This window comes from Aquarana catesbeiana, linkage group LG12, assembly GCF_042186555.1.
Source record: "Aquarana catesbeiana isolate 2022-GZ linkage group LG12, ASM4218655v1, whole genome shotgun sequence".
NCBI classification, from domain to species: domain Eukaryota; kingdom Metazoa; phylum Chordata; class Amphibia; order Anura; family Ranidae; genus Aquarana; species Aquarana catesbeiana.
The window spans coordinates 27346534-27481018 of NC_133335.1; the positions used below are offsets into that span (position 1 = coordinate 27346534).

Sequence of the window (134485 nt, forward strand, 5' to 3'; positions counted from 1 at the left end):
AGCTCCGTGAGTCGGGTCGCGGGTCCCGCGGACTCGATCGCCGCAGGGATACCCGCGATCGCCTCACGGGGAGGAAGAACGGGGAGATGCTAATGTAAACAAGCATCTCCCCGTTCTGACTAGACACAGTGTCACTGATCTCTGCTCCCTGTCATCGGAGCAGAGATCAGTGACGTGTCACACACAGCCCATCCCCCCCACAGTTAGAAACACGCCCCTAGGACACACTTAACCCCTCCCCACCACCTAGTGGTTAACCCCTTCACTGCCAGTGTCATTTACACAGGAATCAGTGCATTTGTATAGCACTGATTGCTGTATAAAGGACAATGGACCCAAAAATGTGTCAAAAATGTCCGCCATAATGTCGCAGTCACAATAAAAATCGCTGATTGCCGCCATTTAAAAATATATATATATATTAATAAAAATGCCATAAAACTATCCCCGATTCTGTAAACACTATAACTTTTGCACAAAGCGATCAATAATCGCTTATTATTATTATTGATTTTTTGTTACCAAAACTATGTAGAAGAATACGTATCGGCCTAAACTGAGGAAAAAAAATGTTTTTTTATATATTTTTGGGGGATATTTATTATAGCAAAAAGTAAAAATCAATGCGTTTTTTTCAAAATTGTCACTCTTTTTTTGTTTATAGCGCAAAAAATAAAAAGCGCAGGTGATCAAATACCACCAAAAGAAAGCTCTATTTGTGGGAAAAAAAAGGACATCAATTGTTTGGGAGTCACGTCACACGGCCACGCAATTGTCAGTTAAAGCGACGCAGTACCGAATCGCAAAAAGTGCTCTGGTCAGGAAGGGGGTAAATTCTTCTGGGGCTGAAGTGGTTAAAGGGGAAATATACAAAAAAAAACAACAAAAAAAAACGATCAGTTAAACTCACATTTTTTTTTTTTTTAACCACTACTATTCCTTTATATTGGCTTTTGGAATTTACAAATGCAGCAATTTAGAAATTGAATGAAAGGTTTAGCACTGGGAAACACTTTTTGATAGATAAATAGTGCATTTTATACACAACTATATACAGGCATACCCCGCTTTTAAGTACACAATGGGGTAGATCAGAGCAAAATGAGGAGGAAAGAGGAGCAAATCGGGGACAGTCCCTCAAAATCAGGGACAGTTGGGAGCTATGTGTTAGGACAGTGGTTCTCAACTCCTGTCCTCAGGACCCACTAGAGTTGCCCCCTCATCCCTTTAATCCCGAACACATATGAATTACACGGGTTCTGAGGCTAATTTAATGCAGATAAGGCACCAAGTGAGTTTAATTACCACCTTAATCATCCACAGAACCTGTGTAATTAATATGTCTTTGGGTTTAAAGGGATGAGGTGGCAACCATAGGGCCCACTAACAGGCCAGGTTTGCAAGATAACTGAAATACATGACAGGTGATCTCATTTGCTGCTCAGTGATTGCAGTATTCTAGTCTGCATCTCCCCCAAGGTAATACATAAAATCTGGCCTGTTAGTGGGTCCTGAGGACAGGAGTTGAGAACCACTGCGATGCTTTAAATTTTTTTTACAGTTACCAGGTTAGAGTTACAGAGGAGGTCTAGTGCTAGAATTATTGCTCTTGCTCTGACTATCGCGGCGATACACATGTGTGATTTGAACACCGTTTACATATGTGGGCGCGACTTCCGTATGCAATTTCTTTGCTGCGTGAGCTCGCAGGGACAGGGGCGCTTTAAAAATTTTTTTTTCTTATTTATTTGATTTATTTTTATATTAATAAATTGTGTTTTAGAAAAAAAATAACTATTTGATCACTTTTATTGCTGTCACAAGGAATGTAAACATCCCTTGTGACAGTAATAAGTGGTGACAGGTACTCTTTATGGAGGGAAAGACCTCCAATCCCTCCTTTGCACTTCAAAGTACTCAGATCGCTGTTCTCTGCGACTCTGAATACTGTATATTTTTTTATATTTTTTTAAGTATTCACCCCCCTTTGCTTTTTACCTAAATTGTTACATTACAGCCTTTAGTTCAATGTTTTTTTAATCTGAATGATATGTGATGGATCAGAACACAATAGTCTAATGCCCCGTACACAAAACTGGACTTTCCGCCAACAAAACCGTGGAATTTTGTCCGAGGGGCATTGGCTCCAACTTGTCTTGCATGCACACGGCCACGACGTAGTATGAGCCGATAAAAAGGAAGTTCACTAGTCATGCGCCACCCTTTGGGCTCCTTCTGCTAATCTTGTGTTAGTAGAAGTTTGGTGAGTGTCGATTCGTGCTTTTCAGCCTCGTGCTTGTCAGTTCGTTTCTGTTTTTCAGTGCGTTCTTTTTGGTTCACTTCTGATTTTCAGTGCGTGCTTGTCAGGTCCTTTCTGATTTTCAGTGCATTCTGTCAGTTCGTTCTGAACGGCTGTTCGTCAACTAGCCATGTGGCGTTCTCGTCGTAGAAACTATTGTTGGGCTTGGTGTTATTGCTTTGACCCAAGTCCAGGAACAGGGGGAGGAGGAGTTCTTGGACCAAGAATTGGCTGCCTAATCGTGACCAATTCTGTCACATGCCTTTGTTGCGGGAGCTCCAGGAGAATAATCCTGATGATTTCAGGAATTATCTCCGGATGACGGACCCCTGCTTTCATTTTCTATTGGCTTTCATGTCCCCCTATATTAGTAAGCAGGACACATGTATGCGGCAAGCCATCACTCCTGAACAAAGGCTCGTCGCCACCTTGCAGTACTTGGCGACGGAGAGAACTCTCCAGGATCTGAAGGAGGAGATCATTGGTGGACGGCTGACTGCTCTATGCGCTGGTATATCAGATTGATCCAAGTGAGTGCATCCAGTTTATCACCAAGAGAATAGTTAAAAGTACATTGCGCAATGAATGTTTCTCTGTTTTTGATTGCATGATCGAAATACATTACCGGAGACGATTAACAGCGGATTACCAACATAAACAGTGAGCTGACAGAGAATGCAATCGTGACACATGTTGAACTCCATTTTAAAGGAGATATATTTCTTCAACCTGAGTTTCCTTTGACTTATCTGTATCCCACACCACACTTGTTTTAACATTTCATAATGCAGTATGTGGACCTGTCATTTTCCTAGGACTAATGCAAGGTTGTTTCTATGGACTATATTTGCTATGATTTATTCACGATAAGTTTATCGTTTAAGTAATTATAGCACAACCATATAATTTAATTAATTTTGTGGCACTATTGCAGCAGCGTATTTGGCGCACTTTTTAATCACACACAAAAAAAATGTTTTACTAGTGGTATCAGAGCACTAAATAAAGGTGCAGCTTTATACACAATATTTTATTTTATTTGTGCATGTGAAAGCATATTTTAGTGTAATATTAGCACATATTATTTGGACTGAGGAATTTTAAATCACCATATAAATGCACATTTTTCACAATTTTTTAATTATTTCACTAATAGAATCCATAAAGCGCTTTAGTTTTATTATCACTAATTAAGTTTTATCCTTTAACATCACATTCTATGTATTTAATGTTTGCTAATGTATTGTATTCATTTCTTCATTCCATAATTACCATTATTGGCGGTACCGCGAAGCAACTCTAGCAAGCCTATACGCACCTAACGCCCACCAAGACCTTTTTATCACGAAAATCCTAAATTCATTAATGAAGATCTCAAGAGGTCAATTGATACTTGGAGGCGATTTTAACACCCCGCTAATCCCATCCGAGAACACCTCTTCAGGTCTCTCCTCAATACTCCCTAGCTCCCGGAAACGAATCGCTCGATCCTTACACAAAACACAATTGATAGATGCCTGGCGCCTTCTTCATCCCTCTGAAAGGGATTACACTTTCTACTCCCCGCCACATAAACAATACTCCAGAATTGACTACTTTCTCATCCCCCACTCCCAACTGCAAGCTGTCCGTGACGCCTCGATCGGCCTTATTATATGATCAGACCTTGCCCTGATCTTATTGTCCTACGCACTAACCAATTACCTCACCTCCAAGACGAGAACTTGGAGGTTAAATGAAAGCCTCCTACAAGATGAAGTAGTGCTCAAAGACATGACCAGAGAACTGGATTACTATTTCCAGACTAAGGACACCCTAGACAGTAACACGGGCATGGTGTGGGAAGCGCACAAGGCACTAATCCGCTGAGTATTCATTAAACATGGGTCCCGCATTAAAAAACAATGCTCCTCTCAGCTGTCCTTCCTACTCATCAAATTAAACATGGTAGAAGCCCGACACAAACACGCCCAAACCCCTTCCCTGGAGACGAAAATCCTGATCCTATGTAAAAAAATAGCGGACCTAATGCTTTTTAAAGCCAAAAGCAAAAATACAGATTTGCCGGAGAATATCCTACGAATCCGGCAATAAATGCGGAAAATTCCTGGCCAAAGCCCTGAGAGAACAAATGCTTGGGAACTACATACCACACATAACGTTGCCAGACGGTCAGAAAGTTTCCCTCCCCAAAAACATTGGGAGAGAATTCCAAAGATACTATACATCTCTGTATAATCTTCAGAAGGGCTCTCCTTCAACGGCCCAGACGGAAGAATATTTAGATAACTCCCACATGCCCAAGCTACCCCTGGAGGTAAGCAAACCTTCACACTGGAGGAGACCCAAAGTGCTATAGGATCAAACTGAGGAAGGCTCCAGGCCCAGATGGCTTTACCATATCATACTACAAGACCCTACTGCCATCTCTTGGTAAGTTTATACACAAGTTCTTTAACGCCTTAAGATCCGACACGACATTCCCCCACGATACACTCACGACACACATAGCAGTGATAGCCAAGGAGGGAAAAGACCCCCACCTCATGCGGCAGCTATAGGCCGATTTCGCTGCTCAACACCGACCTAAAAATCTTTGCGAAAGTCCTGGCCATCAGAATCCAAGAGCACCCCCCAACCCTGATCCACTTAGATCAGGTTGGATTCGTACCCACTGGTGAAGCCAGAGACAACACGATCAAAGTTCTCAACCTCTTACAAGTGGTCAATAAAAATTGCACGCCTTGCGTATTCCTGGGGACCGACGCGGAGAAGGACTTCGACAGGGTAAATTGCCAATTTACGGCTTCGGTGCTGAGACATGTGGAATTCAGTGACGTCATGTTCAACCGCATAAATACACTATACTCTGAACCCACAGCTCGAGTTAGAGCCAATGGGGTACTCTCCGAGCCTTTCATGATTAAGAACGGTACGAGACAAGGCTGCCCCCTATCGCCACTCCTCTTTGCCCTGTCACTGGAACCTTTTCTGTGCACTATCCAGCTAAACCTGGACATAGGAGGAGTGACGATTGGGGACACCAAGCAGAAAGTATCCGCGTACGCGGACGACATGTTGTTCTCGCTTACAAACCCCTCGATCTCCTTGCCGAACCTCCACCATGAATTCCACAGATATGGCACCCTGGCAAACTTGAAGATTAACTTCAACAAGTCTGAGGTGATGGGAGTAGGCATAATGCAGCCCCTGCTTACACAGCTCCAGACAAGCTTCAAATTCAAATACTACTACACTACACTACTGAAAACCACCTGTGCACTACTCAACAAGTGGCACACGGGAGTCCACTCATGGTTCGGTAGGTGCAACATCCTCAAAATGAGCGTTCTCCCCAAATTTTTGTACCTTCTCCAGGCTCTACCGATCCACATCCTCTTAAATTACTTCGACCAGGTCGGGACAATGTTCTCAGACTTTATCTGGGCTCACAAATGACCGAGATTGAACAGACGACAGCTCTCATTACCCAAACCTTTTGGTGGACTAGCGGTGCCTGACCTACGGAAATACCAACAGGCAACTCATCTTACCAGACTTATTGACTGGAACCGCCATCAAACAACCAAATTGTGGCCGCGTTTGGAACAGTCTCAAAAGTAACATCCCACTAACTAGGGCACCTTGGTGCTACCCACTATTACCAAGTGACATAAAGAATCATACGCTGGTGAGGCTGACTATACTGATCTACTTGCCCCATTTCATTAAGTTTCCTCTTACCTCAACCCACTCTCCACTCTGGCAAACCCTATATTCCCCCCAGGGTTACAGGACTGTCTTCCACTCCCTGAGACACTGTGGCCACTGTCAAGCATCTCACTTTCTCACCCACAGCAATTGGCCATCCCTATCAGAACTCATGGATCCAGCGGGCCCCTTCAGGATAGACCACTGGAGAGCCCTCCAGTTGAACCACTTTTTCCGGGCTTTGCCCTCTCCAGACAAATTCTGCCAAAATCTCACCACCTTTGAGACCTATTGTTCAGAAGATGGCACCATGCCTCATACTCAGCTGCCTACCAGCTACTGATCACGCCACCTGACGACTATCATCTGCCATGCCTTAGTGTATGGGAGACAAATATCAGACAGATATCAGGTATAAGCTTTCGGCTCGTCAACGGCTAAACATTCTCCATTTCACTTTTAAGTCCTCCATATGCACCAAGATACAGGAGACAAATTTTAAAATTGTCACCAGATGTTACAACACTCCCGCAAAATTGCAAAAGATCTACCCCTCCTCCTCAGACCGTTGCTGGAGATGCCAAGAAGACAGGGGAACAATCCTCCACATCTTCTGGTCCTGTCCAAAATTAGAACAGTTCTGGAAGACAATCCAACAAGTAGCACAAAAATTTACAGAATGTCCTATCCCGAACGATCCGGCCTTCCTCTTGCTCTATGCCTCTATCATGCCAAGCAAAACCTATAAAAAAATCCATTCTCCTCCATCTTTTTGATGCAGCCAAGGTGTGCATCACCTTATGCTGGAAATCCACACAAGCTCCATCCATAGGCCTGTGGCTCAAAAAAGTAGAGGAAATCAACAAAATGGAGGATCTCATCTCACAGCACACCAACAACATGAAAGATACACCAAGACATGGACACTTTGGAATGTGTTCATCTTCTCTGATGAGGGACGACCCTTTTTGAAAGCGACACGGCAGACTAATCTAACTCTATATGGTCACACAGCGGACTGCTGCGGATATTCACCGGCCATCCCTGATTATAGAGAGACCCAGGAGGTGCACATTCGCCACCCTACCCCCCCCCCCACCCGGAGTCCCCCCCCCCCCCCCCAGTCCCAGTTCCTCCTTCCAATTCCCTGCGCAGCTTTCTCTTCACATAGTTACAATGTGCATCATAGTGCGCCGTCACTATGGTTAGAGTGCATCGAGCACCATTTGGTTCCGACGCGCCTTAAAGTGGAACTAAAGTTCCGCTGCTATTCACTGGGAACAGGCAGGTTTTTTTTATTGCAGAAGAGACATGCAATGTCTCTTCTGTAATCAAAGTTAACCTACCTGCCTTCTCTAAGCGACTGCAGTATAGTTTACAGCGGGCGGCCCAATCCCTGAGTGCCAGCCTCCTGCTCCGGCCAATGAAGATGGCCAAAAACCAGCACACAGAAGAAGGTGTCGGGGGCCAGGGAGGGTTGGGCCCATTGGAGGGGAAAGATGACTACCTTCTGCCTTCAGTTCAGGCTTTAAGCCTCTTCCAGGTATCAGAAGGAGACTGCAGCAGTTCCAATGAATGAGTTGTGAGGTGTCACACAGCACAGAGCTGCCTCTCCGATCATTATCTGCTTAGACGCTGGATACAGGCCTCCTTCAATGCCAGGCGGGGGATATAACCCAGGGACCATTCCTGTAACCCAGGGAGCATTCCTGTAACGGGCACACCATTGCCACTCTGCATATCACACTGGGGCAGCCAGTAAATGGCAGTACCCAATGTGGACCACAATATGTGAAGTGAGTGTCAGTGGGCCTCATCCCCCTTGGGGCCCCTTGTGCATTGCACCATAGGTGTGCACAGCCTATTGCTTTAGGGTGTGCACCTCAAAGCTCAAACATATGTGTGTGTGTGCATGTGTATGTGTATATATACACACACTGACAGGGTCAGCAGTTTTTATTTTTTTATTATTTTTTAGGAGCCCCATTAGGAGGCTTTGGTAAAATATCAGGGGTTTAAACAGGGGGAATCTGCGCCACACACAGGGTGATTAGGGTATGCCCAGGCACACACCTATGCATTGCACACATTATCGCTACACCAATACACCAAATTTCTTTCTGCTGCAGTCAAGTAATGCTTACAGGTCGTGTCTCTCCCCCAGACTGAGACTGAACAATGAAAAAAGAAGCAACGGCATCATGAGCTCATCTGTCACTCAGCTCTATCCCACCAGCATGTTCCTCATCAGCACATGAGCACTGTAGCATAAGTGATGGGCTGCTTGTGCTCCGTCTCCTTGTCCTCCTGGTCTGAGCTTTGCTGTACAGGGAGTGAAAGTTATCGTTTTAAAAAAAAGATTTACAAACATGTTATGCTTACCTCCTCTGTGCAAGGGTTTTGCACAGAGTGGCCCCGATCCTCCTTTTCTGGGGTCTCCTGGAGGTGCTCCTGGCTGCTCCTATTCTCGAGTGCCCCCACATAGAGCCACTTTCCACGGGGGCACTCGTGCGGGAGCATGCTCCCAAGTCCTGCTGCCGGCTCCCGTTTCACTGCATTTGATCGACAGCAACGGGAGCCAATGACTTCTGCTGCTATCAATATATCCAATGAGGGCCAGAGACAGCAGATGGAACGATCGGGCTCAGGTAAGGAAAAGGGGGAGGGGTGGGGGGGGTTCTGCAGCATAGAAGGTTTTTCACCTTAATGCATAGAATGTAGGACCGAAACAACTAATCGATTAATCGGCCAGTAACATAATGGGGTTAAAAAAACTAGAAATTAGCCTTTATAGTACAAAAAGAGCAAGTAATCGCTACTGTAAATATTACTTTCCCTGTTCCACAGTTAAAAAAAAAAAAATTAACCCCTTACAGTAGCGATTTGCTCTTTTTGTACTATAAAGCGTTAATTTTAGTTTTAACCCCATTATTTTACTAAATTTCTTAGGCCTGGTTCACACCTATGTGTTTTTTTTGCAGAAACACACTACAGTTCATTTAACATGGTTTCCTATGGGACACGTTCACATCTATGCTTTTTTTTCCAGCCGTTGCGTATTTGGAAAGGGTCAAGGACATTTTTCAACGCAAAACGGTGCTTTTTTGGTTCAGTATACTTTAATGGAGAAGCTGCAGAAAAGCATGTAATGTGTTTTTGTAGCAATTTATGTTTTTTTTTAATCTGCCCAACAACAAATTGGCCCAAAAAAAGCATTAAAAAAAATGCAAAACCGCAAAATCGCAGCAAAATCACGTTCGCAAAAATCAAAACACACAGCAAAAAGCACTGCAGAAACAGATCAAAAGCAAACTGTATAGGTGTGCACCGAGCCTTATGCTGGCCACACGGATCAATTTTCAGATGAGAATATTCATACAAAAAAAAAATCTTTGTACATTCGCTGTTTGAAAATTTTGCTTGCTTTTAACATTGTGTTTTAAAATGAATGTAATTTCTGAACAAAAACCGCATACACTGTCTAAAAATTCCTTTGACCAAGAAGTTTGCTATTATTTCCAAATTTTCCTTTCACTGTGGTTGAAAACAAACGTTGATTTGAGCCCCACTAACGATTAGAAAATCGAACGAACATTCTTAAAATTACTTTTTTTTTTTGAAGGAAGACATTGTTTTTGTATGGCCGGCATATAGCTTGTTTATTTATATTTACCACTGCATAGAGATAAGAATAAATTGCCTTTTTTTTAAAAAAAAACTTTACATATACCACACTTTTAAGGTTATTAACCGATTAATCGAAACAATAATCGGCCAACTAATCGATTATGAAAATAATCATTAGTTGCATCCCTAATAGAATGCATTAAAGCGGAGTTCCACCCAAAAATGGAACTTCCGCTTTTACGGTTCCTCCCCCCTCAGGTGTCACATTTGGCCCCCATAAGGGGGGAGGGGGGGGGAGCAGATACCTGTCTAATACAGGTATTTTGCTCCCACTTCAGGGCATAGATACCCGAGCCACCCGCGGGTATCTACGCCACTCCCCCCCTCCCCCCGGGACACACACGAGTCCCAGAACACAGCAGGGACCAGTGGGGTAGCACAGCTCAAGTCGCGGATGTGCAGTAGGAAACCAGGAAGTGAATCAGTTCACTTCCTGATTCCCTTACCGAAGATGGCGGCCGCAGCACCCGAGAGCCGAGGGACTGATCAGCTTCGGGTGCTGACATCGCAGGCGCCCTGGACAGGTAAGTGTCCTTATTTTAAAAGTCAGCAGCTGAAGTATCTGTAGCTGCTGACTTTAAAAAAAAAACTAAAAAAAAAAAAACGGCGGAACTCCGCTTTAAGGTGAAAAACCTTGAAACTTTACAACCGCTTTAAGTCTTCCTATGCATTGTCACTGGGCAAGGTCCCTTCCCTACCTGGGTTTTTGTTTGTTGCTTTTATGATTAGACGATCTGGCAGATGGAGATTAATTACAATCCACTTCACAAGTGGTTTTCGTTTTCAATGCTTTTAACTGTTGCAGGTAAGTGGCCTTTATTGAAGGTACATATGAACATTAGAGGATCGCAGTGTGACTGCAAACACAGCAAAGGAAACACACAAACAAAACCAGTCTGGAAAAGCCAATAACGGATGCAACAACAAAAAAATGTATTCATTATTTTGGTTATGATTGGAAGCAATATTTTTACGCTGTGATGTTACTTTTTCCTCGATATTCTAGGGTTTATTTTGCTTCTTCCTGACATTTCCACTGTTTTTTCATCTCCAATTCTATGTTCCCCATGTCCAACATCCACTTGTCTTTACATTCCTATGTTCCTTCTCATCATCTTGACCATTTTCCTTCTTGATTTCTGGAGGTCTCGTCTCATCTTCTTTATGGTTTTCTCCCCTATGTTCTTCTCTGCTGTCACAGTTTCGTGTTTTGTGTCTGTTCAGCTCTACTTGATCATCTCTTAGCAAGTCTATTGGTCCCCAGACAAACTCGCACTGCGGTTCGTAGTGTTTCCAGGCAAAGCGCACCAAACCTTGACGTTTTCTCTTGTCCTTTATGGAGAACGTGAAATAGTCCAACACGCTCCTTTTTACTTTCTTTAATTGGCCTCGACACAGGGTTTCCTCCAAGAAAAACTGGACCAGAGGAGCTTGAAAGCGTTCAAACCCCAGTTCCCCCAAGCACTTCAAGATTCGGGTGATTCGCAGGTTATTATGAGTGTGACTATAAAAAAAGAAAGAGAAAATAAAATAAAATGCTGAAATACAATGGAAGAGTGTCCACAGGACTTTACCTTCTCCCCCCCCCCCCACCCCCACCCCTTCATGACCAGGTTATTTTTTGTGATACGGCACTATGTTACTTTAACTGACAATTGCGCAGTCGTGCAACGCTGTACCCAAATAAAATTGACGTCCTTTTTTCCCCAACAAATAGAGCTTTCTTTTGGTGGTATTTGATCACCATTGCAGTTTTCATTCTTTTGCACTATGAAACAAAAACAAATAAATAAAAATAAATAAATATAAAACATATCCAAAAACAAAATAAAAAAATAAAATAAAATAAATTCTTTTAGGCCAATATATATTATGCTACATGTTTTTGGTAAAAAAAAAAAAAAATCCCAATAAGCATATATTGATTGACTTGCGCAAAAGTTATGGCGTCTACAAACTATGGAAAAGATTTATGGAATTTTTTTTTTTTTTTACTAGTAATGGCGGAGATCGGTGACTTATAGCGGGACACTAGCAGACAAATCAGACACTAAGTGACACTTTTTGGGGACCAGTGACACTATTACAACGATCAGTGCTAAAAATATGCACGGTCACTTTACTAATGACACTGGCTGGCAATGGGTTAACATCAGGGGCGATCAAAGGGTTAAAGGTGTTTCTAGGGAGTGCTTGGTAACTGTGTGGGGGAGGTGGTTGTACTGTGGGAAGACAGAGATCCGTGCTCCTGCTTAGCAGAAACACAGAATCACTACCTTCCCCTCTCCAGTGTTAATTTAGTCGACTAAAACATTTTAGTGAACTAAATGAATACTATTTTAGTCGACTAAAATACAACTAAAACTAAAACAATTGAGATGACTAAAATAGGACTAAAACTAAAATGTGATTTTAGTCAAAAGACTAAGACTAAAACTAAATTGAAATTTGACTTCAAAATGAACACTGTTCTGTGCGTGTTCATACCTCAATACCACAAATAATAACATATTAGATTTTTCACTCCAGCAGTATATCATGAGTTTGGAAATTGTAGAGAAATGTTTAACTAATGCATTACAATTTAATTATACTCATTAGATTTTAGACGACTAAAATTAGTTTTAGTTGACTAAAATGTACTGGAGATTTAGTCGACTTAATATGACTAAAACAATTGCAGAAGACTAAAATGGGACTAAAACTAAAATGCCATATTAGTCCTAAGACTAATGCCGCGTACACACGAGTGGACTTTTCGATGGACTAGGTCCGGCATTTTTTCCGATGGACTTTGCAGTGTAGGTCCACCGGACTCTCAAACGAATGGACTTGCCTACACACGATCACACCAAAGTCCGACGGATTCGTACGTGATGACGTACAACTGGACTAAAATAAGGAAGTTGATAGCCAGTAGCCAATAGCTGCTCTAGCGTCGGTTTTTGTCCGTCGGACTAGCATACTGACGAGCTGATTTTTCGACCGGACTCGAGTCCGTCGGAAAGATTTGAAACATGTTTTATCTCTAGGTCCGTCTGACTTTTGGGGGAAAAAAGTCCGCTGGAGCCCACACACGATCGAATTGTCCGACGGAGTCCGGTCCGCCGGACCAAGTCTGCCGGAAAGTCCGCTCGTGTGTATGCGGCATTAGACTAAAACTAAAATCAAAATTTGCTGCCAAAATTAACACTGCCCCTCTCACAGGACAGCGATCTGCCTTGTTTACATAGACCACTGTTCTGCCTCTCTCGGGAACCATCAGCGGGGCATGGTGGACATCGCGTCCGCTGGACCCGCTGATTGGCTCTCGCTGTGTCCAATCGCCGGCAGAGCACGTGTGGGCCGCAGACCAGGTACATGACCCTGCGCAGAGGAGCCGCTTTGCCACCGTATATGTACAGTATACGATCGGCAAGCGGTTAAGAGACATAAACCAAATTTTTATTCAAAAACAATTTCTAGAAGATTTACTCACATTAAAAAGTCTTAAGACACATTTTCCAGATATATGCCGATAAGATTTCCAGAATTACATGAATCATGACAGAACTGGTGATCCAGACAACAGAGGTCTATTTAGTCTATTTAATCTCAACGCGTTTCACAAGATATTTCTCCTGAGAGAGCAAGTGCTATCTAAAAGCACAGACCAGGTTGTTAGAAGAGAAAAAAAAAAACACAAATAACCCAACCACACTTGTTTGGAAAGGCAAAGTGCAAAAATACTTACAATTCAAACAAAAGATTCAGTTTGGATCTGTACTTGGTGAAAAGGTTTTTTTTCTGTGTGGGGTCATTTTGTAGCATAACCCTCACAAGCGTGCCTAAGAACTTATCAAAAACAGGGGAAATTTCTACGCTTGTGCTATAAAATTACCACACACAGAAAACACTTTTTGACTAAGTACAGATCCAAACTGAATATTTTGTCTTCAATAGTATTTTTGCACTTTGCCTGTCCAAACAAGTGTGGTTGGATTATTGTTTATTTCTTTTTTTTGTTATATTTCTTCTCTAACAACCTAGTCTTTGCTTTTAGATATTTAAATATATTTCTTCTGGACGAAGCGAGTGCTATCTCACGAAAAACACATTGATCAAATTTATAGACATCTGTTCCCTGGATAACCAGTCATGTGATGATTCATGTATTTCTGAATATCTTACAGGCATATATCTGGAAAATGTGTCTTAAGCCTCGTACACACACAATACGAAAATCAGAAGGGAAAAGTCGTACTAAGTATGACTCAGAAGGGAAAAGTCGTACGAAGTTCCACTCAGAAGAGAAAAGTCGTACAAAGTACCACTCAGAAGGGAAAAGTCGTACGAAGTATGAATCAGAAGGGAAAAGTCGTGCGAAGTATGAATCAGAAGGGAAAAGTCGTGCGAAGTATGAATCAGAAGGGAAAAGTCGTACGAAGTATGAATCAGAAGGGAAAAGTCGTGCGAAGTATGAATCAGAAGGGAAAAGTCGTACGAAGTATGAATCAGAAGGGAAAAGTCGTGCGAAGTATGAATCAGAAGGGAAAAGTCGTGCGAAGTATGAATCAGAAGGGAAAAGTCGTGCGAAGTATGACTCAGAAGGGAAAAGTCGTGCGAAGTATGACTCAGAAGGGAAAAGTCGTGCGAAGTACGACTCAGAAGGGAAAAGTCGTACGAAGAAAGACTCAGAAGGGAAAAGTCGTACGAAGTACGATTTAGAAGGGAAAAGTCGTAAAAGTCGTACAAACAGTGTGCAGCAGAGAAGCAAGCTCAACACCAGGCTACATAAAACATTGAATCTTGTCACAAAGAGGAACTGTAAAAATTAAGACTTTTCCTTTGCTGCTGGTCCTGCTGCTTGTGGATTTGTGGCATTGACGCTTGCTATTTGGAGATCACATTTTAACCCCCATTGAGTGTGGGTTGAGGCGAGTTATGCCGAACACGAGAGTGGGAGGCAATTATAGCTGGCGAGTGCAAATCTTGGGAGTGGAAGCACAAGCACTGAGGTGTGGTGGAAGATCACAAAGACTAACAAAGAGTATACTTTTTTTTTAGACCATTCATCGAAAAGTTTTCAATTTAAGAACTTTATGTCAACACTTTATTTATCATTTCACATCTGTCACTGGGTGTGCTGTTGTGTTTAGTATGTGATATGATGTGTTTGTTCACATTGTTTTCTATTATTATTTGTGCTAGATCACATTCACATTGTGACTGATATTCAATAAGGTTATTATTGTTAAGTACTCACATTCATATATAGTTTCACTACTTTTTCTGGTTCATCATTTTTTTTATTAGCACGTATTTTATTTGAGCGCTACTATTTATTCCACTTATTTTATTAGCAGCCCTGTTTAGTACCAGGGTACTACATAGTGTGCTATAACATAATAATTGATTATTTATCTATACTGTAAAATTACTGGTTGGAAGTTATAACTGCAGTAATTTGTCCATTAAGCCATCTGCTTGAGTACAGTTTTTGAAAATATAGTAAATTACCTTAAAAAAATATATAATTACAGTATTTGTATATTACTTATGGCAATTAACCCCTTGCCACCCAGGCCAATTCTGACACTTCTCTCCTACATGTAAATATCATAATTTATTTGCTAGAAAATTACTCAGACCCCCATACATACTATATATATCTATATCTATATCTAGATATAGATATAGATATATATCTATATATATCTATATCTATATCTAGATATAGATATATATAGATATCTATAGATAGATATATCTATAGATATATATCTATATATATTTATTTATTTATTTTTTCCTAGCAGACACCCTAGGGCAGTGGTCATCAACCCTGTCCTCAGGACCCACTAACAGGCCAGGTTTTATGTATTACCTCGGGGAGATGCAGACTAGAATACTGCAATCACTGAGCAGCAAATGATATCACCTGTGATGTATTTCAGTTATCTTGCAAACCTGGCCTGTTGGTGGGCCCTGAGGACAGGGTTGATTACCACTGCCCTAGGGAATAAAATGGTGGTTGTTGCAACTCTTTAAGTTACTTGGTATTTGCCCAGCAATTTTTTAAACATTTTTTTTTGGAAAGAAACGGTTTCGTGAATTAAAAAAAACCTACTAAAGTGAACCCAATTTTTTTGTATACTACGAAAGATGATGTTACGCCGAGTAAGTAGATACCAAACATGTCACGCCTTAAAATTGTGCACACTTGTGGAATGGCGCCAAACTTCAGTACTTAAAAATCTCCATTGGCGAACTTTTACATTTTTTTTTTAACAGGTTACATGTTTAGAGTTAGAGGAGGTCTAGTGCTAGACTTTTTGCTCTCGCTCTAGCGTTCGTGGCGTATGTAACCTGTGTGTATCTGGCTTTGATACTAGCCAGTGCCTCACCATCCACTGAGCTAGCTGTACGTTCCTGGTAGAATACAGGCTGAGAAAGGAAAGGAAAGAAGGAAAGGAGGAAAGGAAGAAAGAAGGAAAGAAAGAAAAGCTCATTGGTGTTCAAGCTGGATTTGCTTTGTAAATCACAGAATTTTATGGCAAGCAAAGCAACTGACTTATATGCATTTCCATTGTCTGGGTTTAAATGGTAAAACAGCCCAAGTTGTCTAAATTATTAAAGGTCAAGCCCAAAAAGTTATTTTATCACTATGACCTAATGAGGTGCGAATCTCTTGGGTTCAATTTAAAGCTAGCAATCTACTACTGCTCATCTTGTTGTCAAAACCGTAAAGAAAGCAGCTCACTTGTTCAAATTCGTATATCTTTCTTCCCAATTGCTCGCTCTGCGGACTTCTCCAGTCGCCTCATTTTCTAGATGCAGACCGTAGAATCCTAACATGAGCTTATATGCCTCAAGGAAATTCCTCGTGACTCTTCCGTCTTTCTTCATTTCCTAGGAGACAGTCATTTGTTACAACAAACAGTAATGTAATGTTAAAAAAAAAAAATAAAAAAATCAGGACAAAGAGGAACTGCACCAAACTTGGCTCCCCCCTCCTATAATGCCCCTGTACAGTACGTCCTATCATGCTTTTTTTCTTTTACCCAATTCCTGTAATGAGTAATAGCTTTTTTCACTTTGAGACATCATCACCAGGCTTGTACATTTCTTGCAAGGGAAACTGCTGTTAGAAGGGATCAGCAAGGTGCCCTAGTTTAGTTCCTATTGATGTGGGTGTAGCGCTCATCCCCGAAGTGGCCGCTTAGAATATGCCCAGGTTCTCCCAAATAGTACAGAGGCTGCCAGTCACACAAGCTCAGTCCCACACACTGACACTTCAGGCTCAGTCTAGGGGATGTCTTTTTCATATTTATTGCTAAAGATCTTTAACAGGAGAGGGGTTTTAGACCACAGGATACTCCAAAATGATCAGGAAGTGAGGTGCTTAGTGGGTTTCTGACAGGATCAACGGATTTTCTTACCTGCTGTATTTTTAATGGGATAAAACATGGGAAGTGTGCATACGTGGCAGGGATGCACTGAATATTGTTTCCTATTTTGCCCAAATATACAATAAACCTGCAACTACAGTAGTTAAAGCATTTGTTACCCAAACACTTCTTATTCCTGATATGTACCTGCTGTACCATGTACTTGTATGAGAAAGTCTCCTGTTCTTTGTTTTTCTTCCTTTATGTGAAATCCCTGGTGTTCCTGCTAGTTTCCTTGCTTTCCTATTAAAAACTGACCATGCCAAGCATGAGAGCACACCATGCTCAGTTCTCTAGCTATGCTGAGAATTCAGCCTGCTGTCCTCCAATGATCAGACTTGTCCTGACATGCCTCCCCTGCACAGCCATTCACTGGAAAGTACAATATGGTGCTGCTTCTCCCCCCCTTTGCTCTTATGCAGCTGATAACAGAGAGAATGTGATCATTTATAAGAGGGAGGGAAAAAAGGTATTTATATATTTTTTTAATCTTTACAAAAATGTTTTGCCTTTCATTTCTATCTTAAACTGAATGGGTCGATTTACATGGTGATCATTTACAATCACTTTAAATAGAGTTGCCCGAGAGTACTTTTATTCATTTTCCAGGAAACCCCAAACTCTGGGGCAACCCCACAAGTCAGCTGGTAGATCTTTAAATCAGTATTCCGAGCCCCATCTACCCACATCCTTAGTATTGGCCACTCAATGCTCAATTGGCCTCTCAATGCGATTTTTTACCTCACTGACCAGAAAGATCTCAGCAAGAGGTTTCATTATATAGATTTAATATATTTACTAACTAATTAAACATTTTTTTTTCCACAGTGAAGTTAATAACTGCATAGGATATTAAATTGCAGATACAACCATAGCCAATGTTCCAGCAAAATAAAGAAATGCATTGATTCAAGTTAACTGACTGCACGCTCCCTGCTGTGCTACACTGAATTGTCAAAAGTATTGGGACACACATGAACTTTAATGGCATCCCAGTTTTAGTCCCTAGGGTTCAATATTGAGTTGGCCCACCTTGCTCACTGCACTGGTGTGCCTTCATGATGGAACAGGAAAGGGCCATCCCCAAACTACTCCCACAAAGTTTGGAGCATGAAATGGTCCAAAATGTCTTGGTATGCTGACGCCTTAAGAGTTCCCTTCACTGGAACTAAGGGGCCAAGCCCAACCCCTGAAAAACAACCCCACACCATAATCCCCCCTCCACCATATGATTTGGACCAATGCACAAAGCAAGGTCCATAAGGACATGGATGACATAGGGTGGAGGAACTTGACTGGCCTGCAAAGAGTCCTGACCTCAACCCCATAGAACACCTTTGGGATGAATTATAGCAGAGACTGCGAACCAGGCCTTTTCATCCAGCATCAGTGCCTGACCTCACAAATACGCTTCTGGAAGAATGGTCAAATATTCCCATAGACACACTCCTAAACCTTGTGGACAGCCTTCCCAGAAGAGTTGAAGCCATTATAGCTACAAAGGGTGGGCAAACACAATATTGAACCCTATGGACCAAGACTGTATATACAGTTAGATCAGTGTTTCTCCAGTCCTCAAGGCGCCCCAACAGGTCATGTTTTCAGGCTTTCCATTATTTTGCACAGGTGATTTGATCAGTTTCACTGCCTTAGTAATTACCACAGCTGTTTCATCTGAGGGAAATCCTGAAAACATGACCTGTTGGGGCGCCTTGAGGACTGGAGTTGAGAAACACTGAGTTAGATAGAGTTCCTCTTTGATTCATGGATTCACCTGAATCTCTTTTTTGTGTAGAGGAGTGGCATGTGGGTTAACACCAGGTTCTTGAAGTGGAAAGAGCCTGAAACAAAAGAGGATTATATCTGTTAGAGATATAACCAAATTTTTTTAAAAAATAAATAAATAAAACTTACACACTTTATAAAGAGTCGCACAGGAATTTTTTTTTTCCTGGATACAGTGAAGATGCCACTATCAGATTTTGAATGCTTTCTGTGTCCCCACTGGGAAAGTTTACCATCCCTTCCTGTGGTGTCTTCGGGACAGGAAGTGGTGGGAAATCTTCCCAACAGGAAGCTTCTCCTTCAAGACCCAGAAAACAGAAGAGTTTGTATTCCAAGGGGATTAGATAGTGGTAGATCAGAAACATTGTTACACTTACCATTGGATGTAGTTTTGGTTGTGCTCTAGCATATTATAATCATCTTTCCCTTTATTAAGGAAGTCTTCAATGTGATAACCTGAGAATGATACAGAATTAGGTTATTACTTCCACTCCAATTAAATAACATACTTCATAGGGACATCTCTTTTAGCTATTGGTGGAGCATGCGGGCAGAGAGATCCTTCTGGCACAATTCTCTATGTCTAGGAGTTTTAGAAGTCAGATGGTCAATACGGTTCTAACATTTGGATCTGTATTCCTAGAGCTTACAGATGAACATCAGACAAACAGCAAAATACAGCAACAAATGAAATGCATATATATCAGTATGGTTTTACCTGCCAAAGGATTTGTATTTTTCTGCCATCCGGTTGTGAAATTTAGAAAACCCTTTTAGACAGCACAGGCAGACAGGTGACCCCACCTTCCTGGGACAGCTGTAGAAGGAATAGAGTGGTGTCCTGTCTTCACCCCCTAGCCTGCAGATTATACAGTGAATAAGCAGCAGCAAGCTGATTAGGTCATTCCTTTGCTTACTCTGCTAGCTCTGCCTATCAGAATGGTCCTTGTCAGCATATTTGCATGCACGCCTGATTGGCTCCAAGTTCTTCCCTTCCCTCTCCCACTCCATTTGAATCCCCTCTACAGCAGAACCCAGACTGATACCAAGTTAAATTTGTGCCGTTCATATCTTCTTAGGAAGATTTACATTTTGTAACTGAACCAGAAACCTGACAGAGTCTCTACTCTTTGCTCGCTCCGAAGAAATAAAAAAAAAAAAAAAAAAAGTTGTCTAGATTTGGGTTTTAAAAGGAAAATAATTTAAAACAGTCAAAGTATTTCAACAAGCAATAAGTCAGAAGTGTGCCACAATACAATGTATTAAAGTAGGCAAAACTCACCTCTAAATGCCTGTTGCTAGGTGGTCCCTCGTAGTCTGCCTCTTTCAGTGCCTGGGCTGGTGACATCACTTCCGTCTCGGCACAGGAAGGGCTCGGCTCTGCTCCCTCCCTCCTGTCAATCATCTGGGACCCATTACAGGTCCCAGGTGACTGAGCGGCTAATCACGCAGTGGGTGCCAGGCTGTGAAGCCACAGCCCGGCGCCCACAGTTGCAATGCCGGCGCCGCCGAACGGAGGGGGAGACGAGCGGGGCTTCGATCCCCCGCATCACTGGACCCAGGGACAGGTAAGTGTCCAATTAAAAGTCAGCAGCTGCAGTATTTGTAGCTGCTGACTTTTATTTTTTTTTTTTTTAGTGGCCCTCCTCTTTAAGCCTTGTTGACTGCTTGTATATGAGAGGTGTGTAGAGTAAGCTTTTGCAGAAGTTTTGGCAGGCCTTTTGGAAAACCTTTAAAAACACATTTTAGCTCCCGTTTTGGAATGTTGATGGAGGAAGAGGTAAAAAAGCAGAGCTTCCCCTTTTGGGTAAAGTTCCGATTTAACAGCAGTGTTCATTGTCACTTTTTTTTTTGTTTACAAACGATTTTTATTATAGTAAAAGGTCATAGTACAATATACTCATGTTAAAAGACATAAATGGTGATGTTCCAAAGTTCAAGTACACATATGGGTGGAGTCAAGTAGTAGAAAGAAACCAACGGTTCAATAGTATAAAAATAATGTGTATAATATTTAGAATTTTACTGTATCATAAGAATATTCTGTCAACAGGAGAGATATTATATAACCTTGTTAAGGCGTTGTGGGTATATGGAGGAACATGCAAAACATAGAAGGTGAAATAGGTGGAATATGTGAAAAAAATATATATATATATATAAGAAAAGACATTGTTAAAGTACCGATATGTCCCAGGATGTCCATATTTTTTTTTAAAGAGGTGCATGGTTTTAAAAAGTGTATGATGGATGCGCTCTGAAAGTTTGATTTGTTCCATTATGTTTATAACCTAAGGCCAAGGGGATAGAGGTAGAGCGCCGGTTTATTGCTATAGTCCAATGGATGGAGCTAAATAAGATATGAATAAGTCTAGTGCAGGAGATAGGTATATCTGGTATGGGTGTCAACGAGAGAGACATCTGCGGAGTTAAAGAAAATTGTTCTACCCGTTAAGTGTTCCATTTTGTTCTTTGTTGCCATTTGGGTTTAAGACGTTTGCAGTTCCAAAAAAGATGTAAAAAAGTACCTTGATCAGAGCAGCCCCTAAAACAGGGGGGGGGGGGGGGGGGGGGCGGGGATGTTGATGGGTAGACAGAATTAATTTTGTCAGGGGTTAGATACCACCTAGTGTGAAGCTTAATAGCCAATTCCCTAACGGATATTGTTCTGGTATATTTTTGTAAGTTTTGAATCATAATATCCCATTCCTCTTGTGAAAAAGATTAGTCCTAGTCAGTTTCCCATTGGAGCATAGGTTTGGATTTTTCTGACAGGGAAAACTCATTTAGACATCAATATATCCAAGAGATCAATCCCCTAGCCTTGCGGATTGTGCGGTCTCTGAGGCCGGCGGAGCTTCTATGGAAAACTGCTGTCCTGCCTCGCACCGCGTGGCCCCCCCGCCCCCCCGGTTCATTGTCACTTTAAACAAGCTGCTGCAGGCTTCAGTACGATTCATCACGATTTAAAGCTTGTTGGAAGTTTGCTAGCAGTTTGCTTAAAGTGACAGCCAGCATTCCCATCAAGATCTGTGTTTACTAGACATGTGCGCCGTCAATAAATTTGTTTAGTTTTGTTCCGTTCCGTATAAAAGTTAATTCGTAATACGTAATTCGTGTCCGAAATTCAATTCGGATTCGTACGAAATACGAATTTCCGTTAGGTTCGTAAAATTTTCGTAACAATAACGAAAGTTCGTTATGATAAATTTATCATTATGAGGGGCTCCCACCATCCCTGTACTGTGCTGACTTCCTGGGTTTTTAACTTTTAGTTTCGTTAACTTTTCGTAACAATAACGAAAGTTCGTTATGATAAATTTATCCAAAGTTCGTAAATGAAATTTCGTAATTCGTACAAAATTCGTATGCATAAAAGTTCGTATTTCGGATCCTTACGAATGTACGCATTTTCCGAAATTCGAACGAAACTAATCGCACATGTCTAGTGGACCTGAAATTCTTTAAAGGCATCTACAAAACTACTGGAAGTTTGCCAAAAGCTTTGCAAAAGCCCTTACACAAGCCGAAGCCTGTGCGAACAAGGCCTAAAAGTAAACTAGGCTTACATATACCTATACTGTCCAAGTTGAAATAAAAAGAGTGATCCAGGCCTTAAAGAGTAGTTCCACCCTTACACCAAAACATTAAATACTTATTTCCAATAACCTCCACTCCTCGCTGCACTTATTTGATGATAATTCTACGTTGCCCACGTCTTCCAGTGTCCTGATCTGTGCACTTTTAAACTCCTTACATAGCTCCACAAGTATAGTCTGGTACACTGGCAGACATGGGCGGCCAAAGTCTAACGGAACAGCAGATAAGTACGGTGAAGACCGGAGGAGTGGGGAGGTTATTGGGAATTCATCTTTATTGTCTTGGTGTATAGGTGGAATTACCCTTTAAGGCCTGGTTCACTCAGGTTTCAGCTTATACAAGAGCAGCGTATACAGCAAGCCATTTGTGAAGGTGAAAACCACATTTGAAAATAAATCAGTAGATCCACAGATCACTGCTGAAATAGAATCCAAAGTATGAGTTCTAAAAAAAAAAAGTTAAACTTCAACTCCTAAGCTTTTCCATTGATAGTTTAATGTGACAGGTGGTGTTTGGGAAGTGTAAGGAGTGGGTCCAAATTAAAAATTTTTTAGCAAAAGTTGAGACTTGCATATCATTTTAGCTTGCTATATTTAGTAATCTGTTGATCTTATGCCAAATTTAAAATTACATTAAGAAAACAAACCTCTCATCTTGGTACTTACCACTAGGTTTAAACGCCATTTCATTTCTGTAAAAACATAGATTGGGCATTTTTTTCTACAAGAGAAATAAGCCAAAAAGGGTTATTTAAAGCAGTGCATCAGTTTACATTTCCTAGTTAGTGTCTGGTAAAAGCAATCTATGGATGTTTCATATTCGGGAAAAAGGTTGCTAGGGGTCCCATGAGCAAAAAACAACTTCTGCCTCTCAGACGAGTAACCACTTACAATGAGATTTTTAGCTATCTATAAGAGGGGGAAGGGGGTTCTTCCTTCTGTCCCTAAATGTAAGGAGCATTCTCTCTTTTGATAATCACACATGAGCTGTAGATATAGTCATTATCAATATGGGTTCCCTGAAAATTTCCTTGAGGAGAATATACTAAAACTGGAGCAGCTATGCATTATCAGCTTCTAGCTTTAAATTTGGAAATCTTATCTGAACAAGCTGACTAACCAACTTTTATCTTCAGCTTGTTCAGTTAAGCTTTGCAAATGAAAGCTAGAAGCTGATTAAGTGCCATGAACTACTGCTCCAGTTTTGGTAAATTCCTTCCATTATTTTTTTTTGTAATTCCTTTATTTTCCATAAGTTGCAATTCACAGTCAAACAGAGGAGAAATGAAGAAACGCAGCACAGTCAGATACCAATGCAAACTCTGAATAACACATGCTGACCGGAAAAGCATAACATTGTATAAATGGTCAAATAAAGCAAAGGAATATGAAAATGGCCGCACAGTACACAGCCGTTTGGCAGATAAAGTAAGAGAAACCAGTAACAGACTCATGTGCTTGAAGCCATGCAACTATATTTAATCAAAATGAGACATTTGTACTGTGAGGTATGCCTCCCGGTAGCCAATTGGACCCAGAATGAGGGCAGAGGGATTAGGCCAATGCATAACAGGATATTTACATATCTGTAGGAAAAATAGTGCCTCGAACAGAGTCAGGAAAATGGGGTGGGAAGTGGAGAGGAAAGGGAGGGGGGGGGAAAGGAGGTAGTCATGAAGGGTACAAGTAGTGGATCAAACGTGGATCAAACGTCCTTTGTACAAAAGGAGAACAACAGGTTTTAAAGAGAGACAGATATGGCCTCTTGCCCAGGGAAGAGGATTAAGTCCAGGAGGTCAGCCAGGTTGCAAGACCTCTTGAAGATAAGCATCCGTGTACACAAAGTGTTGCCACAGTCTCCAGGTGTCATGGAAGGTCTCCTCTCGGTTGTGCAAAGTAGCTGTGAGGTCCTCAATGTCCCCAAGTTCATTCACTTTGGAAAACCACAAGAATTTTGACGGTGGGTTCTCAAATCTCCAGCACAGGGGGATGCAAACCTTGGCCGCATTCAGTAGCTGAATAGTGAGGGAAGCCTCATATTTCTTAATAGGACGTTGAGAGGTTCAACAGGCAGGCCACAGGGTTCCCTACCAGGTCAACATTGGCCAGGTGTTTGACAGTAATCAATCACCCCCTGCCAAAAGGGCCTAAGTTTGGGACAAGCCCAAAAGATATGGAGCATCGTTCCCTCCATAGTGCCACACCGCCAACATGAACTAGAGAGCTAGGGAAAAAAGCGGTGTAGAGTAGTGCCACCCTGTACCATCGGGTTAAAATTTTGTAGCCGGTCTCTTGGATTCTAGTGGCCAAAGAAGACTTCTGGGCAAAGTGAAGAATCTTCTCCCTCTGCGCGTCCGTGAATTGGGTTTCCAAGATCCAATTCCCATTTATAAAGGAACCCGGGAATATGCCCTGTCTCCGGTTGGATCAGGGAGGCGTAAATCAGCGAGAGACAGTGACGGGTCAGCTCCTGCCTGTGGCAAATGTGCTCTATTTCTGTGAACTGGCGAGAAATGCCTGATGATCGTAGGCACCTACAGAGAAAATTGCGCAGCTGAAGACCATTCCATTAAACAAAGAGCTTTTACAAAATAAAAAAACAACAGTTTTTGTTAAACCAGTTCAAATTTAGTGACTGAAAGTGTTAAAGCAGAAGAGTCAACACAACAGACAGGCTGCTAGGAGACTCAGAAAGAAAGACTGGCATCAGCAGGCTGCAGGTTTTAGGTCATGGTTTTTTCAACCTGTGGCCCTCAGCCCGTTGCCGAAATACTAGTCCCACCATGCCTCTACCTTTGAGAATTTTGCTTGTAACTGTCAGCCTTGCAATGCCTCATGGGACTTCCAGTTCCGCAATAGCTGGAGGGCCACAAGTACCCATGTTTTATGTCATGACAGGTTCTCTTTTCACACCAATTTTATTTCATAGCAGAAAGACAGAAAGTTTTGGAAAAGCTTACCAGGTCAATGTGGTAACTGGGATCTGAATACCGGTACCCATGTCTGTAGTTTTGCATATCCCGTGCAGCTGAAGAATACATATATGAGTACTATAAAGAAGGGGAAAAACAGTTAAAGAGGGATTCTGCTTTGTCAATATAATATTCCAATCCCCAGTCAAGTTTCCATGTCATCACTGATGCGAATTCCCCCTCAACAGATTAGAATGCGTTTGAAGTAATCCTCACGGCACCAATTTAACCACTTGCCAACTGCCGCTATACGTCGGCACAATGGCAGCGGTGGGCAAATGGACATACCTGTATGTCCCCTTTAAATTTGCGGGGCTAGAGGGTGCGCCCCCGCGTACTGCATGACCACGGACTCGATGTCCGCCGGTGTCCCGCGATCGTGTCACGGAGCGGCAGAACGGGTAAATTCCTATGTTAACAAGGCATTCCCCTGTTCTGCTTGGCAACATGACAGATCTACTGCTCCCTGTCATCAGGAACAGTGATCTCTGTCAAGTTGTAGTGAGCCCATCCCCCCACAGTTAGAATCACTCCCTAGGACACACCTAACCCCTTGATCGCCCCCTAGTGTTTAACTCCTTCCCTGCCAGTGTCATTTACACAGTAATCAGTGCATTTTTATAGCACTGATCGCTGTATAAATGACAATGGTCCCAAAATAGTGTCAAAAGTGTCCGCCATAATGTCACAGTCACAATAAAAAAAAATAAAAAAAATAAAATAAAAATGCCATAAATCTATCCCCTATTTTGTAGACCAAGGTATTTGATAGAAAGATCTGGATGCCGCACACTGGATACATCCAATCTTATCCAGTGTGCGGCATCCAGATCTTTCTATCAAATACCTTGCTCTATTCAGCATTTAGCCAGCACCTGGGACTCTTTAACTCTGAAGGCTTCACATTAACTTTACACCTGGGTCTGGATCCACCTGAGCGGTGAAACACTCTCCCTGCTACAACTGCATCTAAGGATATATGCCTATTTTGTAGACGCTATAACTTTTGCACAAACCAATCAATATATGCGTATTGCAATTTTTTTTACCAAAAATATGTAGAAGAATGCATATCGGCCTAAACTGGGGATATTTATTATAGCAAAAAGTTTTAAAAAATTGCTTTTTTTTGTTTATAGTGCAAAAAATAAAAACCAGAGGTGATCAAATACCACCAAAAGAAAGCTTTATTTGTGGGGAAAAAAAGGGACTTCAATTTTGTTTTGGTGTAACGTTGCACGACCGCGCAATTGTCAGTTAAAGCGACGCAGTGCCGAATCGCAAAAAGTGCTCTGGTCAAGAAGGGGGTAAATCCTTCTGGGGCTGAAGTGGTTAAAGATCTTGCTCAGAAGACTCTCACCTGAGCAGTATGACAGCTAACCATTATATTGGATACCCTTGGCCATTACAGAAAGGATGGTGTCATACCATACAAGACCAGTTCACCCAAGTCAGCATGGCAATGTCTATGGACACAAAGTCTTCTTCTGCCACCCCTCAGCCCAATCCTATTGTCCCACATTAGCCCAGAACAGTGGACAAACTACTACTATAGGGTCAGGCCCAAAAGCAAGAAGGACGTGGGGTGGATCACCAGCGCTGCTCTCTGTGCTGCCCTAGTTAAAGTACCTAAAACTTGGCTTTCCCCAGTTAGGACATCAAATTACCTCATATCTGGATTTTACAGTTTTTCCATTTTGCGGCCTTCTGGCTGTCAAAGGTGTATAAAGACAACAGATTTGTTGCAAATATTGCTAAACACAAAGGCAAGAGCAAGCGGCTCATCAAAAAACTGCACATAGGACAGACAATATACATTGTCTGTCCTATATAAAAATTCCACAAAATAAAATTTCACAATGTAGTGAATGGGTGATATAAAAATGTAACGATGATAAATATGGGGAATATTTAAATAAATAAGGATACCAACAATAGCCAATTTAGCTGCAATACAGATCTATACCCAATTTACCCGTACACAGTTTCAACATATAACAGACTATGTAGGAAAACTTTCGTAAATAAGTTGCCCTGCACAATGTAAATACAAGCAGTAAAAATAGGATATTTTTTCCTAATAAGTAAAATCCTTTTCTTTGAGTACATCACAGAGCACAGAGTGAGGCTAATATTAATTACCTACTGGGTTATACTTCATCTCCAGGTGAATGGACACAGGTAGACCAAAGGTCTTTAGACAGAAAGTGATCCCCTGTATAACCCCCTTCCATACAGGAAGCCCTTCATCCTCAAAAAGAGGGGAGGGATCTCTGTGTCCCGTAATGTACTCAAAGAAAAGGATTTTACAGATAAGTATAACGAAAAAATCCTATTTTCTTTATCATACATCATGGGATAGTGAGGCTATTATTCATTACCTACTGAGATGTCCCAGAGCAATAGCCTTGAGGGGAGGGAGACACCCTGCCAAACAATAGCCATCAGACCTTATACGGCAGCCCGCAGTACAGTGCGTCCGAAAGCCGAATCCTCGGCTGCTCGACCATCTACTTGATAAAATTTTGTGAACATATGCACTGAAGACCAGGTAGCAGTCTTACAATTCTGAGCCACAGATACCTGATGGCAAAAAGCCCAGGAGGTTCCTACACCCCTGGTAGAATGAGCTTTCATGCTGAAGGGAGGAGCTTTACGTTTAAGACCGTAGGCCTGAATGACCAATTGACGGATCCAATGGGCAATGGAAGCTCTGAAAGCTGCCTGCCCCTTCTTGGGTCATTCTGGTAAAACAAAAAAGGAGTCTGATCCTTGGATCTCCGCAGATCTAGACAAATAAATTCTGACTGCTCGCACTACATCCAAGGATTGCAGTCGTTTCTCTTCCGCCGAACGAGGCTGAGAGAAAAAAGAAGGCAAAACAATGCCCTGATTCAAATGAAAAGCCGACACCACTTTTGGCAAAACATGGAACAGGTCGTAACTAGACCCTGTCATGGTGAAGGATCAAGTATGGTTCCCTGCACAAAAGGGCCACCAACTCTGACACCCTTCTAGCCAAGGTGATGACCATTAGGAAGGCTAGCTTATGTGACAGCAAGACTAATGGAATTTCCTTGATAGGCTCAAATGGTTGTTTATATAACACAGACAGCACCAAATTTAAGTCCCAAGGACACATAGGTGACCTAATGGGGGGAAGCAAGAGAGTTGCCCCCTGTATAAAGGCTTGGACCAGCGAATAGGAGGCTAAAGGCCTTTGGAAGAATACTGACAGGGCCGAAATCTGACCTCTGATTGTACTCAAAGCCAATCTGATTTCCACATCCGACTGTAGAAAAGAGAGAGTTCTCCCAAACACGTATGTTAGAGGATGCCATTTTCTGGCTTCACACCAAGCAATATAGGCTTTCCAGATCCTATAATAGATCTTCCTAGTGACCGTTTTTCTGGCAGTCACTTGGGTAGACACCACTGGTCCTGAGATGCCGCCATCCTTTAACACCCTGGCTTCAATAGCCATGCCGTCAAATTTAGAGACTGTAAATTGGGGTGGAATATGAAAGACCTTGAGACAGTAGATTGGGGTGGCGCAGAAGCGTCTATGGCCTGTCTATTGCCAATCTCATGATCTCTGGGAGCCAGGGCCTTCTGGGCCAGGCTGGTGCCACCAGGATGACTGGAACCCCCTCTCTCCGAAACCTGCGCAACAAATGTGGAAGGAGAGGGATCGGGGGAAAAGCAAAAACCAGGGAGAACTGGTTCCATGGAACTACTAGAGCATCTGCTCCGATTGCTAGGGGATCCCTTGTTTGGGACACAAACTGCTGTAGCTTGTTGTTGAACCTGGATGCCAATAGATCAACCTCTACCCATCCCGAACACTGGCAGATTTCCAGAAACATGTTCGGGTGTAGGGACCATTCCCCAGAGGAGATCTGCTGGCGGCTGAGTTGAACGGCTCCTGATACCACCCTGGTGGTTGATATAGGCCACTGCAGTGGCATTGTCAGGCTGAACCCTGATAGGGCAGTCCTGAACCTCCACCGTCCAGAACCGTAGGGCCAGACATACGGCCCATAACTCCAGGATGTTCATAGGCAGGCTCTGCCCTTGACCATCTCCCCTGAGCCCCTCTAGGGTCACTCCCCAGCCCAAAAGACTGGTGTCTGTGGTCAGTACTCTCCAAGACACCAGGGAGGAAGGATCTTCCCTTTTGCAGGTTCTGATCCTGCAACCACCAGCTTAGGCTTAAGCGTGCCCAGGAAGATAAAGACATGGGGTAATCCAGGGCTTGTGCTCTCCTGTTTCAAGCCAACAAGATGTCTTGTTGTATAGGCCTGGAATGGAATTGAGCGTAGGGAACTACCTCGAAGAAGGACACCATCCTTCCCAGAAGACTCATACAGAGCCGAATAAAGGGTTGCCTCTTACCTGATGCACTTCATCCTTCAGGGCACAGATTTTTACAGGTGGCAGAAATACCTTTACCTGGACTGTATCTGGGATCAGACCTAGATACTTGAGACTGTGAGCTGGTCTCAAGGATGACTTTTCTGTATTTATGACCCAGCCCAGGTTTTCTAAATACCGCACTGTGCAGGCTACACTGTGTTCTAGTGAGTGATCTCTGAGCAGGAGGTCATTCAAGTATCCAAGCACCAAGATCCTCTGGGCCCTTAAAAGACCCAGTACGGGTGCTAGGATCTTTGTTAACATCCGGGGTGCTGTGGCAAGCCTGAAAGGCAGTGCCACAAACTGGAAATTACATTCCTCTACTGCAAATTACAGGAACATCTGATGAGGCTGAAAGATTGGTACGTGTAAATACGCTTCCTTGATATCGATGGAGGCTAAGTCTCCCATCTGGAGTGAGGCTACTACCAAGTGGAAGGACTCCATCCTGAAAGATTGGATTAACAGATGTTGGTTCGGGGATTTTAGGTCCAAGATTGGCCTTATGTCCCCATTTGGTTTTAGAACCGTGAACAGGTTTGAATAAAACCCTGAGCCTCTTTCGGACACTGGAACCTGTATGATCACTCCCTGATGCACTAACTGCTCTAGTGCCAAATTGAAGCAGCCTTCCCCCCACCCAATTGAGTGCGGTCATCCCCTCAAAAGGAGGGCTTGGTGCTGGGTTTAGAAAAGTTCTGGACCCAGGGTTTTTTCTGGCCCTGCGGCTTGCCCCTGGCTCTAGCGCTCTGTTGGCGGCAGAACTGCCTTGGCGCTGAAATACCTTAGGAAGTCCCTGAGGCTTTAAATGAGGGACGCCTGGTCCTTCTTTTTACAGGAAGTAAAGAACTTTTTCCTCTGGAAATCTTTTGGGTATATTTATCCAGATCATCACCAAACAAACGTTTCCCATGGAATGGGAACCCTGCCAATAACTTCTTACAGGGAAGCTCAGCTGACCAGTTCTTAAGCCAAGTCTGCGTATGTGTACAGACAGGAGAGCCAAACAAGAAACCTGCTGTATAGAATCCTTTAAGGCATCTACAGCAAAACACAGTACCCAAGGAATATCTGCTCTGTTTTCAGCAAGATCATCCTCCTGGTTAGGCCTGTCAGGCCGTCTGACCTGATCCTTTAAGGTCTGGCAGACTCCAATTGCTGCGACAGCTGGCTGAATAGCTGAACTGGCCAAAGAAAAGGAAGCCTTTAATAATGACTCCAGTTTCTTGTCAACAGGGTCTTTCAAGCCCTGTGCGTTATCCACTGGACAAGTTCTTGTTCAACCTCCCTGGCGGTAATCCCGAGTGTGGCTCGGGGTGAAGTTTCATTGGTTTGGGGTTACTGCTTTTGGTAATGAAAATTCACCCTGAGCCACACTCGGGATTGCATTGAAGGATCCAGGCAAAGTTACTTACCTTGTCCCCAGGATCCTGCGGGCTGTGTACTACACTCGATCACTGTGTGGGGCTCTGTTCCCTGTGAGCGTCACATGGGGACGGAGCCCGGCGGCAACCTCAAAATAGTGAAAAATACTCTGTAAGATTACATTACTGTATCAAATTATTTCACCTCCCTTTTGTCCCTAGTGCTTTGTTTTAGACTAGTGACAGTAAATAAGAACACAGAATTGAGCAATAGTGATTTGTGGGAAAATTCATCAAACACTGAAAGTGACAACAGCGACAATTCTGCAACTGAGCAAATTTCAGTGTTTTTGACTTGATTACATTATTGAATGAAATGTATTATATATATTTTTTTATATTTATAGTTATTTATTATAATTTCGCGTATTAAAATTTATCATACTGGGGAAGTGTACTAGACTCTTGTTTGGACATATTTAAGTGAGTTATTCCTAAGAATTAGAGGCCTACAATATAAAACGCCAAATTTCCATGCGAAAAAATGTACCACTTTGAGCTTCAAAAATTTGAGATAATCATACCGCCAGGGAGGTTAAGGAAGAGACTTCCGCATCTATGGCTGGCATGCTCCATTTCTTAACAAACTTTTCCTCCATGGGATATAAAAGGGAAAACCTGGAGGAACGAAAATCCTGTCAGGATGTTCCCAATCTGCATACACAGCCTGTTCCAGCAGCGGGTGCAAGGGGAAAGCCTGTGCAGCCTGAGGAGGCTTCAGTGACCCCCAAAGAGGACAAGGGAGGCTCAGGAACCTCTGCAGGAGGTAACAAAAGCAGAACGAACCATCTCGGTAAGAGTCTGGATCAAAAGCCTTTGCGACTGAGAGGCTGATACCAACTGGACATCTTCTGGCCCAGATTCCTCAGAAGCAGACTCATCTGCCGGGCCATCTCCTAAGTCCTTGGCATCTAGCTCTTACCCTTCATACCTGCTCCAAATTAGAGGGTGAGGAGAGGGAGTTCTGTCATGCTTCTTGCCACCCTGTGGGATGAGGCAATACATGCCAGCAATCCCGTGCTCTAACCCGGCTAGGGCTGAGGACAGTTCATCCCTGGTGATAAAGGGTGAAGCAGCAGCGTTGACTGTGGACACAATACCATACAGGTGCAGTAGCTCAGATTGCCTGGAAGCCTCTGGTCTCTCAGGGGATACAACACAAGGGTTTCGACAAGGCTCCTGAGGAGCTACTGACGACATAGGTGTGCCCTTTCCTGTAGTGTTAGCTCTGCTCCTCTTTTTTGAAGACATTGCAAGCCACAAAAAGGGAGTACCTGGGTATAGTATTTTACCCCAGAAGGGAGACCCTTTAATAGGGCTCACCAAACCCCTATGCAACACTCCTGTTAAGCTCTTTAGCTTGCCAACCAACACCTGGTGATGCACGTGACCCAGGTAAGGAGGAATGAACTGCTGAAGCGAAAGGTTTTCAGAGCCTGCTCTGTGTCCCACAGCTGTCCCCTGGAAGCGTCGCATGTCAGACACTCTCAGCTTAAATAAGATGGCTATGCCCATGGTGGACGTGATTAGCCTAGCTCTGAGGAAGGGGGTGCGCCCCCGAAACGCGTCAGATGTACCCCGCGTTGTGTTCCTGTGCATGTCCATACACTTTGTATTTTTATGGCTCATTGACAGTTGCACTTTGTGAGTACCCTCTTTTATGAAAAAAGATTTACTATTAAATTATCATTGGTAATGCACTAGTTGTGCGCGCCTTCCATTTTGATTTTCTTAGGGTTTAATTAACTAACTATCTTGGAGATTTATGGTTTTTAGTTCAATCTTTCGTATGGAGCTGTGATATCCTAACCTAGATCTTCCTTAATCAAATACTTTTATTTACTGACCTCAAACATCAGGTCCTCCCAGCATTGTCAACTGGGGTTGAATAGTTACGCAAACCTGAAACCACATTTGTACTGATTAAGTTTGGTTAACATAATTGTCTGAAGAACCAGTCCCTCAAGGCCTTTTCTCCTGTCCTTGTATTAAATGATTCATGAGAAGGGCCGATTCAGTTATTGCAAAATCATAGTTCATTCATTTTTGTAATTTTATGTATCCATGCCATGATAACAACACTTAGTTTTACCATCCACCTAACCTGCAGATGTCTTTCCTGTCAAAACCCTTCCCTATCTGAAGATGTAATGGCACCAACCCATCTGAAGGGTGATTGTGGAAAAGATGGCCAGTTTGGTCACCTACCTTCCCCTAGCCTGCTTACAGGATAACAGAGGAGCAACGGTACATTGGTGGATCCGTCCATGTCCTACTATAGACCTGTCCTAGGTGACAAGAAGTCAGCAAGATTGAAAAAAAAAAATGAAGAAAGAAGATATTGAAGGAGGAACTGTGTTGGTCCACAGCTGCTTAACACGGAATTCTATAGAGTAACTTTACATATCTGGGTATTTTTCCTGACCTTGACGTTATTTGTAGAACATTCTTGCTCCACACTATCATCCTCCTCATCTTCCTCCCAGGTTGAGTCATAAGAGGTCCTATCCATTCTATCACAACAGCCAGGTTAAAAAGGGCCGGTAAACCTAAAACACAAAAAGAGTAAACTTTTCACATAAGAGCTGCTAAGCATTCCTACATCTGTACAGAAAGGGCAATATATGTCATGTGTGTGCCCCTTTGCTGTCAACCCACTGCGTAAAACAAATCCAATCACTAAAATCTCATATGAAGTGATTTCAGATGTGATTTTCAATACTATTTGGAATGCGGCTCTCAGTTAGGCCCCTTTCACATGGGCGGACCTGAACGGACGCTCCATACAGGTCTATGGAGCGACAGATGTCAGCGGTGACATGTCCGCTGACATCCAACCCGCTCCGATCCGCTAAAGTGTGACGGATGGAAACCCTATTTTTCCATCTGTCTGGCGGATCGGATCGGATGAAAACAGACTCTACGGTCTGTCTTCATCCGATCCCCCATAGAGAAGAGCAGTGCTCTGACAGGACCGTCCCTGCACACTGTGCAGGGACGGACCTGTCATCTGCCTGCTCAGTGGGGATTGACGGAGCGATCCCTGTTGAGCAAAGCGGAGCCCGTACACGGACACGTCCGTGTGAAAGGGCCCTAAAGCTGCATTCCAGCTATGGCTTTTATGGCTAGTTGGACAGCCGCTTTCGGACTTCTGTATAACATGGCAGCCCATTTCCTAAAATTTGGGCCAAACCCCATAACCTCTAAGACCTTAAACATAAACCTCCAATCTACAGAGTCAAAGGCCTTTTCAAAACCAATAGAGACCACAACTCTGGAGTTAGCATTCCTCGACTGCAATTGTAAATGGGTGAAAAGTCTTCTTAAATTTGTGTCAGTTGATTTCCCCGGCATAAAACCTGTTTGGTCGATGTTTACAATAGAGGGGAGTACCGTAGTCAGTCTAAGGGCCAAAATCTTAGTCAGAATTTTCAAGTCCGTATTTAGTAAAGCTATAGGTCGGTATGACGCACAATCCTTCGGGTGTTTCCCTGGTTTCAAAAGAAGAACCATATATGCCTCTAACATAGAGTCAGGTAGAGTATCGTGTTCATGGCAATAATCTAGGAGTAGGTTAATTCTAGGAGCCAAAACTTCAACATTAGCCTTATAAAAATCGGCAGGGAAACCGTCAGGTCCAGGAGCTTTGTTGGGGGGGAAAGAGAATATCGCTTTCTCAATTTCTTTGATTGTGATTTTCCCTTCAAGGTTATTTATGTCATCGTCCGAGAGTCTAGGTATAGGTAAGTCAACTAAAAGGGAGTCCAAGTCTGCAGTTTCATAAGAAGGAATTGGGGAGTAAAGAGCAAAAAAACTGACAAATTCCTGCATAATACGCTTGGGTTCACTAATTAGGTCTCCTCTCTGATTTCTAATAATTGGGATATTTGTAAGTGGGTGGTAGTCAGCAACTAACACGGCCAATAGTTTGCCATTTTTGTCTCCCTCTGTAAAAACAGTCTGAGCCCTTTTTGTCATGTCTGTACGTGCTTGACCTGTGAAAAAAAAAATAGATAAGGAGCGTCTCGCCTCCAGCAAGGCTTCATACGAGGCCCCAGTAGGGTTCTCTGCATGAGCTCTCGCACATTCCCGTTCTCTATGTTGTAGAAGCTCAGTCTCTTCTCTGTCATGTTTCCGTGCCGTTTTTATTGCCGATATGCATTCCCCCCGGGTCACTGCCTTGAAGGCGTCCCATATCAGTAGAGGGTCTGCTGAATCAACGTTAAACGACCAATATGACTGCATGGCTCCTGTCAGCTGAACAGCAACTTGTTCATTTTGTAGCCAACCAGGTGACAGGCGCCATATTCCCCTCCCTGTTTTTCCTGGCACAAAGGTCAGAATTATCTCAAGAGGGTTGTGATCGGTCAGGCCTCCGGGTAGATATGATATGTCTTTCACAAAAGGTAACATTAGGTTGTTTCCAAATGCTAGGTCAATCCTAGCCGAGGATCTGTGGGTTGTCGACACATGTGAAAAGCTAGTGGCAGTTGGATGTTTCCAGTGCCACAGTTCCGTGAGGTCCGCTACCGACTTCCAGCCATTAAGATCAACAGAGCTTCGCCTAGCTGGGTTGGAAGTGTCCAACGCCGCATCAAGAACTGCGTTGAAGTCCCCCAACAACACCATAGGGAGATGAGCAAATGGTGCTATTTTACTTAAAAGATCATATAACAGTTTGGCCTAAAATGGAGGAGGTACATAAATATTCACCAGCACAATGGTTTTTTGACATAGATCCAAAACAACCGCCACATATCTTCCTCCCGTATCAGAGATCACCTGGTGAATCGTGCAAGGTATAGTTCTACTGATTAAAATAGACACCCCTCTTGCAAAGGTGGAATAAGTCGAATGAAAGGCCCTTTGGATCCACGGTTTTCGCAGTGAAAGTATTCTACTGCCATCCAGGTGCGTCTCCTGTAGGAGTACAACATGCGGGCGGGTGTGCTTAAGGTATTGGAATACTGAGGCCCTCTTTAACTTGTGATTAAGGCCTCGAACATTCCAAGACACAATCCTGATATCATTAGCCATTATTCTTTATATATTTAAATTTAAACCATCTGTTCTTCTGTAGTGAGTAATCAACCCTATAAATTATGCATATTTTAGCTACTGCAATAACAGTTACGATATTAAGCTGTGGTTCCAGAAATTCCCACCCTTGCCTTCATACCAAAAACAAACAAAAAACGATCGGTATGTAGCTTCATCCCAAAACAGAAAAACAAAAAAATTGCGGTGAATTCCCGCCGCTGTAATCTAAAGTTCGGCAGTTCCTTGTATCTTCTTTTCACCTCCATTTGCTCCAGTGCAAAAAAAAAAAGACTGTGGAGCTTCACATGACCTGTTAAAGAGAGCTGCACCATCAGTTATCTCTGAAAGGGCGGAATCAAAATAACAGGGGCCTGTAACCTTAAAATAAGTACAGGGAAGACCTGCTCCTGCCCCTCAAAGAACATTGTAGAGTGTCGGTAGGTAATAAACAATAAAAAAAAAACCTTATCCAAGAAAGAAAAAAGAATTGAGAACCCGAAGCAGGAAAAACTGTCAGGGTGATATCCCTAACCTACTGCAGCACATGCTTATGGTATTAGAGAAGCTCATCAGAGATAAAATGAAAAAAAGATAAAAACAGGAAAAAAGGAAAAATAAAGTATACCAGCTTCAAGTACGGATCTGTAGACATGTTGTAGAATCTCAAAGTTCCTTATCCATCCAGTCACACGCTTCTTCTGGGTGCTCAAAAAACTTTACCATCCCTTTGTGTTGAACCCGAAGCTTGCTGGGGTAAAGCATGCTGTACTTTACTTCTTTTTCTCTAAGTCGCCTTCGGACTTCATTAAACGATCGACTTTTCTGTTGCGTAGCTGCTGAAAAATCAGGAAATAACATCACCCTTGTGTTTTCATGTCGCAGATCCTGTAGTTTCCTGGCCTGTGTCAGGAGCATGTCTCGGTCGCGGAAGTTCAGAAATCTGACCAGGAAAGGCAGAGGAAAGGCACCTGGGGGTCTGTTACCAGTAGAAACCCTGTGGGCTCGTTCCACAACGTATGTGGGGGGCATTTCTTGTATGGACAGCAGTTGTTTGAAGAAAAGTTCAGCGAATTGAGCAGGCTTGTCTCCTTCAGATCCTTCCGGAAGGCCCACCACTCTAATGGTTGTTCCGTCTCTGACGGTCTTCAGCATCTGTGGCTTTATGTTGCAGTGCCCTGACCTGATCTCTCAGTTCAGCAAGCTGTGCACCATGATCTTGGGACGTGTCTTCTACATCTGAGACATGCGTCTCCACTGTTGTCAGGCGGCCCCGAATCTTATCCAAATCATGTCTTATTAAATTGCACTCAGAGGATAGATGATTTATTCTCCCCATGAGTTCTGCCTTGCTAGTGCTGATTGCCTCCAGGATCGGTCGGGTGATCGATTCTGTGTCCACTGCAGGGTTCAGATTGGGTGCCGGAGCTGTCTCCTATGCTGTTTTAGCCTGTGTCATCTTATCTGCTGCGGCTTTAGCACGTTGTTTCTGTGAGGAAGAAGCCAAGATGGCGGGGGCGGGGCCAGGAGATGTGTCCTTTACGGAGCGGGTCTGTCTTTGGTCCGTGGGGGGCTTAGCTGACTTTTTAGAAGCGGACAATGGCATAACTGGGTTCAGCGCACCTTCCCCTGTGTAGCTGTGGTAGTTTTGTGCAGCTCAGGCCGGTAAAAAGTGCTCCAAAGTCCCGGAGATTAGTCAGGAGTAACGGAGCTGTGGAGGGAGGTGTGCTGCCCTGATCACATCCGGCCGGAAGTCGCCGGTTTTTTATTTAAAATTTAGCGTGGAGTTCCCCCTCAAGATTCATACCAAACACAGTGCCTGGTATTGGCGGGGATCCAAGTCAGATCCCCGTTCATTGAAAGTCCGACGTATATGGGCTTCTAGTCGCAGGGCAAAGTCGGATCCAAAGTAGGACAGCTGTCGTGTCGTACCAGTGTGAACCCAGCCTTAGGCTGAATTCACACCGACTTGCAGTAAAATTCAGGGAAAATAGATGTACATTTAGCCCAGGTTCACACCGATGCGGGTTTGAAATCGAGCGAGTTCCCGTGCTTTTTCCTGGTGTGAACCGGCTCTCGTATATGTTTTGTAACATCTTTGTAGAAAAAAAAAATTAAATGTACGCGTATTAACAAAATATATCTAAAGCCAAAACATTTTGTTTAAAGCCGAACTACAGCTTTGATGAAAAATGTCCCAAAAGAAAAGTGAATCAGTGTACACCATAAATTCTCCAAGTACTCCACCGCCTGTATGTGCAATAAAAACTCTTACCGGAGTTGGTGGACTCTTGAAGCTCCGTTCACACATGCTGCGGCCGCGGCTCACAGCATGGGGTCCGGTGCGTCCCTGTTTACCGATTCAGGTGTGAATCAGGTCCGAATTTTTCGCCTAAATTCGCAGCTTTATCGGAGCCAAAGACTCACAGGATCCTTTTTAAGTGCGGACTGTGGACGCCCCGGAGATGTGTGAACCGGTCACAGTCTCCTGTCATGCAAACTGGATGCAGGAAAAACCTTCGCATAAGTGTGAACCCAGCCTTAAAGCGTAACTCCACTTTTGTTGAGATAAAAAACATTCCCCTCCGGGTGATCTATGTACATTGCGAGGATTTTAACAACCTTTGTTGCAGATTCCTACCTTTTGTTATTCTGAAGAAAGCCCTGTGTGTTTGTCTGTGCCTCTGTACTGAGTACTGAGTGAGTCTAATGGGAGGGGTTTCATAATTAACTGTCAGGTGTGTAGCTGCAGGGCGATAATGAGGATATCTACTGGGCCTGCATCCCTTTAGACGTGTTCCTATTGAAAGTATCTCTTCAAAAATGACATTTTTGTTGCAGGGGATGCCTGAAATCTGACTTGTATCTTAGGCACAATTCTGGGAAAATTGGCGAGCCAATCACACAAGCAGGAAATGATGTTTCTGGGGAGTGGTCAGTACATTCTGTGTACAGGACAACTCCAGGTAGCCATATTGCAATGCATTCTCAGAAAATTACAGTGGCTGCAGATTGAAAAGGAAATGTCATTTTTAATAACATTCAATTACAATATGATTAGTGTCACAATTATATGTGCTATATTATTTTTCTTTTTCAATAGTGTTTATTGAAATTAGCAGATAGAAAAATACAGTATACATTTCATAAGTTTTAGGAAATAGAAACATATCTCGGCCAACGTGGCCTGCGGGAATTATACAAATAGGTGATATCATCTCCACTATCTCTGCATGAGGTGGACAAGGCTGTCCGGTTACTCTCTTCCAATTCTGACCACTTCCACTCACATACAGATTTACGTAAAATATAGTGTCATACATTTGGAGATGTAGCTGTCCATCTATATATATTCGTTGTTCCTAGAATAATCTCCACATCACTTATTGGAGAGAAGGTAAAGGGCCAGGGTCCCACCCAGCCACCCCCTTTGGGATCTCACTGTGGATGGAAGGACCCCAAATGTACCCCTCACCGCCTTAAAACTAATAAACCTTATGCCATACCTTGGACTTTCTCATAAAGTACTAGGATAACAACATTAAACAATAGACAGGAAATCCTGCAATGAAAAGGAAAGGAAAAGAGAGAAGATAAGAGAGAGATAGAAGGGGGAGGGTGTGTGTGGGGGGGGGGTTGAGTGTACCCCTGTAGATCTTCATTAGGATCTATTAACTACTCATTATCCCGTAGACATATAGGTCAGCCACGGTTCCCAAATCTTGTGGAAAGCTGGCTGTTTGTCCAATAGGATCACTGAGAGGCGTTCATTAATCATGATCCACGTTAGCTTCGCTTTCACTAAGTCGAAGGGGATCAAGGGCTTTCTCCAAGACCTAGCAACCGCAATCCCAGATGCTGTAAAAATGAAAGAAATGAGTTTCTTTGTGTGCCCAGGTAACTCCTTCCACTTGGCCCCCCAATAACGCCTGTTGTAGAGATTTGGTTAGATTTACTATATTTTTTCTTTATTTGCTATTTTTTTTCCCCACGAAAGTGGAGTTGCCCTTTAATCATAAAAAGATTAATACAAGGCATGTGATTTTTAATGGTCCCTGTTAGCACCCCCATATCCTCATACGCGCCTCATCAGCAAACAGCAATATATCATTTATATGGATTGTTCTGCCAGCAGCTTATACGCTTTTCAGCACAATTTCACCTTTAAATTTATTTAAACTACAGCTTTACCTTTGGTCTTGCTCAGTTGTACAGAAAGTTCTTAGGCCTCTTTCAGATGGGTATTTTATGGTTCAGCTGCCCACCCGAACCATAAAATAACAGCCAGACCGGGCTGTACACATGCCGTGGCCACAATGTCTCCAGCCATGGCATTTTTAACTCAGGGCGTCGATTTTGACAGGTGTCAAAATGGGAAATTTCTTTCATCTTTCCTCTTATTTCCTGTTATTTCTCTGGGACAGGAAGTGAAGGGGAGGTGAAGGCGAAACACATAGCAAAAAAAAAAAAAAAAAATCCTATCTCAGCTCTGCAAGTGCTGTAGTTTTGGAAAAAAAGTCTGTTTTTTTTCTGTGTTTTAGTGCACTGGAAGGCCACTGGCTGGCAAGAGGTATTAATGGCTGATATTTCTATCTCCTCCAAAACAAAAGGTCAAAAATGCAATGAAAATGAGGATCAATGCATGTCAATAACTCATATCAACGCACAAAGTAAATGCACGTTGACACATGACAATGCACCTTCCTAAGGCTGGATTCACCTCTATGCATTTTTAGTGCCTTTTGCATTTTGCAGATTTGCACTACAGAACGTGTTCCATGGGAAACCATGTTAAATGGACTGTAGTGCAAATCTGCAAAATGCAAAAAGCACTAAAAATGCATAGAAGTGAATCCAGCCTAACACTACAAAAAAATGCACCTTCATGCGCATACATAAATGGGCCCTCAGTAAAAATACTGTAAAGAGGGGGTAGCAGAAGGGTCGTCACATAAATACATTACTGCTCCATCGTTGTCCAATCACAAGCTGGGGTGGGTCTAGGACCAGCCTACATTACCTACGAATGTAATAAATATATTAAAAACTTATTTCTGTCTGTCCGTATCCCAATGTCCTGGTGACCACTGTGACTGGGACAGAAAGTGATGGGGAATTCCAACTTTTTTCAGTTGTCATCAGAACAGGAATAGAGGAGGGATCTTCCAATAAGGACACCTGTTTTGGTGACCGCTGTCTAAAGGGGAATTTCCCCTTACTCTGAAGAGATTTGATTTTACTTCCTGTTGTTTCTCCAGGACAGGAAGTGAAATCTTCCCAGCAGGACACAGACTGCAGTACAAATAAAAACCCAAAGGCCTTTTACCAGTATCAAATGTAATGAATGTACAAGGAATAGTTTTAATTGCAAGAATAGAATCATTTATATTCCTTTGTCATTAGAATGGGAGTTTGCAAAAGAACACACATATGTCAAGTTAGGGATTTATGTTGTTTTATTGTCATTTTTATTATATAAAATAATCTATTAGTAAATAAAATATTTTTCTTGACATACAGTGTTTTACTTGATTGTAGGTGGAGGGAATTGTATGTTCTCTACCTTCTCACATATGCTTGAGTCTTTATATTGTCATATGTGTGTGGTTTAAACATTTCTGGTTCTCCAGGAACTTTCAACAACAGAGCTTGCTCTGGTTTATTTTCCACCGTTGATTCTCTTAATTTCCTGTTTATTCTCTTAATTGTAGATCTCACTCTGCACTATTTTTCCATCTACTGACTTCATTCCTTCCTCATTTTCCGACGTTAAATACATATCTGCTCTGTTATGGCAAACTCTTTCAACCTACTATGATTTTTCATTCTTAGGCATTAGGCTTTATGATTTGTGCCTCAATATTCTCTCCATCATTGTCCCCTGACCCCTGGACCAATGCCCCTCTACTGTCTTCTATCTTACTAATGTTTGGGATCTCATCTTCATCTCCTTCTTCACCAAACTGTGGTATTAGTTTCACATTGGCTGCTTCTTCATCCTTGGTGTCCCCATCATCTCTTTCAAATTGGTTTGTTTTGTCTGTCTCAGGCAATGTGTTTTGTGCTTCAATCTTCCCACCATCATTGTCCCCTGACCCCAGAACCAGTGTCCTTCTATTGTCTTCTATTTTATGAATCCCTGGGTTTTTATCTTCACCCCCTTCTTCACCCAACTGTGGTGATAGTTTCACATTGGCTGCTTCTTCATACTTGGTCTTTCCATCATCTCTGTCAACTTGGTCTGTTTTGTCTTTCTCAGGCAATGTGTTTTGTCCCCCAATATTCCCTCCATCACTGTCCCCTGACCCCAGAACCAATGTTCCTCTGTTGTCTTCTATTTTATTAATCCCTGGGTCCTCATCCTCATCTCCTTCTTTACCTAAATGTGGTGATAGTTTCACATTGGCTGCTTCTTCATCCTTGGTTTCCCCATCATCTCTTTCAAATTGGTTTGTTTTGTCTATCTCAGGCAATGTGTTTTGTGCTCCAGTATTCCCCCCATCATTGTCAACTGACCCCACAACCAATGTTCCTCTTTTGTCTTCTACATTATTAGTCCCTGGGTTTTTATCTTCACCTCCTTCTTCACCAAACTGTGGTGATAGTTTCACAATGGCTGCTCCTTCATCCTTGGTCTTCCCATCTCTGTCAACTTGTTCTGTTTTGTCTGTCTCAAGCAGTGTATTTTGTGCCCCAATATTCCCTCCATCATTGTCCCCTGACTCCAGAACCAATGTTCCTCTACTGTCTTCTATTTTACTAATCCCTAGGTTCTCATCATCTCCTACTTCACCAAGCTGTGGTGATAGCTTCACATTGGCTGCTTCTTCAACCTCGGTTTTATCATTATCTCTTTCAACCTGGTCTGTTTTGTCTGTCTGAGGCAATGTGTTTTGGGTCCCAATATTCCCTCCATCATTGTCCCCTGACCACACAGTTGATGTCTCTCTTTGGTCTTCTATCATAATAATCTTTGCCTTCTCAGCATCATCCCCCCCTCCACTGAACAGTGGAACAAGCTTCACTTTGGATGCATCTTCATGTTCACTATTGCCATTGTATATATTTTTTTCCTCTGTTTGGTTCCCTGCATTAGCTATATGTTTCCCATCATGCTCTCGGCCCCCACCGTGGTTGTATGATTCACTGTCTTTTGCATCATTATCTTCTTTTACACTACCTTCTTCAGCCCCTTCTAATCGATCATTTTCTGAAGTCTGGCCCTCCGCTAATTTTATGACATGTTTGCCCTTTGTAAAATTCCTTGAGTCATCTTCATTTTCTGTATGGTTATCATCTTCTTTGGCCTGTCTATTTTCTGGCATTTCGATGCTGACCAAGGCTTTTTTATCTGCCGATCCCATGGCATCTTCTGAAATACTTTCACACTTGCTGCCATTGCCCTCTGTTTCTAGTTTGGCTTCCGTTTTACTCTCATCCATACTGTTATCAGTTCTCACATCAGCACTTACATTCAGCTCTTTAGGTTCTGTTTTGTGTCTTTTTTGCCTTTCAGGATCTTTTAATAAACGCTCTGATTTTGTGAAACCTTGTGATCTACCTTTATATTCTTGTGACATGTTTACAGTTGCCATGTCTGCAGCCGTTGTTTTTTCAGTCTTAGTGCCTTCTGTTTTCACACTGATTTGGTCTTCATTTGATCTGTCTTCATTTCTTGCCTCTCCTCTAAACCAGAAGATGCCACCTATGTATCTGAAAGGCCAAAATGATGTGAAAAAATACAGAAAAGAGCTAAAAAATCTGAACAGAATATGCGTTGATACATAATGCACAGTTCTCCTAACTAAGCCACGTTCTCTCTTATTCTCTGGCTCACTTCTTGCAACTTCACGGTCTTCTACATAGTAACCCTCTGAGCGGTCATTCATTGAGGGTATCATCGGTATATTTAACTCTTCTAAAGTGTCAACTTCACCATCTTGTTCCCAATTTTCTGGAGGAGGATTAAACTTCTGGAGTTTCTCCACAGGCCCCCAGATAAACCTATTTTGCGGTTTGTAGTGCACCCAAGCAAAGTGCACCAGGCTTCGGCGTTGTTTCTTGTCCTTCACGGTGAACATAAAATAGTCCAAAGCACTTTGTTTCACACTTTGTAGTTGGCCATTACACAGGGTCTCCCTCAGGAAAAACCTCACCAGTGGTGCCTGGAATCTTTCGTAGCCCATCTCCCCCAAACACTTTAATATTCTTGTGATCCGCAAGTTGTTGTGTGTGTTACTGTGGGGAACAAAACATGCATCTATTAGCAACACAGGTATTGCTTGGAATCAATTCAGGATCACAGCCTATATTTAAATGATATCCTTTTCTGTGCAGCCAGTCTGTGGTTCTATCAGTGATACCCATGATCCATATCGGAAAACTTTTTTTAGTAACTTTTTTTTGTTTCCCAGTGTTGTAACCCTGTCTAATAACACACACTTAACCTAATACAGTGATAATACTAATTCTAACAAAACACTATTCCTACCATCCCAGAGCCTGAAATGTGGAACTGTCAGAGCCAGTGTGTATGAATGAGAGAAGATCACCTAAATATTCCCTGTGCATTGCTGATCCAGAATGTGGAGTGCAGAGCATGTGTCTGGGTCAGGCTGACATTAGCGAGGCATGACCACACTGGTGGATCTAGGTAGTTAGAAGGTACAAATAGGAATGAGCGGTCTGTGCAAAGTGAATCTTCCTGTGTGAATCTTGAGATACAGTTGTGACATGATCCTCCAACATGGAGAATAGAGGGCCATGCAGCAATCGTCAGCCTTGACCAGGGGCGTTTCTACAGGGGTCGTAATTGCGACCCACCCCGATGCTCCAGGGGGCCCGTACAACTTCCTTGTACACCTGGATAGGAGGGGTGGTGGGGGTGGCGGCATATAGAGGATCCGATGCCCTCGATTTTCCTCCTGCAGCCGCTGAAAGTCTGCTTCTCCTGCTCTCCCTCCCGCAGGCAGGTTGCAGGAGGAAAATGGAGGGGATCAGTTCTTCTATATGTTGCCCTGCCCCCCCCCCCCCCTTCTCCCACTGGCTGCTACGAGGGATGTGTCAGGATGGAGAGCATGGGAAGTGGCTAGTAAACATGTCATTTACCGGCCCCTTTCTTTTTCTGAATGGACAGAGTCAGTGATTTGTACCAATCACTGACTCTGTTCATTCATAATAAAAGCTTACTGTTTACTGTGTTTACTATGCTTCAGTTTGTGAATGATCGGGAAGCTCTGTATAGAGCTTATCCTGTCCATTCATTCTGTGCTGCTGAGGCTGCAGAGATGTAGATTGTGTCCTCAATCTCCTTTCTGTCTCAAAGGTGGAACATCAGAGGTCTGTTTAGACCCCCTGATATTTCACCAAAGCCGCCCAGCGGGGCTCCTAAGAGATTGTAAAAAATAATACAAAATAAAATAGTAAAAAGTGGGGGGCCCACTGCAGAACATGTGAAAGGGTCCTGCTGCAGGACTGTAATATAGGGTCCCATGACGGGAGTAATAGGCCCTGGAATCAGTGGGAAGGGCCCCCGGTCAGGGGGGGCCCTTCATGGATTCTTGCACTGGGACCCTGAAGGTTCTAGTTACGCCTCTGGTTTTGGCGCTAAGTTAAACACTGCAGTGAGGGGTGATGGAAAGTAATTTGGGAGGATTAGTTGATAATCTAAAATTCTGTGCCAACAGAACTGCATTAGCTAACTAAAGTGAACCTGTCGCATGTATAACATGAACAAACTAGCCAGTCTTGGCTACCCTGATTTCACCCTGAAACCCATGGCCCCTTTTCAGGAAGTGAAAAACCGTTTGAGGGCTATGATGGTCAATGAACAAATGTCTAGTATTCTTAAAGGCACACATGCTAAGTTCCTTAAAGTCTGGGAGCCATGGTTGACGTACGTCTTCCCTAAACTCCCTCTGACTAGTGTGGGTCAGTGCTGACTGGTATCCTGGGTGATCCCGGGTACCCTTCTCCTCCATCTCTACCTTCCCCTTTTGACTTTTCTTACCATTTTCTTCTCTCTCTTTCAGGGGCTTTTAGCCCTCTTTAGTTATTGATGGATGCCCAAGACTAATTCAAGGCTGAGTTACTAGATATTTGTCCTGGTTACTCTTGCACTCTATGGGGTTTTCCCCAAATATACAAATGTTGCATTCAGGTTTTCTGTGATTGTTCAATTAGGAGGCTTCCCTCCTCTGTTTATGTTGTACGTTCCATGTTTTCTACGTGCCACTTCTAGCCCCTGCGTGGGCAACCTAAGTGCCTCCAACATTATTCTATTTTTCAATGCTATATCTGCAATAACAATTATTGAACCAGAAAAAATACCATTCCCTAGTGAGATCTAGATGCCCTAGTGCAGGGGTCTCCAAACTTTTTAAATAAAAAGGACAGTTTAATTTTATAAAGTTTAGGCTTTAGGAGGGCCAAACTGGCCAGTGGCAATAGAAAATGTTCTAGCATCAGTGGGAGTAGACAATGTTCCAGGTTTGGTTGCCAGTGGGAGTAAAAAGCATTATATACAGTACCTTGAAAAAGTATTCATACCCCTTGAAATGTTCCACATTTTGTCATGTTACAAGCAAAAACCTAAATGTATTTTATTGGGATTTTATGCGATAGACCAACACAAAGTGGCACATAATTGTGAAGTGGAAGGAAAATGATAAATGGTTTTCCAAATTTTTTACAAATAAATATGTGAAAAGTGTGGTGTGCATTTGTATTTAGCCCCCTTTACTCTGATACCCCTAACTAAAATCTAGTGGAACCAATTGCTTTCAGAAGTCACCTATTAAACCTAGTTTTGAGTCCACCTGTGTGTGGTTTAATCTCAGTGTAAATACAGCTGTTCTATGAAGCCCTAAGGGGTTTGTTAGAGAACCTTAGTGAACAAACAGCATCATGAAGGCCAAAGAACACACCGGACAGGTCAGGGATAAGGTTGCAGAGAAGTTTAAAGCAGGCTTGGATTATAAAAAAATATCCCAAGCTTTGAACATCTCACGGAGCACTGTTCAATCCATCATCCAAAAATGTAAAGAGTATGGCACAACTGCAAACCTACCAAGACATGGCCGTCCACCTAAACTGACAGGCCGGGCAAGGAGAGCACAAATCAGGGAAGCAGCCAAGAGGCCCATGGTAACTCTGGAGGAGCTGCAGAGATCCACAGCTCAGGTAGGAGAATCTGTCCACAGGACAACTATTAGTCGTGCTCTCCACAAATCTGACCTTTATGGAAGAGTGACAAGAAGAAAGACATTGTTGAAAGAAAGCCATAAGAATTCCTGTTTGCAAAAAGCCATGTGGGGGACACAGCAAACATGTGGAAGAAGGTGCTCTGGTCAGATGAGACCAACATTTAACTTTTTGGCCTAAAAGCAAAATGCTATGTGTGGCAGAAAACTGACACTGCACATCACCCTGAACACACCATCCCCACCGTGAAACATGGTGGTGGCAGCATCATAATGTGGGGATGCTTTTCTTCAGCAGGGACAGGAAAGCTGGTCAGAGTTGATGAGAAGATGGATGGAGCCAAAAACAGGACAATCTTAGAAGAAAACCTGTTAGAGTCTGCAAAGGACTTGAGACTGGGGCGGAAGTTCACCTTCCAGCAGGACAACGACCCTAAACATATAGCCAGAGCTACAATTGATGGTTTAGATCCAAGCATATTCATGTGTTAGAATGGCCCAGTCAAAGTCCAGCGCTAAATCTGAGAATCTGGGGTAAGACTTAAAAATTGCTGTCCCCAGATGCTCTCCATCCAATCTGAAAGAGCTTAACCACTTCAGCCCCGGAAGGATTTACCCCCTTCCTGACCAGAGCACTTTTTACAATTTGGCACTGCGTCGCTTTAACTGCTAATTGCGCGGTCATGCAATGCTGTACCCAAACGAAATTTGCGTCCTTTTCTTCCCACAAATAGAGCTTTCTTTTGATGGTATTTGATCACCTCTGCCGTTTTTATTTTTTGCGCTATACACGGAAAAAGACCGAAAATTTTGAAAAAAATTGATATTTTCTACTTTTTGTTCTAAAAAAAATCCAACAAACTCAATTTTAGTCATACATTTAGGCCAAAATGTATTCGGCCACATGTCTTTGGTAAAAAAAATGTCAATAAGTGTATATTTATTGGTTTGCGCAAAAGTTATTGCGCCTACAAACTAGGGTACATTTTCTGGAATTTACACAGCCTTTAATTTATGACTGCCTATGTCGTTTCTTGAGGTGCTAAAATGACAGGGCAGTACAAAACCCCCACAAATGACCCCATTTTGGAAAGTAGACACCCCAAGGAAATTGCTGAGAGGCATGTTGAGCCCATTGAATATTAATTTTTTTTGTCATTGAATAATGACAAAAAAAAAAAAAAATTACAAAAAGTTGTCACTAAATGATATATTGCTCACACAGGCCATGGGCATATGTGGAATTGCACCCCAAAATACATTTAGCTGCTTCTCCTGAGTATGGGGATACCACATGTGTGGGACTTTTTAGGAGCCTAGCCGCGTACGGGGCCCCGAAAACCAATCACTGCCTTCAGGATTTCTAAGGGCGTACATTTTTGATTTTACTCCTCACTACCTATCACAGTTTTGAATGCCATAAAATGCCCAGATGGCATAACCCCCCCCCAAATGACCCCATTTTGGAAAGTAGACACCCCAAGCTATTTGCTTTGAGGCATGTTGAGTCCATGGAATATTTTATATTTTGACGCAAGTTGCGGGAAAGTGACAAATTTTTTTTTTTTTTTTTTTTTTTTTGCACAAAGTTGTCACTTAATGATATATTGCTCACACAGGCCATGGGCATATGTGGAATTGCACCCCAAAATACATTTAGCTGCTTCTCCTGAGTATGGGGATACCACATGTGTGGGACTTTTTAGGAGCCTAGCCGCGTACGGGGCCCCGAAAACCAATCACCGCCTTCAGGATTTCTAAGGGCGTGAATTTTTGATTTCACTCTTCACTGCCTATCACAGTTTCGGAGGCCATGGAATGCCCAGGTGGCACAAACCCCCCCCAAATGACCCCATTTTGGAAAGTAGACACCCCAAGCTATTTGCTGAGAGGCATGGTGAGTATTTTGCAGCTCTCATTTGTTTTTGAAAATAAAGAAAGACAAGAAAAAAAATTTTTTTTTTCTTTTTTCAATTTTCAAAACTTTGTGACAAAAAGTGAGGTCTGCAAAATACTCACTATACCGCTCAGCAAATAGCTTGGGATGTCTACTTTCCAAAATGGGGTCATTTGGGGTTTTTTTTGCCACCTGGGCATTCCATGGCCTCCGAAACTGTGATAGGCAGTGAAGAGTGAAATCAAAAATTTACGCCCTTAGAAAGCCTGAAGGCGGTGCTTGGTTTTCGGGGTCCCGTACGCGGCTAGGCTCCCAAAAAGTCCCACACATGTGGTATCCCCGTACTCAGGAGAAGCAGCAGAATGTATTTTGGGGTGTAATTTCACATATTCCCATGGCATGTTTGAGCAATATATCATTTAGTGACAGCTTTGTGCAAAAAAAAAAAAAAAATTGTCTCTTTCCCGCAATTTGTGTCACAATATAAAATATTCCATGGACTCGACATGCCTCTCAGCAAATAGCTTGGGGTGTCTACTTTCCAAAATGGGGTCATTTGGGGGGGGGTTTGAACTGTCCTGGCATTTTATGCACAACATTTAGAAGCTTATGTCACACATAACCCACTCTTCTAACCACTTGAAGACAAAGCCCTTTCTGACACTTTTTGATTACATGAAAAAATTATTTTTTTTTGCAAGAAAATTACTTTGAACCCCCACACATTATATATTTTTTTAAAGCAAATGCCCTACAGATTAAAATGGTGGGTGTTTCATTTTTTTTTTCACACAGTATTTGCGCAGCGATTTTTCAAACGCATTTTTTGGGGAAAAAACACACTTTTTTAAATTTTAATGCACTAAAACACACTATATTGCCCAAATGTTTGATGAAATAAAAAAGATGATCTTAGGCCGAGTACATGGATACCAAACATGACATGCTTTAAAATTGCGCACAAGCGTGCAGTGGCGTAAAACTAAATACATTTTTAAAAGCCTTTAAAAGCCTTTACAGGTTACCACTTTAGATTTACAGAGGAGGTCTACTGCTAAAATTACTGACCTCGATCTGACCTTCGCGGTGATACCTCACATGCATGGTGCAATTGCTGTTTACATTTGACGCCAGACCGTCGCTTGCGTTCGCCTTAGCGCGAGAGCAGGGGGGACAGGGGTGCTTTTTTTTTTTTTTTTTTTTTTTGCTTTTTTATCTTATTTTTAAACTGTTCCTTTCATATATTTTTTTTTTAAATCATTTTTATTGTTATCTCAGGGAATGTAAATATCCCCTATCATAGCAATAGGTGGTGACAGGTACTCTTTTTTGAAAAAATTGGGGTCTATTAGACCCTAGATTTCTCCTCTGCCCTCAAAGCATCTGACCACACCAAGATCGGTGTGATAAAATGCTTTCCCAATTTCCCAATGGCGCTGTTTACATCCGGCAAATCTAAGTCATAAAATGCTCGTAGCTTCCGGTTTCTTAGGCCATAGAGATGTTTGGAGCCACTCTGGTCTCTGATCAGCTCTATGGTCAGCTGGCTGAATCACCGGCTGCATTTTCAGGTTCCCTGTTGAGACAGGAGAGCCAGAGAAAAACACGGAAGACGGTGGGGGCATTCCCTCCCACTGCTTGTAAAAGCAGTCTAATTAGCCGCTAGGATTGCTTTTACATGAAAGCCGACCGCTGGCTGAAAAGAATGATACCAAGATGATACCTAAACCTGCAGGCATCATTCTGGTATAACCACTCAAAGTCGTGAATGGCGTACCTGAAGACAAAAAAATGGTTAACAATAAAGCACAGTAAACGGTAAGGTATAAAAAATTGCAGACCTGAAAAACAAACATGATAAAACATAATAACAATAAAACATTGCAGAATAGAATACAGTAAAAAAGAGCAGAACAATAGAGAGAGAATAGAGAGAGAGAGAGAATAAAACGACAACTATTTTTTTTTTATTTTATATTTTTGTATGTGTTTTTTTGTTTTGTTTTTTTTTTTTTTACACTTTTTTTTGTAACTAACTTTTATAACTGTAACCGGTTCCAGGTTCGGGTCTCTCAAAATGCGATGGCATCTTGGGAGACCCTGTGAAAGTGTGCCTAGTCTGTGCAATGCTGTACCCTACGCTAATAATCAACTAGTGAATGGTAGCGTTCAAAACATTCACCAATGCAAAGACCAGGATTGTCAGGACAGGAGGGACAATAATAGGGGGTGTCACGCCTATATCCGCGCTTGCTGCAGACACAACATCTTTTTTGGGGGGGTTCGCTGGGTAGGGGTACTCGGGAGGACATAAAGAAAATGCCTCTCATGCAGCCGACTGCATTTGGTTGGGGATGTGAATGGGGGAAGTACGGGCGCTGCAGAAGTGGTGGGTTTCCAATTAGGATTGGCGAATGCAGCAGGAAGGGCACTATGGGCACGACGGGCCTGTGTTTGTCTTTTTGGTGGCAGCGGGACACTATTTGTGCTTGCCACCTCACCAGCTTGAACTGCACTTATGGGACTCGCCACGTCACCAAGTGTTACTGCAGTGCTGGTTTGACTACGACCGGGGTGTACTAGGCCGCTGGTGCTTGCCAGTTCACCAAAACGCTACCAAAAAAACTGTTAGCGATCGCAGGGATCAGGCCTGACTCTGCGTACGCTGCAGTTATGCGTTTAGTGTTTTGTAAGTGACAGTGATCGATCGATACTGCACTTGGGTGGGCTGGGCCGGGCTGGGCGGAGGGGCAAAACGCAGGTGCTAGCAGGTATCTGGGCTGATCCCGCTAACACTGCGTTTTTGGGAACCCTAAACTGCTGGGGACGCTAGTATAGATCTGATCAGATCAGGTATTGATCTGATCAGATACTATACCACTAAGGGAGGTGTACGGTGCGTGCGTGGGTGTTAGCGGTACTGGCGCTAACCTGACGCTGCCTGGGGCTGGTGCTTGCCAGTTCACCAAAACGCTACCAAAAAAACTGTTAGCGATCGCAGGGATCAGGCCTGACTCTGTGAACGCTGCAGTTATGTGTTTAGTGTTTTGTAAGTGACAGTGATCGATCGATACTGCACTTGGGTGGGCTGGGCTGGGCCGGGCGGAGGGGCAAAACGCAGGTGCTAGCAGGTATCTGGGCTGATCCCGCTAACACTGCGTTTTTGGGAACCCTAAACTGCTGGGGACGCTAGTATAGATCTGATCGGATCAGATATTGATCAGATCAGATACTATACCACTAAGGAAGGTGTACGGTGCGTGCGTGGGTTTTAGCGGTACTGGCGCTAATCTGACGCTGCCTGGGGCGACGCATATCACCGCCGGGCGATCAGGGGGCTAAACCTTTATTCGGTAATAAACGGCGGGTGCCCTGACACTATGAAAAATAAACCAACTAACCAGCGTCACCCGTAACGGTTATACGGTAATCAGTGGTGAAAGGGTTAACTAGGGGGCAATCAAGGGGTTAAAACATTTATTCGGTAGTATATGGGGGTCCCTGTCGCTATAAAATGCTGACGGCGAACCTAAATATTTACGTTCCTAACTAGCGTCACCAGTGACACTAATACAGCGATCAGAAAAATGATCGCTTAGTGACACTGGTGACAGGGGGTGTTAGGGGGTTAGGGGGGTACCCTAGACCTAAAGGGGGGTAATACTCACTGTCCTACCACACTAACTGTCACTAACTGACACCATGCAGTAATCAGAAAAAAAAAAAAAAATACTGCTTGGTGTCAGTGTTACAGGGAGGAGGGAGGGGTGATCGGGGGGCGATCGGGGGGGGATCGGGGGTGTTTTGTGTGCCTGGCATGTTCTACTGTGTGTGTGTGTGTTGGTGCACTTACATGTCTTCTCTCCTCGGCGCTAGAACGGAAACTGCCGAGCCGAGGAGAGATGACATCACATCCTCTGCCTGTGTGTACTATACACAGGCAGGGGATGTTCCTCATTGGCTGGGAGCGATCGCGAGGGGGGGGCCACGATCGGATGGTCTCCCCCTCGTCTCTCATCGCTCCTAGCCAAATGCCGACCGCCGCTGGCACCGGGGGGGGTCCGATCGGACCCCCCGCCCGCGGGAAGGCAATCACGTATGGGTACGTGATTTTGCCTGCCCGTGCCATTCTGCTCACGTATATATGCGTGAGGCAGTCGGCAAGTGGTTAAAGCGGAACTTCAGTCAATTTTTCATCTTTCCATCTATTAAATCTTCTGCCCTTGTTGTTGTTTTAACTTTGGATAGTAAAACATTTTTTTTTCTGCCAGTAAATACCTTATACAACCCACTTCCTATTTCTTGTCTGGTCATTAGCCTAGGCTTATGACATTATGCACAGCTCTTTATCTCACTTTCGTGAGAGTTTGCCAGGAAGGGAGGGGGGATGAGTCATAAGAGGGCCAATGAGACCTGCAGGGTGTGCCTCTGTGTGTCTGTGTAAATCCAGGAAGTGAACAAGCAGCAGCTTCAGCTCCCTACAGTTAAAATGATTGCAGCCAGACTCAGTGGAGGGAGATTTCTACAGCATGTTTGGCAAGTACAGAAACACAGTATATATAAAATAATATGCAAAGTGCTTGGAGGGAAGCTTCAGAATAGCAAAGATGTTTTTATTACAAATTATGTGAGCAGACTGCAGTTCCTCTTCAAGCTATTTTGCACAGAAGAATGGGCAAAAATTTCCCTCTCTAGATGTGCAAAGCTGGTAGAGACATCCCCAAAAAGACTTGCAGCTGTAATTGCAGTGAAAGGCGGTTCTACAAAGTATTGACTCCGGGGGGCTGAATACAAATGTACCCCACACTTTTCACATATTTATTTGTAGAAAAATTTGAAAACCATTTATCATTTTCCTTCCACTTCACAATTATGTGCCACTTTGTGTTGGTCTATCACATAAAATATAATGCATTTACGTTTTTGGCTGTAACATGAGAAAATGTGGAAAATTTGAAGGGGTATGAATAATTTTTCAAGGTACTGTAAACCATGTGGTCAGTAGGGGGAGTAATAGTGTTCCATTGTTAGTTTCAGTGGGAGGAATAGTGCCCCATCTTTTGTAAAGTGAAAGGAATAGTGTCCCATCATTGGTATTAGTGGGAAGAATAGTGTCCCATTGTTGGTATCAGTGGAAGGAATAGTGTCCCATTGTTGGTTTCAGTGGCAGGAATATTGCCCCATCTTTGGTGAAGTGGAAGGAATAGTGCCCCACTGGTGATATCAGTGGGAGGGATATTGCCTTGTATCAGTGCGAGGTATAGTGCCCCGAGGGCCGGATAAAGGAACGCAAAGGGCCACATCTGGCCCACAGGATGCAGTTTGGAGACGACTGCCCTAGTGGAAGCTCATATTCAAAACTCTGTCACTTACTCGTTTAAGTTTTGAAATCTGTTCTTCCAATTTTCTTTTGCCCGGGCAACCTTCCCAGTGTCTGGGTCCAGTAATACAATCCCATAAAATCCCAGCATGAGTTTGTATGACTCAAGAAGCCTTTTCATGACCTCTTCATCACTCTTCATTAACTAAAAGAGATGTAGCGTTAATAAAATGCTCATCATCCTAGCAATTGGTTGCAAAGTCATTTTTTTGTGCATATGCCGGTACCTGAATCTCGCTCCAAGTGAGGGGAGTGGCACAATAGTTCACACCACGCTCCTGAAGTGGAAACAGCCTGGAATCAGATAAGAATATCACAAATTAAGTGTCAATTTTATATAAAGAAGAAATTACAGAGAAATAAACTGGGCTGTGCTTTGAGGGCCACAACATGCAAATAGGCATGCCAATGTCAAATAACAGAGCCCTGTAGTTGATTATTGAATGGGCTGTTACTCGTTTTATTGTGCACACTTAGGACCTGAGAGACGTGGGCGATATCAAGCAATAGGTCTATGGGAAACCTTTGGCTCCAAAATAGCCAGAGGAGCAAATATAAATCATTCGTAAGTGAATCTGTACAGTTAAAATATTTTACTTTATTAATCTTAATTATTATTAGTCATTTTAGACTATTAAAACTTTAAACTGATATTTCAATCAACAAAACTTAATTTCATCGCGGGTATTGTCTGTTATAAGCCTACTTAGCATCGGCGTAACAGCAGAAGACCTTCCCTTCACCCAGAAAACACATCCTAAAGAACGTGACACAAACTTACCACTGGATGAAGTTATGGTTATGCTCTAGCATGTCATAATCATTGTGCCAACATTTATGTATCTTGTCTATGTATTCTCCTGTGTTTGATAAAAAAGAATTGGTTACATTTTCTGACATATAAAGATGGAATACAGAGATCACATATGACTGTTGTCTACAGAACCACTGTGGTGAAGACCTCTGTTGGCTAGCCCTGCAGTAATATGGGACACTCTTATCAACTGCTCAAAACCAGACGGCTTGCACACGAAGACTACGGAGATTTCAAAGGAAAATCATAATGGAATGATTTTTGTGAATTCTGCCTTTGTGAATTCAGAGTCACTCTTCTCAGAGCTTACACAGGGCTAAGGACTGTATATTACAGTGTTTGTGTCAGGACCTGAATCTGAACCTGCAACCTCACCACTGCTGTGACTGGCAGTATCTCTTCCACCTGAGATGCGGGACAGCTCCCTGGACAATTCCTTGGACAAGCCTGTCTTGAACCTCGTTTCTGCTAAACGTTGAACTTTTTGCTCCTCCCATGAACTTCCTATTTAAGCCATGCCTTTGCACTTCCCGTTTGCCAGATTATTGTGTTCTGTACAGCCAATATCTTGGCCATCGCTCGTTACTGAGTGGTTGGCTTGTTCCTCGACTATGCTTCTGCTTGATCCCAACCTGCAACCACTTGTTACCAACCTTTTGGCTTGTTTACTGACTACGCTTCTGCTGGATCCCTACATGCTATATCTTCTACTGGACCCCGGCTTGTTCACCACTTGGTGGGGTGATCCAGAGGACAGTGACCTGGTATTAACATACAGCAAAAACCATCTCCACCATCAGGGGATCTGGTTTTTACCAGTTAGTGCTTAGACCTCGCACCTTGGGTGAGCCCACATCATCCACCAGGGTGACCTGCTTGTATACATATCCTGCTGGTCATCGGGAGCCTCTCTATGGCTATACCTACTGGTCTCCAAGCCTGACCCCTGACCGTGACAGCTAGGTCAATCACCATAGGCCATTGCCATCACATGAGAGGAAAGGGGGTAAATCACATGCTCCTCCCTACCCAAACATTCCCAGTTAGGTATGTACTGCAAGGGAAGGGGCATAAAAGTGATCCCGTTGCTCTGCCCCTCATAGGAGATACAGACTTGCATTACAGCTAAGCAGGAAGCTCAACCTGCATATGTAATGAGCAAATATGGCTGCTGCTAAATACTTGTATATTTACAGTCTATATTCAACAGAGACACTATTCCTAAAACATCAATAGCATTAAGGTTTTTTTTTTCTTATATTGATCACATTTTACATGTACATCCAGAAAATTGAACGAACTCCATTTAACCTGGGTTTTTTATTGTCTAAAAGAAAGTGATATTTGTATCATGTAAATCCTAGTGTGTTTAAAAAAACACATTTTTTACAGTTTTTTTATTATAAATACTTCCAGAAACAAATTTACCATCAACTGTACAAGGCCATCAACTGTACAAGGATCAAAGTGCTACGTGCAACCAATATGAATTCTATTTACCAGTTCTAGGTAGATCCTTACTGATTGCAGTTGACGTGGCTCCTTGCATGCAATGTTTTACTGAATAGGTATGTAGAAAACAGACAAAAGTCTGAGGCCCCTGTCACACAAATTTTTCCGATCGGGTCCGCCTGTCCGTTTTTCAAGCGAGGCAGTCCTGATCGGAACCTCCATTTATTCACTTCTATGGTGCGGCGAGTGTAAATGGGCATATGGCCTACATCTAATCCAACAAAAACAAATGGAAGGGGGATCTGTTCCCCTCTATCTGGCCAGATCAGATCAGATTGCAGTTGAGTGTAAACAGACAGCCGGCTCGTTTACATTCGCCTGCCCATAAAGAAGAGAGGGCTGTGTCCATGACGCCTGACGAAGGATTACACATGCTCCAAACGCGAGCGCTCAAGCCATGCCCCCAGTTCTCAAGCACCTGACGACTCCTGCCGACGTGCCTGCTGTGTGAACTTCCAGCCTCGGAGCCACGGATGCCACTGGAGCAACCGAGTACTGAACCCTCACTGCAGCCCAGCTTAGACCGAGGGATCATCCAGGACTGCCTAAAGAACCATTCATGCCTGAAAAATACTGCTCAAATGTGAGTTTAACTTTGAAGCAATTTAAAGCCTTTTAATTAATTTATTACACTTAGAGCGGCGCTGCTCTTCCTTCTTTTTCTGTGTCCATGTCCGCCCAGCATAAGCAAGCCGGAACAGACCTGTCACCTGCCTGTTCAGTGGGGATCAATGAACAGATCCCCTGCTGAGCAAGCGGATCGTAGCCGGAGTCTGCCCCGCGTGAAAGGGGCCTAATGAAGAGAGGTGATATTTTTCATACTGACCGTTGGGCTCGAATGGTATCTTGTTTTGGTAGAACAAAAGGTTTGGTTTGGGTGATGCGTCCTATGAAGAAGAAAAAAAAAAAACAAATTCATTTTTTTTGGTTTTTTTTAACCATACTAATTCCCGCACGCTCCGATGCATCTGAGCTGCCCTGTTACAACCACTATGGTTAAAAGTTGCTTTACAATGTGTTAGTGTGCAATCACTAGCAGGATGGTCACAAGAGAGGATTATGTTGAATGGGTTGGGAAAAGCTTTCTCAGCTCACTTCTGGGCTGTAGTGCTGTACAAAATGGGGTAAGCTTAGATACCTCCTTGCTGTTTTACGGCTACTGGTGTGGCTTGTTCAGGTTGTTATGCACTAGGAGCCTATATAGCGTAAGCCCTAATTTCACAGGGAAAGGGGAATTTATCCTATTTACTAATAATAGAGCCATTCATTTAGTTCCTCCTTTGTAAGATAAGTCCCAATTAGTGATGAGCTCAGGAATCTGAATATACATTTACTGTAATTTACCTCTTAGGAAAAATGTTTTTCTCCTTGCTTAGCTTTCTGATCCTTGTAATTTATCTGGAATACAAGGGGAGGTTTGACAGTTGCTGTGTGTCAGCTACCTGACCTCAGAAAATGGCTAGGTCAAGAATGTTTAGACTTTAGGTCACTTCTGACTCTCTGGTTTGACTTGTTAATAAAAATCCCTATACACCAATACACTGGATCTGGCTATGAGAATTATTTCAAAGGGCATATGATTACCAATTGATCATTGGCACTGAAATGACCTGACAAAGGGTCCCTTTGGTCTCCATCCATAATACATCATGACAGAAGAGTAATGCCGCGCACACACGAGCGGACTTTACGGCAGACTTTGCCCGACGGACGGGATTTGGTCAGACAATTCGATCGTGTGTGGGCTCCAGCGGACTTTGTTTGCTCAAAAGTTGGACGGACTTAGATTTGAAACATGTTTTAAATTAATCCGTCGAAATCGGGTCCGGTCGAAAAGTCGGCCGTCTGTATGCTAGTTCGACAGACAAAAAGCCACGCTAGGGCAGCTATTGGCTACTGGCTATGAACTTCCTTGTTTTAGTCCGGTCGTACGTCATCACGTACGAATTCGACGGACTTTGGTGGATTGTGTGTAGGCAAGTCCGTTCATTCAGAAAGTCCGTCGTAAAGTACGTTGAAAAGTCCGCCGGGCAAAGTCTGCGGTAAAGTCCGCTCGTGTGTACACGGCATAACTAGAACCTTTAGGGCCCTGGTGCAAGAAACTATGAAAAGCCTCTCTGACCACTGGGACCATTTCCATCAGTCCCGGGGCCCTTTCCATTGGTCTGGGGCCCTTCTCTCCAAGCCTAGGACCTTTTACTCCCATCGTGGGTGCCCTTTATAAGCCTTGGTTCACACAGCGACACATAAAGTCACTTGACTAACCAAAACACATTAATTTCAATGAGTGCCTTCTTAATCAATGCAACTCAAGCCTCAGCAACAAAAATAAAGGTTCCTGAACTACTTTTCTGTGACTTTGGTGCTGTGTTAAATCACAAAAGTCACAAGGAAAATGCATGCAAGTGGCAAGAAAATCGCAAGCATGTTGCAAGCAAGTCTCACAATTTTGGGGTCAGAGCAGTGTGAACCGAGCCTATGGTCCATAGCATCCCCACACGGTGGTGGAACGCCAGGGCCCATTCCCAAGCGCGACCTTTGTGACCCTGGTAGTTCTGCCACTGCATTATGCTGTATGCCACTGCAGCTTACACAGAGCAAAACATTAATTGCTTGTCGTGGATCATGGAAGCTGGATTTTCTTCCTTGTTCAGACCTATTTGATTGCAACCTACTGAGCTAGGAGTGGCCACAAAGAGAAACAAAAATCCAGATTTATCTACATGTATCCTGACACCATAAAACATAATGGGAACGAGTTACTAAAGGTAAATAGACTGTGCACTTTACAAGTACAGTTGCACTCTGCAAATGTAGTTGCTCCAGAGTTTAGTAAATGAGGTGAAGCTTAACTTTGCAAAGTATACCCAATCACATGCATGGAAAATAAAAAAAAACAGCATTTTTGTTTGCACATGGATTGGATGATGGAAGTCAGCAGAGCTTCCCCTCGTTTACTAAGCTCTGGAGTAACTGCACTTGCAAAGTGCAGTCTATTTGCCTTTAGTAAAGCAATCCCAATGTTTCTCTTGCATGCAGTCAAAAAAAAAAAACATTAAAGTTATGCAATATGAAACTTTTAGGCCCCCATTCAAATTTTTCAGATGCATTGCATTATTGCATTCATGTCAATCATGTGTTATAACAGCCAATTCATTCTGTGTCTTGGGGTGCACTAAAAATGCAATCTGTTTGCAAGGTGCAGTTAGATTTTAAGCTGCAGTTTAATTGTACAAGACTGGGAAAAGAATTACCGGATAGCCATGTCTGTATTTCTGCAAGTCTTGGGCTGCTCGTCTCTGTGACTTGTACTATGAGTGTTGGAAAAACGAAATCAGTACATTTCTTATGTGATTTATTTCAGTATAAAATAGATTATTGAAAGTAAACATGCAACCAGATAGGTAATTCAAGCGAAGGATATAATAAAAAAAAAAAAAATACGTAAGCAAATATCACCTTTAAATTCAGAGATCTATGCAGATGAATGGTTCTTCTTGGAAAATGTTGGCCGCACCCTCTTTTGCCTCTTATACCGCGTACACACGAGCGGACTTTACGGTAGACTTGGTCTGGCGTACCGGATTTGGTCGGACAATTCGATCGTGTGTGGGCTCCAGCGGACTTTGTTTTCTCAAAAGTTGGACAGACTTAGATTTAAAACATGTTTCAATACTATCCGACGGACTCGAGTCCGGTCGAAAAGTCCGCTCGTCTGTATGCTAGTTTGACGGACAAAAAGCCACGCTAGGGCAGCTAATGGCTACTGGCTATGAACTTCCTTGTTTTAGTCCGGTCGTACGTCATCATGTACGAATTCGACGGACTTTGGTTGATTGTGTGTAGGCAAGTCCTTTCATTAGGAAAGTCCGTCGTAAAGTCCGTCGAAAAGTCCGCCGGGCAAAGTCTGCCGTAAAGTCCGCTCGTGTGTACGCGGCATAAAGCTACTCTATTGGCCTTTTATTTGGTGGATGGAACAAATATTTGATGGAATGTGCCTAAAAGGCTAGGAAGGTGCAGAAGTCACAAAGGCTTGGAGAATTTTAATTTTTTATCAGAAAAGTTGAGATCTGCATGCCCCTATCTCTGAAGCTATTAATCACTCTTAGGTTATGTACACACGATAGGATTTTTCCGACAACAAAACCTTGGATTTTTTTCTGAAGGATGTTGGCTCAAACTTGTCTTGCATACACACGGTCACACAAATGTTGTTGGAAATTCCGAACACGTACGACGAGCCGAGAAAAATGAAGTTCAATAGCCAGTGCGGCTCTTCTGCTTGATTCCGAGCATGCGTGAACAATTCTTGTTGTCGGAAAATTTGAGAACCTGCTCTCAAACATTTGTTGACGGAAATTCCGACAACAAATGTTCTATGGAGCCTAGGGAGATTTTCTTAAAAAAATAAACCTTTGATTCTCTTAAAAAAAACTCGATTCACGATTCGAATCGAGTTTTTTTTTTTTCTTTGGAGGCGTTGCGGGCATGAGCTTTTAGGCGAGGCCGCGGCTTCGGCCTAGTCCTCGCGGACTAGGCCGAAGCCGCGGCCTCACCTAAAAACTCCTTGCCCGCATGTCTTCAGGCCCGGCGCGGTGTCAGCGCCGGTCCGGAGGCGCTGCGGGCATGAGTTTTTAGGCGAGGCCGCGGCTTCGGCCTAGTCCGCGGCGTCTGGCCGTCGTCTAAAAACTCATGCCAGCAGCGCCTCGGGACCAGTGCGGTGAAAAAAAAAAAATCTAAAAAAAAATCGATTTGCTTAAATTTTGAATCGATTTGACCTCTCAACTCGATTCAAGATTTAAATCGATTTTTCCCCCAGCCCTAATGGAGCCTACACAGGGTCGGACTTTCCGACAACAAGCTCACATCCAACATTTGTTGTCAGAAAATCCTATTGTGTGTACGGCCCATAACATGCAATTTTACCTGAAGGTGACCCCTATTTATGCATTGTTTCATGTGCTCAGATCACATTTCCAACCCTTGTGACTATCAGTCAGGGCCAGGGATCCTGCTCAGAGACCAGTAGCTACAGCAGTAAACAGGCTACCACCAACAAGCAGGATATATACACAAGCAGATCACCCTGGCAGATGACGTGGGCTTACCTGAGGCATAGGATTCAAGCACTAACCCCTATTCACCAGAGCTCCTGATGGTGGAGATGGGTTTTGCTGCATCCCACCAGAAGATGAGCAAGAGGGGGTCCAGTAAGAGATAGAGTGAGAAAAAAAAAGTATTTGATCCCCCTGCTGATTTTGTACATTTGCCTACTGACAAAGAAATGATCAGTCTATAATTTTAATGGTAGGTTTATTTTAACAGTGAGAGACAGAGGGGTTGATTTACTAAAGGCAAATTGACTGTGCACTTTGCAAAGTGCAGTTGCACTCTACAATTGCTCCAGAGCTTAGTAAATGAGCAGAAGCTCTGCTGACTTCCATCATCCAATCACGTGCAAGCAAACATGCTGTTTTTTTATTTTCCTTTGCATGTGATTGGGTGTTCTTTGCAAAGTGAAGCTTTACCTCACTTACAAAGCTCTGGAGCAACTGCACCTGCAGAGTGCAACTGCACTTTGCATAGTGCACAGTCTAGTTGCCTTTAGTAAATCAACCCCAGAATAACAAAAAAGTATCCAGAAAAACACATTTAAAAAAAGTTATAAATTGATTTGCATTTTAATGAGTGAAATACCGTATTTATCGGCGTATAACACGCGCTGGCGTATAACACGCACCCCAAGTTTAGCAGGGAATTAAAAGGAAAAAAATGTTTTAAGGAAAAAATCTTACATTTAAATGCCCATCAATGCAGCCTTGCACAGCGTCCATCTGCATGCTTATCCAGTGTCATTTGCAGCCTTGCAGTCAGCAGCCTTGGTGTCATTTGCAGCCTTGCAGTTATTTGCAGCCTTGCAGTCAGCAGCCTTGGTGTCATTTGCAGCCTTGCAGTTATTTGCAGCCTTGCAGTTATTTGCAGCCTTGCAGTCAGCAGCCTTGGTGTCATTTGCAGCCTTATCAGTGTCCATTTGCAGCCTTGCCAGTGCCGATCTGCAGCTTTGTCTGTGTCCTTTTGCAGCCTTGCCCAGGCTGCAGTTAAACTGCAGTGACATGTCAGTGTCACTGCAGTTTGAAAATGGCGCCGCCGTCGCCGAAATACACAGAGCCGGTCCTCGGCTCTTCTCGGCGGCTCTCGTTCACTTTCGGCCACTTTCGGCTCCACTCGTAGTCCCGCCCGGGATGGGCGTGACTTTGAGCGGAGCTAGCCGAACCTAGCCGAGTACACTCGGCTAGGTTCGGGCGGCGCTCGAGTGAAGCAGAAGGTGGCCGAGAAGAGCCGAGGACCGGGTCTGTGTATTTCAGCGCCGGCGGCGCCATTTTCAAATCGCGGTCGATGATCGCTCCGCTCAGTCAGCGGGGGATCGCAGGGGATCGGCGTATAACACCTGCGATTTTCCCCTGATTTTAAGGGGAAAAAAGTGCATGTTATACGCGATAAATACGGTAAGTATTTGATCCCCTATCAATGAGCAAGATTTCTGGCTACCAGGTGTCTTCTATACAGTTAACGAGCTGAGATTAGGAGCACTTTCTTAAAGGGAGTACTCCTAATCTCAGCTTGTTACCTGTATAAAAGACACCTATCCACAGAAAAAATCATTTATTCAGATTCCAATCTCTCCACCATGGCCAAGACCAAAGAGCTGTCCAAGTTTGTCAGGGACAGGATTGTAGACCTACACAAGGCTGGAATGAGCTACAAGACCATCGCTAAGCAGGTTGGTGAGAGGGTGACAACAGTCGGTGCAATTATTCGCAAATGGAAAAAAACACAAAATAACAATCAATCTCCCTCAGTCTGGGGCTCCATGCAATATCTCACCTCGTGGAGTTTCAATGATCATGGGAACGATGAGGAATCAGCCCACAACTACACGGGAGAATCTTGTCAATGATCTCAAGGCAGCAGGGACCATAGTCACCAAGAAAGCAATTGGTAACACACTACGCCGTGAGGAACTGAAATCCTGCAGTGCCTACAAGGTCCCCCTGTTCAAGAAAGCACATGTACAGACCCGTCTGAATGATTCAGAGGAGAACTGGGTGAAAGTGTCATGGTCTGATGAGACCAAAATTGATCTCTTTGGCATCAACTCAACTCGCCTTGTTTGGAGGAGGAGGAGGAATGCTGCCTATGACCCCAAAAACACCATCCCCACCATCAAACTTGGAGGTGGAAAAATTAGCTTTGGGGGTGTTTTTCTGCTAAGGGTACCATGTACTGCCAAATCTTGGGTAAGAACCTCCTTCCCTAAGCCAGGGCATTGAAAATGGGTCGTGGATGGGTATGCCAGCATAACAATGACCCAAACTACATGGCCAAGGCAACAAAGAAGTGGCTCAAGAAGAAGCACGTTAAAGTCCTGGAGTGGCTTAGCCAGTCTCCAGACCTTAATCCCATAGAAAATATGTGGAGGGAGCTGAAGGTTTGAGTTACCAAACGTCAGCCTCCAAACCTTAATGACTTGGAGAGGATCTGCAAAGAGGAGTGGGACAAAATCCCTCCTGAGATGTTAGCAAACCTGGTGGCCAACTACAAGAAACGTCTGACCTCTGTGATTGCCAACAAGGCTTTTGTCACCAAGTACTAAGTCATGTTTTGTGAAGGGGTCAAATACTTATTTCACTCATTAAAATGCAAATCAGTTTATAACTTTTTTGAAATGTGTTTTTCTGGATATTTTTGTTGTTATTCTGTCTCTCATTGTTAAAAAAAACCTACAATTAAAATTATAGACTATTTATTTCTTTGTCAGTGAGCAAACGTACAAAATCAACAGGGGATCAAAACATTTTTTCCCTCACTGTGTGTGTAGCAGGTAGGGATCAAGCAGAAGCGTAGTGAGTTATCAAGCTAAAGGTCAGTGACAAGTGGTTGCAGGTTAGGATCAAGCGGAAACACAACAGAAGCATAACGGGTCCTATTAAGGTATATCCACATTGAGGTATTAACTATAGTCACCCTTATACCACTCACCACAGTTGGGTTTTGTCACCGTAGCCAACCAATCTAGGCATACAGAAGGGGCCCAGGTAAAGACTACCTGGGAAAAAAGGATACTATGGCATTTGTACCAAATAATTAGTCCCAAATATGACCCTTTGTTTCCATAGTAGCCCGGGTAGTCTTTACCTGGGCCCCTTCTGTATGCCTCAAGCGGAAACTTAGTTGAGGAACAAGCCAAAGGTCAGTAGTGTATGGTAGTGAAGATAAGGGAAGCTGCAGATATGCAAAGAAGAGAGCGCAATAATCTGGTAAACAGGAAGTGCAGAGACATGGCTTAAATATGGAAGTTCATGGGAGGAGCAAGTAGTTCAAGGTTCCCTAGAAACAAGGGATCAGACAGGGAACTGTCCAGCATCTCAGGCGGCTCATCAAGAAGAGCCACAGCAAGACACCACAGAGGTTGCAGGTTCAGATCCAGACCCATAGGGCTGGTTCACACCGGCGTGGCTTCAAAATCTTTAACAGAAGTCAAGGCAAGTCATGCTGAAGTTTCCCCGAAGTAGTGCAGGATCTTTTTTCCAAGTCAGAGCATCTTGCGTCGCACCAATTCCATTGCAGTTAATGGGGCGGGACTTGTCAGGCGACAAAGTCGCGGCAGTGTGAACCGGCCCTGACAGTGACAAGTGTAATTATTTACTGGGTACCTGAGTGCAGACAATAGCTTAGTGCAGGTCTTCTTACCTGTTGTCCATGGATAGGTTTCAGGGGGTCCGTGAGGGTTTAGATAAAAAAATAACATTTACATTCACTATATAGCCCCCATCTTGTCCCAATCAATGTTTTCCCATGGAAAAAAAATGAAAGAAAACACACCCTGTATACCCTTATAGTGCCAACCACTAAGCGACTCTTGACTTGTTGTTGGGCCATGTTTACCATTTAAATCAGTATTATCCTTCTCTGCATAAGAACCATCTTGTGCCACTTCATAAGAACAAGTGTTAATTTTCATTTTCTAGTAGTGATAGTAATAGTAGTAATAGAATTAAACATTTTTTGTTTAATTTGAGCAAGATGATTGTATTTCGTTTTTGTAATGAGTGGCCATTACTTTTTGTATGTTTCATTAAACTTTATTTAAACTTCTTGTATGTCATATATGTATGAGGCAATCACATTTCAATAAAATAAAGTACAGTGCACGCATGGGGATCTCCTATTATAGAGAGTAATAGGACATCATAGTGACTCTGGAAGCCGGCCATAATGCAGAACATACATGAAAGCTGTGGCTTTGGACAGGCTGTGGCTGTGACTTCCTTCTAATATACAGGTGTACTGAAGAGATGGGGTTGTGGGCACTTTTTAAAACTATACTTATTCTTCAATGTTCCCTTGTGAAAATATTCTAAAAACTCATATGGGCAGAACCTACCTTCATCACTATGGAAATATATTCATACATATTCCCCCATCACCACTAAAGAAAATTGGAAAATTGAGCGTAGGACAAAAGAATTCCATAAGCAGAGGTCACCTTCAGTGATCCAGAGTTATGCCGCGTACACACGGTCGGACTTTACGGCAGACTTTGCCCGGTGGATGGGATTTGGTCGGACAATTCGATCGTGTGTGGGCTCCAGCGGACTTTGTTTTCTCAAAAGTTGGACGGACTTAGATTTGAAACATGTTTTAAATCTATCCGTCGAACTCGAGTCCGGTCGAAAAGTCCGCTCGTCTGTATGCTAGTTTGAGGGACAAAAAGCCACGCTAGGGCAGCTATTGGCTACTGGCTATCAACTTCCTTGTTTTAGTCCGGTCGTACGTCATCACGTACGAATTCGACGGACTTTGGTGGATTGTGTGTAGGCAAGTTCGTTCATTCGGAAAGTCCGTCGGAAAGTCCATCAAAAAGTCCGCCGGGCAAAGTCTGCCGTAAAGTCCGCTCGTGTGTACGCGGCATTACAGTCAGCTGTAGGTACATTTTACCTTCTTTGTAAAAGTTGAATGTGATCTTGCACCTTCCACCTCCCCATTAATGAGCGAGTCACCCAATACATAAGAAAAAAATAAAAACAATAAGGGGGGTTTTGGTACAGGGCTAAGCCTAACTTTTACCAAAAAGAGATTTGCATACAACTTTTGCTGCCCATTTTTCAATCTCTTGATCATTTTGAAATGAGGTTCTTCTAAAAATGAATTCCGTGGATGTATTTTATTTTCATATGCTCAGCTGTCTTTGACAAATTTACTTTAACACCAAAACAACACTTTACTTTCTTAAAATGTCAGGGCCTTTACAAAGGAGCACCATGATTCCCGTGTTCCTAGGATATTCGCATTCATTTCTATCATTCCTACCTGATGAGTGGCTCTCTCAGTCTTTGGTCTTTTATCTTCCTCCTCGTCCTCCCAGGTGGAGTCGAATTCTGAGTCCCAGTCATTGTCATTGTGGCCTGAATAGGTCATGCTGCAAATTGGCAAACACAATTCAGATCTATAAAATACAAAGTATATTGCAAACTGTGCTCAGGCTTTGCTAAATGCTTTTCTAAAGATACAACCAGCACTTCCCTCAACCTGTCCCCCCCCAGCGGTATGTATACATGTGGCAGCACGACGGTGGGATTTAATACCATGCTGTCTCACATATACACTCACCGGCCACTTTATTAGGTACACCTTGCTAGTACCGGGTTGGACCCCCTTTTGCCTTCAGAACTGTCTTCATTCTTCATGGCATAGATTCAACAAGGTGTTGGAAACATTCCTCAGAGATTTTTCTCCATAGTGACATGATAGCATCAAACAGTTACTGCAGATTTGTCGGCTGCACATCCATGATGCAACTTTCCTGTTCCACCACAATCCAAAGGTGCTCTATTGGATGAGATGTGGTGAGTGTGGAGGACATTGGAGTACAGGGACCTCATTGTCCAGTGGTGAGATGATTGGAGATTTGTGACATGGTGCATTATCCTGCTGGAAAAGGGCCATCAGAAGATGGGTACACTGTAGTCATAAAGGGATGGACATGGACAGCAACAATACTCAGGTAGACCGTGGTGTTTAAACGATGCTCAATTGGTACTAAGGGGCCCAAGAAAATATCCCCCACACCATTACACCACCACCACCAGCCTGGACCGTTGATACAAGGCAGGATGGATCCATGATTTCATGTCGTTTACATCAAATTCTGACCCCACCATCTGAATGTCGCAGCTGAAATTGAGACTCATCAGACCAGGCAATGTTTTTCCAATCTTCTATTATCCAATTTTGGTGATCCTGTGCGAATTGTAGCCTCAGTTTCCTGTTCTTAGCTGACAGGAGTGGCACCCGGTGTGGTCTTCTGCTGCTGTAGCCCATCTGCTTCAAGGTTCGATGTGTTGTACGTTCAGAGATGGTATTCTGCATACCTTGGTTGTAATGAGTGGTTATTTGAGTTACTGTTGCCCTTCTATCATCTCAAACCAGTCTGCACATTTTCCTCTGACATCAACAAAGCGTTTTCCTCCACACAACCGCCGCTCACTGGATATTTTCTCTTTTTTGGGACCATTCTCTGTAAATCCAAGAGATGGTTGTGCGAGAAAATCCCAGTAAAACAGCAGTTCTTGAAATGCTCAGACCAGCCCGTCTGGCAACAACAACCATGCCACGTTCAAAGTCACTTAAATCCCATTTCTTCCCCATTCTGATGCTCGGTTTGAACTTCAGCAAGTTGTCTTCACCACATCTAGATGCCTAAATGCATTGAGTTGCTGCCATATGATTGGCTGATTAGCAATTTGTGTTACCAAGCAATTGAACAGGTGTACCTAATGAAGTGGCCAGTGAGTGTATATGCACATAGCCCTCCCCATTGTCCTGCACTGGTACTGTGACTGAGCTGTCCAGGTCACTATTTATAATCAGGAACCAAAAGTCAGTTTCCCCATCATGTGACCACTGTGACAGCCAATCACACTGATCACATGATTGAGAGCCTGCCTCTGGAGTAACAACCTCTTAAAGGATAGGCTGGAGCTGGTGGTAAGAGAATAAGCAATGTACTCTTTGACATGACAAAAAACTCTTTGACATGAAGGATTGACCGCATGCCGACCAGCCGCCGCAGTAATACTGGGGCAACATGGCCCGGCTGCGCGAATCGCCGTCATAGTACGTCGGTACCATAGACGCCCACTAGGGGGCGCGTGCACGCCCACACGCCCGCAAGTGCTCGCGATCGCTTGTGGCTCACCGAGAACCAAGATCTGTGTGTGTAAACACACAGTTTCTGGTTCTCTGAGGGGAGAACAGACAGATCGTCTGTTCATACAGAGTATGAACAGCGATCTGTCAGCTCCCCTACACAGTCCCCTCCCCCCTTCAGTTAGAACATGTACTAGGACACACTTAACCCCTTCACTGCCCCCTAGTGGTTAACCTCTTCACTGCCAGTTACATTCTCACAGTGATCAATGCAATTTTATAGCATTGATCACTGTAAAAATGCCAATGGTCCCAAAAATCTGTCAAAATTGTCCGACGTGTCCGCCATAATGTCGCAGTCCCGATAAAAATTGCAGATCGCCGTCATTACTAGTAAAAAAAAAATAATAAAAAAGCCATAAAACTATCCCCTATTTTGTAGACACTATAACTTTTGCGCAAACCAATCAATATACGCTTATTGCGATTTTTTTTTTAACCAAAAATATGTAGAAGAATACATATCGGCCTCAACTGAGGAAAAAAATGTTTTTTTATATACTTTTGGGGGATATTTATTACAGCAAAAAGTAAACAATATTGCGTTTTTTTCAAAATTGTCGCTCTTTTTTTGTTTATAGCGCAAAAAATAAAAACCGCAGAGGCGATCAAATACCACCAAAAAAAAGCTCTATTTGTGGGAAATAAGGACGTCAATTTTCTTTGGGTGCAACGTCGCATGACCGCGCAATTGTCAGTTTAAGGGACGCAGTGCCGAATCGCAAAAAGTGCTCTGGTCATGAAGGGGGTAAAATCTTCCGGGGGTTGAAGTGGTTAAAGTGATGTTAAACCCTCAGTTTCAGCAGCTGATTCATTAACTTACTAAGTATGCAGCTTCTTTATTTTTTAATCCTGGCCTATGTTCAAGTTTAGCTAGTGCCAGGACTGTTGCCCCAGGATTCCAGGGTGGTTCCTTTCTCTTGCAGCATCATATGGTGCCAACCCTCTATGCTGGGACTAGAGATGTCTCACTACATTGTGTGCATCAATAGAAACACACAGCCCCATAGCCTAGGATGGCAAGGCACCACCCAACACCTCCTTCCTTCAAAGTAACAGGCTGACTGGGGACTGCACCATCCACTGTCAACTGTTTCCTTTGAAGCCTGGACGTTCAGGGAAGCAGCACATCAGTGGTGGCTGGTGAAGTTTTAGGATGGGGGGGGCCTTTTTGACCCCTCCAACTTTCCATAAGCCCCACCCCTTATAGAATCCACTCACTCTGTCCCCTATATTCCACCCATAGTGTCAAGAGTATACAGCTCAGCATCACAGGACAGAGTATACAGCCATAGCATCACAGGACAGAGTATACAGCTCAGTCTCACAGATCAGTGTATATAGCTCAGCCTCACAGATCAGGGTATATAGCTCAGCATTACAGATCAGGGTATATAGCTCAGCCTCACAGATCAGGGTATATAGCTCAGTCTCACAGATCAGGGTATGCAGGTGTACACCATCTGTCCTGTATACAGCTAGCTATATACACCCACCTTCCTTCCTGTATATAGAGACCTTCCTCCATCATCACTAACTGCAGATATACATCATCTGTCCTGTATACAGCTATGTATACAGTAACAGGACATGGTGGTAGGTTAATTGGCTCCTGTCTAAATTGTCCCTAGTATGTATGAATGTATGTTAGGGACCTTAGATTGTAAGCTCCTTGAGGGTAGGAACTGATGTGAATGTACAATGTATATGTAAAGCGCTGCGTAAATTGACGGCGCTATATAAGTACCTGAAATAATAATAAATAAAATAATATGATGTATATCTGCAGTCAGTGATGATGGAGGGTGGTCTCTATATACAGGAAGGAAAAGGTGGGTGTATATAGCTGTATACATTACAGTACAGATGTACTCACAATTTGTGACTATTATGTAGTGTAACGTAGTCAGTATATGGCATGGCAGAAATCCCCAAAATCATGTATTGCAAATCAGCCAGCGAGACATGATGTGGCCCCAGTCATTGACACTGTGCGACACCCTGATGCTCCAGTCAATGAATAATAATACACCCGTCATCGTCATCCCCATATTATACACCCATCATCACTATCCTTATCCCCATATTATACACCCGTCATCATCATTGTATAATACACCCATCATCACTATCCTTATCCTCATATTATACACCCATCACCATCATCATACTCCTCATCATTGTATAATACACCCATCATTGTCATCCCCATGTTATACACCCATCATCACTATCCTTATCCCCATATTATACACCCGTCATCATCATTGTATAATACACCCATCATCACTATCCTTATCCCCATATTTTACACCCATCACCATCATCATACTCCTCGTCGTCGTCATCAAACCCATATTATACACCCATCATCATCAAACCCATATTATACACCCGTCATCATTAAACCCATATTATACACCCATCATCATTAAACCCATATTATACACCCGTCATCACTATCCTCATCTCCATATAATACACCCTTCATCGTCATCCTCATCCTTGTATAATACAGCCGTCATCATCATCCTCATTCTTTTATAATACAGCCCTCATCGTCATCCTCATCCTTGTATAATACAGCCGTCATCATCATCCTCATTCTTTTATAATACAGCCCTCATCGTCATCCTCATCCTAGTATAATACAGCCGTCATCCTCATCCTTGTACAATACACCCATCCTCATCATTGTATAATACAGCCATCATCATCATTGTATAATACACCCGTCATCGCTATCCTCATCCTTGTATAATACACCCATCATCATCATCCTCATCCTTGTATAATACACCCATCCTCATCCTTGTATAATACACCCATCCTCATCATCCTCATCCTTGTATAATACACCCCTCACTATCATCCTCATCCTTGTATAAAACACCCGTCATCGCTATCCTCATCATTATATAATACACCCGTCATCGCTATCCTCATTGTATAATACACCCGTCATCGCTATCCTCATCATTGTATAATACACCCATCATCGCTATCCTCATCCTTGTATAATACACAAGTCATCATCATCCTTGTATAATACACCCATCCTCATCATCCTTATCCTTGTATAATACACCCACCCTCATAATTCTATAATACACCTGTCACCATCATCCTCATCCTTGTATAATACACCCGTCACCATCATCCTCATCCTCGTATAATACACCCATCATCGCTATCCTCATCCTTGTACAATACACCCATCCTCATCATCCTCATCCTTGTACAATACACCCATCCTCATCATCCTCATCCTTGTACAATACACCCATGCTCATCATTCTATAATACACCCCTCATCATCATCATCCTCATCCTTGTAATACACCCGGGTTCAACAAACAGTTGAATTATAAAATAGTGGATGCTTCTAATCTAGAAGCATGGAGCACCAGCCCTGGTTTTATGAGATGATCCTTCTCCTTTAGCCCGGGGTCACACTGATGCGATGCGGGAACCAGTGCGATTCCAGCGTCGGTTCCCGCATCGCATCTCTCCCACAGGCAGTTCACACCGCCCTCTGCGAACCACTGCGGGTGTCATTGCAATGTTAATGACACCCCCAGATCGGTTCACAGATCGCAGTGTGAACTCGCACAGAAATCGCATCGCATAGGTGAGAACACCCACGCGATCCAATTTCAGTGTGGGGGGAAAACAAGTCCCTGCACATTTTTTTCTGTGAATCTCACAGACATCGCATGTGATTCGCACTGCAGTGCGGGTGCAAATCACATGCCATGTCTTAGATCGCAGTAGTCTGAACCTGGGCTCATACCCTCCCTACCTCCAGTAGGTAATAAGAGCATGCAGGGAAGTAAAGGGTTAACCTCCTCACCTGATAACAGAACATTCACTGCACACTCAGACTGCTGGGACAGTATAACTCCATAACTGGAGACAAGTTCAACAAACAAGGAGATAGCTGAAGATAGCAGCACTGGGAAGGGCAAACTGTCACATGGGAAGATCTGTGTCTCTCCTGCAATAAATAAGGCTGAGCCTAGTGTGCAGTGAGCTCTGTTATCATGTGGGTGAGTGAAAGGTTAACTTCCCTGCATTTCCTTGTTACTGAGAGGAGGAGCTGCTCCAACTCCAAGTTTGTCCCCCAGTCCCTGCATCTATACAGAGACGCTTCTCCTTGTCCATGCCTAGTTACTGCCCTGCGTAGGGGCTTACCTCTGCCTATGGACCCGCCCTGGCAGTCTCAGTCGTCCATTTGTGTCCACTCCACACTGCAACCGGAAGAGACACGGGTGTGCTGAAAAAAGCACCGGCCAACGTCCTCCGATCCCCGCCAATTAAAATGCAGGAAGGGAGGACAGAAACAAATCAGTGTAGAGTGGGAGTGTGTGCGGGCACATCGTTTGCGCCCTGCACACGCCCTGCACACGGGCAAATCAGCTTCCCAGCTTGCAATCAGCTGATTGCAAGCTAGGAAGCTTCCCATAGACCGCCGTGTGTCCGACGCCTGTACACTCTTAAAGGGCATTTTTTTTTTTACAGCTTGGGGGGGGGGGGGGGGGGTTGGCGCCGTTGTGCCCCCTATGGACGGGCTGCCACTGCAGCACATAAAGAACGGGAGTCAACAGCACTGAAAGCTGTAAACTGGAAGTGCTGGGGTAAGAAGTTTAACAAATAGTTTACTGGGGAATATTTATTTTATTCTGCGCAATGTGTTAACACTGAGCGTATAATACTACCTAAGTACTGTTATTTGCACAGGAAAGGAACAGCTTTCGGGGTACCCCCTTCTTTTTGGTCCAAGCAGAACTGATCATGATGCATAAAGATTTAGCAAAACAAGCATTCTGCTAAATCTTTGTGTAACTGCTTGGAGCCCAAAAGCTTGTCCTCAAAATGTATTTACTGTAAATAAAAAAATTATCACAGACAATATCTTAAGTGGTATTAAACCCAAAACCAAAAAACATAATATATTGAAACTTACCAATCATTAGGTGTGGTGGCTGCATTCGTTTTATTTTTTAAGGCTTTTTTCCCTCTCTGTTTTCACCTGGTGTTCTGGCCAGTAACACATCTCCTGTATTAGGGTACTTGCATACAGTACTGATGTTTCAGCATCAGTATCCCTGGTCAAAATTTCTTGTATTTATTTTGTGCGTATTTGTGTGCGTATCACTGTGTACGCATTTACACGTAACATAAATTCTTGCTCTCAGAATACACTTTTAACCCCTTCAAATTAACATTTCCTGACAAACTCCATGTCAGCCTACGTGTGGGTTTACCCCACCTCCTCTCCAATGCTATAGGACCCCATTCCTATAAATTTGAGCTCACAGCCAGAGACTGCGTTCTTTTTTTGTCCTCCTCTTTGGACCCTACACGCTTACCTGCACTGATGAAGGAGGGGGTCCCAGCATAAGCTTGAGAAGAGCTAGTACGAGCAAGGTTTACGGAAGAATATGGGCCAAGTTTGTGGCGTTCACATCCTCCACGAGAAGATCATTCAGGGACTTGAAATTCTGGAATTCCTACAATCAGGCCTAGACCTGTCTGTCAGTCGGCTCCCTTAGAGTCCAAGTGTCGACCCTATCGGCCTTATCGGGAGTCTCGTGTGCCGGCCACCCTCTCGTCTGGCAATTCTTCAGAGGGGCAGTAAGACTCAGGGCCCAGATGGAATCTTCCTCTTATCCTCGACTCGCTCTCGGAGCTCAGAGCCGGTGGAGTTATCCCAACGTCTATTAAGGATCTCTCTGTCAAGCCTGCTTTTCTTGTGGCTATCACATCGGCCAACAAGCGCCTTTGGTCACAAAAAGCCATTTCATAGGATGCATTAAGGTGAAAAACGTGAGGGTTTACAACCCCTTAAAAGCGGTTGTATACCCGCAGGAAAAAAAATAAAATAAATAAACCCATAAGGCATACTAGCTCATTATGAAATTCTTACCTTAATCCCGGTCCACGCCGAGGGAGCTGACATTTTGCCCTCGGTATGTCTTCCGGGTTCACGGCTCCGGCACTGTGAGTGGCTGGAGCCACGATGACGTCACTCCCACACATTCGCGCAGGAGTTTTCCTCCAGCGTGCGCTGCGCATTCTCAGAGCATGCGTCGCTGACGTCAGCGGCTGCATGCAAAGTGAATATCTCCTAAACAGTATAGGTTTAGGAGATATTTATTTTACCTACAGGTAAGCCTTATTATAGGCTTACCTGTAGGTAAAAATTAATAATTAGGGTATCCAACCGCTTTAAGGCCTCGTTCACACCTATGCAGGTTGCAGTTTGCATATTCCAGGTGCATTTTGCACTTTTAAGTACACATTTTTTATCCATTGAAGTCTAAGGAAACAAAAACCAGAAAAAAGTCCCTGGCCCTTTTCATAAAACGTACAGATGTGAACTACATTTATAGGAAACCAGGTTAAATGGACTGTAGTGTGTTTCTGCAAAACTGAAAACAAACTAAAAAATGCATAGGTGTGAACCAGACCTAATACCGCTTTAGGCCTGATTCACACCTATGCATTTTTTGTGCTTTTTGCATTTTGCAGATTTGCCCTACAGTCTATTTGAACATGGTTTCCTATGGAACACGTTCTGTAGAGCAATGCTGCAAAATGCAAAAAAGCACTAAAAATGCATAGGTGTGAACCAGGCCTAATACCGATTTACCTGTGTTGCCGCAAGTGCACTAATATGGCTACAATCACCTTAGGCTTAGCACGAAGGGTGTGACTTCTGTATACTGGCTCTTGAATAATCGGCTGTGTAGGAAGTTCACGCTCTATGCCTATTACAGGATCATACAACTAGAGGACGTTCCGCCCTCTAATCTAACAATTAGGATCACAAACTTTTTTCTCACGCTATTACAGCAAAGGGATCGGAAGAAATAAGCTATCAGCCTGTAAGGTAGACGTCATCTATAGACATTAGTTAGAATATGAATCAGCTGTACGCTTACCTGTTATTCGGCCGTGTAAAAAAGTTTCAAAAGTTATTTACAAAGAAGAGATATGTTTTCCTGCTGTATGAAGTGTTGCTGTGCCTGTAAGAGAGAAAACAAGATGAATTGTGTTCCTGAAACTTTACTGCAACACATACCGAAGTTTCTACTTTCACTTTCCCTTCTTAGATTTGTAATTTGCATAACACACCCATCAAAACAGCAGTTTATGTATGCCAAAGGTATATTTGTTCTTATTTTGCCCAGTGAAGCTGTTCTGTACAAATTACCAAACCGGCTCCGTTCACATCTACAGTGCCTTGCAAAAGTATTCACCCCCCTTGGCTTTTTACCTATTTTGTTGCATTACAGCATTTAGATCAATGTTTTTTTTAATCTGAATTATATGTGATGGATCAGAACACAATAGTCTAAGTAAAATTAGAAAAATATATACATAAATCTATTTTTCAGAAATAAAAAACTGATAAATGGCATATGCGTATGTATTCACCACTTTGTTATGAATCCCATAAAAAGCTCTGGTGGAACCAATTACCTTCAGAAGTCACATAATTAGTGAAATGATGTCCACCTGTGTGCGATCTAAGTGTCACATGATCTGTCATTACATATACACACCTTTTTGAAAGGCCCCAGAGGCTGCAACACCTAAGCAAGAGGCTGTCACGAGAGCCACGTACCCAAGGTGAGACCAAAGTAGTGGGGAGGCATCCCTTGCACCTCGGGTCCTTGAAGCCTCTGGAGATGGAGACAGACTTGCTGGATACCGAGTGGCACGGGTGCGGAGCACCGTGCAAGCCTTAGTCCGAGATCCGAGCCGTGGTCCAGTCCAGTTTGGCAACAAAGTATAAAAGGGTTAATCAGAAGAAGAATGGTTGAGATCCAAGCCGGGGTCGGTTACAATCTGGCAGCTGAGCACAAAAGGGGCAAAGAAGTAGAATGGTCAAAGAACAAATCTGAGGTCAATGGCAAGCAGCAAACAAGAGTAGTCAAATAGGTTTCCAGGTCACAACAAGTTGAGACAGATCACACACTAGCACAGGAACAAGGGGGGACTGAAGATAATCTAGCAATTTGGCAGTGTCCAGGCTGGGCTTATATAGGGAAGTTTGAGGTCACTTCCTGGGCATTTTCCTGCCTTTTTCCATCAGGTTGAGGTCACTTCCTGTGCGCCTCCTGGGCATTTTCCCGCCTTTTTCCATTGGGTTGAGGTCACTTCATGTGCGCCTCCTGGGCATTTTCCTGCCTTTTTCCATCAGGTCTTCAGCGCAGGTGCGGGTTGGCGCAGTGAGGCGTCTTTGGCGCATGCTCAGTTGCCACAGATTTCTTCTTGCATCAACGCGCCATTGGTGCATGCGTAGTAAGCCCTGGACTCTTACAGAGGCACCACTAACCAAACACTGCCATGAAGACCATGGAACTCTCCAAACAAGTAAGGGACAATGTTGTTGAGAAGTACAAGTCAGGGTTAGGTTATAAAAAAATATCCAAATCTTTGATGATCCCTAGGAGCACCATCAAATCTATCATAACCAAATGGAAAGAACATGGCACAACAGCAAACCTGCCAAGAGACGGCCACACACCAAAACTCACGGACCGGGCAAGGAGGGCATTAATCAGAGAGGCAGCAGAGAGACCTAAGGTAACCCTGGAGGAGCTGCAGAGTTCCACAGCAGAGACTGGAGTATCTGTACATAGGACGACAATAAGCCATACGCTCCATAGAGTTGGGCTTTATGGCAGAGTGGCCAGAAGAAAGCCATTAGTTTCAGCAAAAAACAAAATGGCACGTTTTGAGTTTGCGAAAAGGCATGCGGGAGACTCCCAAAATGTATGGAGGAAGGTGCTCTGGTCTGATGAGACTAAAACTGAACTTTTTGGCCATCAAAGAAAACGCTATGTCTGGCACAAACCCAACACATCACATCACCCAAAGAACACCATCTGTTTTTCAGCAGTCGTGACTGGGAAACTGGTCGGGGTTGAGGGAAAGATGGATGGTGCTAAATACAGGGATATTCTTGAGCAAAACCTGTACCACTCTGTGTGTGATTTGAGGCTAGGACGGAGGTTCACCTTCCAGCAGGACAATGACCCCAAACACACTGCTAAAGCAACACTTGAGTCGTTTAAGGTGAAACATGTAAATGTGTTGGAATGGCCTAGTCAAAGCCCAGACCTCAATCCAATAGAAAATCTGTAGTCAGACTTAAAGATTGCTGTTCACAAGCGCAAACCATCCAACTTGAAGGAGCTGGAGCAGTTTTGCAAGGAGAAATGAGCTGTGATAGCCGCAAAAGGTGGCTCTATAAAGTATTAACTTTAGAGGAGTGAATAGTTATGCACATTGACGTTTTCTGTTATTTTGGCCTATTTGTTGCTTCACAATAAAAAAAAAAAAATCAAAGTTGTGGGCAAGTTCTGTAAATTAAATGATGCAAATCCTCAAACAATCCATGTTAATTCCAAGTTGTGAGGCAACAAAACACGTAAAATGCCAAAGGGGGTTGAATACTTTTGCAAGGCACTGTAGACGTTGCTATTTTTACATGCGTTTTTCGGGCATTTTTTTGTGCAGGCCTTTTGAGTTGACAAGAGACCAATGAAAAACAGTAAAACACCTGTACTGTGACAAAAAAGTAGCTCATGTACTTTTTTGAGCGACGGGCGTTTTTCTTACGGCCACAAAAAAAAAAACGCTCAGGCCCCATTCATACCTGAGCTTGAAGAAAAACGCTCGTAAAACGCTCGTAAAATGCTCAAATAGCAGCTCCCCACCCCTAATTTCCTCTCCCTCTCCTCCCAAGCGGTGGAGAGCTGCTATTTGAGCCTGCAAGCGTTTTTCTGCTCAAGTCAGGCATTTCTATTGAAGTCTATGGAGCCAAAAACACCTGTAATCTGCCAAAAAAGAAGCTCATGTACTCTTTGAGCTTCAGGCGACAGAACACTCATATGTGAACAGGGGCCATTGAAATGAATGGAATTATGCTTGGTGGATGTTTTGGAGCTTCAGAACTGAGACTTTTACAAGCTGAAAATCGCTCAGGTGTGAATTGGAATTGTATTTGAATGTCCCTAATTGAGAAAGGAGTTTGAAGGCTACTTTACTGACCTAAGTGCAAAAACGTGCTATTACCTGATATTGACTGACGTGGCAGAGATGCTCCATACTTTGGAAGGATCCTGACCATATTGTTGGAATCCACCCTGCTGGCTCTGCCAGACTAGAGATCTAAAAGAACCCAGATCACTCCATAAAGAGGACCTATCAAGGCCCATGCTATCACAAGGGATGTTGTTCATCCCTTGTGTTAGTAATAAACAGTGGCAGCTGGTGCTAAAAAATTTATGGGGGTGCGCAAACAAACCCCTCCAGGTCTGCATTCACCAGAGGACACCGTGATACTTACCTACAAACAGAGCCCTCCAGTGCTGGGCTGTCACAGCTTCCGATACCTGGTGGCTTCCATGTTAACCCAGTCTTCTTTCCGGGTTCCCAAATCTTCAGTCTCCTGATTGGCTGGGACGAGAATCGGGAAACGGAAGTAACGCAATGGCAAATATTGATTCGCTAAAGTCAAAAGTGGGAGGGTTCGGGGCACAGTGCTCTGCACTCCGAGGACAACCTAAGACAAGCCAATTAGAGCCTCAGGCTCAAATCACATGCTTGTCAAAAATTGACGGACCCAATAGACACCCATTAGTCTGGCGCCCCGCACAGTGCACAAACATAGAACAATATATTTTTTAAAAAATGATAATATGACTCACATTTTTTAACGTTAAGATGTTACAAAAATGTTAGTCATATTATCATTTATTTAAAAATAAATTGTTCTATGATTAGCTTTCTTATTTGGCAAACTAACTTTGGGGGGGGGGGGGGGGGCGCTCCTTATGGACCGGCTGCCACTGGCAATAAAGTTAAAAAAAAAAAAAAGGTACACTGTTAAAAAAATACATTTAAATAAAATAAATAAAACAAATTCTAAATGCTCCGCCCCCCCCCCCCCCCTGTGCTCACACGCAAATGCAAACGCACACATCGATCCCACACGCATATGTAAACAATGATTACACCTCACATGTGAGGTATTGCCACGAACATCAGAGCAAAAGCATTAATTCTAGCACCAGACCTTCTGTGTAACTCTAAACTGGTAACCTATGGAGATTTTTAGGTACTGTCGTTTGGTGCAGTTGCACAGACGTATGCAATTTTAAAGCACGACATGTTAGGTATCTATTTACTTGACATGGCATAATATTTTTATATATTACCAAAAAATTGGATATTATATTGTGTTTGTGTTCACTAAAATTAATTAAAGTGTTTTTTGTCCAAAAAAATTCTGTTTAAAAAACCGTTGCGCAAGTAGCGTGTGAATAAAAAATATTGCAACACCCACCATTTAATTCTCTAGATCCTCTGCTAAAAATGTATATAATGTTTGGGGGTTCTAAGTAATTTTCTAGCTAAAAAGAAGATGATTTTTGCATGTAGGAGAGAAATGTCAGAATTGGCCTGGGGGTAAAGTGGTTAAAATAAAGTTTCGGCTTTAAATATATGTTAAAATAAAAGCTCCTTCACTTGGGTCCTCTGATCTGTATCTGAAAGATCACCAGAAGTACAGGATGTGTGGAATGTAAATGATAAGGAAAGCAAAAGATCTTATGTAATTGAGGAAAAGCTGACCATACACGGACCAAATTTTGGTGCATTCATGCTGAATTTGACAAAATTTGCTCCATGGGTGGCCCTGTTGGCACCAACTGGCTTGAAAACAAGTGATTTCTCAATTGTCTGTTGCCAAAAGAGCCAGGCAGAAAATTAATTATTCATATGCAGTCACTGTTCTGTAATTCAGAAAGCCACAGGTGCTGGCCACCACTGCAGAATCGAGGTATTTCTCTTGTTCAGCCTATTGAGCAGAAAGCATATCTGTGTTTAACCAGCCTAAGGGCAGCTGGCATATCTCCAGGGCTTTCAGGCCTGGTGGCGTGATTTATTGTTTTTCTGTGTTCAAGCTCAGAAGGCTTCCTATTTCCTGGTTTACTCTTTCAATGACAGGACATGGTTTAATCACTTCAGCCCCGGAAGATTTGGCTGCTCAATGACCAGGCCATTTTTTGCAACACAGCACTGCGTCGCTTTAACTGACAATTGCGCGGTCATGCGACGCTGTAACCAAACAAAATTGATGCACTTTTTTTCCCACAAATACAGCTTTCTTTTGGTGGTATTTGATCACCTCTGTGGTTTTTATTTTTTGCGCTATAAACAAAAGAGCGACAATTTTGAAAAAAACACAATCTTTTCGTTTTTGCTATAATAAACATCCCACATTTCTTTAAAAAAACAAAACACATTTTTTACTCAGTTTAGGCTGATATGTATTCTTACATATTTTTCGTAAAAAAAAAAAAAAAAAAATCGCAATAAGCGTATATTGATTGGTTTGCGCAAAAGTTATATCGTCTTCAAAATAGGGGATAGATTTATGGCATTTTTATTATTATTTTTTTTTTACTAGTAATGGCGGCGATCTGCTATTTTTATCAGGACTGTGATATTGCGGCGGACAAATTGGACACTTTTGGCATATTTTTGGGACCATTGACAATTATACAGCGATCAGTGCTATAAAAATGCACTGATTACTATATAAATGTCACTGGCAGTGAAGGGGTTAACTGTGTTCCCTGGGTGTGTTCTAACTGTAGGGGGGATGGGACTGTCGGTGTTCATACTTAGTATGAAAAGAAAAAAAAGATTACAGCGCACACATACAAAAATGACATTTAACTCCTGCAAGGCTATTTAAAAACACCTGAGCATATTCAGAAAATATGGGGATTTAGTTACACCATATGGCCATATAGTGCTAAGCCCACTACTACATCAAAGTACCCCGATATCAGTGGGTCCTGCACTATGTCCGGACGTTTGGTCTGTCTGACAGTTTTGGGCTTTCTCTTCAGCTGTTTCCGTTTCTGATCCCAACACATGTGTTTGTTTTTATTCCCACTCCAATGTTGTTGATTGATATTTATGTCCAATAAATTTGTATATTTTTTGATAAATACTGTTTGTGGTCCATTTAAAGTCCCAATTTGAGGAATTTGTTTTTACTCTATGTACTAGGGATGTGGTCCACAATCAGTATAGTCAGCTAGTTGTGGCAAATATCTTTTCCGAACCTGAAATAGAACCAGAACTTGAGGTAGAGCCAGAGACCAAGGTAGGCTCTGAATTGGGAGCTGGATGCAGTTATTGGGGAACAGAACAGGAACCTGAGTCACTGGAAGACATACATTCTCGGCTGAGACAAAAGATATGTCCCCCAAAGAGGTTGACCTATGACACTCTTGGAGAAAACTCAAATGAACTCACACCCACTGCTCAATGTCCCAGTCAAGTACTTGCCTCTTTCACCGAGTCTTTGGTGAAGGATGACCTCGATCCACCCTCTGACACTACTGGGGGGGCCACTGATATACTTTTGGCCTGTCATAAACTTAACATGACTTCCTCTCCTGTTGATGTATATAGTTTGTTATCAGAGGATGCTTCATTAAGCCAGTTATTAGCTTTTGCAGCCTCTAGTTTAGTAGACAATTGATTAGCTTCATGTAGTAAAGTGATTCTAGGTTATGCCCTGTCTTTAGGGACCAAAGACTTTCAAATGGGGGGAAAGCACCAGCAGAAAGCACCATACCTTTCAATGTTCCTAGATATCGCTTGCCCTTTTTGGTAATCAGTGTAACCAGTGACCGCATATTTGTGTGCCCAACAAAGTGAATTATAGGACGTATAGTTCTCCTTCAGCGAGTTGCTTCGCATCCATGTACCTTAAGACTACACATCCCAGGGATCTTTGCTGTAACATGAAGATGGCTGGCAGTAGCTATAAAAGGATCGAAAATCCCGCGTGGAGGTCTCTTCCTCCTGGGCCTGACGCCAGACGGACCTCTCTGTGCAACAGGGAGAGAGGTCGCGCCCTACCAAGTCTTACTTCCAACCCGAGGCCTAAGGGGCCTAGCTCTGTTATTCACTGTCAGACATCCTGTCTCCAACATCACTCGGATTGCCTGTCTGTCGATGTGGGTGCGTGTGGTAAGCTTCACTTCGGAAGGCCGAGACAGTGGATCCGCTGTACGAGTGCCGTTACATGAGTTCCTGTGCAGAAGACATTGGAGCGATTTGGTTGTTGGTGAGAGGGCAAATTGCTCGACCTTTTATCTATTCATTGTCACCATTACAGAGACACTTTGCACAGACATCTTTGCCCCAGGAACACTTTACTGCATTGCTTAAACACTGTGCTCAGACGCCTTCAGATCTTCACCACTAGGAATCTATTGCCTTCATTATACCCAAACGGATTACAGTTAACGAGCTCCAACTAGCTGGCGAAGAACATCAGATCTGCAACATGGAACTCTTTTGCCATTACTTATAGGAAGGCCCCTATATTGCTTTTTGTAGACCTGCTCCTTTCATTAGGATAGCATAGGCTGGCTAGATTACATCTTTCTCAGTGTGGCTGCATAAGTAGTTAACTGAAACATCCACTAGGAGGTGACCTCTGATCAAAAAAGGAGTGCACGTATATGTATATAATATTGTTGTTGCTGAACTATTGTCTTGTGTCTTTGGGAGTAATTTGTTTGCTGAGATAGCGCTATTATCTCGGCTCAGCAGATTTATTACCTTTCTCTTTGAAGTAACTTTTCTTTATTTGGTTCAAGTAAAATTTTTCAGAACCAAATTATACTGAGTTGTTTGATTATTGCCACACAGTTTGATTATTGCCATACAAGGATGTCTGAACCCAGAGTGTCAGGTGGGTTGGAAGGTTCACTTGGTCATGGCCGTGCAGATGAGCAGGTAATTCTCAGCAGTCCCCTAGGGGGCCGTGCTACAAAGGGCAGACGCTTTTGTACACACATAACACAGGTTTATGGAGGAGCGGATGGTGGTTGGCACAGATTGTGCATGGTTGCCCCCTGTCTCTGGTAAATTGTGTCCAGTGCACACTAGAACCCTGTATTTACCCCAATCTCTTTCCTATAGCAGTGAACTGAAGTATTACTACACTAATGAGTAAATAAAGAATCCAAGTTTCATGAGCTTGACAATCATGAATCAGACACAGATGGTCCAAATTTAAGCAACCAGTGCTAGAGATGTAAGGTTTGCTTGCAAAAAGTGGGCTATTGTGTGATATGTATAGAGAGACACTAGATATACACTCAATGGTTACTTTCTTTACAATTATCTAGTACTGGAGATGAACCACTTCAGAACAGCCTCGACTCTTGGCCTCAATGTGATGGAAAAGACTCTGCAGTCTTCAGTTGTCCAGCTTTGGTGACCTTGCGTTTACAGTGGCTCTATTCGTTCTGATTTTAACTCACAGCAGTAGACGTTGGCATAGTCTTCGTCTGCTATAGCAAATGCTCTTCAAGGTTCAGGGTGTTGATGACTTCATAGACTATTGACAGATGGATAGATTATTATCTTCTCCCAGACCTTAAAATAACAGCAAGAGCTGGAGCATATTTCTTTCCTTCTTTGAATTCACTACGTTGTTGTTGCCACCACTGTACGATCTTACAACCCGTAAAGGTGGCAACTCTGAAGAAGGGTCTGTCCCCCCAAACTCCAGCTCAGGGATGAAGTCCTACTCCCCTATAACTACTTTTATTTTTTTTCTTAACCTGTATTTGAAAAAGTTTTTTTCCAATTACAAGAAAACAACAAACACACAAATAAAACAAAAAATCGAAATCAAAAAGTGAGCAAATTAAAATATTGGTTCCGTACAGAATATTTGACAAAATCCAACCATATGTCTTCTTGTTAGGTTCGCAGGTTAAAAAATATAAAAATCAACATTTATTGTTGCAACGGATCCTGCAGATGCCAGGTCTCAAGATATTTCCTGTTAAAAGCGGAGTTCCAGCCATAAACATTTTTTTTTTAAAGTCAGCAGCTACAAACACTGTAGCTGCTGACTTTTAATAAGGACACTTACCAGGGAGTCCGCGATGTCGGCACCCTCAAGGCCGATCTGTCCATCGGATCGGGTGCAGGCACCACCAGTGTGACTAAGGGAAACTGGCAGTGGAGCCTTCTGGCTGGAATGGAAGTACACTTAGTACTTCAAATAAGGTACTAAAGAAAAAAAATTAAAAATATCCAAAAAGGAGGGGTGGTCTTTTGGTTTAAGACCACCTTTCAAAAGTAGGTGGAACTCTGCTTTAATATCACTCGTGCATTCTATTAATATTTGCATCATGTGAAGGCTGCGTCCCAAACAGTTTACAACCAGTACAGTATATAAACCACTCTTGTCAGAACAGTGATCTGCCGTACTTATAGCGGAGTTCCAGGCTAAAATTGAACTGGGACTTGAACAATAGACCACCCCATCCCCCTCATTTTTGGATATCGTTTTTTTTTTTTTTTTTAATCGTTTTGTACCTTTTTATTTTCTTTTGCAGCTCGACTTCTGTCCTACCTCGCCGCGGCAAGGTAGGTCACTTCCGCGTTTGGATCGGCCCCTCTTCCTTTCCCCTCGCTGCCTTCTGGGACCTGTGTGTGTCCGAGAAGACGACGGGACCATTAGGGAAGCATAATGTGACTCGCGAATGTACAGTAGGAAACTTCCGGTTTCCTTTGCTTGCAATGTCTGCGCCTGCACCCGAAGCCGATGGTCAAAATGGCTTGGGGTGCCTACATGGCGGGACCCTGGACAGGTAAGTGTCCTTATATTAAAAGTGAGCAGCTACAGTATTTGTAGCTGCTGACTTTTAATTTCTTTTGTGTCAGTCTGGAACTCCTCTTTATCAAACAGTGAACAAGCTTATACCGTCTAATATCACTCCCCAGATTACCATTTCCACGCTGAAGAAATATGTTCATAGGCGTTCCAGAGCCACACTAAATTACATTTTTTTTTTTTTTTGGGGTGGAACTCCACTTTAAAGTAGCGCAGTGCTGAATAGCAAAAAAATGCTTTAGTCATGAAAGGGGTAAAACCTACAGTATGTCACAATACTCTTTTATCCATGATAGAACCCAGAGCTGGGATACATTATCTGCTATGTAAAAAAGGTCAATTCCACGCTTCTGCTGTTGCTTAAAATGTTTATAAAATTGTTTAAGATGATTACTGCCCATCGTGCTTCTCCGTATTGTATAACATGACATTCGGATATTACAGTGGCACACTTCAGAAACTTTTGTCTGTGGTATGCTTTCATTGCATGTTGGACTAAGGCCCCTTTCACACTTATACAACTTCAAAGTCGCGTGATTTTGCCGCGATTTCGCGACCGCTATTTTGCCGCGATTTGGGAGCAGTACTACTTTGTACGACTTTGCCACAACTTTGGCATTAACCATTCTCAGCTTGTGCTTACAAAGTAGTGCTGAAATCGTGTCTATATTATTCAGGTACTATTTGCATGCTACTTGAGGGTTTAACATTGAGGTCTATGGAGTACAAATCGTATGGAAGTAGGACCAAAGTAGTGCAGGGACTACTTTGAAGTCGACACGACTTAAAGTCGTGCCAATATGAATGGTAGTCATTGAAAATCATGGAGAATGACTTGTCATGCGATTTTGCAGTACAAAATCGTGGGACAAGTCGTATAAGTGTGAAAGGGCCCTTAGACAGTAAGGCCCCTTTCACACTTATACGACTTGTCCCACGATTTTGTACTGCAAAATCGCATGACAAGTCATTCTCCATGATTTTCAATGACTACCATCCATATTGGCACAACTTTAAGTCTTGCCGACTTCAAAGTAGTCCCTGCACTACTTTGGTCCAACTTCCATGCGAGTTGATGTCCATAGACCTCAATGTTAAACCCTCAAGTAGCATGCAAATCGTACCTGAATAATATAGACACAATTTCAGTACGACTTTGTAGGCACAAGCTGAGGGTCAAAGCATTTGTAAACCCCAACCCTGTAAAGTCGTACAAAGTAGTACTGATCCCAAATCGCGGTAAAATCGCGGCCACGAAATCGTGGTAAAATCGCACGACTTTGAAGTCGCACAAGTGTGAAAGGGGGCTAAAGGTATGTAAGAAGCCACAGGGTTGATGTTTATACGTAAAACACTTCATTGAATTGGGTGTGTGAAAACATGTAAAAAACAGCATAGAAATCTGGTGTATTCATAAATATGATTTTTCATTCTTTATTTTATTTTTTTAAATGTACATTTTTTTCAAGTATTTATGTAGATTGATGTAAATAAGCAAATTAATATGTGAATCGTTTAAAAAATTGGTTTCTCTTTATAGTTAGAATTTTTTTGTATGCATATGGGCAGCCATATTTGCTTATTAGGTTTATTGGTTTTTCTTCCTGCTTTGCATTGGTTTTCTGCTTTTTCCCTACTGTGCATGTCTATAGCTGGATACACATTATACAACTTTTATTGTTCAATTTACTTTAAATTTAAGTTCAACTATGTAGTGCAAGGGCCTGCCTGAGTAGATACAATTTGAAAGTGTTTAGGTTTGACCTCATATCATATGGTTTTGGAAAATCTAAAGGAAAGTTGCACAAGAGAATTGTATAATGTGTTGCCAGCTTATGAGTCAGCCAACACATAAAAAACAATACACTCCCTGTGCAGCTGATTATCAGTCATTATGTAGATGGATAGAGTAGAGTTGACATCTGTCCGCGATTCACCCGGACAGTCCGGGTTTTGAATCATGTGTCTGGGTTTCAGTCCACCTAAAACCAGGACACATTCAGACAGGAATGTGGCTTGGAACAGGGCCTGACAGGAGGGTGAGGGGGCACTATGTGCTCCACATTACTATTCTCTTCAGAGTGCCCAAAAGTGTCCCAGGTCTGTTACAATCCTATAGTGTATAGAAAAAAAAAATGACTGTGCGCTTCTAAAATGTTCGGGTTTGGCTTGATGAAAAAGTGGCAACCCTAGGATAGAGTCATTGTGGTAGCTAAATGTGCCACTTTCTAATGGCCAGTCTATAAATGTATACAGTTAAAGCGGACCTTCAGTCATTTTTTCTTTCATCTATTAAATCTTCTGCCCTTTTTGTTTTAACTTTAGATAGTAAAGCATTTTTTTTTAGCAAAAAGTACAAAATATTGTGTTTTTTTCAAAATTGTCGCTCTTTTTTTGTTTATAGCGCAAAAAATAAAAACCGCAGAGATGATCAAATACCACCAAAAGAAAGCTCTATTTGTGGGGGAAAAAAGGACATAAATTTTGTTTGGGCACAACATCGCACGACCGTGCAATTGTCGGTTAAAGTGACGCAGTGCCGTATGGCAAAAAATGGCCTGGTCATTGAGCAGCCAAATATTCTGAGGCTGAAGTGGTTAAAAAGAGTGTACCTTTTCCCTTGAATTTCTCCTGAGTATGTAAGTGAGTATGCCTAGACACTTCTGTGCCTTCAGCCTTATAACTGTAGATCTGCAGTGTGAGGCGCTACTGCCTCTGACTGCTAGTCTCAGATTTGTTGATGTCATTACTGTGCTGCTCACTGTTCTCCTTGCTGGAGGCTCTGACATGAGGAAGGAAAACCCTGCCTCTACCAAGATGGCTGCCTCCACACAGTGCAAAATAGGGCATTGTAAGCCAGTAAATAGCGAAAGATCAGCTACAGGTAGATCACAGGCAGTCATAGTGACTAGACCAGGTCCTCTGTCTGGCTTTTTGCACAGCTTCAGGTAGTTTTGCTTAAAAAAAAAAAAAAAGAAGCAGACATTTGTAGAATGTGAGGCACAACAAAATTACTTTAAAGCTAAGGACTGTAAGGCTGGGTTCACACTAAGGATGCAATGCATCACATTGCATGTGATTTGCACAGGAATTGCACTGAAAAATCGCATGCGATTCTGTGCAGTGCGATCTGAGCCCATCCTTTTGTATGGCTCAAATCGCACTGCATCCGCACAAAAATAGTGCATGTACCTTTTTGTTTTTGCCGCACTGGAATCAGATTGCATGGGTGTTAATACCCATGTGGTCTGATTCTAGCAATCGCACTGCATTCTGCGACCTGCTTTTGGGGTGTGGTTAACTTTTAATTGACACCTGTGGCAGTTTGCATGAACACCGTGCGATCGCTATGCGGTGCGATGCGGGAAATGCAGTGATTCCTGTGCTTTTTCCGCATCTCATCAGTGTGAACCGCGCCTAAAAATAACGCAAAGTATCTGCTGAATGAAGATACACTATAATTTCGCTATAACCAGAAACAGCAATAGCTGCAGCATATCTCTTCCTCTGTATTCATCGGCCCCCAAATAAACTGATGTTTGGGTTCATAGAGTTCCCAGGCTAACTGCACCAGTTTTTTTCTTTCATTCTTGTCCCTCACAGAGAATATGAAGTAATCTAACACGCTCCTCTTTACATTCGGTAAGTTGCCATTGCGTAAGGTTTCCTCCAGGAAAAAACGGATGAGAGGCTCCTGGTAGTGTTCGTAACCCAAATCCCCCAAACACATGAGGATTCGTGTGATTCGCCGATTGTTGTGGCTATGCCTACAGAAACAAAGAGGAGAGAAAGTATATTAGCCATATTTTGTGTGCTTAAGAGATTATTGGTCACAACATACTCCTTCATTTATGTAACATCGGCATTGTAATAGTAATACAAACAATTGTTACTTTTGACAATCCAATACAAGCTTACTTGAAAAAGTTCCTTTTATGTTGTGAGCTCTGCCTGTCTGCTGGCCATCTCTTTACACATATTCCTGGATGCCCTGCATGCTTTATAGCTTCTCTTCTGCTTTTTACTTCAAATTTCTAAGGACTACATATCCCATGGTACCTTGCTGCCTGCAAGCTGTGATTTCTGTACTGACTCCTCCTCGTGAAACTCCTCTTATCAGCTGTTCTGCTCAAAGGCAGAATGTGTTAAAATGTGTGCCGCAGTAGTGCCTAGTGAATGTACGTCACAGAATTCATGAACTACAGTGCCTTAAAACCCCCTTAAAACTTGCCACATTTTGTCATGTTACAACCAAAAAAGTAAATGTATTTTAATTGGGATTTTATGTGATAGATCAACACAAAGTGGCTCATAATTGTGAAGTGGAGGGAAAATGATAAATGGTTTTCAAAATGTTTTATAAATAAATATGTGAAAAGTGTGGCGTGCATTTGTATTCAGCCCCCTTTACTCCGATACCCCTAACTAAAATCTAGTGGAACCTTCAGAAGTCACCTAATTAGGAAATAGAGTCCACCTGTGTGTAATTTAATCTCAGTATACAATGGATATAAAAAGTCTACACACCCCTGTTTTAATGTCAGGTTTCTGTGATGTAAAAAAATGAGACAAAGATTAATAATTTCAGAACTTTTTCCACCTTTAGTCCTCATGCACACGGACGTTTTTACAGCTGCTTTTTTGAGCTTTTTTGCAGCTTAAAAAGGCCTGTCTATGTTAGTCTATGGCTTCATGCCCACCTAGGCGTTTTTGAGCTGCAAGTGGCATAGGCGTTTTTAAGCTGTAAAAAAAACCCAGGACCAGTGGGTTCTGAGAGACGTTTTTCAGCTGTAGAAACGCTCTAACGCTCAAAAATGCTCAATAACGTCATTCACCAACGTTTTTTAGCGTTTTTGATCCATTGAAAAAAAAATTTGAAAAAAAAAACGCTCAAAAACGCTAACGCGGAAAAACGCTCAAAAGCGCTATTGCAAAAAAGCTGAAAAAAGCTGAAAAAAGTTTAAAAAAATCACTGCAAAGATACTGGCGTTTTCATAACGTTTTTTTAACAGCCTGTGTGCATGAGGGCTTAATGTGACATATAAACTGCACAACTCTATTGAAAAACAAACTGAAATCTTTTTTTTGGGGGGGGGGGGGGGGGGTGGGAGTAAAAATAAAAAACTAAAATAATGTGGTTGCATAAATGTACACACCCTCTTATAACTGGGGATGTAGCTGTTTCAGCATCAAGCAATCGCATTCAAACTCATGTAAATAGGAGTCAGTACACACCTACCATCATTTAAAGTGCCTCTGATTAACCCCAAATAAAGTTCAGCTGTTCTAGTAGGTCTTTCCTGACATTTTCTTAGTCGCATCCTACAGCAGAAGCCATGGTCCGCAGAGAGCTTCCAAAGCATCAGAGGGAGCTCATTATTAAAAGGTATCAGTCAGTAGAAGGGTACAACAGAATTTAAAAGGCATTAGATATACCATGGAACACAGTGAAGACAGTCATCATCAAGTGGAGAAAATATGACACAACAGGGACATTACCAAGAACTGGACGTCCCTCCAAAATTGATGAAAAGATGTGAAGAAAACTGGTCAGGGAGGCTGCCAAGAGGCCTACAGCAACATTAAAGGAGCTGCAGGAATATCTGGCAAGTACTGTCTGTGTGGTACATGTGACAACAATCTCCCGTATTCTTCATATGTCTGGACTATAGGGTAGAGTGGCAAGACGGAAGCCTTTTCTTACAAAGAAAAACATCCTAGCCCTGCTAAATTTTGCAAAAACACATCTGAAGTCTCCCAAAAGCATGTGGGAAAATGTGTTATGGTCTGATAAAATCAAGGTTGAACTTTTTGGCCATAATTCCAAAAGATATGTTTGGTACAAAAACAACACTGCACATCACCAAAAAAACACCGAACCCACCGTGAAGCATGGTGGTGAGCATCATGCTTTGGGGCTGTTTTTCTTCAGCTGGAAAAGGGGCCTTAGTCAAGGTAGAGGGAATTGTGAACAGTTCCATATACCAGTCAAAAAACCTTCAGGCTTCTGCTAGAAAGCTGACCATGAAGAGGAACTTCATCTTTTAGCATGACAACGACCCAAAGCATACATCCAAATCAAGAAAACTATTAGAACAAAAGAAAGGCATCGGGTACCAGTGACTAACTAATATGACGGAAAGCAAACTTCTGGTTCCGCGACAAGCCAATTGGTAAAGTAATTTGTAATAAGGGCATAAATACCTAAAGCAAGATGGTGCCTTAAGCTTCCTGAAGACGCATTATTGGATGCAAAACGCGCAGAGGCTTCTGGGTAACGCTGACGTCACGTCCTGTCCCTAACCCGCACAAATTCGAGGCTTGCACCGCATGCCGGTTCCAGGTGACGGAACGACGAGCACAGGCTCCAATCAGATCGCTGGAATGCGCAATGATGGCAGTTTGTTTCCTATGAGATTTTAAGATCCTCAAAAAGTGGAGATATATGGAATGAATATTAAGATACCGGTTTGGAAACCCCAGACACATTCTAATGAGGAGTGGTTGATCCAGGCATAAATCGAGGCTTTTTTAATATTGGTCTCTGGTGAGTGTTCATTTTGGCAGGTGGTGGTGTATCACGGATTGGTGGAAGCTTTTTAATACGGATCTATATTTGTGAAAGTGGGTCTGATCACCCTTCTTTGAAGAGCACTGGGACTTTCTTTTCTATACATATTTATTTTTATTATTGTTCGGTCACACAGTGTTTTTGACTGTATATACAGTGGGGATGGAAAGTATTCAGACCCCCTTAAATTTTTCACTCTGTTATATTGCAGCCATTTGCTAATGTAGCAATAACTCTCGGTGGAGCTGCTGGTTACCTTTATTTCACCGGAACCGGATCTAGGGTCCCGTTGAGTTTAACATCAGTCAATGCAGGCACCGGACACTTGAGTATCTTTTCCAATGCTTTAATAAACATGAATTGAAGGAAGTAGCAGGTAAGAGGTAGAAGAAAAGTTGCAGGGAAGTTCAAATACCTTGTCTTAGTGTAGTATTAAGAACTGAAAGCTTGTAGATGGATATACTCCCTCTGTAGAGTCGAATCTTTGCCCGCCTGGATAGGTTTCTCTCACTAACCTAGCAGCCGGTACACAGCACGAACAAAAGTCTCTGCCACAGACTTGATTGGATTGAAACCCGTACGATCCTCTGTCACAGGATGTAGTGGTTTAAGGTGAATAGCAAACACAGCACTAGAACCTTTAAGCCAACCCGGCAGTACTATGCGGTAGGGTTACTTTAGGATACGTCCTCCAACTGAGTCACCAGGCACCTCTCCAGACCAGCACTCTGCATGATCCTTCCATGATGGGTCCTCCCCTGGGATCTTCTCAATTGTCCAGCTTCTTCCCGTAGGACAGACAGCTCAGGACCATTCCTCCGCTGCTGCTGTGGTAGGCCCCAGACAGGCTTCTGGGCCACCCACGCGCTGCAGCTATGTGGGCCTCCCGGATGGAGGACAGAAAACCCACTAAATTTACCTATCAACAGTAGATTGAAAATCTACCAGCGCTACACTAAAATCATTTAAGTTCATTTTTTTCCTCATTAATGTACACACAGCACCCCATATTGACAAACACAGAATTGTTGACATTTTTGCCGATTTATTAAAAAAGAAAAACTGAACTATCACATGGTCCTAAGTATTCAGACCCTTTGCTCAGTATTTAGTAGAAGCCCCTTTTGATCTAATACAGCCATGAGTGTTTTTGGGAAAGATGCAACAAGTTTTTCACACCTGGATTTGGGGATCCTCTGCCATTCCTCCTTGCAGATCCTCTCCAGTTCTGTCAGGTTGGATGGTAAACGTTGGTGGACAGCCATTTTTAGGTCTCTCCAGAGATGCTCAATTGGGTTTAAGTCAGGGCTCTGGCTGGGCCATTCAAGAACAGTCACAGAGTTGTTGTGAAGCCACTCCTTCATTATTTTAGCTGTGTGCTTAGGGTCATTGTCTTGTTGGAAGGTAAACCTTCGGCCCAGTCTGAGGTCCTGAGCACTCTGGAGAAGGTTTTCGTCCAGGATATCCCTGTACTTGGTCGCATTTATCTTTCCCTTGATTGCAACCAGTTGTCCTGTCCCTGCAGCTGAAAAACACCCCCACAGCATGATGCTGCCATCACCATGCTTCACTGTTGGGACTGTATTGGACAGGTGATGAGCAGTGCCTGGTTTTGTCCACACATACCGCTTAGAATTAAGGCCAAAAAGTTGTATCTTGGTCTCATCACACCAGAGAATCTTATTTCTCACCATCTTGGAGTCCTTCAGGTGTTTTTTAGCAAACTCCATGCGGGCTTTCATGTGTCTTGCACTAAGGAGAGGCTTCCGTCGGGCCACTCTGCCATAAAGCCCCGACTGGTGGAGGGCTGCAGTGATGGTTGACTTTCTCCCATCTCCCGACTGCATCTCTGGAGCTCAGCCACATTGATCTTTGTGTTCTTCTTTACCTCTCTCACCAAGGCTCTTCTCCTCCGACAGCTCAGTTTGGCCAGACGGCCAGCTCTAGGAAGGGTTCTGGTCGTCTCAAACGTCTTCCATTTAAGGATTATGGAGGCCACTGTGCTCTTAGGAACCTTAAGTGCAGCAGAAATGTTTTTGTAACCTTGGCCAGATCTGTGCCTTGCCACAATTCTGTCTCTGAGCTCTTCAGGCAGTTCCTTTGAACTCATGATTCTCATTTGCTCTGACATGCACTGTGAGCTGTAAGGTCTTATATAGACAGGTGTGCGGCTTTCCTAATCAAGTCCAATCAGTATAATCAAACACAGCTGGACTCAAATGAAGGTGTAGAACCATCTCAAGGATGATCAGAAGAAATGGACAGCACCTGAGTTAAATATATGAGTGTTACAGCAAAGAGTCTGAATACTTAGGACCATGTGATACTTCAGTTTTTCTTTTTTAATAAATCTGAAAAAATGTCAACAATTCTGTGTTTTTCTGTCAATATTGGGTGCTGTGTGTACATTAATGAGGAAAAAAAATGAACCTAAATGATTTTAGCAAATGGCTGCAATTTAACAAAGAGTGAAAAATTTAAGGGGGTCTGAATACTTTCCGTCCCCACTATACATCCAAATCAACAAAGCTATTAGAACAAAAGAAGGGCATAGAATACCAGTGACTAATATGGCTGAAAGCGAAATTCTGGTTCCGTGGCAAGCCGATTGGTAAAGTAATTTGTAATAAGGGCATAAATACCTAAAGCAAGATGACGCCTTCCTGAAGACGCATGATTGGATGCAACACGCATAGAGGCTTCTGGGTAACGCCGACTTCACGTCCTGTCCCTAACCCGCACAAAATCGACTCTTGCACCGCACGCCGGTTCCTGGTGACGGAACGACGAGCACAGGCTCCAAACAGATCGCTGTAATGCGCAATGATGGCGTTTTTTTCCTATTAGGTTTTAAGATCCTCAAAAGTGGAGATATATGGAATGAATATTGAGATACCGGTTTGGAAACCCCAGACACATTCTAATGAGGAGTGGTTGATCCAGGCATAAATCGACATAAATCGAGGCTTTTTTAATATTGGTCTCTGGTGAGTGTTCATTTTGGCAGGTGGTGGTGTATCACGGATTGGTGGAAGCTTTTTAATACGGATCTATATTTGTGAAAGTGGGTCTGATCACCCTTCTTTGAAGAGCACTGGGACCTTTCTTTTCTATACATATTTATTTATTTATTTATTGTTTGGTCATACAGTGTTTTTGACTGTATATATAGTCCAGACAGTATTTTCCATGGTTTAATAATTATTCATGATTATAATTGATGGTATGTCAATTAACATTCACGGTCACGGGTCTATTTGGTAATAATTGTTTTAGGGTTGGAGCAATCATCCACAATAAATAATACATTGCACATCCCACACCAATGGTGGGGAATTTATGATTGCAGCAGATACAACACATACATTCAAAGAAACACATTTATTTATTTTATTTTTTTTGTGTGCTGGTGATACTTTGCACATTTAATACAAGAGATGGCCAGAGACTGTGAACTTGCTATAAGAGTTGTTGGAGACTGGGGACATGACAGAGGAGAAATGTTATACAAGTCTGCTAGAAATCACTGCTAAAACAGGCCAATAGGGAAACACAGATTAGTGTCTGCAGGGGCCCTGAGGGCCACACAAAAAAAATCCCAAAGCAGGTTGGGCACCAAGGATGTAGAAATTTGAAAGCTTCCAATGACTTCCACAATAGTAAGCTATTAGAAATTCAGCTCAATAGATGCTTTTGCTGTTTTGATCGACAGACGTTCTAGTCAGATGGTCTCATACCCCACACCACCCCACATCATGAGACATCATCAAACCACAATGGAAGTCACTCACCAGTTTAGATTCAAAAATCTTTCCTGCCAATTCTGTGCTAGACTAACTTTTCCAGTACTCTCATCCACTAGCTGGAGGCCATAGAATCCTAACATGAACTTATACGCCTCACGCAGCCTCCTCTTGACCTCTTCATCATTCTTCATCATCTAGAAGACAAACAGTCATCACTAAATACAATGGACAGAAAATAGAGAAGTTCCAGCCAAACTCAATATCTGTTCTGACACATTTCACCTAAACAGGAAGTTAGGGAAAAAATCCTCAATGGAGACACAGACAGCATACCAAATCATGTTAGAGGTTCATTCTACTAGAAAATATGCATTTTTTTTGCTATTTCCAGTTTATCTGCTACCTCAATTTCATCTTCATGCAGAGGAGTGGCATGTGGGTTCCTGCCTCGTTGTCGAAGTGGAAACAGCCTGCAACAGAACCAGTTCATATTTATTAACACTTCATTTCAAGTGTTATCACAGTGCTTGCTAATAATAGACTTGCTATGCCATCTTAATTTTTCAAATCATATTTTAAATCTGACCTCCAACCTTCTTTTCAGTCTTGCACAGTTGTACAGGCTCCTTTCATAGTTTAATAGCTAAGAAGGTTGAATAAAGACACTAGTCTCCCAACCTCTCTTCTCATTTCAAAGACACTAGTCCATTGTTGTGGGAATTTTATGAAGATGTATTTTAATATGTATTGTCATAAGTGTCTCCCAGTGTTAGTACTCCCGCAGCCCACTCTAAAGAGCTGACTGGGGCAGACTGACGCTGGCTGAGATCCACTTGGTAGTGGAAAGCTCCTTGGTGGATGTAGAGAAGTGTTTGCGGAGTGGGGACGTGTCCGCCAGCGAAGGGCCCCTGTGCGATACAGAACGATCGTCTGGGGGGGGGTGTTCGCTCTGCAAAGACATTATCAGTTTAGCGGATGTGCTCTTGTGTCACCCCTGTATGCCTGATCAACATGTTTGTGGTGCCATGAGCATACACCTGCAGATAATCTCTCGTCCACAGAGACAGTAGTATAGTCCGGGTATGCTTTGTTCTCTGAACAACGCAGAATAAGGATTCACGAACAAACGATAAGAACGGGAGTCTTTGAATCGCTGTGGTCGGGAGAAGTGTTCAGGATCTCAGGCTTTCTGTGATCATGCTGAGGATAGCTTACAGAGACAGGGGGATGGAGATCATACACGCTGCCCCCGCCCAGACACGCCCATAAGACTCCCCTAGTCATTATTCATTGGTTGTTGTATAAAGTCACATCCTGTGTTGTCATATCCTGTGAGGTCACATCCTGTTTGTGGCTTCCTGTTTGTGTGTGAATAAAAGAGAGCCTCTGCCCTGCGAGGCAGATGGAGGAACGATGGAGCTGAGATGGTGATTATGGCTGTTTACTGGGGAAAAGGGGAGACATGGGTTATTTAACCGGTTCAATACCGGGCATTTTCACCCCCTTCCTTCCCAGACCAATTTTTAGTTTTCAGCGCTGTCGCACTTTAAACGACAATTGCGCAGTCGTGCGACGTTGTACCCAAACAAAATTGATGTCCTTTTTTCCCCACAAATAGAGCTTTCTTTTGGTGGTATTTGATCACCTCTGCGGTTTTTATTTTTTGCGCTATAAACAAAAGAAGAGCGACAATTTTGAAAAAAAAACACAATATTTTTTACTTTTTGCTATAATAAATATCCCAATTTTTTTTTAAAAAAAACAAATTTTTTCCTCAGTTTCGGCCGATACGTATTCTTCTACATATTTTTGGTAAAAAAAAAAAAAAAAAAAAATCGCAATAAGCGTATATTGATTGGTTTGCGCAAAAGCTTTAGCGTCTATAAAATACTGGATAGATTTATGGCATTTTTAAAAAAATAAATATTTATTTATTTTTTTTACTAGTAATAGCGGCGATCAGCGTTTTTTTTTTCGTGACTGCGACATTATGGCGGACACATCGGACACTTTTAAAACATTTTTGGGACCATTCACATTTATACAGCGATCAATGCTATAAAATTGCATTGATTACTGTGTAAATGTGACAGGCAGTGAAGGGGTTAACCACTAGGGGGCGGGGAGGGGTTAAATGTGTTTCCTAGAAAATGCTCCTAACTGTAGGGGGCGGGGACGTTCTATTCGGGCACTCGCCAGAAAGGAGGAGCCAGAAGCGCCGGCAAGGGACCCGAGAACACAGTGTTCCGCTGTTCTGGGAACACAGATCGCTCTCCTCTGAAATGACAGGACGTGGATCTGTGTGTTTACACACACAGATCCACGGTCCAGCCCGGTTAACGGGCAATCGCGGGTGCCCGGCAGACATCGCTGCCGCCGGGCACACGCACTGGGTCCCGAGCAACGCGCGGGCGCGCGCCCTCTAGGCGGCCGGGAACCCGAGGCCGTCATATGACGTCCACCCAGGATGGGAGATCCCATCTGTGGATGTCATTTGACTATAGGCGGGTAGGGAAGTGGTTAAGCATGCATTATACCATTAGACTGAAAGGGCGCTTAATAGCGCAAGAGTAAAGTAGAATATCCATGACACCATCCAGTCCAACCTTTCCTGGACCGAAATTCCATACTCCAATTTCACTGCACACAGTGAGCTTCTCACCATGTGCATTGGAAGCGGCAGCAAGTCCTATAGAGCCCGCCTCATTTCCTGGCTGGAGGATATCAAGCAGTTTCCTCCCCTGCTTTATTGCCCCTGGCCCACCCTGTTCATTCATTAGATTCATCATAACGTAGGGTGGACCGCATGCAACTATAGCAGTCTGCATGCAAATACAGCCTGCCTAGGAATGCCCACCCCTTCAGACTAACATCTACCCATAAAGGCATTTTGCTATTTGCATAAATCGTCCAAAGAACCAGCCCACTGCTTGCGTCAGCTCTGTGGCTCTTGAGGTGGGTACGGAGGCAGGGGGCTGTGATGTTTACAGGAAGCTATGTAAGGCACCCTGCTGGCCCCTCCCACCAACCATGATCTGTTTGCAGTGCTAGAGAAGCACAGAGGCCCAGTGATGATTTCACTGGGTATTACAGTATCTCACAAAAGTGAGTACACCCCTCACATTTTTGTAAATATTTTATTCTATCTTTTCATGTGACAACACTGAAGAAATGACACTTTGCTACAATGTAAAATTTGCTGATGATACGTATTCATCTTTCAGCGATGTTGCTTTTTAAATGACAATTGCGCGGTCATGCAACACTGTACCCAAACAAAATTCTTTTTTCATTTTGTTCCCACAAATTAGAGCTTTCTTTTTGATGGTATTTGATCACCTCTGGGGTTTTTATTTTTTGCTAAACAAATAAAAAAAATGAAAATTTTGAAACAAAAAAAAAAAAAAAAAAAAGGTTTTTCTTCATTTCTGTTATAAATTTTTGTAAATAAGTATGTTTTTTCCTTCACTGATGGGCACTGATGAGGCTGCACTGACGGGCACTGATAAGGCGGTACTAATGGGCACTGATGGGCACTGATAGGCACTCATAGGTGGCACTGATATGCAGCACAGATGGGCACTCATAGGTGGCACTGATGGGCACTCATAGGCGACAGTGATAGGTGACACTGATGGGTACTTATGGGTGGCACCAATGGACACTGGTAGATGGCACTGATGGGTATCACTGATATGGAGGCACTGGAAGGCATTGCTGATGGGCACTGATTGGCATCAAATGTGGGCACTGATTGGCAACCCTGGTGGCCATGCGTGGCATACCTGGTGGTCATCAGTGGTGGGCATCCCTAGTGGTCCTGGGTGGGCATCCTCGGGGGCTGCACTGATAATCACGTCTGCAAGACGCGAGTGAGGGAAAGCCGGTACGTGGCTTTTCCTGTTTACATCGTGATCAGCTGTGATTGGACACGGCTGATCACGTGGTAAAGAGCCTCCATCAGAGGCTCTTTACCGAGATCAGTGTTGCAGTGTGTCAGACTGACACATAGCACCACCAATCACCGCGCGCCGGCTTGTTATCCTGATCACGTCATATGATGTCTGGTCAGGATAACACAACCACTTTGCGCATGTCATATTGCTATAAAGGCGGGCGGGAAGTGGTTAAATGCAACCCCCGAACCTTCTCTTCTCGGGTACCTTGCCGGCGCTTCTGGCTCCTCCTTTCTGGCGAGTGCCCGAATAGAAAGCCGCTTCCTATGGTTGCACTCATGTGGGCTCCCTCCTGAGCCGCTCTGTCGGTGTCTATAGACACAGACAGCGGGGCTTGACCCCGCCCACTGCCTGATTTTGAATGACAGCAGTGGAAGCCAATGGCTCCTGCTGCCTCAGCAAAGCCTGTGAGACCAGGAAGTGAAGGGGACAGTGCTGATCAATGAGGGCCCGGTAAGTATAAGGGTGGGGGAGGATACTATTACCTAGACAATTCAAGAAATACATTAAGATAAAAAATGTTTAGGCTTTATAACCACTTTAAAACGGCAGTAGTTTAAAATAAGGTATGTAGAGGTTCCAGCCTATGGGAAACATCTGAGTGTTTTCTTTTTTTATTTTTAATCTGATATAAGCAACTGGATATTCAATTTAAAAAAAAGGAAATAAAACAGACAGTATTTGGGGAGGAACGGGCAGCAGCCAGTCAGAACGGTTGTTACACTTACCACTGAATGTAGTCATGATTCTCCTCTAGTATGTCATACTGATCCTTCCAATTCTTAAGCAGGTCCTCTATGTACAAACCTGAGTGTGAAACAAATTACAAGTAATTCAAGCGTGAATGAAAAAAAATGATGATACTGTCCAAAGCAACCAATTAGACCATAGCTGTCATTACTAGTGGAGCTCAGAGAACGAAAACAATCTGATTGGCTGGTATGGGAAGCACTTGACTACAAAATTGAGCCACACCGACCTTTCCTGTCCCCTCTAACGAGATATGTTTGGTATTTGTCCACACCCAGCCAGGGGCATCCTGCTATGAAACATTTCCAACTATTATCTTATTAATATTATCTTTATAAACAAAAAGGGACAATATGTATCCGTAAGCAAGGAGCCCCTGCTGAGCAAATGTAATCTTACTTCCTGTTCTGGTGGTTACACAGGAAGTGAGGAGATCTGTACAATGGACACCGTGACAGTGATAAAGTCTTTGCACGGTTTCTCACCCTCTTCTCTAAAAAAGCAATGTTTTTCCACCATCCATGCCACTTTTAGGCTGGGTTTACACTGATGCGAATTGGATGAGGGTTAAGCCGCATCCAATTCGCATGACAGGAGACTGTGATTGGCTCTCAATGGAGCCGGTTTACACATCTCTGGGACGGCTGCGGAGCGGATAGTACAGGGGTCCTGTGCGTCTTTGGCTCCGTTTTAGGTCCAAATTCAGACAAAAATTCAGTCCTGATTCATCCCTGAAACGGAGAAGAGGGACGCACCGGACCCCCTGCTGTGAGCCGCATCTGAAGACAGTGTGAACCCGGCCTTAGAGATTGGGCTGTCACCCCCTGTGTACCCCCGCTAGCGGCCGGTGAAGGGGTTAATAGCGCCCACAAAGCAGCAGCACTGCCCATTGATTTCAATGGGCAGGGACGCTTTAGGAGCGGTGTATACACCGCTCCTAAAGCGCCCCAAAGATGCTGCTTGCAGGACTTTTTCTTTTTAACATTGCACAAGCGCACCGCTCCAGTGTGAAAGCACTTGGGGTTTCGCACTGGAGTGACAGGAGAGGCGCTTTACAGGCGCTAATTTTAGCCCTAAAACGCATGTAAAGCGCCTCGGTGTGAAAGTAGCCTTAAGGTTTGAACATGCACTACAGACACAGATTTAGCCGTTGTGATATAAAACTATATTATAAATAAAACCAAATTTCATAAACAAACAAAAAGTACAATATGAAAATATAAAAAAACCTGAAAAACTGTAAACTCTATTGGCTGTAATGCCCTTGCACATACAGTATTACCGGAATATATTACCAACATTAAATATTAAGAAAAAAAAGAAGAAGAGCCTTTTTCTTCATTTTTTTCTTCTTTTAGCAGCTTAGTAGAATGCCCCCTACATATTCTTATTTGGTAGTACAGTGTTAATTTTGGCAATAAAAATTTCATTTTAGTTTTAGTCGTATTTTAGTGTTTTGACTAAAATGCCATTTTAGCATATTTTAGTCATCTAAATTGTTTTAATTTTAAATTGTATTTTAGTTGACTAAAATACTAAAAAAATGTAGTCAACAAAATGATTTTAGTCAATGAAATTAACACTGGTGCTCACTTTCTATTTCAGTGAAAGGTACAGAAACTGGGAGGTTCCCCACTCTTTCCTAAACGAATACATTTTGATACACATTACAATATAAAAGTATACAACACGCTGAAAAAAAAAAAGGAGCTAAAAAGCTGTTAAACCAGCTTTATTTGTGCAATGCACCAAAATATAAAACAGTCTATAAAGTTATCTCACAAAATGATCTCCCCCTCTGTACTAACCATTTGGCCTGAATTTCATCTGGTTTTTGTAAAACATCAGATTGGGCATCTCGTCCTGTATGAAAAGGGCAGAAAGGACATTTAATAACTGAAAAATAGCACTAAAAACGTGTATGATATAAAACACAGGAATCTGCACTTCTCCTGAGATAACCCTTGAAATGCAAATAACTTGGAAATTTGAAGATAAAAAAATAACTTTAAAAAGCTAAAAACGAATAACAATAGTGGGACTGCTGAAGCATTCCCACTAATAATTCCCATTGGTCTAACTTACAATACCAAACTTGCAGATGTAGCCCTCTGGCTTCTTCCCTTTCTTTGCTGACTCTTATAGCGGTAATAAACCAAACATTTCGTATAGTATTGCAGCTTACCAATCATTAGATGTGGTGGCTGCATTAGTTTTCTTTTTTTTTTTTTTTTAGGCTTTTCCCCCTCTATCCACTTCCGGACCGCTCACTGTATATATACGTCATTTTTTTGAAGATGGATATCTCGGTAACGGCAGCAGCTGCTGCCACAACCGAGATATCCATCTTTACAGTGAGCGATTCTGTACAAGATAATGGTGGTCTCAGCGGCGGGTTCGCCGCGAGATCACCGTTATCGGCGGCGGGAGAGGTGCCACCCCCCCTCCCGCCGCTCTCCCGCACCCTCCGCCGCTTACCGGAGCCGTCGGTAACAGCGGAGGCGATCGGGTCCTTTCCCTGCTGAGGTATGGAGACAAGTGAGGCCAAGATGGCGCCCACCCGTCTCCATACCATGTGACGGCCGGAGCGGCGTCATTACGACGGCTCCGCCCACTCTCTTAAAAGGCACAAATTTTTTTAGTGTCATTTTTTTAAACGACTTTTTTTTTTTTTTTTTTTTTTTTTTTGCATTTTAGTCTAAATATGAGATCTGAGGACTTTTTGACCCCAGATCTCATATTTAAGAGGACCTGTCATGCTTTTTTCTATTACAAGGGATGTTTACATTCCTTGTAATAGGAATAAAAGTGATCCAATTTTTTTTTTTTTAAAAAACAGTGAAAAAATAAATAAAATAAAATAAAATAAATAATAAAAAAAAAAAAAAAATTTTTTAAAGCGCCCTGTCCCGACGAGCTCGCACGCAGAAGCGAACGCATACGTGAGTAGCGCCCGCATATGAAAACGGTGGTCAAACCACACATGTGAGGTATCGCCACGACCGGTAGAGTGAGAGCAATAATTCTAGCCCTAGACCTCCTCTGTAACGCAAAACATGCAATCTGTAGAATTTTTTTAAACGTCGCCTATGGAGATTTTTAAGGGTAAAAGTTTGACGCTATTCCACGAGCGGGCGCAATTTTGAAGCGTGACATGTTGGGTATCATTTTACTTGGCGTAACATTATATTTCACAATATAAAAAAAAATTGGGCTAACTTTACTGTTGTCTTATTTTTTTTTTCAAAAAAGTGAATTTTTTCCAAAAAAAGTGCGCTTAGAAGACCGCTGCGCAAATACGGTGCAAAAAAAAGTATTGCAATGACCGCTATTGTATTCTCTAGGATGTTAGAAAAAAAACAATATATAATGTTTGGGGGTTCTAAGTAATTTTCTAGCAAAAAAACCTGTTTTAAACTTGTAAACACCTAAAATCCAAAACGAGGCTGGTCTTAAAGTGGCTATTTTCACCTGTGATCTGGCCAGTAATACACCTCCTGCATCGGAGTGCCCCATTTTGAATGAAGGAGGACCGGGGGGCACAGTAGACAGCAACATTGTCAGTCTGGGGGGGGGAGGGGAGTCTTAGATGTTCTAGCAGATTACATACACTGAAGCCAAACTCCAGCTCACACTTTATAATCAATTACAGCAAACAGTTTATTTCCCTTTTGGGATAAAGGTTTTACATGAATAAACAAAAGCTGATCATTGTTAGCTCCCCTGCCAGTGGTAAACGAGTTGTCTTATCTGTAATGCCGCGTACACGCGATCGGATTTTCCGACAACAAAATTCTTTTTTTTTTTCCCAACGGACGTTGGCTCAAACTTGTCTCGCATACACACGGTCACACAAATGTTGTCGGAAATTCCGAACGTCAAGAACGCGGTGATGTACAACACGTATGACGAGCCGAGAAAAAGGAAGTTCAATAGCCAGATGCTGACGTTCATCAGACCCCAGAAAAGGTGTTGGTTGATACAGACAGCAGGACGGTGGCCATGGAAGTTGGAGGAGTGTGTAACAACTCACCTGCCGAATCCACTAGTCCTGAAAATGGATGGTGCTGGAGCGTCGGGCCCATACCCGGCTGTCGCCGGCAATGAGATGACGGTCCCAGGGGGCTAGGCCCCGACGAGTAGGAGGGCCGTCGCGGTGCGCTCTTCTGCTTGATTCCGATCGTGCGTGGACTTTTGTGTGTCGGACTTGTGTACACACGCTCGGAATTTCCGACAACAAGTTTTGTTGTCGGAAAATTTGAGAACCTGCTCTCAAACATTTGTTGGAGGAAATTCCGACAACAAATGTTCTATGGAGCCTACACACGGTCGGACTTTCCGACAACGAGCTCACATCCAACATTTGTTGTCCGAAAATCCGATCGTGTGTACAGGGCATAACTGATACATTTTGCTGGAGAGCTTGTTCTGTTGAAAAACAAGAGACTTAGGCTGGCCATACATTATACAATTTTCTTATTCAATTTTCCTTCAGATTTACCAAAACTATATAATAGGAGATCAAACCTAAACACTTTCAATGTGTATGCAACCAGGCAACCAGGCCCTTGCACTACCCTGTTTCCCTGAAAATAAGACCTAGCGTGATTGTCGGTGATGGCTGCAATATAAGCCCTACCCCCAAATAAGCCCTACCCTGTTTTCCCGAAAATAAGACCTACAAGGACTTTAACTAGGGCTTATTTGGGGGGTAGGGCTTATATTGAAGCCATCACCGACAATCACGCTAGGTCTTATTTTCGGAGAAACAGGGTACTTAGTTAAAGGTAAATCTAAAGAAAATTGAACAAGAAAATTGTATAGTGTATGGCCAGCCTTACTGGCCAGATCACCAGGTTAAAATAGAAGACAGAAAGCCTAAAAAATAAAATGAATGCACATCTAACAATGGCTAACCTGCAATTTATTAAATATTTGCTTTTGGGTTTAACATTGCTTTAAAAATTGTTAAAGATGATAAAAGAGCCGCCTTATTCACATGGATTCTTTATGGGTAATTAAAAGTTTTCATTCAATGGCGTATAACACGCACATTCATTTTAAGAGGGAAGTTTCAGGGGAAAAAAAAAAAAAAACTTACATTTTAAATAAGGAACTTTGAAGCAAAATAAGGGTCAGCGCCCATCTGCAGCCTCACAAGTGCCATCAGTGCAGCCTCATCAGTCCACATGAATGCAGCCTCATCAGTCCACATGAATGCAGCCTCACAAGTGCCATCAGTGCAGCCTCATCAGTCCACATCAATGCAGCCTCACAAGTGCCATCAGTGCAGCCTCATCAGTCCACATCAATGCAGCCTCACAAGTGCCATCAGTGCAGCCTCATCAGTCCACATCAATGCAGCCTCACAAGTGCCATCAGTGCAGCCTCATCAGTCCACATCAATGCAGCCTCACCATTGCCTTCAGTGCAGCCTCATCAGTCCACATCAATGCAGCCTCATCAGTCCACATCAATGCAGCCTCACCATTGCCTTCAATGCAGCCTGATGGATGCCCATCTGTAGCCTAAAAGCGACTTTAAACATATTTTCCATTCAATTTGCAGTTGTCCCCTGCAGTACCTCTTCTTTGCCACAAGATGCCAGCAGTCTTTTGGGTTGAATGACATCCATCATCATTCAACCTACTTCCTGTGAGCCCAGGTCATCATGGACATGCTCCACGGGGCCTCACAGTATTTCTGGACAGTACAGAATTTAAACATGATGTTACGATCGCTGTGCTGTATAGGAATAGGCACCACTCCCCCACTGTCCCTGAGGGAGAAGGTGGGGGCTTCAATGGAGGGTGGGAGTAAAAATATGGAGCTGGGCTTAAACTGTTCAGCTACCAGCCACTGCAATATAAAAAGGAAGGTTTGGACTGCAGAAATGATGTTTGGAAATGAAATCAACTGGTCGCTTATTGCAAAGTCATGAGAAGCAAAATAAAAATGTTTTGTTTTAACTTAGCAGGTTTAGTCCCATATCCATTAATCTGGGGAGAAGATTCAAATAAGCTTACTGGGGTACTCTGGTAATTGGAACCTAGAGGCTGGAATCTGTGTCTGTAGTCCTGCATACTCTGTGCAGCCTCAGAAAACATATACTATAAAGAAGAGAAAGAACAATTAAAGGGTTACTTTACAATCAGTCTTTGATGTAATCATGCATATTAAAGTGGTTGTAGACCTCAGACATGAAATATGAACAAAGCATATCCCTCTATAGTGTGTACTCATCTCAATCCAGAGCTCTAAGTGTCATTTCTGTCTGCTGCCTCATTCCTCTGCTATCCAACTTCATTTCTGACCAGATTTCCTGACACCAAGAAAAAAGGTGACAGGGGAGGGACCTCAAGCTGATTGACAGCCTTAGCTCTGTCTCTGTGTGCGGGGGGGGGGGGGGTTGTGTCTCTTCCCTCCAATGAGCTCTCGGAGTTCTCCTCACTGAGCACAGCAAAGTGTAACTTCAGCTCTCCGCCCCCTTTTTTTCTGAACTCTCAGACAAGCTTTAACTATTCAGCACTTTGAACGGCTGTAGAAAAGAGAAGACTGCACATTAACCACTTCAGCCCCGGAAGATTTTTCCCCCCTTCCTGACCAGGCCATTTTTTAGCTATACGGCACTGAGTTACTTTAACTGACAATTGCGCGGTCGTGCGAAGCTGTACCCAAATAAACCTCTGCGTTTTTTGTTTTTTTTTGCGCTATAAACAACTAAAGAACGACGATTTTTTTTTTAAAATAAACAATATTTTTTACTTTCTGCTAAAAAACACATCTGATAAAAAAAATGTAAAAATGTAATTTCTTCATCAATTTAGGCCAATATGTATTCTGCTACATATCTTTGGTAAAAATAATCCCAATAAGTGTATATTGATTGGTTTGTGCAAAAGTTATAGCGTCTACAAACTATGGGATAGATTTATAGATTTTTTTTTACTAGTAATAGCAGCAATCCGTGATTTTTAGCAGAACTAAGCGGCGGACAAATCTGACACTAAGTGACACTTTTTGGAGACCAGTGACACCAATACAGTTATCAGTGCAAAAACACTGGCAGGGAGGGGGTTAACATCAGGGGAGATCTAATGGTTAAATGTGTTCCCTGGAAGTGCTTGCTAACTGTGTGGGGGGGTTGCTCTGACTGGGTGAATGCAGAGATCCATTTTCCTGCTTAGGAGAAAGACAAGATCTGCATCTTCTCCCCTGTCAGAACAGCGATCTGTCTTGTTTACATAGGTAGATCACCGTTCTGTCTCGCTCAGGAACGATCGTGGGTGGCCCAATGTCCGCCGGACCCGCTGATTGGCTCCCCCTCTGTCCAATCAGTGCATGATCGGGTCTCCGGCGGTGCGTGCGCCCCCTAGCGGCTAGTGCATGAAATGGCATACGTGCTTTTGCGCAATAAAGCCATTTTGCCGCAGTACAAGTACGTTACTCGGTCGGCAAGTGGTTGAACAGGTACAACTTATGTAGGGAAATTTGTGTATCACCTGAGGCTGTTCACTTCACTGGGTATATGGAGGGTTTACATCCACTTTAAAGGAGTTGTAAAGGCAGAAGGTTTTTTTAGATAAGTCTTTTATTTTTTATCTATGCATTCAGATAAAAAACCTTCTGTGTGTAGCAGCCCCCCCTGATTAGTTACCTGAGCCCCATCTCTCTCCAGCGGTGTCCACCAGTGTCTTAGCCGTCCGGTACTCTCCTGATTGGCTGAGACACAGTAGCGGTGCCATTAGCTCCCGCAAGCTGTCAATCAAAGTCAGTTAGCCAATCAGGGGAGAGAGGGGGCGGGGCCGGGCCCCGTGTCTGAATGGGCACACAGAGCTGTGACTCGGCTCGGGTGCCCCCAAAGCAAGCTGCTTGCTGTGGGGGCTCTCGATAGGAGGAAGGGGCCAGGAGCAGCGAATAGGGACCCTCCTTGGCGGCCAATCGGGAGTCTTCTCTTTTCGGCCAATCAGAAAATGGGTTTCACACCCGTTTCTGATTGGCCGGATTGAGGATCAGTGTTTCAACAGTGAATATTCATTCGCTGTTGTAACACACCCGGGTGGGCTCCGTTCGCATTTTCTGCGACCCGAGCCCACCCCATTTTGAAGCCTATTAGAGCCTCTGGCTCTAATCAAGTGCTTAACCCCCCACCCCGCTGCAACTCATGCGCCCGGTGCCCTGAAAGGGGCCGGACGTGTGAATAGGGGGTGGCCGCGGCGGCCGTGGATAGATGAATCTATCCATTGGGTGGCGTGGAGAGAGGGGGCGGCACCCAGGCACCCCTAATGGACGGGCCGCCACTGGTGCTGACAGGGGATGGAGCCCATCCTGGCTCCTGCAAAGGTTCAAAGCAGGAAAGGGTGACCCCTGGAAGTCTCACATCTATGGTGTCTTGCTACGATGAATGGAGCGGCAATCTCAGCCTGCACTACGACCAGGCCACGCCCCAACGCGTTTCACTCCACCCCCTTTGAAGCTTAGTCATGGGGAACAAGTCTTGTATACAAGAAATGGGGAGTGTGTTTCTCACTGGGAGGGGGAAGGTACAGGCAGAGAGAAAAAAAACATTATCGGAAGTTCTATCCCTTCTCAACTAAAGAGCCCCCAACAAGTTTAGCTGCTCCTACTTGCTAGACATTCCATTACCTGGTATTGTTTAGACTTTCTTTCTTCCAGGTTTCTTGGTGTCTCTTGTGCCTAAGGGATGTAAAGGAACATATTAAAGAGGAACTGCAGTCTGCTCACATAACTTGTAATAAAAACATCTTTGCCATTCTGAAGCTTCCCTCCAACTTTGCATATTATTGTATATATACTGTGATTCTGTACTTGCCAAATATGCTGCAGAAATCTCCCTCCAAGTCTGGCTGCATCCATTTAAACTGTGGGCAGCTGTAACTGCCTACAAAGTGTGAACTGCGGTTTGGCTTCAATTTGTCGATATATTTATATGTGCTAGTACATCTAACACTCCCCTCCCCCCTCCAGACTGACAATGCTGCTGTCCAAATATGCTCCCTGTTCTCCTTCATCCAGAGTGGGGGGAGCTCTAATACAGGAGGTGTGTTACTGGCCAGATCACCAGGTGAAAACTGAGAGAAAAAAGCCTAAAATAAAGAAAACAAATGCAGACACCACATCTAATGATTGGTAAGCTGCAATATATTCCATTTTTGGTATTAATACGGCTTTAACCACTTGCCTACTGGGCACTTTCACCCCCTTCCTGCCCAGGACAATTTTCAGCTTTCTGCGTTGTCACACTTTGAATGACAATTCCGCGGTCATGCTAAACTGTACACAAACAGGGGTGATATAAAAGGGGGGTCAGAGGACAGGAATATAAAGGAGTGGGGGGGGGGGTGATATGAGGAAGGGGCTGAGGACAGAATTGCGAGGGGGGGGGGATAATATAAAGGGGGACTGAGGACAGGGATGTGAAGGAGGAGGGGGATGATATAAAGGGGGACTGAGGGCAGGGATGTGAAGGAGGAGGGGGATGATATAAAGGGGGACTGAGGACAGGGATGTGAAGGAGGAGGGGGATGATATTAAGGGGGATTGAGGACAGGGATGTGAAGGAGGAGGGGGATGATATAAAGGGGGACTGAGGGCAGGAATGTGAAGGAGGAGGGGGGTGATATAAAGGGGGATTGAGGACAGGGATGTGAAGGAGGAGGGGGATGATATAAAGGGGGACTGAGGGCAGGAATGTGAAGGAGGGGGATGATATAAAGGGGGACTGAGGACAGGGATGTGAAGGAGGAGGGGGGTGATATAAAGGGGGACTGAGGACAGGGATGTGAAGGAGGAGGGGGGTGATATAAAGGGGGACTGAGGGCAGGGATGTGAAGGAGGAGAGGGATGATATAAAGGGGGACTGAGGACAGGGATGTGAAGGAGGAGGGGGATGATATAAAGGGGGACTGAGGACAGGAATGTGAAGGAGGAGGGGGATGATATAAAGGGGGACTGAGGGCAGGGATGTGAAGGAGGAGGGGGGTGATATAAAGGGGGACTGAGGGCAAGGATGTGAAGGAGGAGGGGGATGATATAAAGGGGGACTGAGGGCAGGGATGTGAAGGAGGAGGGGGATGATATAAAGGGGGACTGAGGACAGGGATGTGAAGGAGGAGGGGGATGATATAAAGGGGGACTGAGGGCAGGAATGTGAAGGAGGGGGATGATATAAAGGGGGACTGAGGACAGGGATGTGAAGGAGGAGGGGGATGATATAAAGGGGGACTGAGGACAGGGATGTGAAGGAGGAGGGGGGTGATATAAAGGGGGACTGAGGGCAGGGATGTGAAGGAGGAGAGGGATGATATAAAGGGGGACTGAGGACAGGGATGTGAAGGAGGAGGGGGATGATATAAAGGGGGACTGAGGACAGGAATGTGAAGGAGGAGGGGGATGATATAAAGGGGGACTGAGGGCAGGGATGTGAAGGAGGAGGGGGATGATATAAAGGGGGACTGAGGACAGGGATGTGAAGGAGGAGGGGGATGATATAAAGGGGGACTGAGGGCAGGGATGTGAAGGAGGAGGGGGGTGATATAAAGGGGGACTGAGGGCAAGGATGTGAAGGAGGAGGGGGATGATATAAAGGGGGACTGAGGGCAGGGATGTGAAGGAGGAGGGGGATGATATAAAGGGGGACTGAGGGCAGGGATGTGAAGGAGGAGGGGGATGATATAAAGGGGGACTGAGGGCAGGAATGTGAAGGAGGAGGGGGATGATATAAAGGGGGACTGAGGGCAGGAATGTGAAGGAGGAGGGGGGTGATATAAAGGGGGACTGAGGGCAGGGATGTGAAGGAGGAGGGGGATGATATAAAGGGGGACTGAGGGCAGAAATGTGAAAGAGGAGGGGGATGATATAAAGGGGGACTGAGGGCAAGGATGTGAAGGAGGAGGGGGATGATATAAAGGGGGACTGAGGGCAGGAATGTGAAGGAGGAGGGGGGTGATATAAAGGGGGACTGAGGGCAGGAATGTGAAGGAGGAGGGGGATGATATAAAGGGGGACTGAGGGCAGAAATGTGAAAGAGGAGGGGGATGATATAAAGGGGGACTGAGGGCAAGGATGTGAAGGAGGAGGGGGATGATATAAAGGGGGACTGAGGGCAGGAATGTGAAGGAGGAGGGGGGTGATATAAAGGGGGACTGAGGGCAGGGATGTGAAGGAGGAGGGGGGTGATATAAAGGGGGACTGAGGGCAGGGATGTGAAGGAGGAGGGGGATGATATAAAGGGGGACTGAGGGGAGGGATGTGAAGGAGGAGGGGGATGATATAAAGGGGGACTGAGGGCAAGGATGTGAAGGAGGAGGGGGATGATATAAAGGGGGACTGAGGGCAGGGATGTGAAGGAGGAGGGGGATGATATAAAGGGGGACTGAGGACAGGAATGTGAAGGAGGAGCAGGATGATATAAAGGGGGACTGAGGACAGGAATGTGAAGGAGGAGCAGGATGATATAAAGGGGGACTGAGGGCAGGGATGTGAAGGAGGAGAGGGATGATATAAAGGGGGACTGAGGGCAGGGATGTGAAGGAGGTGGGGATGATATAAAGGGGGACTGAGGGCAGGGATGTGAAGGAGGAGGGGGATGATATAAAGGGGGACTGAGGGCAGGGATGTGAAGGAGGAGGGGGATGATATAAAGGGGGACTGAGGACAGGGATGTGAAGGAGGAGGGGGATGATATAAAGGGGGATTGAGGACAGGGATGTGAAGGAGGAGGGGGATGATATAAAGGGGGACTGAGGGCAGGAATGTGAAGGAGGGGGATGATATAAAGGGGGACTGAGGACAGGGATGTGAAGGAGGAGGGGGATGATATAAAGGGGGACTGAGGGCAGGGATGTGAAGGAGGAGGGGGATGATATAAAGGGGGACTGAGGACAGGGATGTGAAGGAGGAGGGGGGTGATATAAAGGGGGACTGAGGGCAGGGATGTGAAGGAGGAGGGGGATGATATAAAGGGGGACTGAGGGCAGGGATGTGAAGGAGGAGGGGGATGATATAAAGGGGGACTGAGGACAGGGATGTGAAGGAGGAGGGGGATGATATAAAGGGGGATTGAGGACAGGGATGTGAAGGAGGAGGGGGATGATATAAAGGGGGACTGAGGGCAGGAATGTGAAGGAGGGGGATGATATAAAGGGGGACTGAGGACAGGGATGTGAAGGAGGAGGGGGATGATATAAAGGGGGACTGAGGACAGGGATGTGAAGGAGGAGGGGGGTGATATAAAGGGGGACTGAGGGCAGGGATGTGAAGGAGGAGAGGGATGATATAAAGGGGGACTGAGGACAGGGATGTGAAGGAGGAGGGGGATGATATAAAGGGGGACTGAGGGCAGGGATGTGAAGGAGGAGGGGGATGATATAAAGGGGGACTGAGGGCAGGGATGTGAAGGAGGAGGGGGGTGATATAAAGGGGGACTGAGGGCAAGGATGTGAAGGAGGAGGGGGATGATATAAAGGGGGACTGAGGGCAGGGATGTGAAGGAGGAGGGGGATGATATAAAGGGGGACTGAGGGCAGGGATGTGAAGGAGGAGGGGGATGATATAAAGGGGGACTGAGGGCAGGAATGTGAAGGAGGAGGGGGATGATATAAAGGGGGACTGAGGGCAGGAATGTGAAGGAGGAGGGGGATGATATAAAGGGGGACTGAGGACAGGAATGTGAAGGAGGAGCAGGATGATATAAAGGGGGACTGAGGACAGGAATGTGAAGGAGGAGCAGGATGATATAAAGGGGGACTGAGGGCAGGGATGTGAAGGAGGAGAGGGATGATATAAAGGGGGACTGAGGGCAGGGATGTGAAGGAGGAGAGGGATGATATAAAGGGGGACTGAGGGCAGGAATGTGAAGGATGAGAGGGTCATATGAAGGGGAACTGAGAATACTGATGTATTAATGGGATTGTGATGTGAAGGATCTGGGGTTACGTTGTGCATGTAGGCAGCCCATTCATTTCAATGCAGAAAACGCATAAAGAAGAAGTCCCTGGCCCGATTTTTAAATTGCGCCATGCTGAGCCACATGCTGCTGCAGAAACATGATGCGGGGGAGGAGCTATTATTAGTCAAACATGCTATTCGGACCTCTGCAAGAATAACATTTTACTGACTGGACCTTGGTGGGTTTTAATTCAATACCCCTGCTGTATATAACGTTTGGGGGTTCTGAGTAATTTTTCTAGCAAAAAAAAAAAAAAAGGAGTGACTTTTACGTTACCTTGGGGGGGTAGAGCACTTCTTTGCTACACACTGAAGTCGTCTCTGTTGCTGCGCTGCTGTCATCTTCATCCTCCTCCCAGGTTGAGTCGTAAGAAACGGAAGAAGAAGAGCAACCCATTCTGTGACTTAAAAACACATTTAACTTAATATGATAAAGAATTATACAAAATAGCCCTCATTGGCCTTTCCAAGTATATATATGCAAAAGATGCTTCCTTTCTTGTGTGAATAAGACACATAGTGGCATTCAACAGACCCCCAGGACGACGTCAGGTGTGACGAAACGCGTAGGGGGAGCGGCGTGCTGACGTCACCGCGTTCACGCAGGTCCCGGAGTGACGAGCTGCTATCGAGAGCCGGCCGGCTGGGTTATACTGCAATCTGTTATTGTTTTAACTGTAAGTGCAATACTTTCTTATTTAAATAAAGTAACCTAGGATTTTACACTATGGAAGCTTTTATGTCTTTTTTTGGGGATCAATGGGCAACACGTGCCCCTGAAAGATGACATTCTGTGAAGACGCTGGGATCACCGTTCCATCTCTCAAAAGGCCCGGGCTGGGTATTAGGACACAAGCGAGTGTGATCTCCTGTAATAGGAGATCATTTGGAGTCGGTAAGCGGCAGTGGGTGCAGAGGTGCTGCCATAACCCCGGTATCCTCTTCTTCAGCCGGCGGTCCGGTTTCCGATAACAGTGGTCTCTGCGGAGGATTCCGCGAGATCACTTTTATCAGCAGCGGGAGAGGCCCCCCCCCCCCCGCTCTGGTGCCCTCCGTCGCTTACCGGAGCCGTCAGCAACGGCGGAGGAGATCGGATCTTCACCCTTGCTGGGCATGGAGACAAGTGAGGGGAAGATGGCCCCCACCCGTCTCCATAACAATGCAGGGCGGAAGCGACGTCATGACGTCACTTCCGCCCATAGCGCTTAAAAGGGACATTTTTTTTTTTTTTTTTTTAATTGCATTTTAGTGTAAATATGAGATCTGAGGTCTTTTTGACCCCAGATCTCATATTTAAGAGGTCCTGTCATGCTTTTTTTCTATTACAAGGGATGTTTACATTCCTTGTAATAGGAATAAAAGTGACACAATTTTTTTTTTTTCTTTAAACAGTGTAAAAAATAAAAATAAAAGGTAAAATAAATAAGAAAAAAAAAATGTTTTAAACGCGCCCTGTCCCGCCAAGCTCGCGTGCAGAAGCGAAGGCAAAAAAAGTGCGCTTGTAAGACCGCTGCGCAAATACGGTGTGACAGAAAGTATTGCAACGACCGCCATTTTATTCTCTAGGGTGTTAGAAAAATAAAATGTATAATGTTTGGGGGTTCTAAGTAATTTTCTAGCAAAAAAATGTTTTTAACTTGTAAAAAACACATCTCAAAAAGAGGCTCGTGGCTTAAGTGGTTAAAACAGTGGACGTTTAAAAATCACCTTAGAAAAGTGGACTATTTAAAACATGATCTAATCAATTAATCAATCAATTTTTATGAACGGAGTCACTGAACAAGAGAGAATCAATAGATGCCTCCATCCTTACTAAACAGCTTGATGGATGGCTCTCCACTTCAGACATCCAGCAGCCACAGCTGCCTGAATACCCAAACAGGGACTGCATCCGATAGGATGCAGCGATGGTTCCACTGATAAATCTCCACCCGGCTCAGCTGATACACTATATTCCCAAAAGTATTGGGATGCCTGCCTTTACACACACATGAACTTTAATGGCATCCTAGTCTTAGTCCGTAGGGTTCAATATTGAGTTGGCCCACCCTTTGCAGCTATAACAGCTTCAACTCTTCTGGGAAGGCTGTCCACAAGGTTTAGGAGTGTGTCTATGGGAATTCTTCCAGAAGCACATTAGTCAGGCACTGATGTTGGACGAGAAGGCCTGGCTCACAGTCTCCGCTTTAATTTGTTCATTCATTCCCAAAGGTGTTCTATCAGGTTGAGGTCAGGACTCTGTGCAGGCCAGTGAAGTTCCTCCTCCCCAAACTTGCTCATTCATGTCTTTATGGACCTTGCGCATCCATGATGCCAATCTCCTGCTCCACCACATCCCAAAGGTGCTCTATTGGATGAGATGTGGTGAGTGTGGAGGCCATTGGAGTACAGGGACTTCATTGTCCAGTGGTGAGATGATTGGAGATTTGTGACATGGAGCATTATCCTGCTGGAAGGAGCCATCAGAAGATGTGTACACTGTAGTCATAAAGGGATGGACATGGTCAGCAACAATACTCAGGTAGGTCGCGGAGTTTAAACGATGCTCAATTGGTACTGAGGGGCCCAAAATGTGGCAAGAAAATATCCCTCACACCATTACACCACCACCAGCCTGAACCATTGATACAAGGCAGGATGGATCCATGATTTCATGTTTACACCAAATTCTGACCCTACCATCTGAATGTCGCAGTGGAAATTAAGACTCATCAGACCAATGTTTTTCCAATCTTCTATTGTGCAATTTTGTTGATCCTGTGTGAATTGTAGCCTCAGTTTCCTGTTCTTAGATGACAAGAGTGGCATCCGGTGTGGTCTTCTGTTGCTGTAGCCCATCTTCTTCAAGGTTCGATGTGTTGTACGTTCGGAGATGGTATTTTGCATACCTTGGCTGTAATGAGTGGTAATTTGAGTTACTGTTGCCTTTCTATAATCTGGAACCAGTCTGCCCATTCTCCTCTGACCTCAACAAGGCATTTTCCTTCACACAACCGCCGCTCACTGGATATTTTCTCTTTGTCGGACCATTCTCTGTAAACCCGAGAGATGGTTGTGTATGCATATTTATGTCCATTAAAACATATATCTATATGTAATTTCCCCTTTCAGATCCAAGCTCCGATTTGGGGTTACATCGATCTTTCAACATCATACAACCCCTGTGTCCTCAGGCTGCATTCTGGGGGAATCTCTGCGGGCCTTTAGTCATATCGGGTGGGGTGTCAGAGAACAACAACGCATGGCCCGCTGATGCATGTTTTTAAGCTTCATGACACGATTTCTGATACATCACTCAAAATTTGGGTTAGTACATTATGGTTCTGCTGATATATGTAATTGGATATTATATGTAACTTTATCTTGCAGAAAGTTATATGTAGGGTCAATTCAGGACACCTCTGAAGAAGGAGTCTCGAAACGCGTTAGTTGGCATTCTTTTCAATTTCAATGTATGGTTGTCATACAGTGGTGTAGTGGTTAGCATTTTCACCTAGCAGCAAATAAGGGTCGCTGGTCCGGGTACTCCGGTTTCCTCCCACACTCTAAGGGCCCTTTCACACTGGGGCGGGAGGAGCGTCGGCGGTAAATCGCCGCTATTTTTAGCGGCGCTTTACCGTCGTTTTAGCGGCGGTATTCCGCCGCTAGCAGGGGGTTTTTACCCCCGCTAGTGGCCGAGAAAGGGTTAAAAACCACCGCAAAGCGCCTCTGCAGAGGCGCGGTGCCCCATTGATTTCAATGCGCAGGAGCGGTGGAGGAGCGGTATAAACACCGCCCCTTCCCCGCTCCGAAGATGGTGTTAGCAGGACTTTTTTTCCCGTCCTGCCAGCGCACCGCTCCAGTGTGAAAGCCCTCGGGGCATTCACATTGGGGACAAAGCAGCGGCACTTTCAGGTCGGTTTGCAGGCGCTATATTTTTAGCGCAATAGCGCCTGCAAACCGCCCCAGTGTGAAAGGGGTCTAAAGACTTGCTGGTAGGTTAATCAGATCCTGTCTAAATTGTCCCTAGTATATGTATGAATGTGAGCTAGGGACCTTAGATTGTAAGCTCCTTGAGGGTAGGGACTGATGTGAATGTACAATGGATATGTAAAGCGCTGTGTAAATTGATGGCGCTATATAAGTACCTGGAATAATAATATCATTTTCACTTGATGTTTTGTATATGTACAGTTTGTAATAAATTTTGATATTATTTTACTACTTCATTGACTTTGACCAGCGCTGCTATAGTCCCACCCTTTTGAGGGATTTCCCCATTTTCCGGCACCAACAAACATGCCACGTTCAAAGTCACTGAAAACCCCTTTCTTCCCCATTCTAATGCTCGGTTTGAACTTCAGCAAGTCGTCTTCACCACGCCTACATGCATTGAGGTGCTGCCATGTGATTGGCCGATTAGCAAATTGTGTTACCAAGAAATTTAACAGGTGTACCTAATAAAGTGGCCGGTGAGCGTATATGCACATTGGCTGCGTCTAGGGTCTTTTGGAGGCTCTATTCACTCTAAGCATAGAGTACATAGCTCCCAACTGTCCCTGATTTGGGGGGACTGTCCCTGATTTGGAGCAATGTCCCTCATTCCACCTTATTTGTCCCTCATTTGTCTCTCATTTTGGTCTGATCCATATAGTTGTATATAAAATGCACTTTTTATCTTTCAAAAAGTGTTTCCCAGCGCTAAACTTTTCATCCAAATTCTAAATTGACAGCTGCCGTTGTTCACAAACATTTGGGTTGATTTACTAAAGGCAAATAGACTGTGCAGTTTGCAAAGTGCAAATGAGCAGAAGCTCTGCTGACTTCCATCATCCAATCGCGTGCAAGGACAAATGCTGTTTTTTTTTTTCCTTGCATGTGATTGGGTACTAAACTCTTCAGCAATGGCACTTTGCGAAGTACACAGTCTATTTTCCTTTAGTAAAGCAACCCCATTGTGTGCAGGCTGTGTTCAGAACCCCTGGTGAAAATCTAGGGAATATCACCAGCAGCCACCCCTTTGCAGCCGTGTGAATTTGATCTTACGGGGAGGGGAGGGGGGGGGGTGTGTGTAGTAGCGGAAGAAGTTCAAGCAGGTAGGAGGAGAGGTGGACCGAGTCAGAAAAGACCCCCGGAAGGTAAATAAACTCACCTGCAGTCTGGTGACACCCTGCAAAAGTTCTCAGAAGTTCTCTTACCAAAAATACAACTGACAAGGGCTGAGAGAGGTCAGAAACAGGGAGGGGTGGATGACACATCACCACTTTCACTTTCATTTCATTTTATTTCATTTCAAGCTTTTAACCCTTTCTTTGCTAAATGCATTGTTTTGTTTTTTTTTGGCATGTTAAAATGCACATTTTACAGCTAAAAATAACGTAAAACTCCCAAAACATAATCTATTTTGCAAAAGCAGCGACCCTGTCTAATAAAATGGTGGCAGTTGCAATTTTTTTTATATAACATGATAATTGCGCTACTGTTTATATTTTCTATAAAAAGTACACGTAAAAGCGGTAATAAACCCAAAAATCAAAAAGGAAAATATTGCAGCTTATGAATCTATAGCTGTAACTGCTGCATTAGTTTTCTTTTTCTTTCTTCCTTTCACCTTGTGATCCTGCCAGTGACACGCTTCCTGTCCTAGGGAGTCTGCATTTTGGGTGAAGTAGTAAAGCAGACATCTTGGGGCAGCAGCATTGTCAATCTGGGTGGAGGGTAGTGTTAGCCTAGCAGGATTTAAGCCCCGTACACACGGGCCGAATGCCGGGCGACGAAGGCCGGTGCGTTAAAAAATGGCCGACAATCTGCCTGTGTGTGTGTGTGTGTGGCAGCTGGCCGGTTGGCCCACTTCTGTCGGACGTGCATGCTGCAAAAACCCAGTAACCGGCCGGCTCCCGATCAGCGCTCTCAGCCAATGGCAGCTGATCAGAGTGTTCTGGTGGGGGGGCTTTTAAAGTTTGAGCTGTTTGCAGCATTTTAATAAATATTTTCTTTAAAACGCTATTAAACTACGAGAGTGTTCCTCTCTTGTCTCCTGTTATTATTATTATATAGGATTTATATAGCGTCAATAGTTTGCGCAGCGCTTTACAACATATGGGCAGAGAGTACACTTACAATACAAATCAATACATGAGGGATCAGAGGGCCCTGCTCCTTAGAGCTTACAATCCTATTATATATCTGGAAGCCCACTGGAAAGGAATGCCCTTGTAGGACTAACAGAGACCCAGCACCCTTAAGCGCTTCCAGACCGGCCGCCGCAGTTATACTGCGGCAGGTTGGCTCCCCTGCGCGAGCCGTCGTAGCTGTAAGTCGTCTCTTTAAGACGCCTCCGATGACCGCCAGGCACCCGCGATCGCTTGTGACAGAGCAAGAAATGGGATCTGTGTGTGTAAACATACAAATCCCAGTTCTCTCAGGGGAGAGGAGACAGATCGTGTGTTCATACCAAGTATAAACACCAATCTCTCTCCTCCCCTAGTCATTCCCATCCCCCCTACAGTTAGAACACACACTAGGGAACACACTTAGCCCCTTCCCTGGCAGTGTCATTTATACCTAAAGACTTTTATGTGTGTCTCGGTGTCCAGCCGTGAGACACATGTTCACTACCTCTTATATGCACTAATAGCACTTTATTCACCATATTATATGAGAATTGTATGATTTATGCTTTGTGGAGTATATGCACTATTGCTTGAATATCATTTTACTATTGGAGCACACTGCTTTTTATGATTAGTAGTTTGGTTTACTTATTTGGATTATCTATGACCACACTTTGGAATATAGATTACACACATATAGGAGCCCTGCATGGTATTTACTTTTTAAGACAGCGCAACACTATCCCCTCTCTTATACTGTTTATAGTAGCCACGGATAAGCTATCAATGACAGCAGATGTTCAGTCTTTCACTCTCTGCATGGTATTTAAAGTGGTAGCGCGTGAGTAACACATTACAATGTTACATGCTTCACCCGTGTTTAGGGAGGAACATGTAACATGTTCCCAATCCTGCAGCCATTTGGCAATCTCTTTGACAGCAGTAAAGGGAGAAGTTCCCCGTATCGGCTGTCACTTTTTGAAAGAGCGTGGCCGTGCGGGGCTCCGCCCACACAGTCGCACCATTCACTCGCAGAGTTCTGTGAATAGATGAACAACAACATGGGTGCTCAACCTGTGGCCCTCCAGCTGTTGTCTCATGAGGCATTGCAAGGCTGACAGTTACAAGCATGACTCCCAAAGGCAGAAGCATGATGGGACTTGTAGTTTCGCAAAAGCTGGAGGGCCGCAGGTTGAGCGCCCATGAACTACAACTACCGACAGCCTTCTCAATGAACTACCAAGGCTCTAAGTGCTGTGGTAGTTCACCGATTCTTCCTGTCAGTGTGTAACTGCCTGGCCGTACAAAGTCCAATGTATGATGTACGGACAGACAGCCCACACTGACAGTCTGCAGCAGACCTGCATGGTCAATGATCTGCTGATCGTGGGTGCAATGCTTTCCAGGCTCCTAAAAAAAAATAGAAAAAATAGTAAATGCACATTTTTTTACCTGCAAAATAAAATAAAAAAATGGGCATTTATTTATTTATTTTTTTTAAGTGAACTTATCCTTTAAATCAATTTTAGGGCACACACACACTACAACATTTTTTGGTAATATAAAAGGTGAGGTTGCATGGAGTAAATAGATACCAAATACGTCAAGCCCTAAAATTGCATGTACACAAAACTGTGGCCCTGGATGGTAGTTACACCAACCTACAGTAGACCCAATCTGCAGCAATATCAATTTTCAATTGCCGTCTAAATCCATTTCTTACCTAGGGATCCACTTGACTTCATCCACGGAGACTCTCTATATTGCAAACTATCCACCACCTTTTAAACAACTTCAAAAGGATCTGGATAGGTGGTCTGATTATCCCCTCTACAGGTTTGGAAGAATGCATTCTATTAAAATGAACCTATTGCCTAGGCTGCTTTACTACTTTAGGACCCTACTTTTAGCAGTTCCCAGACAGGAATTGTTATTTTTTTTAAGCCCAGTGTGCATGCAGCCCAAAATCATGTGGCGGTTTAGGATTTACTTTATCTTTCACCATATCACCAGACTACCCAGATAACCCAACTGGCCTATACTACTGCAAAAGGACCCATGCCCCAGTGGGTATCTATTGAAGTTCTCTCATGCCCTTCTCGACCTATCGGGGCCTTAATATGGATCCCTAGTAGCTTGTGGCCTTCTATTCTACGCCCCACTTTATCATATTCGCTTGACGTTTGGAACAGGCATACCCCCCCAATCTTCAATAATCCAGATTTTATGCCAGGATTAAGGCTGGGTTCACACTATTGCGAACTGGATGTGGGTTCTCCGCATCCAATTCGCAATAGCAGGAGATTTTGACCAGCTCTCTATGGAGCTGGTTAACATATCTCCGCTGAGAATCTGCACAGGGGTCCTGTGCGTCTTTTGGTCCATTTTAGGTCAGAATTCAGCCGAAAATTCAGGCTGAAATCGGACCTGAAACATTGAACGGGGGACTCCTGCTGTGAGCCGCATGTGAAGATAGTGTGAACCCAGCCTAACACCACACCATTTTAAAATGACGGATAAACAAGGGCCTATTTTTTTGAATGGCGATAAAGCATACACCCTAGCACGGGGGTCAGCAACCCCTCGATTTCGGTCTACCCATCAATCGCAGGCCAGTGATGGGTAGATCTCGTCCCTTCCTTTCTGACCCCTGAACAGGAGGGGCAGAATTTATTGGAACCGATTTCCTGTATTCTCCTCCTGTGGCAGCTGAAATCCAGGTTCTCCTCCTCTCCCTCATGCCAGATTTCAGCTGCTGCAGGAGGAAAGTACAGGGGATCGGTTGCAGTAAATGCAACCCCACCACTCCTCCTCTCCAGGTTTCCCTTCCGTCTGCTGCCCGGTCCCCCGTGTCTGCTCCCCCGGTCTCCCTTAGCACTGTTTCCACCTCCTCTCCTGCCGGCGGATGCAGGATGGAGAATGGGGGAAGGGGGTTGGTAAATATGTCATTTACCAATCACTCACTGTGTTCATTCATTTACTGATCATTGTTTACTGCGCTTCACTTTGTGCATAAACAGGAAGACAGTGCAGTGTTCTTCCTGTTCATTCATTCTGTGACACTGAGGATGCAGTGATAGAGGTTGAGGACTGTGTCCTCAATCTCTTTCCTGTGTCTCAAAAGTGAGACATCAAGGGTCTGGTGAGAACCCTGATATTTCACCACAGCCTTCCAACAAACATGAAAAAAAAAAAAAAAGTAAAAAAGTCCACTGCCCTGCTGACTGACACCTTTAAGGTAGGCTAAGTTTATATTTTTATGACAATTGTTTTATTATATTTTTCCTTACTATTTAATAAGGCCTTGCTAGTTGAAGCGGTAGTAAACTTGGGATTTAAAAAAAAAAAAACATCCCCTGCAAGGCAATGGCATAATCGCATACTAGCACATTATGAAATACCTTAGAACAGTGGTTCTCAACTCCTGTCCTCACTAACAGGCCAGATTTTAAGTATTACCTTGGGGAGATGCAGACTAGAATACTGCAATCATTGAGATCACCTGTCATGTATTTCAGTTATCTTGCAAACCTGGCCTGTTCGTGGGTCCTGAGGACAGGAGTTGAGAACCACTGCCTTAGAATGAAGCCCTCCAGAGGCGTGCTGACACCGCTGACAGGGCTTCCCCTGGTCTTCCCAACAGGCTCATGGGCTCCGGCTGTAAGAATGGCTGACCTGCTATGACGTCTCTCCCGTGCATGCGTGCGGGAGTCACGGCACTGGCACGGAACTCTGAAGGTACAGCACGGGTATGCCTTTCCTTCAGAGCGCATGCGCCTGTGGTGTCACAGGCTGCATCCCGTGTGAATATCTCCTGAACAGTGCAAGTTAAGGAGATATTCACTGTACCTACAGGTATACCTGATCGGCTTTCCTGTAGGTACAAGTTCAAAAGAGGACTTTACTACCACCCAAAAAAAAAAAAAAAAAAGGAGCGCCAAACCCCAGTGATCTTTGATCTTTTTTATGTTGTTCAGGTAGATCTTCAAATGGCATCTTATATCTAAACTCAAATATTTGAAGTGGTTGTAAACCCCTACAGACCACTTTTTGCTACAGGTAAGCCTATAATAAGACTTGCCTGTAGCTACCCCGTATAGCTCCTAAACCTGCACGGTTTAGGAGATATCCCCTGTATTTGCATGTGCCGACATAATCGGCACATGTGCACTGAAGCAAACTGAAGCAACGGCACGTACGTGAAATACAGTCAAAAAAGATGAGTAGGGGAAAAAAAAAAAACGTCAGCGGCCTCCATCTGTAAAACTATTCCTGTTTTGGAGGTCGTCTCATTGTTGCCCATCTAGTGCACCTGTTAATTTCATTCAATCAGTAGTTTCTTGCTGGTGGTTGTAAATGCCGCCTGCACACAGCAAACTAAATGCATTCCATCACAAGCATGAATGTAGCCTAAGCTGGCAGTGACAGCCAGGTTAAACAGCTGTCAGCAATGCAAAGTGTCAGCTGGTAGCTGTCAAAGGGAGCAAAGAGTTAAAATACAGATCGATCTTGGGAAGGGAGTAATGGGAAATATGTATTACCAGGAACTCCTAAAAGGACTTGTTAAATAAGAGTTCATCGAAAAAGTGTGAAACTAAGAGGTCCAAGGCATAATTAAAATAAGAAACATGTCATTTTTACCTGTTCTGTACAATGCTTTTTAACAGAGCAGGCCCGATCCTCCTTTTCTAAAGGTCCCCTGCCGGGGCTGCTGGTTTCTCCCTCCCAGCCGAGTATCTCCATAGCAAGCCGCTTTCTCTAGGGGCATTTATGCATGCTCCCTCCCGAACCCTGCTATGTGTCCTCATAAGATACAAAGAGCGTGGCTCGGCCCTGCTTCCTACTCCCTTCTCCCCGGCTGTGGTTGTTGGGAGTCAATGGCCCCTGCTGCTGTGTCTGAGCCAATGAGGGGGGAGAGAGTCTCTGCTCTTGTGCACATCACTGGATCCAGATCCGACTCAGGTAAGGATAGGGGGGGGGGAGGGGGGGCACAGAGAATGTTTTTTTTACCTTTATGCATAAAATGCCTTAAGGTAAAAAACCTTCACAACCACTTTAACAAATACTGCTTTGTTGTGTGCTGCGTATCATAGAACCGAACCATTTCTTATAGTAGATCTAAACAACTACATGACAACATGTAACTTGCTAAACTTCAATATGTGTAAATATACACAGCGCTAGGCATTTAAAATTATCCAACCATTAATTCATAGGTAAAATAAATAAAATAAAAAAAGTCCCATAGTGTTACGTAAAGTGCTTGTGCTCTTTAATTCAATGAAGGTCGGGTGCTCCACATAGGTGGTTAAAGAGGGAGTCCACCTGAAAAAAAAATTATTAAAAGCCAGTAGCTACAAATACTGCAGCTGCTGACTGTTGATAAAACGGACACTTACCTGTCCAGGAGACCAGCGATGTCAGCAGCCGAAGCCGAGCAGTAGCTCGGCTCTCGGCTGCTGCCGCCGCCATTCTCGGTGAGGGAATAAGAAAATGAAGTGTTGCGGCTTCACTTCCCGGTTCCCTACTGCGCATGCGTGAGTTGCGCTGCGCGTCCTAAGTGGTCCCTGCTATCTCCTGGGACCAGTGTGTTTCCCAGGAGACAGCGGGGGGGGGGAGGGGGGGTGCAGGAAGGGGGGTGACTCCCACGGGAGTCTATTCCCGGAAGTGGGGGCAGATACCTAATACAGGTATCTGCACCCCCCTGAAAGGTGCCAATTGTGGCACCGGAGGGGGGTGGGGTGGGGGGGGTATCAGATGAGCGGAACTCCACTTTAATATTCAGGGTGAGTGTACATCTATCTCTAGTGTGGTCGCTTGTTGGGGAACCCCCCCCCGGTGGTGTCTCTACTGTCAGACTCCTCAATGGGTTAATCCTCAGATGTAAGAGGGGGGTAAGAAACCGTGGGGGTTTGAAATAATTGAAGTAAGCATTGGTCTCTCATATAATATCAGGTCAGAACAAGCCACATAAACGCAAATGCTACAAAAAAATCAATATTGTGGGTGCGGCGCCACATATTGATTTTTAGCATTTAATATCACATGGAACTTACCCTGGTGACACTCACAGGCACAGGGCAACTACTGCAATTTAAAGCACAGGGTATGATCATAGATCTTGTCCTCAAGCCTTGATACGCGAGTTTCTAAGCACCACATCCCAAAAGGAGTATGAAACCAAAATGATACACCAGGATTTTTAAGGTGCTATAAAGTCAGACAAAGCAAAAAGAAAGATCTTTTATTTGTACAGGTTAAAAGCTTGACATAATAAACACAGTGGAAACATTAGTACTAACAAAATGTGGAGATACAATTATGTACCGCCTATACATCTCCATACAGTATATGTCCCCTTTATTGGCCACTGTTTAATCATGTTTACACATTCCCAGGTTCCCAAACATGGGTTCATCAGATGTTCCAGCCACCAGGGATAGGGCCGTTTTCTCAATCTTCTGCACAAAAGTCTGCTTCCTTGAGAGGATATATGAATGAGATGTATAGGATCAAAGTGCTGTATTTATAGACTAAAGAGGCTGAAGGGCGACATAAATTTGCTGGATGTCCAGGTGCCCCAAAAACAGGAAGGGGGAACTAACCCCACTATGTCAATACAAGATATCTGATAAGATTTATAAATGGGCTCTAAGCCTCTTTATAAACTGCTATCTGCGGATAGCCTCATAGGATATTCTCCATTTTACATCTTATGTTGGGGCAGTTATTAAATGCATTAAAAAAGGTAAAAAACCTTAAGGCTTTAAAACCACTTTGAGTCATTCCCTTGATTTTTTGAACATGGTTTAGTTATACGCTCAGCAGACGTGAGTTTGAGGCCCCCAGGTTCTAGACTCGGGATAAACTGGGCGCTCCTCGAGTCTCGGATGCCCATGGTTCACCTGTGCTCTGCCTATAGAACCACAGGATCTCTTGATCTTATATTCTCTCTCTGTATCACATCTTGGGAACGCTGCAATTATCCCAATTCTTCTAATGACTCTACACCTCTGTAAAGGGTTACATTTCAGTTGCTGTCATATGTAATATTTGTACCCTTTTTGAAATATTCAATAAAAATTATTGGAGACAAAAGATCTTGTTTTATAGATTTTTGGCTTGTCTGCTTTATAGCACCTAAAAATGCTTCAGTTTTGGATAAAGCACAACTTGAACCTTTTCCTGTGAGAGTAATAGAGGAATGTGTAGGTGTTACAAAAGCAACCCAACCCGTTTTCCCCTTTGGACGGCAGTAAACTGGTCTCTCCAGTAATCAGACTGGTTGCGATTGTGCCATTTGCACCTTTACACGGGAAACAATGTTTTGATTTTTTTTTTTAATCAAAAGGAAAAAACAGAAGCAACATAAAAGAGGATTTTTAAAGGTTTTTCTTTTTTTTTTTAATAAATACAAATACTTTAAAAACATTAAAAACATTTAATAGTAGGATTGAAGTATTAACTAAAGGCAATACTTTTTTTTTTTTTTTTTTTTTTTTTAGTTTTGGATAGTGAGTTGTTATTGCTGTCTGTGCCCCAGTTGGGGAGATTCATCCTCTGTTTGTCCTGTTCACCATTATCATTGAAAGTGAAGGTAAAAGAAAATCACAAATTTTAGGTGGTCCCCAGAACACGAATAGAGAAGAACCCATCCAATAGTTTAGTTTTGGAGAGCTGGGGGGGGGCTCAAGAGATTCCCATAATTTGCAGGGATTTTCTCTTACTTCCTGTTTTGGCTATGGGACAGGAGATTAAGGTAAATCTCCCCAATGGGGCACACATGACAAAAGAAAACTGACAGGGGTTATAAACCTCCCTCACTCTATCCAAAAATGAAAAAAAAAAAAAAAAAAAAGATTTTGCTTTAATAGGGGTGCAAGTTGTATTGCTGTAGTATAAAATGCCTAGTACCCGTTGACAGTCTGCCGCCTACGTGCGCCGCCTCTTGTTGGCATTGGGACTAGAAGGATTACTGCTGGCATTGAGAACTTTCTCTGTCTGACGGTTCCTCTTCCTCTTGTCACCTGACTCTTTGGAGCCTGATTCGGACAGAGTTCTTTCCTTCTCCTTGGTGCTCGGTTTCTCAGCACTTTTTCCTGAAGTTGTAGAAGAGTTAGTAAAAGCTGTGAGCAAGCAAAGACTTGATGCAACTATAGTGACAGATCGATGTGTAGGTCATACATAAAACTCTGATACCAGGTTTTTGGTAAACACTCCACATTTCAATTTTAAAGTGGTTGTAAAGGCTTCATTTTTTCCCTTAGCATAATAAACATGCAATACTTATCCTGCTCTGTGCAATAATATGGTGCAGAGCAGTCCCGAACCTCCTCTCTTGGGGTTCCCTGCCAGCACTCTTGGCTCTGCCTCTTGTGTGTGTGGCCCCCCCCCCCAACCCATAGCAAGCTGTGTACTATGGGGCACATGTGCACGAGTGATCCAGCGCCTTGCTGTGTGCATCTATAAACACATACAGCGTGGCTCAGCCCTGCACCCCACTCCCTCCTCACAGGATTTGATTGACAGCACAAGAGCCAATGGCTCCTATTGCTGCCTCTGTGTCCTGTGAGGAAAGAACAGAGACCAGTGCCGCTACAGATGGGCACAGCACTGGATCAAGATATGACCCAGGTAAGTGTATGAGGGGGGGCATACAACTGCTGGGACATTTTTTACCCTAATGCATTCCCTGCATTAAGATAAAAAAGGGTCTTTGCCTTTGGAACCACTTGAAATGTAGATGTGATAAAAGAAGAGCCTGATCACATAACCTGTCAATTATCACATGACCGGCTTCCTTCTTCTTACCTTTCCTGTACTAAATCGTACCAAATATAAAGAGAAAATAACGTGCCTTCAAGATTCTAAATGCCTCCAAAAAGGGGGAAAAAAAAAAAAATAGTTCTCACCTTCATCGGAGACGGAATTGACATCTACATCTTCCTTGCCTTCTTCTTTCCCATCATCCTCTGTGGTTACTTTACCTGAAATATCAAACATTTATTCAAAATGACAGAACTGGCAAATTCTCCCTTGACCATGAGCAAAGAGTTATTTAGCTGTGATACAGAGAGAAGTGAGATAAGAGAGAAGTTTCTAGAGCACAACCCCCTGAACCAAATCACCCTCCCAGCACAACCCCTACAAATATCCCCCCCTCCCCACTCCCAAATCCCCCACAATCCCCTGTTCCTTACAGTAGTGACAGGAGCTAACAGAGGGTCGTTCAGATCAGGTCTAGAATTGTTGCTCTCGCTCTACCGGTCGCGGCGATACCTCACATGTTTGGTTTGACCACCGTTTTCATACGTGGGCGCTACTCACGTATGTGTTTGCTTCTGTGTGCGAGCTCGTCGGGACGGGGCTCTTTAAAAATTTTATTTTTTTATCTTATTTATTTTACTTTATTTTATTTATTTTTTCACTGTTTAAAAAAAAAAAAAAAATTGGATCACTTTTATTCCTGTTACAAGGAATGTAAACATCCCTTGTAATAGAAAAAAGCATGACATGTCCTTAAATATGAGATCTGGGGTCAAAAAGTCCTCAGATCTCATATTTGGACTTAAATGCAAAAAAAAAAAAAAAAAAAAAAAAAAAAAAAAAAAAAAATTGTCATTTGAAAAAATGACAACAAAAAAATATGCCCTTAAGACATATGGGCGGAGCTGACGTTATGACGTCGCTTCCGCCCTCCTATGGTATGGAGACGGGTGGGGGCCATGTTCCGCTCACTCATCTCCATACCACGGACGTGACAGGTCCCGATCGCCTCCGCCGCTACCGACGGCTCCGGTAAGCGGCGGAGGGCACGGGAGAGCGGCGGGATGGCACCTCTCCCGCCGCCGATAACGGTGATCTTGCGGCGAATCCGCCTCAGAGACCACCATTAATCGTAAACAGAACCGCCGGCCCTAAAGATGGATACCTCGGTTGTGGCAGCAGTTGCTGCCGTTACCGAGATATCCACCTTCAAACTAATGACGTATATATACAGTGGCCGGTCGGTAAGTGGTTAACAAGCACAACACTACAAAAAAAAAGAAGAAGGGGAAAGGAAGTGGTAAAAAGGCATGGAAGATTTAAATTTACCGCCTTTATGACCAGGCCATTTTTTGCGATACAGCACTGAGTCACTTTAACTGACAATTGCGCGGTCGTGCGACACTGTACCCAAAACAAAATTGATGTCCTTTTTTCCCCACAAATAGAGCTTTCTTTTGGTGGTATTTGATCATCTCTGCGTTTTTTATTTTTTGCGCTATAAACAAAAAAAGAGCGACAATTTTGAAAAAAAAAAAATAAAAATAAAATTTACTTTTTGCTATAATACATATCCAATAAAAATATGTAAAGAATAAACTAATTTCTTCATCAGTTTAGGCCAGTATGTATTCTACTACATATTTTTCGTACAAAAATTAAAATAAATTTGCAATAAGCGTATATTGGATTGGTTTGCACAAAAGTTATAGCGTCTACAAAATTGGGGATAGATTTATGCCATTTTTATTCTATATATTTTTTCCTTGTAATGGCGGTGGATCTGTGATTTTTAGCGGGACTGCAACATTGTGGCAGACAGATCAGACTTTTTTTTTTTTTACACACTTTTTTGGGACCAGTGACATTTATACAGCGATAAGTGCTATAAAAATGCACTGATTACTGTATAAATGTCACTGGTAGGGAAGTGGTTAACACTAGGGAGCGATCAAGGGGTTAAGTGTTCTCTAGGGAGGTGTTTCTAACTATGGGGGGAGGGGACTGAGAGTACAGAGAGTTCCTAATCACTAGGAAGAGACGATTTCTCTCTACTCCCCTGACAGCACGTGGATCTGTTTGTTTACATTGACAGATTCCCGTTCTACCCCCGCCCCCCCCCCCGTAAGTTATTTAAAAAAATTTGAAAAATAAAATTGCATTAAAAACAAATCATAAAATTAAAAAGGACATTTTTGGTTTCTCGACTTCTATACCTATGCTGGACATGAACTTATGTTAGATATTCAAAGTTTATGTGAGCCCTCAACTTGTAAAACAACCCATTCAGTTTAAAATCGAAATGAAAGGCAAAGCATGGTGTACAGGCAGTCCACAAGTTACGAACCAACTTGCGAACGACTCCTACTTACGAACGGGAGGTGGTGTGATGTCTGTGCATGCGTGCCCACTTTGACGGCGGGCACATCGGAAATAAAAAAAAAAAAAAACAGAAAACTATGTCTGCGCACGCGCAGCTACTTGACAGACCATCGGAAAAGGACGTCTCTGTTGTTCTGCGCATGCGCTTCTGACTTACGAACATATTCGACAGAACAAACCGGCAGTCCCTAACCCGTTCGTAACTCGGGGACTGCCTGTATGTATAATTTAAAAAACATTTTTCCTTCATTATTATTGATCACATGAACTCCGCTCTCAGCTGCATAAGAGGCTTGGAGATGTGAGGATAGAGAAACAGCAGTACACGATCTTCCCATTGAATGGCTTTGCACGGGAGTGTGTCCAGTACAAGTCTGACCATTGAAGGACAGGCAGGCGGTTCTCCCAGCACAGCCAGAAAAAATGACCACACTGGGATGGATGAGCTCTCATGCCTGAAGTGGCCAGTTTAAAATAGGAAAGAAGGGGGACTGGCAAGATCACCAGGTATTTCACAAAAATAATACAAAGAAGTGGATACTTTTTAAACACAAGTACAGTAAAATTTGTGAGGGGGAGGGAACTTAGAAACAGATAAGCAGAGAGCTTGTTTATTCACAGCACAGCTCTACATGTTTCTTCTTCCCTCTGCCTATGTGGAGGGGGCAGGGGGGGGGGGGGGTGCCCATGCAAGATCTAACTTTGTGAAGTTTCATGATCAGGAGAACGGTGAGGAATGATCCCAGAACTACACGGGAGAATCTTGTCAATGATCTCAATGCAGCTGAGACCATAGTCACCAAGAAAACAAATGGTAACACACTACGCCATGAAGGACTGAAATCCTGCAGCGCCCACAAGGTCCCCCTGCTCTAAAAAGCACATGTACAGGTCTGATTGAAGTTTGCTATTGAACATCTGAATGATTCAGAGGAGAACTGAGTAACAGTGTCATGGTCAGATGAGACCAAAATCGAGCTCTTTGGCTTCAACTCAACACGCCGTGTTTGGGGGAGGAGGAATGCTGCCTATGACCCCAAGAACACCGTGTTCACTGTCAAACATGGAGGTGGAAACATTATGCTTTGGGGGTGTTCTTCTACTAAGGGGACAGGACAACTTCACCGCATCAAGTGAACGATGGACGGGGGCCATGTACCGTCAAATCTTGGGTGAGAATCTCCTTCCTCAGACAAGACATTGAAAATGGGTCATGAATGGGTATTCCAGCATGACAATGACCCAAAACACAAAAGGCAGCATAGGAGTGCCTCAAGAAGAAGCCCATTAAGGTCCTGGAGTCACCTAGCCAGTCTCCAGACCTTAATCCCATAGAAAATATGTGGAGGGAGCTGAAGATTTGAGTTACCAAATGTCAGCCTCGAAACCTTCATTACTTGGAAAGGATCTGCAAAGAGGAGTGGGACAAAATCCCTCCTGAGATGTGTGCAAACCTTGTGTGGCCAACTAGAAGAAACATCTGACCTCTGTGATTGCCAACAAGGGTTTTGCCACCAAGTCATGTTTTGCAAAGGGGTCAAATACTTATTTCACTCATTTAAACGCAAATAAAATTTATACCTTTTTTGAAATGTGTTATTCTGCCTCTCGCTGTTAAAATAAACCTACCGTTAAAATTATGGACTGATCATTTCTTTGTCAGTGGGCAAACGTACAAAATCAACAGGGCATCAAATACTCCTCCCCCCCCCCTCACTTTACATGATACAAGAGGCACATATCAGGAATATGAAATGCTGGGGTAACATTTTAACTGCATAATAATCCAGGAAAAGTAGGAGCTCACCTTCCTTCACCTCCTGGATGATCTCCTCAGGAAGTATAAAGTTCTTCTCAGAGTTTGGGAACGGGAGGATCTCAGATTCGTGCTGAAAAAAAAAACAGATCAAAAATATTACTTGGGTAATAAGGAGGAAAAGCTGGAATGTGTTTCAGTAATCAAAATTTAGGAAACCTCCAGAGCAAGGTAATCATCACACAGCATAAAAGCATGTTCTATATGGTGTACAGCAACAACAGAATTCATCATACACGAGGCAGTTACTGCGACCCCCCCGGTAATCCAGATGTTGGGCAAATATCTACAAATCTGACTCAACATGAACACGTTGGTGAATGCGTTTATTAAACACAAATGATCATCCGGCTATTTTTGGCACCACAAGTATTCCAAACGTGCCCAAACCCCTAACCTGACCCGTGAGTTAACGCTTATTTACTGAGTTGCCTGAGCCTGAAAACGTGTCTGGACCTTTAAAAGTGATTGTAAAGCTTGTTTTTTTTTTTTCTCTCAAAAACAAGTCATACTTGCGTCCTTTGTGAAATGGTTTTGCACAGAGCATCCTCCCACCTCCCCTCTGTGATCCCCCGCCCACAATCTTGGCTCCTCCTTTTCTTTGAGCGCCCCCATAGAAAGCTGCTTGCGAGCTTGATCCTGAGCCAGGCTGTGTGCATCTATTACACACACAGTACGATGTGACACAGGACCGCCCCCTCACAGGATGTGACTGACAGGAGCAGGAGCCAATGGCTTCCACTGCTGCCTGTGTCTCCTGTGACAAGAGAGAGCAGGGAAGAGCTGCTGCAGATGGCACAATGCAAGACTGAGATGGGGATCAGATAAGCAATTAAGGGGGGGGGGGAGCAGCTTTTTTTTTTTTTTTTTTTTTTTAAAGGTAAAAAAAACAAAACAAAACTTTGTACTGCTATAACCACCCGCCCTGTAGCAGATATAATCCTACAGGGCGGTTCTCCTGTGCAGAATCAATCACACACACCATCAGCTTCGTTTGGGTCTTCGGCCAGGCTGCAGACGTGGCAGCTGGTGGCTCAGGCTTCCCGTTTGGACAGGAGAGTCCGGCAAGCGGACTGCTGAGCCACATCAGTTGTTATCACAATAAAGCCAACCGTCCGCTCTAAAAGAACGGTACCGGGGTGACGCAAACAGCTGCATTCATCGACCCGGTAAAACCCCTTGTAGCAATATCGGTAAGATCAGTTTTTTGACCGATACTTCTAAAAAAGTGAATAACGGCCGCCGATAATTGGTTGATC

The 134485-nt window shown here is 43.5% G+C and overlaps 4 protein-coding genes across 8 annotated transcripts in view; all 4 read right to left on the reverse strand.

Annotated features, from left to right (window-relative positions):
- Window positions 1–10471: 10471 nt before the first annotated feature.
- LOC141114039 (opioid growth factor receptor-like) lies at window positions 10472–37561 on the reverse strand. Of its 2 annotated transcripts, none has more exons than XM_073607482.1 (8): window positions 36989–37238; window positions 33749–33872; window positions 25472–25561; window positions 23178–23232; window positions 19290–19368; window positions 18902–18968; window positions 16440–16588; window positions 10472–11201 (listed from the first exon to the last, which is right to left on the reverse strand). In XM_073607482.1, exons 2-8 carry the CDS (start codon window positions 33833–33835, stop codon window positions 10754–10756), a joined length of 975 nt encoding a protein of 324 aa, XP_073463583.1. In that variant the 5' UTR covers window positions 33836–33872; window positions 36989–37238; the 3' UTR covers window positions 10472–10753. The 2 variants fall into 2 exon arrangements, with proteins under 2 accessions (XP_073463583.1, XP_073463584.1); XM_073607483.1 differs by lacking the exon at window positions 10472–11201 and adding an exon at window positions 11313–11465 and having other exon boundaries at window positions 36989–37561.
- A 4237-nt stretch (window positions 37562–41798) lies between these two features.
- On the reverse strand, window positions 41799–76546 carry LOC141114042 (uncharacterized). Of its 2 annotated transcripts, none has more exons than XM_073607487.1 (8): window positions 76382–76546; window positions 67536–67644; window positions 60419–60475; window positions 57991–58051; window positions 55620–55698; window positions 55066–55132; window positions 54832–54983; window positions 41799–44598 (listed from the first exon to the last, which is right to left on the reverse strand). In XM_073607487.1, the coding sequence occupies exons 2-8, from the start codon at window positions 67641–67643 to the stop codon at window positions 42189–42191; spliced, it is 2934 nt and encodes a 977-aa protein (XP_073463588.1). In that variant the 5' UTR covers window position 67644; window positions 76382–76546; the 3' UTR covers window positions 41799–42188. The 2 variants fall into 2 exon arrangements, with proteins under 2 accessions (XP_073463588.1, XP_073463589.1); XM_073607488.1 differs by having other exon boundaries at window positions 67536–67671.
- Window positions 76547–87584: 11038 nt separating this feature from the next.
- On the reverse strand, window positions 87585–119438 carry LOC141114044 (opioid growth factor receptor-like). 3 transcript variants are annotated; one of them, XM_073607492.1, is made up of 9 exons: window positions 119302–119438; window positions 114448–114574; window positions 109848–109898; window positions 107228–107311; window positions 103010–103064; window positions 101180–101258; window positions 96899–96965; window positions 96541–96689; window positions 87585–89945 (listed from the first exon to the last, which is right to left on the reverse strand). In XM_073607492.1, exons 2-9 carry the CDS (start codon window positions 114565–114567, stop codon window positions 89645–89647), a joined length of 906 nt encoding a protein of 301 aa, XP_073463593.1. In that variant the 5' UTR covers window positions 114568–114574; window positions 119302–119438; the 3' UTR covers window positions 87585–89644. The 3 variants fall into 3 exon arrangements, with proteins under 3 accessions (XP_073463593.1, XP_073463594.1, XP_073463595.1); XM_073607493.1 differs by having other exon boundaries at window positions 114448–114568; window positions 119302–119420; XM_073607494.1 differs by lacking the exon at window positions 107228–107311.
- Window positions 119439–127639: 8201 nt separating this feature from the next.
- Window positions 127640–134485, reverse strand: part of MRGBP (MRG domain binding protein) — a 13653-nt gene continuing 6807 nt past the window's right edge. The window contains exons 3-5 of the mRNA XM_073607496.1: window positions 133218–133299; window positions 129175–129249; window positions 127640–128361 (exon numbers count right to left, since the gene is read on the reverse strand). Coding sequence (XP_073463597.1) covers window positions 128195–128361; window positions 129175–129249; window positions 133218–133299 — 324 coding nt within the window. The 3' untranslated portion in view covers window positions 127640–128194. The remainder of the gene's footprint in view (window positions 128362–129174; window positions 129250–133217; window positions 133300–134485) is intronic.

Coding starts and splice junctions, on each gene's coding strand:
- LOC141114042 (XM_073607487.1), bottom strand. CDS start 67,643: ATGACCTATTCAGGCCACAATGACAATGACTGGGACTCAGAATTCGAC. Junction 58,052..60,418: donor AATACAGACATGGCTATCCG/GTAATTCTTTTC, acceptor TCTTCTTCATAG/GACGCATCACCCAAACCAAA. Junction 54,984..55,065: donor TCACTTGGAGCGAGATTCAG/GTACCGGCATAT, acceptor CATCTCTTTTAG/TTAATGAAGAGTGATGAAGA.
- LOC141114044 (XM_073607492.1), bottom strand. CDS start 114,567: ATGGGTTGCTCTTCTTCTTCCGTTTCTTACGACTCAACCTGGGAGGAG. Junction 107,312..109,847: donor GAAAGTCTAAACAATACCAG/GTAATGGAATGT, acceptor TCTTCTTTATAG/TATATGTTTTCTGAGGCTGC. Junction 89,946..96,540: donor AGATTTTTGAATCTAAACTG/GTGAGTGACTTC, acceptor TTGTTTCTGTAG/GCATAGCCACAACAATCGGC.
- LOC141114039 (XM_073607482.1), bottom strand. CDS start 33,835: ATGGATAGGACCTCTTATGACTCAACCTGGGAGGAAGATGAGGAGGAT. Junction 25,562..33,748: donor GTTCTACAAATAACGTCAAG/GTCAGGAAAAAT, acceptor CCTTCTTTATAG/TACTCATATATGTATTCTTC. Junction 16,589..18,901: donor TACACAAAAAAGAGATTCAG/GTGAATCCATGA, acceptor ACTGTCTCCTAG/GAAATGAAGAAAGACGGAAG.